This window comes from Aythya ferina, assembly GCF_964211825.1.
Source record: "Aythya ferina genome assembly, chromosome: 3".
Classification (NCBI taxonomy): Eukaryota; Metazoa; Chordata; class Aves; order Anseriformes; family Anatidae; genus Aythya; species Aythya ferina.
The window spans coordinates 61252256-61365035 of NC_140298.1; the positions used below are offsets into that span (position 1 = coordinate 61252256).

Consider the following 112780-nt stretch of genomic DNA (forward strand, 5'->3'; position numbering starts at 1 on the left):
AGCCACTAGTGGTGGAGGTGGCATGAAATCCCTTGCTTTGCTCAAAGTGCCCCTTTTTAGAAATATACAACCAACTACATTGCCAGTTGTAGGTCAGATCCTGAGTTCTGTCTCTGTGAAATCCACTTGTGTCAATGTGTGTTGTCTTCTAAACCTCAGCCTGCAGGCTACTTACATTTTTAATTTCGTCCTATCCCTAATTGAACTTTGAAAAGAAGTTGTGAAACCCTGAGCTTCACAGTTATATTTAAATGCTAAATTGTCTTCAGGCTATGGTTTCCAGTGAGGTGGCAGGTGAAATCTCTGGGTGTTCTCAACCTGCTGTGTGCAAGATTAAAGAAAACTAACGCAGATCAAATCAACACAAATGACTCCGTCGTTCAAATGCTATAAAACAAGGCTCGCACCACCAGACTGAGTTGATAATAGGGAGCCTAAAGGAACTGTACTCACTTAAGAATAGAGAAACTGCTTGCAATTGAGCCAGGAGCAGTATTTCCAGATCACTGCTTAAACTTCAGCTGGATGGTGACACACGAGTAGAGAGTAATAAATTAAATTCAAAAAGATGAACCTGCAGCTGTTAAAAAACAAATAAAAATGAAAGATTATGTACCTCTGCAAAAAAGGGGACATAACTCCCTGATGTTTCTTCCACATCATTGAGACAAACCCTTGCAGCTCTAGCATTACTAATTTTGCCTCAGCATTCACAGTTCTTCTGGATGTGGCTGCTGACAAGTACAACATCAAATCTCATAGTCTCTGTTGGCACTAGTCCTGGATGAGTCTATCTCAGAACCTGTTTCCTTTTGGGGCAAATTATTAGGTCATGCTGTAATGACTCAGCATGGCTTCTAAAGATTTGCTAGCTTTGAAGGAAGAAAAATTATAGGGACTTAATTCATTCAGTCACTCGAAGCATCAATATTATTCCTAAGCATTAGGATATTTCATGAATACCTAACAGGATAGGCCTTGCAGCCTCATTGAATTGCTGGAGAGCACAAGGCTGACGATGCTGAGGTCTGTCACCGCAGGGCTGTAGAGATGCTTTCAAGGTGTCCCTGCTCCTGCTGCTTCATCAAGTCTTCAGCACTGAGACTGATCACCTAAATTTTCCTGGAAACCAAGAGCACCAAATACAGACTGCCCCTCATATACCAACCAGCATAGCTCATCTCTTCTGAACTAATGAATTCTCAGGGAAATGCCAGCCTCATGTTCATTAGTGTTGCAGATTACTTTGAATCAAAACTCCCTACTGTATTTGCTTTGCACAAATGCTATTACTTTGCCTAGACAAGACTGCAAGGACAGCAAATACGTATACGACGTGCCTTTGATTCAAAGCAAAACCAACTGTCCTTAAATATTTGTGCATGCCAGGGAAAATACTCCTTTCTTTGTTTCAGCAAAATGGACTTAATGCCCATCTCTAACTCCTTTTCAATCATATTCTATTTCTACGGCTAAATGACTTTACTAAATTACTTCTACGTCAGGTGTTTTCTGTACTTGTAATTTCACAAATTGGATTCCTATCTCCTCGTGGCATTTTCTATCTAAGTATTTTTTCCATGTCCATTAACAAGATTAGCTGACATGTGAGACTGAAAAAAACAACTGCAGCTGGCCAGTGCTGTGCATCTGCAGGAGAGTCTTAGAACTCACTTTTTAAAGTAAAAGGTAAGAACTGCTAACTCAGCTACTCTTTGCTTCTCTAACAGTTACCAGGCACCCCACGATGTTAAAAAATCACTTTTTTTCCAGTCTATAGCACTCCTTTTGAAGGTTGCTACAGGCACGGCTGTCTAAAGTGTTACTCAAGTATTCATCACAAATCTACAGGATCTTAAGCTTTAATAGCTGCTGCAGGGGAGAGAAGCTGCACTGGGAATAGAATTGCTTTGGGGCAACAAAGGCCAGAATTTTGGAGAAAGGTTTGCAAATTTGTACATAATTTCAAGGGCATCCATCCATTTGGTGGGTTGGTTCCCAGCTAATGTCTTGACATGGGGAAAACACTGCAGGGAAGGTAGTTTCTGGTAGTTTCTGTTTCTGGGGTAGTGTGGATAACAATCCTCTTCCCCTCCCAGTCTGACTCACTGATCACGCTCTTATATTTTGACAGCTGAATAAAGAGCATCCTTGTACAGAAGTGAGCATCCCTTTGCAGAAGTGAGAAATCCATAATTGGAAGAGTGAGCTGAGTGAGAAGTTGATTTACAAACTGCAGCATTTTTACTGTCCCATTATTAGTGCAGTTTTCTTCTCCACTAATGGGGTCAGAGCCATAACTACATATTTCGTAGACAATTCCCTCCTTCGTCGGCATGCTGGAACGTTGTGTTTCTACGACTCTGGAAGAGGTTCCTATAGCCTAAGAAGAAAGTCCCCAGTCCTTGATCTCCTGATATGTCCCATCAGGATGGGATGCTGCCCAGCAGCAGTTTCTTACACCTCTTGGACTTGTAGGGAAATCAGTGTATTGCATTTTTTTCTGCTTTTGCATATTTGTGGGATTTGGGACTGTTACAAGGACTCATTATAGCATTGTGCAAGAAGGTAGTCTCCTGTGAAAAGGATGTTAAAGTTACTGATTTTTTATCAGCTGTATGGACATAAGAACTAGTTAATAGCTAGCTAACCCATGAAATACCAGCGTGGGCTGCTGGCCAAGCTGCACCTGTTTTGAAACATAACTCAAAAGGTATATAAGGGAACTACCTGATCTATAACAAGTAGTGTATGTGTCCCAGGTCTAATTTAAAGCATTTTTAAAGAGGGATGATAAATGGAAAAATTTCTTGATCTGTGTTGTTTTTATTAATGCCTTAACTGAAATGTTAAAGTTGCTGCGGAGCCTTAGGTAGTGATTCATCTGAATGCAGCTGCATAATGCATCTTTTGCAGGAGTTTCCAGTTGAGGCACTTAGTGATGGTATGTCTGGAATCTCTCCGCTCCCTCCTCTCAAAAGGTTTGAAGGACAAATAATTCTGCTCCCCACCCTTTCTGTAACCTAGCAAGTACAGTGCATCCATTGTGCTGGCCAAAGGATCCTGGCTAACAATAATGTATTTGTTAACTGGGTTTATACATCACTGTTTTGTTTTGTTTCCTATAAATGTTTAAATCAAGGGTAAACCTCTTGTGCTGTGCTATCTGTGAATGAAATCTGGGAGGGTTTTTTTTATTTATTATTGTTTTCAAGGTAAAAGCCAAACTGGATTTCTTTGGCCACCAAAATGTTGCTGCCTTGGAGACTCTTTCATCACCTGGACAAGCGTCAGCTTCCCTGACCCGAGTTCTCTGTACACTGAGTAAGGCTGTGCTCCGTGTCAGGTACCCTCATACTTGTGGTGAAAGTCTGATATCAGAGGAACTGGGGGTAGACACGGAGCAGGCATACCCAGCAGCAAAATGATGGAGCTGGGAGAAGAGAGCAGAACAATTTAATATTCCTTTACTGTATTTTAACAGGGAGGCTCAAACCCTTAATGATACCTTAAATAATTGCTATAGATGTCATCTGGGATTCCCTTACATGTGAACAAGCAGTCTGCATCTTGCCCCGAAGAGGCTGAAATGGGTGTATACCTACCACTTGCATAGCTTTCCAGGACTTAAAATAGTCCTGGAAACTTAAAATAGTGCTGCATGCTCTTGTGTGAAGGTGTCCTTAAAGCAGAGCAGGTCAGTGCAGCTTGCGGGCATCCCAGTGTGCTCTGAGCAGGGTACCATGAGGACAGGGCCTCTGGTTGGTGATGTGCAGGCTTGAGAAGGAAGAGAGGATAAAAATCCATGCACCAAAACATTCTCGGCTTCAAAAAGCAGTTTTCCTGTGAACAGACAAATTCAGGAAGGTGGCATCACACTTCTGCCCTCACAGTGTAGATTTCTGACTGTGAGACTTCTGTGTGATTCTATAAAAATATTAAAAGCCAGACATTTCTCTCTTAAAAGAGACAGGCTTTCCATTCTTGTGCTTTCCTTGCACTGCTCCTTTGACAGAAGCAGAGATCACAGAATCTCAGAGTGGCTGAGGTTGGCAGAGCCCTCTGGAGGCCACCTGCTCCAACCCCTGCTCCAGCAGGGCCACCCAGAGCAGGCTGCCCAGGACCACGTCTGGATGGTTTTTGAAGATCTCCAAGGATGGAGACTCCACAGCCCCTCTGGGCAACCTGTGCCAGTGCTCCGACAGCTGCACGGAAAGAAGTGCTTCCTGATGCTCAGATGGAAAGGCAACCAATTGCACATTAGTTTCTCCATCAAGGTAGCTTCAGGACCCTGAAATGTAGCAAACAAAAATCTGCATTGCATAACTCATGTTTTAACTTCAACGATGAAGAAAGAAATGGTAACTCAACTTCTGCTTGCATTCTGGATTGTCTTATAAATTCCTGCACCTGGGTGCATCTTCAGAGAGGCGCAGGTGGTGCCCTGCATTGCTTCTGCAGCCACCCAGCAAAGGAGGCCTGAGCACAAGTAGAAGCTAACTGAGCTGCAAGCAGACTTGTCAAGCAGGTGATAAGCCTTCCCTTGAAGAAAGGACCAGGGTGTCAACCTCTGCAGTAATTTTAAAACTACTGCGTTGTTTCTAATGATTCTGCAAACTAACATTTAAAATCCTTCCACCACAAATCTAAGAATCTCTTTACTGTGCATGTTTTGTTAGAAGTGAATGGCTCAGACACACCACTAGAGGGAATAGTTTATCTGTCTTTCAAGTGAGTATGACACGGGCTCTATGTAGCTGACATAGGGGATTTTTGAGGAGGGAATATGGGTCTTTAATTCTAGCTACAAGAACACTGGATAAACCAGGCCTCCATTTCCAGAAACTCTGTTTAAAACTTAAAGTTAACACAAATTATGGGGGAGCAATCCAAATGTTTTTAATGCGAAATAGTGTTCTGCAACTTCAGTAGCTTAGTGACAAGCTAAATGATTTTTTTGTGGTCTAACAGAGACTGCAAACCTCTCCTGAAACCATGTTTTTCTTTGGCAAATGTATAATTGCCTTGCTTGCTTGTTTGCTTGCCTGCTTGCTTTTCGCTTCTATATACACGGTTTGCCTGTTGATGTTTACATACACAAGCACATCTATACTTATGCCTCTGCATCCATATGCTTTGCATGTATGCAGACATGCACGTGTATATACACAGCGGAGAAGAAACTGGGAGGTTCTGGAGTGTGTGGAAGAGAACTTCCTGACCCAGCTGGTGAGTGAGCCAAGGTCGCTCCTGCTGGACCTTTTGCTTGTGAACAGAGGACTTGTGATGTGGGTTGATGTGGACAGGGGTGATGTGAGGGTTGGCTGCTGTCCTGGACATAGTGATCATGAAATAAAAGCTTTCGATTCTAGAAGAAGTAAGGACAAGGTGTATCAGAACTGCTGTCTGGGACTTCCTGAAGGCAGGCTGTCCTGTTTAGGAGACTTACGAGACAATATCCCTTGGAAAGCATTCCCAGGGGGTAAAGGAGCCCAGGAAGGCAGGACACTTCAAGAAGGAAATCCTAAAGGCACAGGAGCAGGCTGTCCCTGCATGCCGAAAGATGACCTGGTGTGGAAGATTGGCCTGGCTGAACAGAGAGCTGTGGCTAGAGCTCAGGAAGAAAAAAAGGGTTTATGACCTTTGGAGGAAGGGGCAGGCTGCTCAGGAGGACTACAAAGATGTCGTGAGGCTCAATTTCAACACAGCTAAGTGCTGGGCACTGCGCTTGAGGCACAACAGCCCCATGCAGTGCTACAGGCTGGGGGAAGAGTGGCTGGAAAGCTGCCTGATGGAAAGGGACCTGGAGGTATTTATTGATCGATAGCTGGCTGACCGTGAGCCGGCAGTGTGGCCAGGTGGCCAAGAAGGCCAACAGCATCCTGGCTTGTGTCAGGAATGGTGCAGCCAGCAGGAGCAGGGGGGTGATCGTCCCCCTGTACTCTGCTGTGGTGAGGCTGCACCTCGAGAGCTGGGTTCAGCTTTGGGCCCCTCAGTACAAGAAGGACATCGAGGTGCTGGAACATGTCTGGAGAAGGGCTGTGAAGCTGGTGAGGGGTCTGGAGCACCAGTCCTGTGAGGAGCAGCTGAGGGAGCTGGGGGTGTTTGGTCTGGGGAAGAGGAGGCTCAGGGGAGACCTCATGGATCTCTACAGCTGCCTGAAAGGAAGGTGTGGGGAGCTGGGGGTTGGCCTCTGCTCACAGATAACCAGTGATAGGACCAGAGGGAATGGCCGGGGGAGGTTTAGGTTGCCAATGAGGAGAGATTTCTCCTCAGAAAGAGCAGTCAGGCACGGGGACGGGTTGCCCAGGGAGGTGGTGGCGTCACCATCCCCAGAGGTATACAAAAGCCATTCAGATGCGGTGCCTGGGGACACGGTGGACCTGTCAGTGCTAGGTTAGGCTGGACTTGATGCCGTAAGACCCTTCCCACCCAAATGTCTCCATGCCTCCACAGGCACCGCACGCCCCCAGACCCCCCCTTTACACCCCCCGCGGCCCGGGCCCGCCCTGGGGCGGTTCCGTCTCCACGGGAACGGGCAGCGGCTTCGGGTAAATGCCGCTTGGAAATGCCTCAGCGCTTAGCAGCCCGCCGGTGCCCAAAAATAAGAGGCCACAGGAGGCCGTGGTACAAGCGTCCCCGCTGCCCGCTGTGGTGCAGTGGGAGCAGGGCACTGAGAAGCCATATAAGCCCGTCAGGGCGCTGCCTGGCCGCGATGTCTGGCGAGCTGACCGAAGGAGTCATAAAGTTCATCATCCGCGAAGTCGGAGAAGAGTGTGCTGCCAAGGGACAGGCTGTTTCCGAAACCTTGGTAGCTTTCATGGTAAGAGCAAGTGGGTTGTCGTAGGGTTTTCGTGAATCCAGCTGGGCGTTTCGCCAGCCACGTTCAGGTTCTGTTATGGTCAGTAAAATCCCGCTCCCTGTATATGGCTAAAGGAGCATATGGCATTTCCAAACCTGGCTGCTTGTAGCTTGGCAGTTCAAACCTCCTGTCAAGGCTTGCGTGATGCAGGATCTTAAACTTTACATAATGTAAGTAGTTCCCCCAAAGTTGCTGACGCTACCCAGAATGAATGATCAAAGAATCATAAAATGGCTGAAAGCCCACCCAGTCCCACCCCCTGCCATGGGCAGGGACACCTCCCACCAGCCCAGGTTGCCCAAAGCCCCATCCAGCCTGGCCTTGAGCACCTCCAGGGATGGGGCATCCACAGCTCCTCTGGGCAGCCTGTGCCAGGGCCTCACCACCCTCACAGTGAAGCATTTCTTCCTAACCTCTAATCTAAATATCCCCTCTTTTAGTTTAAAACCATTTCTTCTTGTCCTGTCATTATCTGACTGAGCAGAAAGTTGCAAGGGAATAAATCTTTCTATGGTGTTAAAAATCAATAAACGTCAGATACCAACTTCAACTCAGGGTGCCAAAGCTGGAGTGGCTGCAGCTGAGGCTTTCCGGAGTGACTTTAATTTTGAAATGTCTCGGTTTCTGATTGTCCACATTAAGAAGTTTGGTGATCTTCAGCATGGGGTCTTAGCAACCTCGGAAAGTATTTCATTTGTCTGAAATGCCATGACTGTGAACTTAAGGCCCTGAAAAGGCTGTAGGTCCTGAGCCGTGGGACTTCTGTGAACACGGAGCAGTTCTCCCTCATTTTTCTTCAGTAGGCAGATAAACCACTCTTTTTTTTTTTTTTTTTTCTTTCCAAAGTGCAAATGAGGGTTGTTTCTGAGCTTTAATAACATTTCTTCCACCTCTTTCATAAATGAACAGAAAGGTATGATACCATAGGTGGTTCATTGCAACAGATATATTTATTCTTTATGATTTACCTCTTCCATCTATTTTGATGGATTCTTTTATGTGTGTTTTTATTTTTTATTTTTTATTTTCCTGAGCTTAGGCAGGGTTGGGTTTTGTACATGGTCACACTTTTGTACATTGGATCACGCTTAAACTAGAAATGAAATAGAATCAATCTTTGTGTTGTCATTGGTGGACAATTTTTCAACTATTAATATCCTAAAAACCATTATGCACTATGGCATTTCTTCTTGGTTCACAGCAATAAGCTGTTTTGTTTGTTAGCTTGTTTTTAACTAGCCAAAGGTTAACATCATGTCTTTAAAAATAAGTTTGAGTTCAAAAGCAGTGTTAATCAATTACACATGAAAATTTTAATCAGATAAAAACTTATGTGGCTAGCAAGACACTCAGCATAAATACCATTTGCAAGCATGCAAATATTTCCCTGTATGCAGAACATGATTTTTTTATCCAAAGGGCAAGCATTTATACTGATGCATTCAACACCAACATAGAAGTCTGTAAACAAACATAATGAATTGTTATAAATTTTTGCTTAGAAAAATATATTTCCAGGACATTTTTAAAGGAGCTGTAATTTAAAATGTTCTATTCAAAGTATTTCTTTTCAAATAGATTTTTTATTCCATTATGTCTGAGAACTGAAATTGAAACTGGCAACACAAGCGAAATAGACTGACATTGTTTCATTATCAAAGATTGAAATGAAACTAAAGAATAATAAAAAATATGTTTGTTTTTAAAATTGTATCAAGTAATTCTTTGCACAATTGAATAATATGAAGTATCTTAGTGGTCTTACAGATAACAAAATTTTCAGATTCCCACTTTGAATTATAATTGTCATAGTTCCTTCTGTGCAGTAAATGTATAAATGATTTTCTTCTGCCTTGCGTTCCCTAAACGTTGGACCCAGTCACTGTGAACAGTTGCTCCTGCAAAGCTGTTCACTCCATCTGGAAGTCTCACAGGTATGTGGCGTTCTGGTTTGCTGCAAAGAAGGGTGATTACAGGAACACGAGCTGTCGATAAATCACAAGGGGAAGTGAAGTTAATGTTAAAAGACTTAAGCTTTAATTATTTCCTTTTAAAGCTGAGGAAACGCTGTCTACACCAGAGATTTTTCAGAACTTAAAAGGCTAAGTGCAAAGAGTGTATGCTGAGATATAAATTAATAGCTTTCTTTTGACAATTTCTAGGTGAAAGCTGTTGTTCTAGATCCAAGAAATGAATTTAATGTGGACCAAATCCTTACAAAAAGAGATGTGCAACATCTTATCCAGGTAATTTTGACATGAGTGTGAGTGTCAGTACTTAGCTAAGACCATACCGTTATTTGCTACCTGTTCCTGTACCTATATTGCCATTTTATTTTGATACCAACACTTAAAAAACTCTAGCTACAGAGCTGTGAGAATCAAGTATCATTAAAGACTGGACTATGTGTTCCCTCATGTTAATAAATGCCTTATACTTCATAGTATTTATTGCATATCTAGAGAATGAAAGGGAAGGGCTCTGCTGCTGTTAGGAAACCTGTCGTATAGACCTGAACAGTTCAGAAGTTTCTCCAGTAATTAGAAGGAATTCTCTTTTCTGTCTCTCCTCTTAGCTTTGTGTTACCAGACTGCTCGACACAACAAACCCATCCCTGAGCACAATTAAGATGCAAGTTTACTTTGATATGAACTATGCAAACCGAGGTAATTTCAATACAAATAAACGTTTTAGTAGAATAAGTTGATTCTGAGTTTAGATTTTACGGTCTCTGTGTGGGACTAATACTGATTCTTGTTAAATGACTGCTGGCAGCAAAGCAAAATAAAAATCCCTGGAGAGATGTACTGTACAAGAGTACAGTGTTTTGGTGTGGATATTTTAGGGAACAAACATGCACTACATTTGAGAGTACGCTCGCCTCCTCCTGTCTGAGAGACTTACTGAGCTTATTAGATCACTTCAGAACAATTCTGTTCTCAGGCACACTGGCTAGCTTTCTTCAGCAAGAAAAGCTTGGGCTGCACCTGCGTATCTGAAAAAGAAACACTACCCAGAACTTCACTCATGTATCCAGAAGAGAACCTGTTGTTCTATCAATACCGATAATTAAGAGAGATGAATAATTCTGAACAGCCACAGTTTTAACCAAGTCTGTTTTGGTCTCATCAGTGGTGACTTCATATGGTCTCGAAGTGGAAATGTGGAAGCGGAAGCAAAGTGATATGGGGTTACAGTCTCTGCTCTGGCTGTAAATTCAGACCTCAGCGGGACAGTGAGCACTGGCTGGGACACAGAAAACACAGATCAGGCATAGATGGAAAGTAAATGTTTGAGGTGGCAGGGGGCATCATGAAAACATTTTCTTGCTAGCATATACTAAAACCAAAAATTAGTAGAATTAGGCTCCAAAGCCTTCTGGACTCAACAAGCTCAATAACTCCAGTAAGAGGACTACTGAGATCTTGGGTGGTGTTCAGAGTTGGGTGTGTAACTATAGGGTGGGTGTGTGAGAGTTATTCTGTGTCCTATTGCAAGCAGGGGAGCCCAGAAAGCCACAGTTGCTGCTTCAAGTTGGCCTGGATATTTTTCTGGCCTCTACTGACTGATGCTAATCATACTAAAGTTTAACTCCTCTGCTGTTAATTATAAAGGTATGGTGCTCTGAACATCTCTTCCACATAGCTGTGCTTCAGAAACCTTCAAAGTGGCTCTTTGACTGTGGTAATGAATTGCACCCTCTGTACAAGCCAAATTCCAAAGGGTTTAGACTTCTCTTTCTAAGTGCCCTTCTTTCTTAGCTGAATTACTCAGAGAGCAGCATCGTGTTCTGGAGGGAAGGCTGGCTCCTCTGGTCAGAGATATCACAGACAGCCGTCCTCGCGTGCAAGATGAAATGATGAAAGTGTATCAAATGATTGTTAGCTACGTGCTGCTGAGCTCTGGCCTGGGATCCCCGACAGATATTGAGGTTGTCAGGGAGGTAACAGGTCAGTAAACTCCCAGTTGTGAGATGGGACTTTTCTTACTGAAAAATAAAATGTTACCTTCTGTTTGCTGATCTTTAGATATCGATGTGATAAACCCTGATGAATGCTTGCTGTCCGAACTGTCACAGCTCAGCCTTGAAGTCTAAATTTGCCATAATTTTTACTTTCTGCAGTTGTTGTTCAGGAGAGGTTATTTTTGCTTGTTTAATCATTTTATTTTCTGCTTTCTCACCTTTTGCAATGGTTCTAGCTGCCCTGCAGAGTATATTCCCCCAGACAGCGCTGGGTGCCTTCATCTCGCTCAGTAAGAAGGAAAAAGAGCAACAGCTGAAAAATCTTGCCATGCTAGTCACGGGGATTCGATTGTTCAACAGGGAGTGCGGGAAAGGAGGAAAGGGTATTGATGACTGTAAGTATACACCTGCCTTTGGGTTGTGAATTCCCAATTAATTGTTCCTGGCCTTCTGTGCTGGAGTGGCTCCAGTAATGTCCCATCTCTCTAGATAAACAGCTTTGACCCAGGGCCTGTAAACCTGGAGGAAATATACACATTCAGTATTTGGTTATAGGTTTCCATGTAGGCTGCTGCTATTTTGCTAAAAGAGAATCCGGTGTGGTTTATGTAGAAGGATTATATGCATTAACTTGATGCACTAATTTACCTCGTGATAACTTGTTCCCTGATCCTTGGCCATTAAGTGAATTAAATGTGTAACGTTTGCCTTAAAAAGCAGTTAATTAAGATCTTGAAGGAACACTGTCAATCCAATTACAATTTTCTGTTGAGCAAGTGTAATGAGAATTCTTAAAAGTTGCTGGGGTGTTATCTGTGGTCTGATAATTTAGAGTAACCCCTTCAGATTCTTAACATGTTTGCAAAAATCTTCTGGATTTTTAATCCTTCTGCTTGTTTAATGGTAAGAAATGTCAGTTGGTATCCTGGACTTTTTTTCCAAAGCTATATTCAGAGTAGGGCAGGACTTTCCTTTGTTACTTGTATTTTACAGATGGGGAAAGTGAGAACTGAAAATTACACAAATTGCCTACAGCCTCACAGGAAACCCATGTCAGTGTTAGCAGCTGAGCTGCATCTATTATAAAGCAAGTTTTCTCACAATCCTTGACTTGACTGTTATATTTCCACACCTGTAATTCTGACTGTTTGGAACAACTTGACTAGTAAGTCAGGTGGCTGAATCTATACAGAAGCAGTTGGGAGTATAATGATAGAGGTTAGAAATCAAAATTTTATTGGGAAACTGCTTTGCCCTTATACTGTACTGAAACCATTTGCTAACGATTTAAATCACTCTTTTTGTATGTATCTCTCATTCTATATAAACAGTGCCAGCCATTCTGAATGAAGTCCTTCCATCAGCTACACGGACTATTGAAGACAGCCTCAATACTTGCCACAAGCTAGCCCACTGTTACACAGCCCTGTTGGAATCCATGCATGAAGACCAGCACAGACACAGGCAGCTCAGTTCTTTCAAACTAAAAGAAGCACTGTTCAACGTGAGACAATACGAGGCCTTCCTCTGCATCCTTATGGTGAGACAACATCTTGTTGGGTTTAAAAAAAAAAGATTCAGAAATCATTGAAATCAGATTTTTCTCAGAATATGAGAGACTGCATAACCTGATATGCTGAGCTTTGTGCCTAACTTGCTGGGGTTTGCTACTGTCAGGTAGAAGACAAAATTAATTAATTGTTCGCTTCACTGTGACTGTACTTCCATTTCATTTCTGAAGCTTTCCTTTTTGGGGAGCTTTAATTTCATCACCAAAGAATTAAAAAGGTAGGGCTTTACTCGTTTGTATACTGATACTTAGACACTTTGCAGATGATTGGAGAATATAAAATGGGATTCTGCAATAAAATACCAAGTAAGAAAAGCCAGATTACCTGAAATAACAGATCTCTGTATCTGAATAAAATTGAAGTGTAACAGGAAGATTTGTTTCCATTAAAAGCTCTCCCCCAAAAGAAACATGAAAGAAAAATTCTTGTTCAATGCATAAATCATCTCAAATTTAGGCTGTAGACATCCCTAGCACACATGGAGTCATCAGAAGTCGTAAGAACACAACTTAAATTCCTGAAATTTGTTTTGCATATGAAGACCTTTTTATTTGTCTTTATTTGTCTTTTAAGAATTGCTGGGTTTATGTTACAACAATTATGTTACTCTCCTGTACATCATAAAGCTTGAGAAAATGTTTCTCTCTCTCTCTCTTTTTTTTTTTTAATTTCTTTTCATTTCAAAGGAGTTGAGGTTTTACGTAAAAATTCCTAGTATTGGTTTGAGAGAAGTGCCTGGTCTTATACCTAAACACTCCAGAAAAAAAATCATTTTGTTGAAAGTTAGGGTTCATTTTGTTCTTTAAAGTAGTTGAACAAAGAGGTCAACATAAATATTTGTTGCTAAATATTTCATTTTTTGACTCTCATACTTCTTACCTGAAGTACATTCTCTTTCCAGTCTGATGCAATTACGGTAGCTCAAGAAGTTGAAAAGATGAACGTGCAGTTTGCAACAACAATGGAGCAGTTAAAAAACACCGTCCAGAATAAGGTTTCTGTAGATACCAAAGAAGTTTTTGTAAGTATTTTGAATGGAAAACTTAATTGTTTTTAATTATGAAAAGAAAAAAAAAAAAAAGAAAAAGAAGGGAAACGATTACAAAATACTTTACAGGTGTGTTTTTGCATAGTTTGCTTTAAGAAAAAAGCTGCATTATTTTCTCTTTTATAACGGCACTCCTGGTAGTTTTTCAGGGGGTGACTAAGCTATCAGACTTGATCTCAAGGTACAAGGAAAGCAAGGTACAAAACAGAGGGAAGGATTTAAATACTGTTTTTCTGTAAGTGTCTCGAGTGGTTTGTTGGTATTTGTAGAATTACAGTGATACTTTCCTGTTTTGTGTAAATATTCTCTCCTGTTCCTGCAGAAATTGTTAGGACATATTGATAACAGCACATCAGAATGTGATTGCTTTGAAATCCTTTCAGATAGCAATTCTGCAATTACAGTATGGCTCCTTGGTAACATTTTCTAAAGAAATTGGGTTACTGTGATAGGGATTTCAATCTTTTTGCCCTTCCTAATAATTGCTGAATCCGTTGGCCAGTTTCAGTTGAACTTGTCAGAGCCCAAAGCTCTTGGAATATGTCATTTTCTGCAAGTTCTCTGAAAAATAAGTAATTGGACAGACACAATTAGAGCCCTTCTAAGGGCTCTGCAACGGGAATGCCACAGTTATGAGTCCAGCCAGCCATCTGGCCAGTGAGCAGACACGTACCTCTGTGCAATCCATGTTCTGTGCTTGGTTGGTGGTTACAGGACATGGGGGGAAGAGAGAATGAGTGATGTGAACTGTAAATATTTAAAGAAGGTGCCTGCTTACACTATGAAAACCTGGGATTAGTATGGTGGTGTGGTAAAAAGAATATGGGAGAGAAAGACGTCAGAAAGCAGGCTTCCATAAATATACTTTTCTTGGAAGAGCTCATTATTTTGTGTGATGTGCCTACCATTTTAATTCCACATAGGTAGCTGCTGAACTAGCATACCCTTTAGACATATGTTAGGTTTTATTTCATCCTTCAGAACAAATAATTAAAAAGCAAAATAAAGCCTGATGTGGAGGAGGGAGGAAGGCAGATCATTCCCCATCTACTTAGAGTATTTTTGCACTTCCCTTGGGGGTATCTGTGCTGGAAACTCATGGCAATGGCACTTTGAGGTGCAACTCAGGTGTGATCTGACACTTCAGCTTATGTGTGCTGTGATTTTATAAGCCAGATGTTCTCGTTTGGAGGACATTTACCTTGCTCACTGAGCTGCTTAAAGCAGTTTTTCTCTCTTTTTCTGTATCTTCGTGGGGCTTAAGTGCCTGATACACACTTTAGTACAGTGATAAAGACAGAGGGAAGAGATGAGTAGGCTTTTCTGAGAGGCACGTGAGAAAAGAAAGCCCAGTTTAGGTTCTTTGACTTCTCTGGGAAAGTCTGTTTCTTCCCCTGGGTGGTAGAAGGAGCCTAGGAAGATTCAGTTCACTGATCTGAATTTAGCCTTTCTGAATCCACGTTTTTCCTAGAAGCTGTCTGCTCTTGGATGCTTCCTGGACTATATTTGTACCAAGCCTTTGTTTTAATGAACATAGTAGATTTCATTAACACTTTTTTAATCCTTTTTTTTTTTTTTTTTCTAGTAAGAATGGTTTTGGTCTTGCTTCCTTTCCTTTCATTTCTTCCATTTTTATACCCATAACTTATCCACAGCATTAGAGATGCTGATGAATTCCAGAGCCAACTCTTCTGACCGTTCATGTAATAATGTCAGGAACAAGCATAAAACACAGTGCTGTTGGCATGAGTTTCAGATCTCTTGAATCTCTTCCCATAAATGCTACGTACTTAAAGGCAACAGGGCGCATTTAGTATCACTGTAATTAAGCATTTATACTCAAAGCTGAGGGTCTTCTTTGACAGGTGAGTGCACATTTATGTCAGCATTGCTGCTGGGAATTGCAGCTTCCAGTTTTGTCCAAAACCCTGCACTTCTCTGAGGTTGGATATAGGGGCCTGGAGTGATGGGATGTCCACTTTCAAATCCCCACAGCCCCCCGCCCTGGGATCTTGGGGTGCTGGAGGCCTTGTGGGTCAGCTTTGTTCATGTTAGGGATTGTTGTGCACAGCACTGGGGTTATGTTGCAGACATAAAACAACTCAAGACTTCAGATGGTTTTCTTTATTTTACAGCCTCTCTTTGTTGCAGTTTGTAGCGTGTGGACTGGGTTTCAGAATGAGATACTACTCCTGAGCTTTCTTTCCAATATGACTAACAATCTGCAGCAGTTCTTGGAAGCACAGTCGCAGCTTTTTCCTGAGGAAGTGCTAACATCTCTTCTTGAAGGAGTGACTGTGAAAACCGATGAGGAAAGGATAAGAGAAACCATGGGTACTGAAAGTTTTTTTTTTTTTTTTTTCCTTTTCTTTCACATCTCAAGATTTTATAATTTAAATTTTACATACAGAAGGAACTACACATTGATTTTTTAATAATTAAAATGTCCACAGTAAATTAAAACGCAGCCTTTGTAGTGTGTGGATTTATTTTTCATGTACAGTTTGGGCTTTTATATATAAAACTAGAATATTTCTAGTAGCTACAAACTACTTATAAACTAGCTACTTATAAAGTAGCTACAAACTGCCTTATAAAAATTCAGAATTGTCAGAAGAAAGAATACTTCTAAGAGTTTTTTTAAAGTTTTGTAAGTTTATGACTTCTTACACCTTTCAGAACTTCTGAAGTTAATGGAGGAATAAAAAAGCTAAATAATGGGGCTTTATCTTTTTGCTAGAAGTGTGTTTTTGGTCAAGATGCTATCCCTAATGACCACATTATACTGAAGGAGATTTAGAATGTGTGAGTGGGTGAAACCAAAGTGGGACCATATGATATTACCTTCCTTTTTTGTCCTGTTTCCAAAAAAAAATAATGCTTTTAACAAAGGATCCTGCAGAACTGACTTTTCAGTCCTTTAGGACTTGTTCCTTAGGATCTTTTCTAAGGTAGGCCTGAAGTTTGGGAAAATAATAGTAATCAGGTTATCCTGTAACATGATTATATTTTAAACATCAGATGTTTTGTTAATGAAATCCTTCCTTTGTTAAATCGTTTCTTAGGAACAAGAGTAAACATTTCTGATTTCGAGAACCAAGAATGGCTTTTTCCAGAGACTGCTGCTGATTTTGATCAGTTGCTAATCCAGTACCATGGTTTCTGTGCATACGCAATTGGTGTAAAAGGCCTCACCCTTCCAGGTATGCTCTGTAGTTAGGTCTCCTTACTTCACGTGTACGCAAGTACAAGAGAAGATGTGAAGATGTTCTGAATGCGTCCTCTTTTTTTTGTCAAATCTGGAGTACTGTAATTTCACGCATGTAATTTTCACTCCCAGATAACTTATTTCCTCCGTTGAAGTATTTTTCTTTAAAAAAATACCCAGATAAACTGCCCAAAATAGAAGGTAGGGGGGCTTCAAGAGAAAGTAGGCATGAACAAGCAGAGATGAAATGAGATGGGCAAATGTTTCCTCCTGCTATTTGTGCATCTCTATAACCTACATTGCAACTGAATGCAGGTTTGCTTATTGTTAATGTGTTTTCATACAGTCACCTGTAAGTGGTCCTTCCTTCTGTGTTGTGTATCTTGAAACACACCCATACGTGCCTACATCATACATGCCTACATACAGCTTTAAGCAGTGGATATAAAATATCAAAAGTCTTCTCTGAATGGAATAGTGCAAAATTGCACTTTGTGGTCAGCTAATGCTAGGATTTATTTGGTTTGATTCAGGGCCATTTGTCTTGAAAGAAAATCGTATTTCAGCTACCCCAGTTTTTCTGTATCCTGTCCTCCAGTGTTTTATGGAACCTGTCCATGTAGAACTATTTTAAACCTACAGCAGGCTGGGAGGAAAATGTGGCCAGTTCTTGGCATTATTAAAAAAAGTGTATGCCTTAATGGCAGTGTAAATATCTTACATTTACTTAGTATTGTGCGTGAGAACAGCTGTCCTGGGTTAGACTGAAGGTCTCTCTAGCCTTGCATCTGACCATGAGAAGTCAAGTAGGAGTGGTCCTTCCTTCGTTAATATCCTTCCCTGTTCTAGCAGCCAGTGGTTATGGGATTACTTCAGAGAAATGTTGTGTTTTCACCTTTCTGTTAAATAATCATTGTCAGAAGTTTTTCATTTATCTAATTGCTTTTTGAATCCATTCAGAGTTCACCATGGGATATTCTAATTGTCAAAGTCCCACAACTGTAAATATGTATGATATGAAAAAGTACCTCTTTCTGAGCTGGGTTTAAGCTCTGGCTTGGTAATTTCATCACAGCTCATGGTTTTTCTATTAGGAAAATCAGCAAATAGTCATTTTATATCAGAACTTCTGCATGCAATTCATGGTTTTCTAATCCTGAATCATATTATTTCTCTTTGGTTGCTTCTTTTTAATACTGAAGACGACTGTTTCTTTAACCCTTCCTTCTGTGAAGAGTAACTCAAGCCTCTGATAACTCCCAGCTCACTTAATTTTATTTTTCTTATTTTAAGGGGTTGGAACAAAATGTAGCATAGCAAACATAGCACATAGGTTTTTATAATTTTATATATTTTTTTTCTCCTTCTCTGTTTATGTGCTACTAATTCCTGACATTCTTTGAGCTTTTTTTGATTGCCACTGAATAGTGCCATTCAGTATCTTCAAGACACTGTCTGTGATAATTCTGAGTCTTTCCTAGACAATGACAGCTGAAAGAGGGTCATTCGTTGTAGCTCAGTTTATGTTTTCCTCGATTAGTTATTTGGCCATTATTGACATTTAATTTTCTCTGTTAACTTATTGTCCAGCTTCTCATCTGCTTCATCCCCTTTGCATAATTTCAGTGTAATGCCCCTTGGTATAAATTGATTGCTGATCTACAATCCGATATTTGCTGGAGATTATAAGGGGAACATTTCTGAGGATGGACATTTGTTTTTATTCTTTTGCTGTGGGTGTTTTATCCATAGTTTTTCTCACGAACATGGAATCGGATCTTGATTAAAGCATGCTGGATGTAAACTGATCAAAAGCAGTTGTATTGGCCTAAAGGAATATACTTTTCTGTATTTAAAAGTATTTCAGGGATTTATGCTGATTTCAGGAAGAAAAAAAAAAGGAAATGAAGCTGACTTGAAAGAAACATTTTTAATCAAGATCACATGTCTTTTGTATTGGATATCATACTGTTTACTATTTTGTTTTGTTTCTGTTTTGTTTTGTTGTTGTTTTGTTTTTTTTCCCTAGGAAATCCTGCTATTGGGATTTTGAAGCATAGGGACAGATGCTACGTTTTCAGTTCCAAAGAATCTGCTTACATTTTTGCTCAAGACCCAGATAAGTTCATTCAGCTGAACGTAGAAAAAGCAAAAGAACACGCAGAGCTAATTCATCTGCTCGAGCTTCACCATCACTTTGAATACCTTGCTCCATACACACAGGTACACAATGCCCCTGCCTCCTGTGTAAGAGCTGTCGGATCACTGGTTGATCTGTCCTTTCCAGAACATAAAGGGAACAGATGATGCCCAGAAGTATAACAATCTGCCTATCGTACAGAACGTCTGATGGTCCCTCTCTTCCAGACCATCGTGGTGTAGCTAACAGCAGAAGGGGAAAATGTTTCTTCTCACCTGGTCTCTTCCTAGGAGAGTATGTAGTGCCAAAGGATTATGGCAGTGATGAAAACTGCTCATCCTTATCCTAGGCAGATCCCGTGTCTGATGTTTCTTTTCCCCATTATTGCAAAACTAGCTTAAAGGGACAGGAAGTAAATGCAGCAGAAGATGAGCCAGATACCACATTAACTAGAGCTTTAGCTCAGGAGTTCATCAGCGTGTGCTGGATGAGCATGTAGTGATATCTGGGGACAGGATTTATGGAACGTATTGCAGAACAAAAGGGGATTCATTAATAATGAACGTCACGCTGCTACAATGTGAAATCCAAAGGCTTGATTTTGATGTATAGATTTTCTCTGTGACACATTGTGAATTCTAAATCCCTAGCTATACAGAGTATGTAGTCTTGAATTGACCCTTGGTGAGAAAGATATGGTTTATATCCTACTTCTGGCAGAGATGTAGGCATTTCTCCTGATTATTATTTATGATTTTTAGTCTGTTCCTGAAGGTAACTGAGATGCCTGCCTCATAAAATACTGCCCATGGACTTTTATCAAAGTCCAATGATTAAGCACTTATGCAGGATGTGAGAGTCTGAAATTCAGCTGTGGTGTCTACCTAAAGGGTTTTCTGTCAGAAATTAAACCCAGCAAATTCTGATTGGTTTCTTTTCTTTTCAGCAGGCTTGGGGGAACAAAAATATTGTTGAATGTAAAAATCATTACCTGCTTGCAATTTACAGGTTTCCAGATTTCTATTGCTTTTAAGAACATGCATATCTGTATTCTGTCTTAGATGCCTGTATTCTCCTCATTAATGCCTTGCTCATTGGCTTTTTTTCCTCTATCCAGGCAAGAAGTGCAGACAAAAGTTTGATGAAACCAACCACAAAACGTGACAGCAGCACTCAAACTGACACTCACATCTTGCCTCCGTCTATTGTGAAGTCCTATGAATGGAATGAGTGGGAACTGAGAAGAAAAGCTATAAAACTGGTTCGTATTGTTACTAACAGATTTTCATGTGTTGGATAACAAAGTTCAGACTAAATTATTACAAAGTATTGTACTTTGCAGGATGAGTCTAAACTTACCCAAAGATGCATGCCTTTATTAGAACTGGTTCAATCATTTTTTCACCATTTTTTAAGCAGTGCTTCCATTGCTAAGTCGATTCATTCTTAATTTTTCATCTGCCTTCTTTAAGTGGTAAGTTTATTGATTAGCACTGAATTTTAAAGTTGTTTCCCTACACTCAAATAAATTTAACAGTTTTAAGAGATTGCTATATACATTGGTTTTTGTATTTTTTATTATTATTGTTTGGTTTTAAACGGGGTTGCAGAAAGGTTTGTGTCAAGCAAAACTTTATTTCAAGTTGAACAATTTATATTAGTATCACCGTCAAGTAAGAGGAGAAAAAATGTAACAGCTGGCAGACAGAGCAGTCAGGAATACCTTTGGATGTGGTTCACCCTGCAGAAGCTTTCTTTGAACTGACTTATCCACCCTTGAAAGAAATCAAAGCATGAGGCTTTTCTCTTTTTTTTTGGCATAGTGAGGTATTTTTCATTTTATCTTGAATCCTCATGTTTGCTAAAACCAACTCATTGGGTTTTTATTTGAAAGTGAAATTCCCCTCTTTCATGTACGACCAATCCAGATATGTAAGAAACAGAGCAAATAGCTTTTCTGTTGTGTATGTAACCCAGAGGAGATGGTTGTTATATATAAATCATGATGATTTGCTGTTGGATTGGAAATCACAGCCCCACAGAGGGTTGGCGACATACATAAAAGCTTCTAAAGTAACAGCATATATTTAAAAAGCTGCTTACTAGGAGCTTTTCTTTTCCCAGCCCATGCAGTTGTTAAGGTGTAGCACCTGATTTTCACAATTCAGTCAAAAGGAACTCGTTTGTGTAGGTCACACTGCAGTTACCAACAATAACTGGACACAGAATGCTGCAGGGAGGTGGGTTTGGGGTTTTGTTTCTGTGAACAAATGCATTGTGAAGGCCTGTGGTCTGCTGTCAGGCTTGTTTCTTTTCTGTCATCCTTCTTGCCATCAACTTTCTAACATTATAAAAGGGAAACAAAAATTTTAGAGTGGGATTTTTTTGACAATATGAGCTGGTTTACAAAGGCTTCTAAGCAATAGGTGTTAATGAAGTATATAAAAATAAGCCAGTTAGGTTTACAAGTGGCCTAGCTTGAAGCCTCATTTTGCTTCTCTAGTGGACAGAAGGACGTAAGTAAGTGCTAAGACATGTTCAGTGGCTATGCTTGCTTATCTTTAGCATAAGCGAAGGTGTATGTTTTCTAAGAGCTGAGCTTGGAGAGCTTATAAGCTCGTTCGTTTGAAATGTTTAGTGGCAAAGTACTCGGGGTGTCTCAGCATCAGCTGTCAGTATGGGAGATTGGCGGTGTGGGGTTGGAACAAAAAATACGAGGCACCTGCAAAAGCTTTTGCACTGCCTATGCTGAATTTGTAATGTGGAGCTGATAAAACATTTACAGCCAAAGTGCTGAAATAACAGATGCAGCTTACCAATGCTTCTGTAAATTTGACACTATTAGAGGAGCAATGGATATATCTGCAGGTTCTGATACAGGATAAGCTCAGAGGCCTTGGGTTTCTTTTCTGTTGTTTGTGCTTAGACAGAAAACTTGAGGTATTAAAATAGGACTTTTTAAGAAGCCTTATTTGATGTTAGCAGTAAAATTTTCAGCTCACGTTTGTTTCTCTGTACAAGCATGCAATATTCCTTGCAATAGCACTCACTCAGCATTCACTCGTTTCAATTGTCAGCAGAACCCTCTATTGGGAAAAAGAAAAAAAAGAAAAAGAAAAACTAATAATAAAATATTCTTTCTTTCCATCACATTTTTTCTGTAAATTCATTATTAAACAGGGCTTCATTATTACCATCATAAATCTTGTGCTATCTTGTGCTGTTTGCCAAGGGACTAACAAGTAATGCCTCGAAAGAAGGCATTTTTGCCCTTTTATTTGATACTCTGTGACACCAATGACCAAATCTCATCACGTTTGGTAGAAACCAAAGGCTAGATCCTGTAGCTTAATTGTCCACAAGGTTTGGGATCCTCAGATTTGTTTTAGCTTGTAGATACCAGGAGGTTAATCTGCCTTCCACTGCATTCAGTGTACTTTCCAACTGATTGAAATAAACTTGAAGCCCTGGCAGAGCTTAACATGAAAATGACATTTCATTCTAACAAAACAAAATCTTCAGCATTTAACAAAAACTTAAAATTTTAAAATTGTGGGGCTGCATACGATTTTGTTCACACATTCTGTTAGCTTCAGGGGTTAGTTTCAATGAATTTAAGGTAGGAAGAAGCGTGCAACATTACAGGTTTGTGAAGCCCATAGAGGTACAATATGCAAATGCAGAATGTGTAACATCTAAGCAAATCCCACTGCTAAAATGTTCAAACAAAATTTTGCTTAAAGTGATTCTTTTTGTGTCCTTAGGCCAATTTGCGTCGCAAGTTAACTCATGCCATGCAGACTGATCTCAGCCATCTGAGAAGGGAGAACTCCACCCAGGTGTACTTGCCAAAAGACGTCAGCACCCAGACTAAGCGCGAGAACTCCAGCAATGTACCCAGACCACAGATTTTCTTGGCAGGTCTCCGAGGAGGATCATCTGCTGCTACTCGTATGGTCAAAGTGGACTTAACAAGACCAATAGATGAAACCTAAGTGAAAATGAGAAACCTACAGAAATATACTAAATACATATAAAGGTCCCAATATAGATCTGAATGAAGTTACCAAATAATTTTCTGTGTCTGTTGATTCCAGGAGCAGTTGACTTACTTTATTTGTCTTACCTGCTAGGGCTGCTGAATGGCATTAAGAGATAGAAATGAAGAGCCTGAAACACACAGAGTTTAAAAAGCAATTTAGAGTGGACATGTGCCTGAAAACTTTAACTTAAACTAACATTTAAATGTGTAGAGTGGGTCTGAGATTTTCTTGGTGTTCTAATACGACTGCTTGTTGAAACACTACAATTAAGAGACGTGGCTTTGGTACATGAAAACCAAAACGTTAGACTCACTGCTTTTATGAGATGCAGGGCCAATCCCGCAGCTCCTAGAGGCATAATGCTCAGTGGTGTGAAGTAAAACTGATCCCGAGAGAGTCACCCAGATGTCACAGCTCTACCCGCAGAGCGTAATTGCCCAGAAGGTAAAAGCAGTGAGATGAAATCGGGTTGGGTTCTTGGGCCTGGCCGTTCGTGCTGCTGTTAAGGGCTTTGCAAGTAATGGGCCTGATGAGCAGAGGCTGGGGCAGGGGGCTGAATCTGTCTGGGATGGCTCTGGCAGCCATGTGAGGTGTCCAATAATTTCTGTGTTTGTTGGCTAAAATGTGTGCTTCCCAGCACACAGCAAACAATAGGAACTCGAGGCATCGTTTCACTTATGTTTAGAAAAACTAAAGCACAACAGGAAAAGGTTTTTATCTCTGTTTCACTGTGGTGCTGAAATATGTGCCAGGTCTGTTAAGCTCAACAGCAGCTATTATTTCTCTTTGTGAAAAGCTGAATCAGTTGAGCTTTAAAATCTTCTCAGACGAAGCAGGGAATACATTAAAGCAGAAATGCTTTTCACAACAACAAAAAGCTCCACCAGTTATTTTCTGCAAATTATCCTGATGCACCTGTGGGACCGTGTGGGATTGGCTCAGGTTTGTAACTCTCCTTTTGGTCAGGTGCGCCATGGTGCATCGTATTTTCCTGGGCCACTGGCACACCAGCTTGTGATAATGAAGTGTGGAGATATGAGCTGCTATGTGGCTTTCCTGTGGTACGGTGCAGGGTAACTTTCTCTTTTTGTGTAACTGTCCAAGGTGTATTTGGCTTCACTTTTAAAAAGTTAAACATCTGGGGAAGGGAAGGGAAGGAAAGGAAAGGAAAGGAAAGGAAAGGAAAGGAAAGGAAAGGAAAGGATCAGTAGCAGCCAGATATGCTGCTTCTCCAGGTTTTTCAATGATGAGCTGGCACTGATTTTCAGATTTATTAATAAATACATGAGTGCTATTACTTGCAGCTTTTTTAATTCAGAGAAGATAGCCCATTGATGCTTAATGCAGTACTTTTTGTTCTGTACATTTTTATCATCATTTGCTTTGAACCTTTTATGTTGAAGTTCTTACCTCGGACCAATAAGCTGGTATTTTAAGAATATATAAATACACTTATATAAAAGAAAATTGATGAGTGAAAATCCTTTTTATTCTTTTACATCTGTGGAAGCTATGGCAGTGTTGTGAAATAGTGGGGAATATGTGCAATTTCAGATTTGACAAAGCAGAAACATGTCAGCATGGAAAAGTTTACTACTGGCAGCGACAGAGGTGTGTGAGATTGTTGCTTCCTGGGTGTTACTGCCATTAAAATAGTACAGGGACAAAAAAAGGAGAGATTATTTTTCAGAATGTCTTTATTAATGTGGAAGGGGAGACAATTTTCAGTCCATGCCCATTTGAACGTGAGCTTGTCTTTATTTCAATCTCCACTTCTTTTCAGCAGCTCTTCCTGGTGCAGTGGTGAGTGTGCTTGTGATGGAAAGATGAGGCAAGACCTAGCCTTGTAGGAAGAGACTGTGCAAGTAACAGTGTATACGTGCAGTAAATACAAAGTAGAAAACAACATTCACGTTGTAATAGCACCGTTAGTAAAACCACTGTTTTGTGCTGCTGTGGGCTTCCCTCTTGCCATAACCTTTGTGGAGAGGGCCCTGCCACACACCTTGCAGCATCCAGCTCTCCTTTTGGTGCTTTCATTTTGTATCGGGACGAAGGGGTGTGCTGGTGTGAGGGGATGGAGTCCAGTGGGCATGGGTGCTCCATTTTGTGCCAGGGGAGTTTTAGGTTAGATGTTAGGAAGAACTTCTTCACTGAAAGGGTTGTGAGGCATTGGAACAGGCTGCCCAGGGAAGTGGTGGAGTCACCATCCCTGGAAGTCTTCAAAAGACGTTTAGATGTAGAGCTTAGGGAAATGGTTTAGTGGGGACCGTTAGCGTTAGGTCAGAGGTTGGACTCGATGATCTTGAGGTCTCTTCCAACCTAGAAATTCTGTGATTTGCCTGTCCGCACTTGGCACCAGTGGGACCGCAGCTCACCGCAAGGAGCACAGCGAGTTGCTTGAACACCACTTTTGACAAAGAGCCGAGAAAACGAGAGTTTTGAGGAAGGAACCGGGGCTGAGGGGAGCTGAGGGGGGCGCTGAGGGGAGCCCCGCGGGGCAGCCCCGCGCCGTGAGGCGATTCTCCTGCCTCCCACCCCTCCACCCGGGGCTTCCCTCAGCCTAGCACCACCTCCCCGACACACTTCGCACTCCGTTGCTCTTTCCGTGTATTTATTCCATGATTTAAGGCACCAGGGCGGCCACAGAGCCGGCAACACCCCCCCCACAACCCCCCCCCCCCCCCCCCGCTCCTCCCGCCCTCTGCGGGAGGACGCTGTGGGCGCGGCGCTCCTCCGCCTCCACGGTGCAACGCGGAAGCGGGGCGCTCTAGGCCGGCTCCGCGCTCTCTATGGTGCGATGGGCCCGGCACCATGTCGGCTGCGAGGGGTGAGCGCGCCTCGGGGGGGACGGGACGGGACGGCACCGGGGGTGTGTGTGTGTGTGGGGGGGGGGGGCAGCCCCAGCTCGCCCCCCCCGCGCGGCTGCGGTGGGCGCGCCCGGCTGGTGGGGGGGGAGCGGCGGCGGGCGCGACCACCGCGGGCGCGGGGGGGGGGTGAGGTCTGTGGGGAGGGGGAGCTGCGAGGGCGCCCGCGGCGGGAGGAGGCGGCCGCCATCTTGGGGACCCCCGGGGGCCATTTTGGGGCGGGGGCTGCCCCTTGGGGGACCTTTTGCTGAGTGGGGGCACGCAGCTCGTCCCCCTTTTTATGAGTAGTTATCGTAGGCAAATGCTAAATTTGATTTTGCGTGCCCCTGCTTTGGCGTAATATCTTACAGATTTAAAAAAATGAAATCCCCGCAGTTGCGCTGGTGCCACCGCGGTGCTCACACCCTCCGTCAGGGAGCACACCCGCTATTTACCTGTGTCTGTGCCCTTGGTTCACCTGAGCTAAATACAGCTGGGCTGGGCTCACCTCACCTCCCAGCGGTGCCCTCAAATTCCCCCTTCCCCAACACAAGTCTAAATTTCAAACCATCTGATAGCTGTAAGTCACTTCTGAGCGTCATTACTCCAAAAACTAATTGGCTCTACCTCTGAAAAGTGGCTGCTGAGGCGGGGAGATGTTACCTGTAAGGGAGCGCTAATTTCGGTGGTGAGAGGAGGAGCAGGAGGTTATGCAAGGGAAGGCAGCGCTGGCTGCGAAGAAAAACGAACCAAAGCCTCGCTTGCGCTGGATTCGGCAATTAATTCCCATATTAAGCGAACAAAGTTACTACAAAACTGCCTGGAGCTTATCTGTTAGCTCATCTCCTTATCAGCAAAGGAACATAAACTTCTCCTAACGACACACAGCTTAATTGACACACTCGGAAGACGGCAGACGATGCTTCAAAAGATGCTGCAGAAGCACCAGCGGGCGCCCATGGGGTGCCACAGGGAACGAGGATATTTTACTGCCACCAGGCCTGGGACAGGCCAGCTCCCAAACTGCAAAATAGCATCGGTCTGGGCCACAGCTGTTCCCAGAATTGCAGCAGTGGTCGGGGTAGGGAAGATGCAGGGGCTACACCGATGATAGGCAGTCCTTGTGTGGTTCAGGTTACTCAAATAGACGTAACTTTAGTGTTTTCTCCAATGAACGAGGCGAGGACAGGCTGCCGCTCCAGAGCAAGCACGTACTGTCACCTTAAGGGTAGGGAGGCACAGAAAGACAAATATTAGTCCATGGTTAGTTTTTCTACAACAAAGGATCGCTGTTAGGGCAAGAGGATGGCTTTTTGTCAAACACCTGGAGCTTCTGTACTGTCTTTGTTGAGAAGAGACTTTAAGGTTTATCTTAGACTTTTTGTACAAAACATTTCACAACGCTGTATAGTCTTCGGCACAGTTCTGGGGCTGTAGGACACCCTGCTTCAGTTCTTAAATAAAAGTGAAGGGCGTGCTAAGTTGGTATCTTTGTTTTCTTTCAGAAAATGTCAGCTTACCCTTCAAGTTGTACTGCCTCACTGTGATGACCCTGGTTGTGGCAACGTACACGGTAGCGCTGCGGTACACGAGGACAGTGCAGACAGAGCTCTACTTTTCTACCACAGCCGTGTGCATCACCGAAGTTATCAAGTTGTTCTTGAGCGTGGGCATCTTGGCTCAGTAAGTATGGGGATGCTAATTGGCGTTTTGGGAACGCATCGCCACTTCTAACCCCATGCTCTCAGTTACTGAAGCGCAGATCTGTGTGAATGTGTGGCTGGGTAGCTCAGCTGAAACTGCTTTGTAAACAGCTCAATATTCAGGTGTGTCCTTTCTGCATATTTTCTGTATTCATGTGCTGTCTTACCTTGGTTTCCCCGTGCTGCATCTGTCTTTGGAAGGGCCTGTATTCTCCGGGTTCTTCCAAAGCCCAGCTCTTGCTGTTTTGGCAAAATTTGTTCTTTCAGGGTCTCTGTGTGTCTTTGTGGCTTTTCATACATCAGAGGGCCGTCTGTTTTGTGCTAGAGGATTGCGAAGTCACATGGGGTGCCTCTTTTTCTTCTTTATCAGATCTTTTCTTCTTAACATCAAAAAGGTGGTTTTAGTTGCTTTAGAAATGAGCCAGCATTCGGATTTGTAGGCCTTCTGTTTAACTTTTCATTAAAAACGGCACTGTGGTTCTCACCGGGTTGTGGCCAGAGCACACCTTGACCCAGGCTGCTTTCTGGCGATGTCAGCAGCCCATGTTTGTGAGCAGTGAAGGGGCTGTGGGTTGGTAACTTCTCAGATCTGTGGGACCCAGACCCCTCGCAGCCTTCCAGCAGGGTAAGCGGTGCGAATGGTCGTTTCTGACTGAAATAATTAAAAAGTCAGTTACTTTTGTCTCAGGAGTTTTTTAGGACAGCCCTGCAGGGCCAAAAATCCGTGTAGCCTGCCACCTGGCCCTTGCCAGTAGCCAGCAGTGGACACTTAGGAGCAAGAGGGCAAGCACAGGCTGCGCTTCCCCTGCTTGCTGGCAGATGCTCGTGGATTCCCAGCCTGGAGGCTGCGGGTGTGCTGTGGCTGCAGCCTGTGATGATCCTGCCCTCCGCATGACTGTCTGGGTTCCTTCTGAACTGCCAGTCCCTGTTGTGCCTGTGAAATGGGTTCTGCAATATAATTACACAGTATATATGGAAAAAGTGCTTCTTTTATGAACACTTTCACTGTATTCTGTCATCATGTATTGAAAAACATCATGAATAACCTTTCCTTCCTTATATTTACCACCCTTGTTTTCACATCTCTGCAGATCCTTTTTTTCTTTTCACTGCTCATTTCTTTCCTAAGCCAGGTGTTTTATCTAATTTCTTTCTGTGATCGTCCTGGTGCCCTTCTTGACAGCATCCCGTGTGAATCAGGATCCCGAGCTGCATGCAGCACTCAAGGTGTGAACGTGCTGTGGCATTACGCAGAGAGGGAACGGTGCAGAAAGCGCCCGGCTGGGTGTCAGATCCTCTCCTAAGGATCCCTGACAGCTCCTTTCTCTGAGCACAGCTGAGCCTTTGCTGCCCTGATAACTGAGCTGTTCCTCGGGTGGCAGAAGACCTGATGAGTTCTGTTGGGTGTAGTGCGGGGCCCTTTCAGCAATGGCTGAAAGTTTTCTCTTGGACACCACATACAGTTTAGTATAATCAGCAAGTTTTGCCGATATCCCAGTAACCTTCCATTTTAGATCACCTACAAACACGGCAAACAGCGCGAGTTCCACCATGGCTTTCCTGCAGCGTCTGCCTGACGGCTTCCTCCAGTTTTAGACTTCCATCCTGCCAAGGCAAGGTGCCTTTGTAGCTTAATTGCCAGTTAAAAGATAAAATACAATTATTTGCTCGGTACGGTTGGATACGTTTCACTACCTTGTCCTTCTGAAGCAGCCAGTACTGCGTGCTACAACATACAGGATCCTGAAGTATGACACCCGGGCTGTTCCGGCTGCTGAATTTGTTTTCTTGCACATTTCTTCTGTTATGCCTTCCTTGTGTTTACCTTTTGGGTTTCTCCTGCAAAGCATATTGAAGGAGTGAATGAACGCCAACAGATTTCCTTTCCAAAAGGAAGCTTACAATGGTTGAGGCTGTGTAATTATTTATTCAGCCGTACTGTTACAGGAAAGGACTCAACTTCTCACATTTATTTGAAGTCCAGCTCACCCTTTGGCAATTACAACATCCAGATTCTTAGATGGTACTTAGTTTCTTAGCAGTGGATAAAGAAAAGTTCATTTGCAAACCCTAGTTTTAGCTTTGGCTTTTTTAACAGCTGAGTATTTCCGTTGCAGAACTGATTCTTACGGGTATCCATCAACTGTTCAGACCAATGTAGAAACAGAATACATGTTTAAGTCAAATGTAGATAAACATCAGGAATGCTGAATTCAAGCTAAATGATTTTTATTTATTTTCTTATTTATTTTGCTGTGTACATCTTTGGGCAGCTTATTTTGCAGTACAAGCTATACACAGAGGCTTTTTCTGAAATTCTTTTCTGCATAGATGTGCCCTTTGTACTGACCTCAGCTTTCGGTTCGAGATTCTTGGTAGCACGTGCTTCAGAAAGAGAACCCACCCAGAGATGAGCTACCACGCAGTACATCTCCTTCTCAACAGCTGAAGTGGAAGAGCTGCCTGCTGGGCAGCTGTTACTCTTCACTGCAGGACGCCATGCCTGAATCCGTGGGCACCAGCCCACTGAGAGTTGCTGCTCTCATCTCACTTCGGGCATGCGATCAGCTAAGTCACCGAGCATGTTTTGGGACAGAATAAGGTACAGGCTAAGTATTAATTTCGTGTTCATCAGCCTACCTTAGTATTGACAGATAGAAGCCATGACCATGTGATATCTTCTGACTTCTTACTATCACCGAGCAGAGCTCTCTCAATGTGCTAATTACACTTTATTTACAACTGGACATCTGGAAGAGCAGCACTTCAGCCCAGCTGTACCTGGGTGATTACCTGGTGCTCAGTGTTTTCTTCTGCATCTTATCTCCCAATGCCAGGCAATAAAAGTTCTTTGGGAAATAAGTTCTCTGGAGAATAAATAAACCGACAACTCTGCCTATAATGTCAGTGACTCATAGTGCTTTGTGCAATTAGCCGTAGTGCACTGGCATGAACTCTTCCTCCTCCTTGTTCTACAAACGTTGTTGTATCAGTGCTTGGCCCGTGGCCAGACGTGTCTTGCAGAAGACAGCTCTGTGACGTGCTCAGTGTCAGCAAGTCTGTCCCACGCAAAGTTTCCCCGAAAGTTTGGAAAGAGGGGGGCATCAAGAATTGGGGAATATGCAGGAGTGAGGTGGTTGATGAAGGAGCCTGGGACAGAGGGTGCTGATTTTGCACAGGAGGAGTTTGGGGTAGGTAGCTGGTGTACGTTTGTAGGAAGAAAGAATTTGGGATGTGGGTGGAAATGTGGGAAGTTGATTTTCTGGGGCGCTGAAGAGGATGTGAGCCGTTTGTATGGGTGTGCAAGGGAAGCAAAAAGGAGTGTTAAATTTAAGAGCAGTGACACATTTCCATCGCTGGCTCTCGTGCACGCGGTAACTGATAACATCACTGATTTTTCCCACTAATTCTCTCCTTTGATGAGCAGAAGGTAAGATGATTACTAAGAACACATTTTCAGCCATCCCAACAGATTTGTTGATTTGTTTTCCGTTTTCAAATATCAGCTCAGGATGGCTCCCAGCTACATTATTGCTTTATTTTGCAGAGAATCTGGAAGCCTGTCAAGGCTAATAGCATCTCTGAAAGAAAATGTATTTGGAAGTCCCAAGGAATTGCTCAAATTAAGTGTTCCATCTTTGGTGTACGCTCTCCAAAACAACATGGCTTTCGTGGCTCTTAGCAACTTGGATGCGGCAGTCTACCAGGTAAGGCACATTTTTGTGAGCAACTGATCCATAAATATATTTCTCTTCATAGTTTTGTGAGGCGTGCATGTTAGCTACCTGTTCGCCCAGGCACTGGAAATGGTACACCACCGCCAAGTTCTGTAGGGAATCGACAAATATAAGATGTTACTCGTCGTTCTGTCGTTGAATTTCCTGTGTGCTTGTTTGGGAGGAATTTGTACAGCCACGTGTTCGTGCCTCTAGGTGACGTACCAGCTGAAGATCCCCTGCACAGCTCTGTGCACAGTCCTCATGCTGAAGCGTTCCCTCAGCAAACTGCAGTGGTTCTCGGTCTTCATGCTGTGTGGCGGTGTTACCCTCGTGCAGTGGGAGCCTGCTCAGGCTACCAAAGTACAGGTGAGAGTCTCCATTTTGCCATTTCTCGAAGAATAAACCGCCTTGCACTGTGCATTTCACTTCACAGCACCTTGGACTTCAGGTAATGTCTCGTAGCTTCCACCCAGCAGTACCCATTTCCTCTCTCCAACCACCTCACCTGCACCGCAAACACTGGCTCCATCGTTTGTGTTCGGATTTGTTGTATACCCGTGCAGACAGGCTTGCAGCATTGCTCCGCGCCACGGTCAGCTTGTCATGACTACGCCGAGCTAATCTGCGGGGCAGCTCTAGCAAATCAAATCTGTACCGTAATGAAATGCTACCGAATGTGATGCGCTTAATGAAATAGCCCTGGCGTGGGGGCTTTGTAAACGGCTGCGGTGTTGTATCCGTTTAACACAACGCTCCATGTTGCAGGTGGAGCAGAATCCGTGGCTGGGGTTTGGAGCGATTGCTGTCGCTGTGCTGTGTTCAGGATTTGCAGGTACGGTATTGCTTCCACATGCAGTTCATGCCAAAATGACTGATATTTCGTGACATTTCAAACAGAAAGTTCTCCGTTTTGTACCTTCTGTGCTGATAGGGTCTGGGCATGGCATCATCTGCATGACCTGCACTTCACATTGATGGGCAGCACAAAGCTGCACCAGGGGAGGTTTGGACCAGACATCAGGAAACATTTTGTTAGCACCAGGGTGGTCAGGCACAGGAACAGGCTTCCCAGCGAGGTGGCTGATGCCCCAGGCCTGTCAGTGCTCAAGAGGCACTTGGACAACGCCCTCGTTAACGTGCTGTAACTCCTGGTTAGCCTGGAGTGGTCAGGCAGCTGGATTTAATAGTCTGTGTAGGTCCCCGCCAACAGAACTGTTCAATTCTGTGCTACTCGTTAGCTATCTTTGTTGATTAGAAGATAAATGAGGACTTTATCCCCTCTGCCTGTAATTACCTTATGCTCGCAGTAATTACAAACCAGATTCGCGACGTGATTGCTCCAGTTGTAAAAACAAATGGCTGGGAGCACGTACTGTTGGTTTGACGTGATGCAACGTGGAAGGCTGTTTTGCAAGTGGAAGGAAGCGCCCTTTGAATGCCTAGAATAGTGTGAAGGGAACCTCCAGAATGACCCAGTCAGCACAGCTCATTTATGTCCCTCAATTTTATAAGTTAATTTTACAGTGAATGGCTCTGTTTTGGTGATCCAATGAAAAATTCGCCTTTTTTTTTTTTTAAAGGGGAACTGAGCCACTTTATTCTTGTGGCAGCTCAGCCCCAAAATCCACATTGCCATGGTCATAGGTGGTAAATCTCCCCCTGCATCTCAATGTGGGAGAGAGGAAGCTGGGTAGCAGGAAGCCTGGATAAGCTATGTGATGCTTTTGTTATGTTACTTTCAAGCAGCTTTTCCTCGCAACAGTCATTTTTCTCTGGCTCCTGTAGGAGGAGATCAGAATTGGAGGACAAATGAGCTGGTGCTAAGAAATAAGGAAATGCAATTACTACTTTATTTGAAATTTGGCTCACAGGGGCATGTTTTCCTGGCTGCAGATTGGATTCTCCCCTCTCCCTCTGTAAGGAAAGGAGTAATCACTGACCTCTGGTGCCGTACAATCATGCAGGAATCATCTTGTGCTGTGCATACCTGCTTGGTACTTGTGGAAATCCTTCTAGCTAGCAGGTGGGAAAAGGAGAAGGGTGAGGTTTTTGTTTGGTGTCTTTTCACTGAAACGGGCATTTTGAATTAGAAACAGGAAATAAGGCTTTGTAGATCTCAAGCAGCTTTTCCTGGAAGGTTCAAAACTTACTCATTTCCACAGACGCTCCCAAGCCATGAGACAATGTACAGCATTCACAGCGAAGCCTTCAGAGCCTTGTAACGCCCTCACGATGTGGGTGGATAGCTCTGCCCCTGCAAATCCTGACCTTTTGAAGGGCTGGAGAGGGCTGCTCTAGAGGATTAGAGACCCATGCGGCTTTCTTCTCCAGCCGAAGGGTTGCAGCTGGGGTGTTTCCTCCCAGTGATTCCTCGCTGACAGCCGTAGCTTTGAGGCAGCTGGGAAGACAGGAGATTTCATCCACGCAGCCTCTTGTGCCCTTGAGGCTTTACATGTTGAAAACATAAGTCCTATCCAGACTCCTTTCCTCTTTCTACTTCCTTCCCCCGCCCACAAAATGAATTAGTTATTCTTGGCATTGAACCTTCAATTTCTGGACTGACCATATTAACTGTTTTATGTTATTCAGCAAAGTCCAAAAAGTTAGGTGGTTTTGTCCCTCGGAGATGGAAAAAAGCTTTCTTCAAACCCCTTTTCCTGTGATAATTTGCAAAGGTTTGGGGGCACAACAATGCTTATAAAAGCGTTTTAAACAAATACCTAATGGCAGAGCCCTTGTGACTTGAAACATTACTAAAGAATTTCTCCTAAACAGTACATTTTCTTTCCTAGCACAGTGATTTTTATGCATTTTCAGAACTGACAGCATCATGTCATTGCCCTACTTACTGTTTTCTTAGCTTATTAATAGTTTATAAACATGGGTCATGCTCAGCCAAGTTTCTGGTAAATTGATTCTATCTGCTTGTGCTCCCTGGGTCTTCTCAGCGGGCACAGAACTCGAGATAGACTGCTGTGGGTTCTTCGAAGCACTACAGTCATTAACAAGACTAGTTTTTTGTTTATATTGTTGATTAGACTTTTAAAATAGTTTTCATGTAAAACAGTATTCCCTTGTTTGCTTTTATAATTTAAACACCTGAAATATACATGTGTTCTCTAGGTAATTGATTCACCGTATGTCCTCACTGTACTGTATTATAAATTATAAATTGCATTTTTCATGAGCAAAAGAGCGAACTCAGTCATTTCAGGAGGAAGAACGGATGTCTAGGGTGTCTGACCCATAGGTCTTTTCGCTGTGCTTTGTCACTTGGTGTACTTCTCCCTTATCTTTTCAAGGATCTTGGGCGATGTTAATGAGCAATAAACACTTAATCAGTAGGACTCATGCCAGGAAGTGTGGTCACACAACTCTTCTCACACAAATGGCTGAGAAGATGTCTGAATGCTGTGAAACGTCTCTGTTTTGGACTGCAGAGGAAATTCCAGATACGAGCAGAGCCCTGGGAGCAGTAGTTAGAGGCAGCTAACGATGGCCTTGTCAAATGGAGGCTGTTGAGTCTGACACACACCTCCTGAGTCACGGAAAAGTAGATGTGGAATTTCAGTAATGCAGGATAAAAAGTCAAACATGCTGGTCAGCGTGGCACCGTGAAACAGAGCTTTAGATTAGCATGAATTCCTTTTTCCTCAAAAACAGCCTGTAGTTTCAATTAGCGGAAAGCAGAGGTTTTGGTTCGCTCTTACAATCTTTGAAGCTGTGATTTCAGAACATGTCTGCGCTCTGAACTCAAGGTTTCCAAAGGAATTCTCAGTCTCCGTACTGAGGTAACAAAGTTCCCCTTTTGTAGGAGGCTGGATATTGTGTTGCTGTTATTTGATTTCGTTTTATTTTCTTCATTTTTATTTTTTTTCACTTCTAAATATCCTGATGGAGGAACAAATTGGTCGACACTGTACTGAAATGCATAAATAGTGTCCTGGGGATAAAATACCAGGTGCCAAGGTGAAATGCTTTTTCTTCTGGTGTAAATTGCAGAGGAGAAACTGTGTTGGTATCAGAAGTCTGGGAAAACTAAACATAAACGAGGAATAGTTTAACAATGAAGCTCATCAACAATCACAATGACTGTAAAGAGAAACAGAATCTATTTTTGATGTTATGTACACCTGCTCCAGAAGACGTACATTAGCAGGACGTGTTGATGGGACTTCTGCTTTGGGAATTTCTGTGAAATGTACAATTCTGGAAGACAAGAGGATTCCAGTAGTCGTGTCTAGCTTTAAAGCACCATGAGCTGGGAATCACCAAGGTTGATGCTTTGTTCATCTTATAAAAAACTTTTTTTTTTTTCTTTTTTTAGGAGTTTATTTTGAGAAGGTATTAAAGAGTTCAGATACATCCCTGTGGGTGAGGAACATCCAGATGTACTTATCAGGGATTGCAGTGACTTTATTTGGTGTGTACGTGTCAGATGGAGCCCAGGTTCTCGAGAAGGGGTTTTTCTACGGCTATACACACTACGTCTGGTTTGTCATCCGTAAGTATCTCATGGTTTTATGGTCAGGTTATGTTGTTTTGCTTTTTTTAACTTTTGGTGTAACTGGTTGTGTGAACCTACAAATACAGTTTGACCCACTGTTTCTTACTGTGTTTTTTCTAATACTGTTGTCTTGAAAATTATTAGTTTATTCAACTTAAAATCGTGCTTAAAGAATATTCCAAATAACTGAGCAGCAGGTAGAGCATCTTCAAATGAGTCACATCTGATCTAGTAGATGCCATTGTAGATGTGCCACTTTGATACACGTTGTGTTAGATCACCAAGTAGGATGATGTCGCCCAAACAAGGAGTGGGGTAAAATGCATGGCTCTAAAGAGGAACCTGCTGCACCTTTGCTAACAGACAGGTGCTGTCTGCTTTCCAGTTCTCGCCAGCGTAGGCGGCCTCTACACATCTGTAGTCGTGAAGTACACGGACAACATCATGAAAGGATTTTCTGCAGCAGCAGCCATCGTTCTTTCTACCGTGGCATCGGTCATCCTCTTTGGCCTCCAGTTAAGTAAGTGCCTTTTTGCCACCTGATCTGACTGTAGGACAGGTTTCCATCCTTGGTAGCAGACTGTACACCAAGGCAATCACTTGTGCCTCCTTTGAATGTTTCTGTTTTTAACTTAGCCTTCTCCAGGAGTGCTGTGCATCAGTGTATAATCTGTGTTGTGTTCCGTAAGGTACCCGACCATCCTCTGCTTTCACAGGCATTCATGATTTGGTCTTGTAGAGGCATCCTATAACTTCACAGGGAAAGGGTCTTTCCAGTTGAAACAGCTTACTGATTTATACAGCTCTGCTCATGAATTGCTTCCTAATGCAGTTCAGTATGCAAATTGTTGGAGCTGTTTTCCTGAGAGAGCTGTCGGTAAGGTACCCTTTCGTGCTGGTTTTAATAGAGCCAGTGCCAAATTAATTCCTCATCTAATTCTGGGAGGGCTTCACCACATCCTGTTAGGTTATACCTGCTGCTGCCTTCCTGCTTGCTGTGCCCAGCCATGCACCAGAGCGCATCCCGCAGCCACCAGGGTGAATGCTTCTGAGGGGAAATAGCAAAGTGCTGGGGGCTGCCTGCAGCCACAAAGGATTCTCTCCCTGATAAAGTATCTGATAAAGTATCAAGTAACTCCTGCTCAGTACTTTGGTATGGTTTTTGACTTTCCCACCGTAACCAGAATTTAGAGTTGGGATGGTGTAATGGTTCTGATTTGGTGTAGTGAGGCGAAACTTAACAAAGGTTTGTCTAAGAAAACCATCACAAGCTGAAAAAGAGGGCCTTAAACCAAGTGATGAAAAACAACTGCTTTTAAAAACTCACCTGGGCTGAATGCTTTCCTGCTGTTTGACACAAATCAAACCTGGACTGCTGAGCTTTCTGTGAAAGCCTCACTAACAGTATTTCTCAGGTGTGTCTAAATTTGAAAAGGCAAACGAAATGTGTCATCACAGGCTATGCTATCACATCCACTGTGTCTTTACCTTAGTGCTATTGTAACAAAAGGCTGTCAGAGCACTTCTGGAACTGTAGAGGGTGTTTCACACTTGATTTTCTGACCATCACCACGTTTTTGTGACAGGAAACTAACTGAAATGCTTTTCGGATTGTAAATGCTCAGGAGTTTTCAGTGACAGGGTATGATTTTAGGTTCTGTGAATTAACAGCTTGTTGTCCTGTTTACTTTTGAGTAACGTTAAGACTGTCTGTCAGACATCATCATAATTTATGTAGCTCAGTCTTCTGAAGGTGGTTTCTTCTTTTACAAAGGTGTTCATTTTGAACTCTTTGTTCCCTTGCAGCTACTACCTTTCTGGTGGGTGCTACCCTGGTGTGTATTTCTATTTACTTCTATGGATTCCCTCGGCAAGACACCACAAGAATCCAGCCAGCGGAGACGAAGAGCCCAAAAGAGAGACTTGACAGTGTGTGACATTGTCTTTAAAAATGGACAGACAGGAGGAAAAAATGGACTTTCAAAACTTAAACTACATTTTTTAAAAACCTAGCCTTAGCTAGTTGTGAAATGGTTTAAGTGGGATAGGCTGAAACCAGAAGTTCTTTCTTTTTTACACGAGAAGTTACCCGAGGTTGCGGCTGAGGCTCCGTTACGGCCAGGAGCCGGATGGGTATTTCATGGAAGGCATTACTCAGTCGTGATGGAAAATGAAGAGTCCCAGTTACAAGGAAAAGAGAATGAAGGAACTGAACACTCACCTGTATATAATGTACATAACGGAGGGAAAGTGGGAAATGGGAAATATTGTGTATTTGATAAACTGTTGTGCCCTTTGAGGGCAAAAATGCCCCAAAGCTTCAAACAAATCTATTAAAAAGGGCAACTACTGCCAGCATTTTCTCTTAAACCACTTGGCAATTGCAGTTTGAGTCTCCACAGGGAGTTTCTCTTTTAAATAATACATATCAGATAAACAGAGAACTTTGCTAGAGTTTTTGTGATGGTGTAGCAGTATTTTTTCCTCTATGCACTTGTCTCACTTGTCAGCCACATCTCCCCCAGTAATAAGCACACTTCAAACATCGTTTACCCAGAAGAGATTAGAAGTAACGCTTGCTGTTGGGTTAAAAGTTCATGATGAAAATCTAGTGTTTCTGTTAAGTTGTAGATTCTTTTGCTTTTCAGTTTTATTTTCCACTTGCTGTAGCTGGTGGAGAGCTGGCCTATTCTTTTACAGATTTTCTTAAAACTTGTGCAGGGAGAGACAGGCACGTTGTATCTCCAGCTTGGTATGAACAAGCGTTGGACCAGAGGAATTTCATCTTTACACTTTTTCCCTAAACCTTTTTATGCACAGCAAAGTGATGCTGGAGAACAGTTCCTGTGATGCATGTTAGGCTTCGATTTAATTAGAGTGCCAACTAAAATTCTCTCCCTGCCTCCGGGCATTGCTCAGTTCAACCCTTCAAGGAAAATGCAACTGCATTTAGGGAAAACTGCCTTTGGGGCATTTGTTTAAATCCACAGTGGAGTCAAAAATCAGACTTCGATTTATATCTCGTTTAAATTCCTTCAGACCTGAGCTACCCAGCTGGATTTTACTTCAGCTTGGGGCATGTTAAGCACAGCAATAACAAAATGCTTAAATTTGGTTCCAGTGGGAGAAGGTGCTCCTATCTGCCTTTTGCCAAGCGTTCTGTGCACATAGGATGGAGCACGTCACCGAAGTGCCAAGGCTTTAGGGTCAGGGGGCCCTGTCAGCTATTTCAGAGGCTGGCACTGCCACCGGCGCTGCCTCCTGGTGCTCCACCTCTCTTCAGCAGCGTTGTGGCTGTGAAATTGCCCGGCAGCACCTGCCACGCGGGGCTGCTGAGGGAGTGCCGTGGTTCCTGCTGCACCAGCTGGGCAGCACACCTCCCTTCTCCTTCCTCAGCGGGTCAGAGGAGCAGGACGGGACAGGTTTGGCAGTGGGGCTCGGTGCGTGAAGGTGGGAACGCGATAGGACACACGCAAGAGAAGGGCAGGGTCTGACTGAGTGTGTCCCCACACGGCGCACCTGTCCTGCCACCAGGCATGAGGGCGACGCAGGAAGGGATTTTCATTGCTTAGGGCAGGGCGCTGTAATTCCCCTCCCTCTTCAAAAGGAAGCGTGATGTTTACAAAAGGTAAATCCATAAAATTGCCTTTTATGGGGCCTACCAAGGACACTGCTACTGTCTGGGAGAAAGTGATTACGGCAGCAGTGGCACCCCCAAATGGCGGTGCCATCATGCTCTTCTGCAACAAAACCTTCGAGAGCCAAGTTTGCAGCCTGCATGCACAATGACTGGCAGGAGAGCGTTTATGTTCTCTTGAAAAATACCTTTTTACTAGGAGCTGACATCGCACAGCTGTTACATCCGCGTGACGGGGGTGATGCCGAGGAGTTGCATCCCGCCGCCTAGAACGGAGCGCGCCGCTCGGAAGAGACACAGCCTGGCCTGGAAAACAAGAGCAGGGCTCAGCAAAACCAGAGCAGGTGCTGCTGCAGAGCAGCGAGGAGCTGCCTGGGAGAGGGGAGGACAAATCCACAACCTCATGGCAGCGACCAGAGGGGATGCTCACAGAAGAGCCAGCAACTACGGAAAAGTAAAAACCATTTGTGCACCACAGCGGCAGCACAGGCTGTTAGAGGCCAAGAACGCTGCTGAAATCCTTCCTCTCGCCGGGCACGGACTGGAGGCTGTCAGGGAACTTAACTCGAGGCTGCTCTGAAAATTTCACTTGTCAGTTCCATGACTGGCTGGCTGGGAAGGGCTTACTCCAAAAAAAGTAGCTTTTGAAAGCCATTACTCTAAGATAGGCAGTTCTGTTTTGTTTTGTTTTTACAGGATAAGGAACTGCAATGCTCCTTGTAGCTCGAATTGTCTTAGTTCTCTAGAAGAATGCGTGGAACCATCTTCAAAGGCAGAAAACCTACAGCAACTAAGCTACAGCATGGAGCTTTATCAAGTCCACAGCGCTGTCTCCCCCCACAGCACAGCTCCATGTTTAAATAGGACTTCTTGCCCAAACCAGACAGGGAACTGCTTTTGAAATAGCTTGAAGAACATGAAGGCAGTGCAATTCTTATAGCATTCATAGAGCAGTTACAGGGTCAAACATTGCCTGGGAGATTAGTAGAAAATAGTTTGCGTCGATTTGGAACTGCACATCAACAGCTGTCAGCCTCGCTGCTTTAGCCAGAACGGCAATTTAGACAACTTGGGATGTGTAGGTGGCGAGAGGGAGGAGAGAAATTCACTTCTCTCCTAATCCTCTGCCTTCCCACATAACCACTGAAGGAAAACTGTCAGGAATTAACCAGCGAGTTACAGACTTCAGTATTTCCTTTAAAAGTTCAGAAGGAAAGGTGATGAGAGGAAAAGTAGGGGGGAGTTGTTTTGGTCAGGAGCAGTTTTCCTTATGGTGTTGTGTTCCAGGAAGATGAGGCAGAGCCACGAGCAGCAGCTCCTGGCGTGGTGTCACCCTGTGGGACCGCCTGCCTGCTGGCTCCTTAGCCTGCGGGGGCACATTCTGCTAATTTTGGCAAAGCCCCAAGAGATCGCCCCTCCACTGTGCCATACCTGGGCGAGTTCAGGTGCGCTGCCTTTCACAGGAAGGGTTTTATGCGCCACGGCTGCAAGATGGCTGAAACAGAAAAGGTGGTGAGAAGGAGCAAATCGAGCAAATCGCTCCGCAAGAGCAATCTGCAGGCTACAGAAAGCGGCAGAACTGGAAGAGCCACCACTGCAGCGTGCCACAGTTTTATTTTCTACAGCCTGTCTCACCTGGCTGAGGGTGGTCATGGCTTTCTGGAGCCTGCGTGTTGTCTGGGCATGCCACCAACAGCTTGGTGCTTGTACAAATTGCAGCCTCTCCCCCAGTCCCCAACCAAGCAGATCTGGAAAGATCCCCGAGAGCCACGCAGCCTATCATTGCCAAGGTGCATAAAGTCTTACGCAGTTTTTTCTGACTTGTTAAAGCCTTCCCCGTACACAGACTGTACAGCTTCCTCCAGCAAGCCTACCCGAGAGCTTCACTGTCCTGACACAGGTCCCTGGGGGGACCCTCCCTACGGCGGCTGCGTGCCCAGTTTGACTTTGAGCCATAACATGCTTTTTCCATCTCAACACATAGGCTGAGATCAGTGGCTACAAGGTTTTTGGACAACCTAGCTAAAATTTTGAGATTTGAGAGCATGTTATCAGCTCAAATCTCCTCTTAGAGACGTGGTTAGTCTGTTATGATTTTGGTTTCAGGCACCAGGTTACAGTCAAAGGATTCTTCTTGAAAGCAGCCAGCTTCTTGGGAGGCTCCTGACTCCTTTTTTCCTGGTTCCAACCTTCATCTCAACTACTTATGCTATCATTTGCTACCCTACTTGATATCTTTTCTGCTCCAGAGAGGTCCCACAAATTTACATCTTCCCACTATTTTTCTCTTCAAAGCAGTGCAGATTTAGGGCTGCAAAGCCAGCTTGGGAAGACAGGCACTGCCTGTCCTCCCCGGAGGAGGATGCCGGTATCAGCGATCGCCTTACCAAAGTGTGAGGAGGTAGCTGACTATGTGCTTGGGTTGCAGATCCTGAGAAGATCTATACAGGACCTCATCGTACCTGTGAAGACAGAAAACAACAGCTTGGTGTAAAAATGGTAAGGTGTCCTCAGACAAAAGGCTCACACTTGCTGAAAGCAGAACAAACACAACTGCAGAATTAACCAAAATAGCCGTCTGAGCCGGACCTAAGCCATGTAATTAGCACACAATTGCTTATTTCTTCCTCATTCACGTCTTGTTGGAAAGAGATTGCTTCTGCTCCTCGTCATGCAAACACTGTAGGCTGCAGAGCTTGGAGGGGCACACGATAGCGAAGAGAACACAAAAGCTATATTTGCTCCTGGAACATTATGTCTGGTTTTACATTTCAACACTAATTGTAAGTTCCTAGGAGCAAAAAAACATGTATTAAATAACCAAGGCAGACAAAATAGTCCCTTAGATGCTGCCTTTAATAAATGCAGCTTAGAATTTTAAGTTGCTAAAGGGAATTTTGTAACATTAGAAAAGACAAAAACAAAGTGGGTTTACATAACCCTGGAATAAAACACACTTATGTAAGACAGTATTCAACTGGAAAATGCAAGCAGATTCATGGAAATCCATAGTTTTACTTCATGGGTTCTGCTGTCTGTTCGTGCCTCTTTTTTTCACAGCCCCTAGCAAGTTACCCAGACCTCTCAGGCTGAGCAGATTTCCAAGTGGGGAGTGGGCCTCCTGATCTCCGCTTAGCTTCCAAGCTCATCCCCACCATCACGGCCACGCTGAACTTCCTGGGATCTTCTTCCTTTAACAGCTGGCTGTAGGGGAACTGTGGAGTGAGCTCTGGTAACGAAGTTACCAGAAAGGAAGTTAGACAAACATCTCTTACTGATACTCAGAACTGGCCAGCTAATTTTGAGGGCCAATGTTTCAAGCAGCAGAACCAGAGCCATGGGAAGCAGGCTTCTGACAGCTCAGAAGTGTTTATTATGGAAACTTCTCCAGAAGAATCTATTCTTGGCAACTCACAGGGAGGACAATCATAATTGTTATTCCTGAAATCATGACATGTTCAACTATGAGTTTGTTAGCCACCGACTGCCTGGCCTCACGGATAGCCTAAATACAGCTTCCTGCTGGAAGTAAAGGCCCCAGATGTTTCACCCAGGTTCCATATGCTATTTGGATGGACTCAAAGGCATTTACAACAAGCAGACCTGAAGCTCTCTAAAAATAAGAGCCCCGCAGTGGAGCGACAACCTCTATTTGAAAACGGATGCACACCTGGGATGCAGCAGTCCCTGCAAAGTACCCTGAAATACACTCACCCTGTCAGTTTTCACACACAAGATGGGCAGCTATGCACAAATCTGATAAAGCCCAAGAAAAAAAACACATCTTTTCTGTGAAATAGTTTCACTGGGGAAGTAATATACCATTGGCCTTACCTAGAAGGCTACTGTTGCAGTCATTATGATCCAACAGACAAGCTGCTGCCCAGAATAGCCACTTTTCTCTTATGACTGTGCAATCTGTGTGTCCTCAACAGGCTGGCAGCAAATCAAAACGTTTATTTTAAGGGAACTGGTATTTGCCAAGAAAACCGGACAAACCTGAGAAGATGCTGAAGAACAGAGATGGCATCTGGCTCTTGCAAGCACGATGCATTAACATCAGTTAGCTGCTCATTCCCATGCATCTGTTCTAAACTAAAATGCAAGAATCAAAAACAGGTGCTGAATGAAAACACTTGTTAGCAAAGATGAACAAGAAAAACAGTAATTTGTATTTTGAGAAGAAAGGACAGGGATTTTTTATTTGAGCTGAATGAAATTAATCCATGATTTGCTAGACATTTGGTACCAACAAGCTTAAAAAGGGACTGGCCAAAAAAAAAAAAAAAAAGTTTAAGTTCTGTAACTTGGTGTATTTTATAAGTACTGGCAATTCAGTTTGCACATGAGTTTCCTTAATCCTCATGCCATCATTCCTCATCACTGACACCAACCACACACAAAGGCTGTAGCTAGAACTGTGAAAGTACAGGGACTGTTTAGCTCAGCCCTATAGAAATGAGATGGAAATTTCATTTTAATTGTCTTGCTCTTCTGGGAAGTCCTGGCAATTCCTATTGTAAACTCACACCCCTGCTGAAAGAGTGAACATGTGCCTTATTTAGGGAAGGAGTTAACACTACTATTTAACGCTACTATTGACAAAGCGGTAAGTTAATAAAATTAAAGTAAGTGTCAAAGTGTATTTCTGCATACCAATGTTCCTCTTACCTGTGGAGTCTGGCATGGGTGTACTGCAAGAATACGCCTGTATCTCCACGACTTTGAAGAGCTCGATCCCAGCTGAACTGATAATCAGATGACAGAAGGCCTCGGAAGTCCTGCAACAGGAACTTGATGTTACCTAGGTATGGATCTCCATCTCCATTTATAGCTTTGCACATTCAGGCTCACCTGAATTATTAGTGCCGCAAGACCAACTTTCTCTGCTGTCTCCATAGGGTCTTCTACCTCTTTGGTTGCTGAAAAGGAACAGAGAAAAAGAAATTTCAAGTCCGTAACAGTATAAAGACTTGCTCAGACTTCGAGATGTCAGTAAAACATGAGATCTTTCAGAACTGTGAGCTAGCGAAACAGAAACTGTCAGGATGCATACAGCAAGTCCAAGACAGAAATCTTTCTTCAAATGGGAGATACAGCTGTTTCAGACAGGCTTTTTCCCACTTCCTCTGTTTAATACAGATTTTAAGGCTGGCTCATTACACCAATCTAGACTACTCTGCGTTCCTCTTTGTAATGCAAACAGCCAATCTGTAAAACTAGGGAGAGAATGACAGAGGCGTTTGGGTTTTGTTTAAAAACTCGAAGTGATAGGAAGGCTTAAACAGTCAAAGACAAATTGTTCCAGTGACTAATAGAGCACTCGGCTGCACATTTACAGAGTATTCATGCCTTCCACTGCAGACACCTAAACTGGCTGTACTCAGACAACCTGAGCTGGGTGCTCCAATTTCACTTTTAAGCCACAGGAGGAAACCAGTGCTGTCTGCACACGCAGTCACAGAATCACTTAGATTAAGAGGCACCTCCAGAAGCTGTCTATAAACTCTCCTGCTCAGGCAGGGGCAGCTACAGCGGCCTGCCAGGGCTGTGCCCAGACAGATTTGAAGCATCTTCCCAGATGCAGACTGCACAACCTCTCGACAACCTGCTCCGGCACCCAGTCCCCCTCACAGCAGGGAGGTGTTTCCCGATGTTCAGACGGAGCCTCCCGTGTTTCAGTTTGTGCCCACTGGCTCTTTCTCTGTCACTGGGCTGCCACTTTACTTCTGAAAATGGACTCCAGGATTCGTTGTCCTCAGGGACTGACATAAAGCTGACCAGCCTGTAGCTAACTGGATCCTCCTTCTTGAAGACAGGATGGACACTTGCTTTCTTCTAGTCCTCAGAAACCTCTTCTGATCACAAAGACCTTTCAGAGATGACCAAGAGTGGCCTCAGGCAGCATCAGCCGGCTCCCTCAGCGCTCATAGGTGCAGCCCTGTGCACTTATGGTGCACAGTTCAGTCTGTTCAAATGCTCCTTAACCCGATCCTCCTCCTCCAAGGGCAAGTATTTCTTCTTTCAGACTTTGCTTCTGGCCTCAGGACCTGGGTTTCCTGAGAGCACATCTCACCAGAAAAAAGCAAGGTGAAGAAGATACCGAGTGCCTCAGATGGGTGAAGGCAATGTGGAACATCCAAGTTACAAGCCTAAAATTGGTGTGTGAATAATACTTCCGTTGCAGTTCATCTAAATTCATGTTCTTTCACTGGACATTATTAGTTCTTTGATTAAAACCACTTTCCTACAAGGAATCTTCTTCCTGAGCAGACATGACAAGAACCTCTCTAAAGCTCTTCTGATTAAATACTCTGACCTTATGTCTATCACTGCAAAACCTAATTCATCTGGAAGAGTCTAAGAGCTGTGCCCAGCTTTTTTGCAGCTCCTTAATATACTTCAGCAGTATGCTGCTGCGTACAGAAATTCACCGAAGGGGCAGTTTCATTTCCCTTCACACAGGGAAGGTCACAGGGCCAAGCTGGTGCTCCGGTTCATCAGAAGCACAGTGCCCTTGCCTGCATTAACAGCACTTTAAATGCTGGATCTTCAGGGAAATCAGACTTGTGCTTGGACTCACAACCTCGCCTAGGGAAAAAGCTATCCTTCTGATACACATCACCCTTCTAAAACTAATTTTAAACTCAGAGCACAGTGCTCTCTGTCAGGGTCTCCTCCTCCCCTCTTCCAGTTTGTCTCTGCTGAACTGAAAGGAGGATTTTTATGTCTTTGCAATCCAAATTTGCTCCCCTTTAGCAAGGAGCAAGTACATTTTTTGATAGTGGTATATGTGGTCTATTAAATTTGCCAAGTTCAGCTTATGATTTGCTGTCCCAGATGATCTCCCACCAACAGCTGAAGATGCAGAACTGATCTGTTACCTTAAAGCACCACTTAAGTGGAATCAGTTTTGCAGTACAGTTTTAGTACACTTAGATTTCTGTCTTTTACTTTGTTATTTCTTCATGCCAGGTCAGCAAAGCCAACAGAGAGAACTTTAGCAAGGTCATACTACTCATTGTTATTTGCAAAATTTAGAAAGTACTGAATTTTAAAAGTGTGGGGGCAAAGAAATGTCAGACAAATCCATCTAAGACAAAAGTTATGCAGCAAAGGAAGTAGGCATTAGAGAGGATTTTTGTGGACAGCAGGGTTACTGAGATGAGTAGAAAGAAAAAGGATGCCAAAAATGGAAACTTCAGTAGCAGAAGACCTGTGTGAAGCTAACAGCAAAGACAGTTTATACAAGGGTATTTAGCTAACCAGCTTCAATCCCGTATAGGCATGATTTTTAAAGCCAGCACTGGCTGTTAGATGCCCAGCTCCAGCAATCTTTCAGTGACAGCCTGGCATCTCGGTACCACAAGCAAATGTGTAGTATCTTCCACTGTGCATCCAGACACTCTTCAAACACCGAAGGTATCGCTATGAGCAAGGGATTTATGATTTCTAATTTAGGGAAGGGAAGCAAGGCAGGAATTCAAACACAAGGGGAAAAAGTTTTAGAAGCACTGGTAGGATTTAGGATCTAACTGATCTAATGGATAAACTCTGGGGAATGCTGCGGTGCCATCTGAACACATCACTTCCTTTGGCTGTTCTGCTCACTGCTTGTACCCCTGCCATGTCAGTTCAGTCCAGCACAAAAACAAACTGGCTTTGCACTCAGCTGTAATACTGACCTTTAAACTGGAGCTCTGAGATCCGTTCCTCTCTGCAGTAAAACTGACTGCAATAGATGGTCACCCTTCTGTCATTCTGCCCGCCTCCCTCCTCTCTGTCTGCTCTTCAAGCAAAATTGGATGCACACCAAGTTGATCACTGACTCAATTTAGCATGCAACTCTAGAAAGCACAGGAGGGGGCAGCATTTCCCTGGGAACTGCTTGCATCATTATTTGCTTCCAGAGAAAACAACTCCGCAGCCTCAGGTATAGGCAAACGTGCCCTTCAGCAGGCTGCTGCAGACCTGTGACCTCCTGGGGACTCTGGAAACAGTCCTGAGGCTGGGAGGATGGCGAGGCAGTAGCTGCAGACAAGGTACGGTCAATCGTGCCAGAGAAAACTGTCAGAGCTACAAATCCTTTGGATGAAATCTATTGTTCCCTGAACTCCAGCCCCAGCTCTACTATTGACTGGTCTGCCCCTCCAGAAAAAGCAATCAATGGCTGTCCCCCAAGGGCAAGTACATCCTTTCCAGTGCAAGAGCATGATGAAATAATTCCTCTGAATGCTAAGATTTGCAAGTCTGTAATTTAGGGAGGTTCACAGAGTTGCAAAGGATTATTATCGTGTTGTTTGAGTTATGGTAGATAGGAAAAGCACACAGGTCAGAGCACATTGCTATGATTAGTCTGATTCAGGGGAATGTAAAAGGCAGAAAAGACAACAGGTTTCTGATCACACAGAACATCAGAAGAAATGAATAAGACCTGAAATAGCTAACTTTTTGCAGAAGCCATGTTTTGTAACATCCTCGAACGAACTTCATCTAAAACATCTTCCAGGAAAACAACTTCTCCTCTCCGCGTCTTCATCCCTTGAACTAGCCCAAAGGACACATGCTGGCACCTGTGTGAACAAGCAGCAGGACCTAAAATTACATTTTAATCAGCAGAAATGTTTGCAGTGTTTGTTTAGAGCTGGGTTCTGACCAGGAAACAGCAGTAACAGCTGAATAAATAGTGCTCCAATGTGGGAAGCTGGGTGATATTATCAGTAACTCTCATTTTGGCAACCAAAACTCCATACATATTATATAATGAGAAAATTATGAGCAGAACTATGATAACCTGCTCATTTGTGCGCTCCTGGGAACCTCTCCTGCTACTAGCTTTAGTACAGAGGGCTCAACGCAATAAATTGATGAGAGGCAGGATGTCGACAGATCAAATTACTGTGGCAACACAAACCTGTTAATAAGATTAGAGAGGGAGTCATAATAACTCTATTGTGGCCACATTAAACTAAAAGTGTAATTAATCATCACTAATAATAAAACATTCTCTGCTTCTGCTCACACTAATCCCAAGCATTATCCTGGATCCATAACCTAAGGTAATTTTAGTGCAACTGTAAGGAGTGTGGAAGGAGGCAGGCTAATATTCCTGAAGGCTAAAATCCTATATTTAACTACAAAAGGCATGCAGTCTGTCAGAGAGGAATATGATTTAGTCTGCAGATCCGTTATTGACCTTTGCTCAGCTTGCTAACAAGGTCGCTAATCAAAATGAGTAACAGTGGGGATACATTTCCCTGCAATAGATATTTCAGGCCTGGAGCATGATTCAAACTCAGATTCGGATCAGTCCTAAAATATCATACTTCACGAAGCAATAATTTAACAAGGGATCATACAATATCCCAGAAGCTATGCCGTAAAGTCTCTGAAAGACTATTTTCCTTTCTCTCATTTTTATATCAAGCAGTTACGGAAGACCCCAAAAAGTGGTGGACAAGGCTACTGGGTTTTGCGTCCTGAACACGTGGTGGTATCTCCGCTTGCAAGGAAAGCAAGAGCAGTTAGAGAATGAAACGGTTGGTGCTGAGGATCTGAGCCTGCACTGCACACAACTCTGGGGGTCTTGTTTTCTTATTTTTCCTCCTTGTTGAACTAGTATTAGTTGGGTCTTACAGGCCAAATGTTTGCTTGCACTCTGCAGTTCAATAGTTGCTCACCTGTCACAGATCTTATAGCTTAAGTTTCATCCAGAATGTATACATGAGGTGCTACAGCATGATGGTAGGTGAGCACAATCAGGAGATACTCTTCAGAAGTGCCCCCCACTGAAATTCCACTGTACATATACTAATTCTTCCACTCTCCCCCCTCTCCACCACCCAAAAAAGTACATAACCAAAACTCGTAAATACGTACCTTTCAGCCCAGTCGTAGCCCATGAGCTTCAGTATTTGGAACAAATGTTGGAAGTGACTACTTTGACTTTTATCTGTCTAAAAAATAGAATTGGTGCATAATAGAAAACACTTCAGGTTAGGTGAGAATTAGCCGTTAACGCACACAGCGCCACTGATGCTGTGCCAATAAATCACTACAAACAGAATTAAGGCCTGCAAAGAGAGACAGGACTTGAAAACTCTAACAGCTGAAACACGTGGCAACAAGATTTTGCATTGTTACAAAAGAAATAACCTCTTTAAAAAATGATTATTCCTAGGTCTTGGATGCAAAGCCATGAATTGGAATGAAACCTTGTTCTCTAGTTTCATGTTATGTTAGCTGCCCATCAGATTAAATGCCTCTATTCTCAATTCAGAGCCTTGCTGCTCTTGATGTGTTCCCATGTTTTACATCACCAGACCTCAAGGATCCTTTAACATGGGAAGAGAAGCCTTCCTGAAGCCTGTCAGTGATACAACTACATAATGATACAATATCAGTGATGTACCTGCACAGGCTAACACGGCTCCTAGTGAAAGCCAAAAGGCAGCTTGCTTTCCACAGACAAAACTGTCTCCAGAATCCACTAGTTTCTATTGTCTGCAGTGTGGCTTCTGGAGCTTTCAAAAAAAATAAAGCATAAACAATAACATTTTTATATTAATGATGCATCTGTGCTCTCTTCTATTTCCAGTTCTTCTCTCCTGGGACTTAAGGCAGTTTATGATGAAGTTTCTTTATGTCTAGCAAGGATCTTCACAAGTATTCTAGCCACAACTGTTGCTACAAAGTTCATTGTTCTACCTAGTTGCTTTGTCTACACCATTAAGAGTCTTTATCCCTCCCTAAAACACAAGGCTGACAAGACTGCTGAGATAATTCAATAACCAGTATTTCCTTATTTGTTTGGCATTCCAAGACAGGGAGTGAGCAGTGGGTGAGGTGCTTATCTATGTTTTTTTCTCAGCTCTACCACTGCATTGAGCCTAAAGCACCTGCTTCCTCTTTCACAGTTCCTCATAACTTGTTCAGCTCCTCATCACCTCTCTCCTGCAGAGGAGCAAAGCTAATAAATAAATGGACAGTGGTGGTTCGCATTTCAAACAAGGCCTTTCAAGCTCTTTTCCACGCACCTCACATACAGGAAAAGCTCTCAGTACATGAAATAAAGCAAGATCTCTCTTGCTAAAAGGTCTTTCAATAAACTTTATGAAGCTTAGATTAAGGGCTGCTCACTGTACTGGCCAACACTGCCTTGCTGTTTCCTCTGCTCCACATTAGGTCTGAATTCAATTCTACTCCTGTTTTATGAGACATTATACATTCTGTGACAGCAACTAGCTTTGTTTTCTGTGTACAAGAGCATGTCCCTTACCACTTGGGCCAGCATTTAAAAGCCTCTTTGAAGGGCTGCAGTCTTCTGTAAGCAATCAAAAGATGCCAGTCCTTCTAACACTTACTTCCTTCATGACTGTTCACAGTGCAGAACTTAAGTTTGTAATTACCTGTAGGACCTACGTATGTAAAAACAATGTACAGAGCAATGTTTAAAATCATTAAAAGTAAATAATCTAAAAGATTATTTCTGTAGTCCTGTAAGCTACCAAGGAAATAAGAAGATGAAAAGAGAGGCCAAGCTAAGACTACTTATTAGGCAGTAGAAGCTAAGTGCCAGGTTTCAGCTGGTCACCTGAAAATGAAGCATCGACTCCTGTGGTTTGGAAGCTGTGTGATACTGCAAGAAGCATAACAGTGACTGTTATGCTTAAACAAATCACCTAATTAAAATTTCACGAAAACCAAATTTGTTGAGAAAGATGGAAATAAGTACTAGGAGTACCACACAGCTTTATCTCTGCCTAACACTAATAATCAAAACATGGATGTGTAAGTAGGAAAAAAGACGAACCCACAGACACTACCACTTCATAAACACCACATTTTTTGCACAGCTCCACAGCATGGCAAAAGTAACACAAATGCTTAAGAAGATTTGTATTATGAAGAATTTTTTTTTTTTTTTTAACCTGTACAAGCCCCTAACTATACACGTCCAAATGTAATCCAAGTGGTTAGCTTTATGGGAGAAGTTTGCTGTCTGACAGTAGGGATTATGATTTATTTTTCATACATAAGAGTTTTCATCTCCTGTTTTGCGTGCAACATTCAGCTGAAATTTCCTCACATTTTTAATAAGTGTCATGCATTTTATAACGTTTTGGCTATTTTGCTCAAATCACTGCATTTCTATGAAATAAGTAGGATTATTTTACTACAAACCACTGATTTACAGCTTTACAGCTACTAAACCAATTTAATGTTCTTTTAAGCAAGTTGACCTAATGAAAACAAAAATTCAGTTATTCCAATTCAGCTGTGAGCAACCTGTTAATATGAGACTATTGTTTCCACACACGTTAAGCTAATGGAGTGAGCTAATGTGCTCACTCCATTAGCTTAACATTCAGCGCACATCCTGATTTGTGCAGAATACCCAGTAATTTTCTTTCTAATTGTTCTTTCTCCCTTGGTCCCCACTAGCTCATGGTATAACAAGTACAAATAGAGATAATTACCTAGCTACATGAACTAGCAGGAAGCTTCCTTAACTCCTAATGAATTGCACTTTCACAGCCACACTGCTCTTTGATGCCAGTGACTCTAGCGTGTCGCAGCCAGCAGAGGCAAAAAAAAAAAAAACAAAACACAGCACCACTAAACAAACCAAGAAAAATAAAACAACAACAAAAACCTGTTCTGTGATCACATGTTGGAATGACAAGCTAGCAGAAATTTCCTGAAGACTGAAAATAAAAGGAGGAATGTGACTTAATGAAAAGTTCCACTTAAACTACGTTGGTATTTACTTTTATGTTTATTGATTTCTCCCTCAAATCGTGGTATTTGTAACATTATATTGGCTTTTGAAAAAACTGTACCAGAGAAAATACACAGGCATTATCACATCACAAAGAACATGCCAGAATGTGTACGTTTTTTTCCACAGGTCATTAATTGACTGTTCATTGGTCATAATAGAACATGATTTTCAAAACATTTTTTTCTAAATCTGGGAAAAAAAGAACATTTAAAAGCATCATGTGATCCATCCTTGGTGGTTATGAAGCTAAAAAAAAAAAAAAAAAAAAAGTTCCACATAATTGAGAAGATAACCCTACAGCTTATTACTGACACTGCTGGAATTGTTAAAAAGCAAAACAATCAAGCACAGAAATATAAAAAGGCTCCCTGCCTACAACTGCTTTGTTCAGATTGATTAAACAGTATTTCATGTATAAATTCTAACATAATGAAATAGAGGCACTGTTCAACACTAGAAGAATTTACATCACAGATAACATATCAGGACTTTAGAATAAATCTAGATTCATTTTAGAACATTAATTTATAATATTACAACCCCTTATAACACTAAAAGCTTTTTCTGACTCGTTTAAATATTAATTACTACATTAATATAGAAAATATAATGCCAATGGAATAAAGGTTTCTTTAAAACAAATTAAAATGAAATTTTAAAACAGAGAATTGCTGTTCTAAAACAGAGAATAATTTTTCAACCATTCTGTGGGTCATGAACTGAAACAGAACCAAGAAATACTGCCAGACTGAGGCATAGCTTCTGGGAAACGAAGACAATCTGTGTTACTGCCAAAACCACCACGTGCCTAAGTTGTATTTGGGAGCAAGAGATCCCCCCAGATTATTGGAGAGAGGCTCAAAGTGTTCACGTATCTAGAATTACTTACCACGTAAATCATAGTATCGCAGCTATGCTTGTTCATTCGGTCTATAGCAGCAGCAAGATCTCTGAAAGAGATAGTAAGAAACTATTTGGACTTTTACTCAAACTAAACAAGCCTCATTATTTGCCACTTCAGAAAATTACCTACTCTTATGAAGGAGAGAGGAGTGCCATATTGGAGCGAAAAAGAGGACATCTGTGCTTTGTTCACAACATGCACTTTGAATTGTTTTTTTAAACCACTGCCTATGAAAATTACCGAGGAACCAGTTTTTACGGACAGAAGAAGTCTGTCTGGGCTTGGCCGTGCTTTGCACCTGGTCAGTCCAATCTGTCCTGCCTTCTCCTTAAACTCCATTACTAACTTTTCTGGGTGAGGGACTCTCTTTTGTGCATATGCAAGCGTTTGCAGGTCTACGTGTCAGTCACTGGAACTAAGGGCTACAGGTCATACAGCAGGTAGTTGAAGCACCCTCAGAGCCAGGTAGGTGTGTGTCTTCAAGGTTGGGGTACCAAAGGAGATGGCTACTGGAGATAACAGGAGGTCCACGCCAGCTACCAGACTGTGGGGCCGGCAGGGTTGACTGAGAGACCCGTCTGTATATGTGTGGGCCTCTGTGTAGGAGGCAACAGGACAAAGTGAGGATCCAAGGCCAGCTGATGGATGGACCCCGTATCTAAGCCCAGTTACTGGAGGAATCCAACGTGGCTGTGTCTGTACAAGCAACTGGAGCTGCCCTATGGCCTTGGAGGCTCACGTACCCAGGTATTGGTTGGTTGGTTGGGCCTATGGGCATGGAACTGTGGCAGCCTCGTCTCTGTCAGGCTCTGAGATTCAGCAGCTACCTGATGTGCAGGATTGATTGCAGCCCCTAATACTCTTCTCCTGAAAAAATGTATGGTTTATCCCGAGGGCTAGACATCTGATGATCTGATTTACATTACTGGCCCAAATAAGCTTTTAAGACTTCCCTATCAAAATATCCAAGAGGAATTTTACTGATGAGAAGGGAGAAAAACAGTGATAAAATTGATGGTGCAGTGCTGGTGGTCCACTGAGTCAATGAGGACATGGTTGAACAAGCCATTTTCTTCAGCAGCACACTGTAAATAAACGTTTTAAGCAATGGTTTTTCTAAAACCTTCATTTGTCAAGTGTTTATGAGATGAAGAGATCTTGGCTTTGTTTTCAAAGCTAGTAGCTGGAGAAAGTATTATGACTTATGGAAAGGGGAGATTTACTAACAGACTGGCTAAGGGAATTAAAAGTATTTAAAAACAGTTGTTTTTCCCCAGTCATTTTCATCCCATCATAGTTACATTGCTAGTTCCAGTTACAATTACTCATTAGCCAATATGTTCCATCACAAAAATAAAAAGCTTCAAAGTCTGTACTGTTACAAATGTGCTCATGCACAAAAGTTTACTGGCCAAATAAAACCTAATAAACACAGATGAACTTACTTGCCTTGTTATATAAAGAGATGTCCCATCACTACGCATGACTGTGGAATACAACGAGAGGTCTTTCTTTTCTGAAAGATCCACAACTCCTGTCCCTTTTCTGTAAGATGAGAGAAAAGGCTGAAGTAAATGCAGTCCAGATTCAAAATACAGGTAAACTTCAGGTAAGACAGAAACAAACCAGAAGGCCTCTTGCCATATGACCCCATCCACTCTGAACAATCTTGATCTTTCCTTGAATGACTGCCTCCCAGAAGCCTTGTCAAAGACCATTCCTCCAAGCCTGTTGTCACCACTGGTGATGTCAGAGAACCACCTCCTCATATTCTGGTACATTCTGTGAATATAGTTTTCTTCCCCATTCAGGCAGGAAGCACGCGGAAGCAAAGATCTCCTCTGACTCTCCTTGTTAATTGACACACGCAGCTACCAAACTAATCAACAGCTGAAAAGGCCATTAGGAGCTGACTGCTGTCATTGCACCTAATTTGTCATGGCCAGGCTTCAGGGTTAGTGACAAAAAAGGCAAACATTTTTTCTCTATGATTGCACAAGCCCTGTTGGTTTTCTATTAGAACAGCTATTGAAACCATATAAAGAAAACACTTTCCTGTAGGTTACATACACACTGCAGTCATCTTATCTTTTAACTGAAATGTTAAATAAACCACACCAGTAGACTGAAAACCAGGTCATACATTGTTTTCTGAAGGAGTCCTTTATCCTCCAACATCCTCAGAACTTCCTGGGATTTCTCTTGATAAAATGATTCGCCAGAATACTCATCAAAGTGGACTCCTAGGCGCTGAAAGGTTCCAAGAATATGAAAGAAAAGAAACATCGTTAGATTAAGGCAAATCATTTCTTCCAATTAAGTCAGATCACAGATCTGTGCCATGGGTCAGAGAGCAAAAATGGATTTTATTCCAAGAAATGTCACTTCATTGTTAAAAGGAAAATACATTTGGATTTTGATATAATCGATTTCTGCATGAGAATTAATCTCCCTGAGCTGAATACAATGTTGGATATAACGTTACAGAAATTAAGAATAAACTGGAGAGAGTGATTACTATGGAAGTTCTGGGGTATGTAATTAACTCGCTGTGCTAAAGGCAAAACCAGTGGACTACAGTTACCTGGCCTTGAAGCCAATCCTATTTTAAAGGATTTAAAGGAGGAAAAAAAAAAAAAAAAAAGCAGGAGCTGCTCACAAACTTTGCTGAGCACACAGAAATCACCATTGCTAGGAAGGCTGAAAGTACACCTAGGAGAACCTGAATGACTAACTGCCAAAACAGGGTGAAATATAATATAATAGTACAAGGGATGAGGTTTTTAACTGAGGATAAGAAAAGCTGATATTTATTGGTTTGAAAAGGAATTGGGAGAGCGAGATCTAGCTGTATCCACCATCATGTGATGGATGATGAGTAACCATCACGATGCAGTTGCAGACACAGCCCAACACTCCATTCACCCTAACAGGTCAGGTTCCCACTAGAATTATCAAAGCTGTGCCTCACGTAGGAGACTTAACTTAGGGTGCTAGGCATGAATCCAGTGATACCTTCCAGGGAAGAAATTAAAGAAACAGCGAGGTTATCTGGATTATTGAGGGTAGGGCAGGCCACTTCTCTTTTAACTTCGCAAAACAAAGATGAAAGAAGACACATCTATAAATACGTCATGAGGAGGGGGATGAAAAGTGCTATTTGAAGTGAAGAATCATGCTAGCAGAGGGCAGTTGCATAACTAATTACAAACTCCTCAGAACTGGAAGTTAGAAAAAAAAATAAACAACCAAACAGTTCAAAATCAGGCACCCACTCCAGAATCTTATTGCAAGAATGTAGGAAAGAAAAACACTAGCTTGTTTTCAGATGGCTTCAGGTGGTTCTGGAGCAAGACTATGTCCTATTAATACCAAGAGACTGGGTTCAGTGACAGGAGGTTTATTTCCACTCCCGTTTCACAATTTCATAGCACCGATTTTGTGGTCAATAGTGCAAACTTCTCCCACAAAATGGTGGACACCAGCTCCACTCTTGAGGTTACAGTATACAACAGATGGCTGTATGTTAGTTCAACTCGACCTACAGAGTACTTATGCACTGATTACTATTGTAATCTCCTGCTGCTATGATTTCTTTCACTCAATTTAATGTGTGACATACACAACTCCACATTATCACATCAGAAATGTGAAAACAGAGTTATCTCCCAATAAAATTTATAACGTGGAAACTTAAATTTAGTGGGTTGTTGCTGACTTCAAACGTGAAGCAGAACTGAACGATATTTAGCTAACGCTGGTTTGCACTGTTGCTGAGTGCCATACTCCTGGCTTCAGGGCTCCTGAGAATGGAGGATTAGTCAACAGTCCAATCAGACGGACCCCATTAAACAAAACCTGTCTAGGTTGCCGGAAACTAAATGACTCTCCACTTTGATGTTTAATCAACTACTGTGCTTTTTCCAAACAGAACAGAGCATAACCTGGCATATTTAGAAACATCTTCCCCTCGACAGTGTGAAGTTTACCAGAAAGGCAATGAATTCACAACATTACATCAGCCTCTAGTCTTAAGTCGAAGTCTCTTGGATGAGAAGGTGCTGTCAATTATATTGATGGACCAACAGATAAAAGGAGACCATTTTACCAGCAACACATAAAAAGCAGTGGATTATTTGTACCTTATAAATTCGGATGTATTCTTCAATGCTGAAGCCTCTAAATTGTTTCCAAAGCGACAACGTCTGCTCATCATGTTCCTCCAGTTTTCTAAAGAAATCTGCAGCCAGCTTTTTAATGTTTTCATCTTCTGCTGCTTTGTTAATCTGCACATACACCTAAAATATAACGGCACTGAAATTGTTGAAGAAATATAATGCTCTCCTCAAACAAAAATAAAGTTCTACAAGAATAAGACAAACAAACAGACTAAAGGTGACGTTTTTAATGTCAAAAATGTTAAAGCTGTGTTAAAGGAACACATTTCCTATTTAAAGGATGAACGACTAGCCTAAACTCCAACAGGAAAATGTGCAGCTAGCTTATCTTGAAACAAGACTAATGTCATAATTTTTTACTGCTGTTCCTACCAGTGTCTTCATAACCTTGAAACAACCACAGCAACAGAATATGGAAGAAATAATTTGCATGAAGGGGAAATCATCACACACTTTTAAACCAGAGACCTTTCTTCAGAGGACCACAAAGTTGATACTTTGCACTGCCTAGAAATTAGCTGGCAGTTGAAGCAGCACCCTAGGTGGTGCCATTGTTGTATCAAAAATAAATGACAAAAAAACAAATTGAAACCAAACCACCACCACCACCAAGAGTTCTGAGTCAAAAGCCACATACTTATAGTACTACATATCTACACTAACACTTGCTGCCTCTCTGTGGCTGGAGTTAAGTATACGAATGTCAACACCTGACTAGAAAGGCACATGCACTAATAGTTAGCTAGAAGTGTTACTAACTCGTTAGCTGATCTTACCAAGGTACACCAAAATTGGCTCTCCTGTTCATAAACAAATTCCTTTCTATACAGAGGCCAAATATTTCACCAGACAGTGATTCTCGTCTCCATGTGTAAGAATTTGAAAGCCGATTGAAAAGTTTTTAAAAAGATATAGTATTACGTAAAAATAATAACATTGACCAGTGGTTACACTGTGTATTTAGACCCAAAGAGTTCAAAGTGGATTAACTTTCAAGTCTTTGTAAGAGAGTTTTGATCCCCGAATCACTGCAATCTTAATAATATAAACTCCACTCTTGCAATGTTCAGATGAGTTTGCCAAGAATACCTTGCTTGAATGGGTCTGCCTATAAAAAAAAGCTTTCACAGCAAAACTCTTGAACTTTTCCCCTTCCTTTCATGCCCCAAGATTTTTAGAGTATTGCTGACAAGCCTCAAAGATTAATGTTTGCTTAGTTCTGCCACAAAAAAGGAACTTAAAGTAGAGGAAAAATTCTACCGTGTCCAAGAACAATGCTCCCCCTCCCACGAACAATGGCTTCACACACTCTACCCCTTCCCCATCTCTGATGCTGTAGTGCAAATATAATGCAAAAGACATATTTGAATCTGACGCTTGGCCAAAATATAAGGTGCAAAGCTATTTGGAAAGATACGTTCATCCACATATTTATTTATACAGAGACGGTGCCACGGAAATTTTTAAAGTTCATGTAGCTATAGGAAAGATTGGTTTCATACAACAGCAGAAAAACACCCCTTTAAAACGTGCTTCTGTATTTGATACAGTCCAGGAACACAGCTGAACAAACAGTTAAAAATAGGGGATATTTGAGAACTGTAATTTGGTTTCAAACAATTACTGCTTTAGAATCTTACAGCTCAACTGAACACTATTCACTAAATCTAAAGATAATTTTTAAGGTCCTAAGGCCTACGTGCTGCTGCAATCTATTGCAGCAGCATGTAAAGCTGCATTAAGCTAAAGCTTTAATGTAAAATTCAAGTAGGCAAATTTTAAATCCTAAGAATGGAATGAAATTATAAATAAGAATTATATAACATACATCAATGCATAACCACAAGAATGCGACTACTACTTTCTCCCTCTGGAAATCAGTCCTAAGGCTCTAAAACACATCCACGCTAATAATCTATCAATTTTCTTGAGCAGGCTTCATGGGGGAGGGAACGAGAAAACAAAACACTCCTATGTCAGAGAGGCTGGCAAACTCAGAAGAAGCTATTCTGCCACATAAACAACCTGCCTAATATGTATTCAGTTGTACAGTGCCCAAGCTTTCAACCACACTTTGTTCCTTTGCCAGTAAGCAGGTTTATGTGAAAGGGTTAGCCCGACGTACTGCCTGAACACCTGCATTAGCAATAGTTCCCACATCCAGCTTGGAAAGTAAAGCTTAACTCAGCATCCTTGTGGCTGTTGGATGGGTACAACACACACTGTCAACCAAAGATAACTTAAAAGTATCAAAAGATTCACAAAAGCCTTTTTTTTTTTTTTTGCCTATTGCACTGTTTGAAACAAGAAGTAATGTAGGAACTGGTAAAAAGGAAGAAATAAATACCGACTTGCATGATATTACACATATTTGGATGGAGCAAAAGAACATTCAAAATCCTATCAGTTCTGTAAAAAGAAGACTTGTTAAACTATGACAGTCTGTGTGGAGACTCCAGGGAATTCGTTTGTCCCTGATGCATAGAAATGCAAACTGTGACACCTGCACTGTGCCGAGGCAGGCATGGTGGGCAACCAAGAGAGCACCCTCCTGCAATTAAACAGCTTTCTCTGCTGTTGGAAGGCTTTTCATTAACGCCTGCCAACAGAAATTGCACCTTCTAATGGTCCTGGCTCTTACACACAGCTGAAAGAAAGAACAATCTGCAGGGCTGGAACAGCAGTCTGAAAAGTGACAGTCTCTTCTCGCTACCTGTATGTATGTTAAGGCTCCACAGTAGCTCCAAAACACCTCAAATATAACCTGCCCCCAACCATAGTGAATTGTGTACTGAGCAATGCAAATGAAACATTACTTGTTCTAAAATACTGGCAACAAGAACATTTTTATACCACTAATGCCACATCTTTCAGTGTAACTGAACACAGCTTTGGTAACCAGCACACAACAGTCACCAAAGCTGAGCTCAGAGGTCACTGCTGTCGAGTTAGGACAGCTGATACTGGTCGAGCTGTGGCAGTAGCAGCACCCCATGCAACCCGAGGACCCATTCAATTCCCTCCCTTAGGAGGTGTATTTTTCAGTCTAATGAAACCTGTCCCTGTTGTCACGGGCAGCTGTCTTTCAATGAAGTTGTTTAAATACAACATGATTGCAGAAGTCCCTCGTGACCCTGCAGAGGCACCATCCTGTACAAAACTGACAGTGACATTAAATGGATTATCCTCTGAAGTACCCAAATGGTCTTCTCTGAACTTACCTCGAAAAGGTGCTGTAAAGGACTGGATTTTAGCTTCTCTTTATCACCAAATTGTTGGAAACCAACACCCAGTAAACCTTGAAAAACAATTAAATACAGAGTTAGACAACAGCCCAGCCCAGAGTGTATTGTTTTGCTGATTAAGTTGTTTTAATAAGCAAGCCCTGTCTTAGCACTCTATGTAACAAGACAAATTGCCTACATATCTAAACAATGTAATAAGTGCAGGCTATAAAGAGATCAAAAGCATAGCCTTTTATTCTGCTGTATGAAAAAAGCTTTAACAGCTAGAAATTAGTATAAAATATAATGTCAATTTTACAGTTCCTCATAAATGGAATTTCTTTCTAGACTTGCAGATAAAGTTGTATTTTACACAGTGACCAGCTGAAAACACGAAGCCATACGGGGGAAACTGTCCAGCAAACAGAATAATCAACCCCCTTGTTTGGCTTCCTCCCTTAGCAGCATTATCACTTCAAGGACAGTAGAAACTGGGACACAATGCAGTTATTTCACATACCACTCATGCAGTACTTTGAAGGGAGCTTTTTGCTAAATGCTGAGAATGTGCAGCTTTTCTTCACATTATCTGATCTGGCTTCAGCAGTTTCTGAAAGCCATCTGAAAGGGCAAGAAATTCAACTCCCCAACTGATTGTCTAAGTCAAAAGAGCCCATTAATTCATTCCGTAATCTAGCGATATTAACCCCATAGCCTCTTGGATTATCTGAGGCTGCTTTTAAGGTCATCTCTTCATTCTGAGCCAACAAGGACCTGGACTGATATAAAGACAGCATCTGAGGAATGCAGGCACCCCTTTGAAAAGCCCTCAGCAGCTAAGCAAACAGCGCTATCTCCAGAACTTCCCTCCTGAAAACAACGACTGCGATAGAAGCTGTAGCAGATTTAGATAGGAAAAACAAGTTAGAGTTTAAGAAACAAAATGCGTCTGATCCTACTGAGAGGGTGTTTCTTTAATGATAGCCGGTTCTGTGGGCTTGGCTTCTTAATGATCTCTCTTAGTGTACCTACACACCCCACTTTTCCATGCTGGTTTCACAGTCCAACCCCCAGCAAGGCTTCCACCTTTCATTCACCCCAAACGCTTCCTTCAACGTGTCTCTGTCTTCTCCTAAATATTTGTTACACTCCCCAATTACTGGCAAGATGTAGCACGAACTGGGACTCAATTTGACTGAGATGTGCTGACTGGTGAGCTGACAGGCTGAGCTCAGAAGTTAACTTTCTCTCCCCGAAGGCACTACATTGTATTCCTACCCCTACACGTCCGCCAGCTGTCACAAAACTAGGAGAACTTTGTTCTCCGGGATATTTTTTGTCAGATCTGGCTGAGGTTGCCCAATGCATTCAGAATTTATTAAGAGCAGAGCGTCAGGAAGATGGATGGACTGACAGACAGAACAACTGCCTGAGATTTGTTACCTGAAGAAACCTGCCCCAAAACTGCTTCAAGCTTGAGGACTGCTCCGCCATTTTTCAGCAAAACACATTTTCAATTATTATTTTTTAGAGCCTTCAACGATGGGAGTTGTAATGGAAATGCTGACAGATTGTTAATTATAGCACTGCTTCTGGGAAAGGACTAATATACTAATATTCCTATGCTATAATTCTGTGAAGCACGACTGTGTTATTTGTTATAAAGCCTGTCACATATTTGAGCTGAGCCAGCCCAAATAGAGAAGGGAGCACCCATCTGGAAAGCTACAGTTGGGACTGCTCTGTCAGTGGTACCATTTTTAACAGCTGTGCTCTGGACAACAGGAATATAGGTAAATAACACACAGTCATCTTTATTCTTTCTAGAAACTTTGTGTTAAATTTCCTGATATTCAGACTTACGAGTACCATTTATCTCCAAAGAGTGAATGAGGTCAGCTGAGAAGCCCTTTGCCTTTTGCATTTTATTGCTTAATAGCCATTGCCACATTCATTATGCAAGCGCTGGTGATAAAAAATAATGTCTATGGGGTAAAAATGAATGAAATACGTAATGATGAAATTTATTTAATTTTATGTAAACTCATTTTGTATTCAATTCTTACAAGAAATCCTAAGTAAAGTGAAACTGCTATAAACTATGGTTTGACTAGAAACACGATCAGAACAGACAAGCTGTGGAGGAAATAATTTGACAAAGGAAAGAAAAAAAATAATAAAATAAATTATATTACTGCTCTCACAGTCATAAGAATATTTTACCCAACTGTCTACAACCCAGGAATTTACTCTAGAAGGAGAGCTGATAGAACTAAATACCTTTTAGGCGTATCATCATTACTGATGAACATGAATACATAAACAGAGTAGGATATTTCTGCTAAATTTTTAACCCAGTTTTACTCACAAAGTTGATTAATTAAAATCCCTCGAAGCATTGAACCAGCTCAACTGAAGGGGGCAGTATACGGGCTGGAAAGAGCTAAAATGACTGCTTGATAGACATTTCACTTGGTGTTTGGCAATTAAAAATAAATATAAATGCTGTTTCCAGACCCCACTGCAAAAACTGTGTGGCAGTTCTATAGTTTCCATGAACGTATCAGTTTTCAAGAATGAGAAAATGGGCATGGCTGTGTTTCTTTTTTCTTCCTAAAAATAGGTCAAAATCAGCTTTCAGGTGGGGGATTAGAAAAGAAGGGGAGAATTTAGATAAATTTAAAATGCAAGATTAACATAAAAAAATAACAAAATTGGGAATCCTATGGATGGGTCAACTGCCATATGTGAACAGTATTTACAGACCTAGCAAGCAGACACAAATGAATTCTAGTCAGGGAATAAATACCAGCCAGGCAGGACTGCATGAGAGGATTTCTCAGTTCTCGCTTACCTGATGGACATTTTGGTGGAGGTAGCAGTGTGCAAGCAAATGCACATGCAGGCAAGATTGACGGTCTTCTAAGAACTCACTTGCACATTCTCTACCTACACACCTCTACTTTTGCTACATTTTAATGGCAAACTGAATATTTTGGGGGAAGTATTGGGATACCTTTAATAATACAAACACTCAAACACATTGACCTACCAAAATGCTGTTGCTAAACAAGTTAGTTATACTCTGTGAATAACAAACTTGTTTCCACAGGGACAAAAAAAAAAAAAACAATAAAAAAATATAAAGACACACACAAAGACAACTAAATACAAGTATATAACTTCCTTTTTTTTTTTTTTTTTTTTTTCCCCAAACAATCATTCTATTCTTATGCATACAGGTGTGGCATAGCTAAGTTAACAAACTTACTCTCCCACTATTCCTATTACCCATGCAAAATCTGAATAAGGAGGACAGTAGTATCACCACTGACATGCAACAGATACGGTATCATGTATTTGTGATGTATGGAGGCAGCAACAGTAGCCTGTTCAGCTACTAGAGCACCACAAGTACAACCACCACACTCAAAATATTTCTCCTGTGCTTTAAAAATAAACCTCAAGCAACACACAGGTAATCTGAGAGCTACTGAGGAACCATTGGGCAAATTTCCTCTTGTATTTCTTGCATGGCAGTGTACGTCATACCACTGATGAATCACTCTGGATTGCTTTGTTTTTGTCTTAAGGAGACTAACAACACAATACTGTTCTTTATGAGCTCAGGGTGAATCCAATGTGCCTGCAAAAACTGAAGTTGGAAACCCAGACCACATTATACAGTTGAAAAGTGAACAGGAGAAACAAATATCAAAACATACCAAACTGCATGCCCCAGTCACCAAGGTAATTTATTCTTATTACTTCATGTCCCAGTGCAGCTTTGAGATTTGCTATAAAATTCCCTGGTAAGGAATCAAAATTGGTGTTATTATGCAAAGTTGTAGGTCAACCTCAACCGATCAATTTTATGGTTTTGTCATATTCAAAAGGAAAAGGAAAAGCAAATCAGTCAGGTGAACTACTCTACACAATGTGCTAAAATACTTCCAAACTTAAAGCAATAATATTTTGAGCAGGAAAAAAAAGCAGCTTTGCATTTGAGAGGTGCCATAAAGCGTCTCACGCAGATCCATATGTTTATGTCTCTGTTGTCTGTGCATGCACATTCTGGAAAGTACATGACTATAAAAAACCCTTATGTTCATAAGGAGCCATGTACGACTTCTCGTATATTCACAAATACGTGGTAGTATCCATAATTCCCTTCTCAAAGCCAGGAAACCTCATACCAGGAGGTTAAGCAAGGACTGAAATTCACAAACTGCTCTTAACTGTGCAGTTAAACAGAGAACAACTCCACGTACTTGAACAGTACCGAACTCTTCACACACTGTGTGTCTGATATGGTCCAAACTTACCACATCACATAGGAACATCTTGTTTCTAATTGTTATTACAACAAAAACCCTTCATCTTTCTCCTGAGTTTGGCTGTATCATAGAATTACAAAGAAGTAACACATGCAACCAAGAAATAAGTGCAGCCCTTCCCCTATTCTTCTGTGCTTCAAGGGTACCTTTTAATTACAATACTGATATAAAAGGTTGCAAAAAGCTTTATCTTTTCCTTTATTGTAACGCCATACTATAGTCTGCAATCATTTTCCATTCCTATTCCCTGACATCAATTCATTCTGTTTCTATTGGATGAACATCCACCTACAGAACTATTTTCCTTTTTTTTTTTTTTTTTTTTTTTTTTGGTAACAAAGGACCTGGAAATGCAAGCCAAAAATACGTAATGCCATTCAACCTTCAGTCCACGAAGAGGCAGATTTATTAATTTTATGTAACTGATAATTACATATGATACATTAGTATAATTAAAAATAATGCATTATTAGCTCAACAGATGCTGTAGGGTCTTCAGCTAATAACCTACAAATTTTAATGAGACAGGGCAAAGGCAGGGAGAAGTGATGTTTTCCATATGCTATTAGAATACTGCACAATAAACTACTTAATTATTCCATGACAAATGACAGCAACTGTGTCAGTAATAGTAGCATAGAGGAATTAACACATAAAAGCAAATGTCTTGCAAGACAGCCACCAAGACATAACTATCTGCTCTGCAGTCCAGCACAAATCAGAAATTTAAAATTCAAAGGACTTTCATAACACCTCAATGAAAACTGCCATGGGTGTCTTCGTGGAACAATTTTAAAGTACTTCATTTAATGTTCACAGTCATAAAACTATATTACGTGTGACTTAATAAATCTGCCAGCAACACACCATGCTCTTTTCTTCACTGTATAATGAGGAAAAGGCTTTTAATTAGCAAGTCAAGCCTGACACAGCCACTCCACCAGGAGTGAAAGGTTAGCTGAATTCCCCTGTCAAGTGAATCATGGAGACAAAGAAGTCCTTTTAGGACACACACTGAAATGCATACTCACCTATTATTGTGGAACGCAAGTGTCCTATGTGAAACTTTTTGGCAATATTAGGGGAGCTGCAACAAATTTCCACAAATAGCATTTGTTCAATGTACAAGGCTACCACATCTCCAGCTCAGAAGTATTCAACTCATTAGTAACAGCAGAAGAACTGTAATTAAACCACAACTTTCACCTTGCCCTTGTAATTCTCTGATTAGTTTCTGTTCCAAGTAGATCTCGATATCAAACCAACTTTTCCTCTCGTATCAGCAAGCAGCCAGTGTTAAAGAAAAAAAGAAAAAAAAAAACACACCAAAGAACCTCCCAATATCCAAATATACAAGTGACAAAGGACTTACACTAATGTCCCACTTTCACATTTATTGGACTTAAGAATCATGTTCTTCAGACTTTTATTAGACATAAATCTGGTACCAGATCAGGTGACTTGGTGTACAAGAATCAGTAACTAAAATCACATTTTCTTTCAACAATGTCCTTTTCAAAACTTGTAAATGGCATATCGTTATGCAAAACAAACAAACAAACAAACAAAAACCACACCTCCAACGCTGTTTTATAATATGAACAGATGTTTTGTTTAGTTTGTTGTTTGTATTTTAGTTCACTTCAAGCTTACAATAGTGGCATATTATTAATCCCCACAACTGTTTGCCCTCAAAAACAAAATTAAATTTCAGCTATGAACATCCACCCTCCAAATTAAAGGCATGTGCTGACTTTCTGACTAAGGAAGCCTACACAAGGAGAATAGGTGAACAATTTTATTACTTTTTTTTCAATACAAAAAGTGATCCAAGTCAACCACTTTTCTTTCCCTGCACAGGTGACCACAAATAAAATAGATACTGGCCAGAAGTTCTGGGGCCAGCAACTGAGAAGATTTAGCAAGATAAATGCTTGGCTGCTCTAGCAAGTCAAGGATGAAGGTAGTGAGGACAGCTAAGTAACAGCTTTGGAAACTGAAGCCCAGGTGGAAGAAGAAGTGCATTACCGGCTGAAAATTCAGATGATGCCTCTTGATAACAAGATAAAAGAGGCCTACATAGAAACTGAATGCTATTATGCACTAAAGGAGAACGAGGCATGAACTCTTCAAACACCAAAAATACATTCTGGGAAAAGCCTCAATGCCCTAAATAAAACTTATATTCTACTTGGCAAATCTATCAGAGTATTAAATACAGATGAATGTAATCCCATAAATGTGGTTTAACTTCACAGGCACCGCGCATTACAGCAATGAATATCAATCAGCAGACAAGGCTGTATTCTCAAAGAACTCATCGCGAGTGCTTACCTGAACTCAATCACTGCCTTTTGTCTAGGCACCATCGAAAAAAGTTCACTTTTAATTCCATATTCTGAGCCATCTTTCAACACCTGCTGCAGCACAGTCTGAAGCACAGGGAAGATAAAATGAAGGAAAATAAGTATCAACAACAGAAAATGTGATCAGGAAAACCATCCACCAACCACACAGGAGTCTGATCCCACAGCTGGTTTTCACATTACCAGTTCGATGGCTGGTCTGCCAAGAAAACAAGGTATCACATGCAGATGGAAATGCCATTAACTTTTGAAAGCTGCACCGGATCAATTAAATAAGTTAGACAAATTGTAAGCAGAGATTTTGGTGAAAATCTAAGCTGATTTTGGTAAAAACTTAAAAGGAGAAAGCATAGATCTCATTAAAACTGTTTAGTTACACAACATCAAAGTGCTGGAGGGTCACCCAGAGGTAATCAGTAAGCAGGAAAGGAAAGTCAGCCCAAGAATGTGGGTAAAATAGTAACCTCCTGTAAAATAAAGGCATTCTCATGTAAATACGACTCTTACCTTACTCTGTCTGACCAGGACCCTTGCCATGCCTAATTCAGGTAACACATTTTAAAATAAAAGCTACCTTGTAGAACTAGACCATAGATTTTGATCAAAGACTGGGAGAGCTTATAAGCAGTAGACTTGATGAGAGAATTTATTTCATTGTGCAGCCAGATGTTCTCAGCAGGCTTTTTTTTCTCCTTGATTTAAAAAGAAAAGCTACATAGCATACCTCTGAGCTTCTTCAAAAGTGCATTCTTCCCATGAATAAATCTTATCAAGGCACACTTTGAGGACTTTGGAATGAAATTCCTATGAGTCCTGTCCTAGATCCAAAGTTTTTGTCAACGTGTGCATATAAAGGACATCCACTGCACACAGCACAACCCAGTCACAGAGGTCCAGCCCTTAGGGACACATCAGATCTCCCACACACTCCTTGTCACTGAGGGCCTGCAAGAAATCCAACATGCTATAATTGCACGAGCATTACTGTGCTTATCCAGGTCACCTCAACAGCACATGGACGTGTTTTTATTTTCAGGAAATCCAACACAAAAGTTCAGGATTTCTAGCCTTTGTGACTACCACTAAAGCCAGCCTAAGGCACGAAACTGCAGAATGCTCTCCATCAGTTCACTGCAGGTAGACTGAAACAACAGCTTATGGGAGATACCTCATGGTCTGATCATTCTTAATAATAACAGGATACATACACGTCAACCAGTGGTTCAAGTGAAGAAAAAACAGACAAAAGAGGCTTAGCTTTTTCTGATTTCAGTAATACAAATGCTTTCGTTGTTCTTTCTACAACATGAGGCAGACTAACATCTCTAGCTTTTTCCAGTTGCTTAACATCACTGCCCACTGTATGTCTTCATTAATCTTTTTTTAGGAATAGAATCTGCCTAATGTTCTTTTCCTTTCCTGTTGGATGAGAGTATGCACATACAATGTGGAAACAGAAAAACAGGAGACTTTTGCAAGAATTTAAGCCTCCTCAGAATCACCAAGTCACTTAACTCCGAAACAGGAAGAAAAACAACAACCCCCAACACTCACATTCTACTAAGACTGCTAGATTTTCCTAGGCATCAAAAGCCAGCCTGCTTTCTACACCTCTAGCACCAAAGAAAGCCAACTATTCAGTCTTCACGTGTCTAAACACCCCTTCTGCCACCTGCGAGTCTGTGAGAATGGCTTGTACAAAAGCACGTCTACTTTGAAAGCACGGAGATGGTCTAAAATTCAAACATTTCCTCAACAACATGAATGTAGTTTGTGGAAAGAGGAATCCTATGCTTCATCAGTACTGCAATCATACAGCAAGATAATTCCCTGTATACACCCTGCATTCTTCAGTTTGTCACAGTGATGCCAATACACTACAAAACCTAATACATGAAGCTGTAAGTATCAGACAAACTCCCTGAAGATAGTACAGGCCTCTAGCAATGTGAGCTGAAGTGGAAATCTCATTCCATTCAGTGGAAAGTTGTTTGTTTGATTTTATTTTTCCTAAAGTCACCTTAAAACACTTCTGCAGCAGAAATAACAGATGTAGAAAAAAGGAACTATACCTGTAGAGAAACCTTTAATGCTGTTTTCATTATGGCACCTTAGAAGGTAAGCCAGACCCACAAACAAATCCTCAAATTTATCACAGCCTTATTCTCCTTATTAGTGAAAGTCACAGCTAGGTCTTATCTCCTCCTCTCTCCTCAGTGATATAATGCAAAATTCTGTGTTCTAATCCCACATTTCTTCCAGCAAAATTCTACTAGGCCAGACACATGGTTTTGCTTGACTCATACTGAGTAAAATCCCTACAGACAAAGCACCTTGTCAAATCCTGCCCGTGAATACAATTTAACACCAACACTGTTCTTTCAGTGAATAGTCAGGTGTTATGTTCCTATCATGATGGATTACAGCTAGTTAATGAGAATTTAAGGAGATGTTTCCAGGCAATACATAAAGCAGATAGGAATGCCTAGGCATTAGCAACTCACAAGGCGACCTATCATTCAAGAGAAGATGATAACAAGCCTAAGTGACTCGCTCACTGGAAGCCCTGATAGGAAGAGAGCTTCACCAGCATGAGGTAAGATCTGATTTCCTGCCCAAATCACACGTGGCTCATTTTCTAAGACCACAATGTTATTTCCACAAAAGCTGCTTAGATTAATGCCTTGAACACCACCACAACGTAGCTTGCAACCCAGGTTAGTTCAGCTGGCTTAGCAGGGCTTTCATTCACTCCCCAGTCGAACAGCACCAGCCAGCCACCCATCCTAATGCAAGTTCTTGAAAATAATCCAGACCGAGTGCAACCAAAACACTACTTCTACGGACCGAGTGGTATCTTCCTTTCACTAAGATACTGGTTTAACAAAATTAGGATCTTCCATTCCAGTCAGATTGGACATTGCAGAATTTTTGGCAACAAAGTACATAACGGTAGATTTGAAGTCAGGTACTTTTATTTCAGGTATCTTTCTACCATTCTTCTTTATTTTACACAAGAGTTTATATGCAAGACCAAAATTTTGAGTTGTGTACTTCAGAAACACAAAGAACACGTGAAGTCTGCCTTTCAGAGCAGAAACATGAAAGAAAAAGAGAGGGATTGTAACTGAAGGATAGATGCATTGTTTCCTCAAGAGGATAAACTTCTGTGAGCCTCATTCCCAATTCTAGACCTACCTAACAAAGCAGCATCAGGAATCCTTGAGTAGAATTGATGAAAAACAAGCAGATATGTATAGAAAGTATCAAAGACTATGGTTAAGTATTTTAGAGTTTTACATTGCGGAATTTATCGAGGAACTTTAACACATCTGAAATATTGTACTCACCTTTGCCAGTAATTCCCTGTTTATCGTAAAGTTCACTGTTCCTGGACCAGTGCTGATTTCACTCACCACAGCATCACATTTTAGCTATAAGAACAAAACAGAACAGCAACTCTCCATGAAAACAGGTAAATTAGAAAATTTTAATTCAATCCACTCAAAATATTAATTTAATCCACTATAAATATTAAATGATTTTTATCTGATTGGAAGCAATCACAGATCATTTAATCTATCCATTTGAAAAAAGGATGATTTTATTATTTCTAATCCACGCTTACTAGCTCTGAACAGAACTCACTGAAATGTCACACACTTGTTTTGCTTCAGTCCTTGCTTGTGTCCAGGCTGTGTTAATTTATTTTGGCTACGAGCAGCAGATGATCTCTTTGTACACACAAAGGCTGAGATGCATTTGACGGCTTCACACAGTGTGTGTGACAACAACAACAACAAACAAAAGATCCATGTCTTAAAGAAAATCTGAGACAAGCTTTGGACTGCTGTTTCTCAAAGTTCCTGACTTGAACTACAATGCCTTGCAGCAGCCAGTGATATAAACTAAAGATGTTAAAGGTTTATATATTAAACATTCCATTTACAATTTTCAGAAGGCTCGTGTTTTGAAAATTCTGAAGCTGTAAGGAATGTATAAGCTCCTCTAATGTCAACCTCCTCTTTACACAGATTTTAGTCTCTTTACAGGTTGAGAGTTTTGGCTTCGTTTTCACTAAAGTAGCTTCCTTTCATAGGCAGGACATTTTCTCAAACAACAAAAACAAACAAGTTATCTTCTGTTGCTTTTTGTTTGTCTTATAACTTGGTCTTTGAAAGAGGCAAGCTACACATTCCTACTGAAGCACATCAGCACGAAGAAGAAATTCTATCCCCATTCTAGGTCTTGTAGTTAGACCCTACCTCAAACAGGAGTAATTACTGTTAGCCTGTAAGTTCTTTAACCTTAACAATCTCCAGTAACAACAAATTCCATTGTTTATTCATAAGCTACATGAAAGAAATATCTCTTTTATTGACTCTGAATTTCCTTCCTCTTTGTTTTACTGAAGGCCCATTTCACCCATGTTATGGGGCAGATATAAAACAGAAATTCCCACTGCACTTTCTCCATACTGTTTGTTCTGCTAAGTGTTTTCTACATCATCTGTCACTACCATCTCAGTGTTTTTTTCAACTTTTTAATATGAGAGCTTATTTGTCCTCTCCATAGCTGTATCAATTCTTCCAAGTACTTAACCATTCTTTAGTAACCAGATCTCCCCATGCCTACGGCTTGGATCAGAATGCTGTATCAGAATATCCTATAAAGGCATAAAAAGAAAAAAAGTTCCCTCTCAGCCAAGAACTAACAGTTGAAAGATGAAGCAAGAAGCAGCCACCCAAATAAAATCAAAAGCCAACAGAAACAAGACAATTAGAACCTTAATGACAGACAAATCTCAGCGTATCTTAGCATATTATGTTCCATTTGGCATCATGTTGCCTGATTATTTTGGCTACTTTAGTCAGTGGGAACTATTTCAGTCTCTTCTGCCTAACCTAAATATCTGTATTTCAAACATTGTGACCCATTTCCTCTTCAGTGACTAAGAGCATGCTATTGAAACTCGAGGTACTCTATCAACTTTTTTTTTTTTTTTTTTTATCATGACAAACACTGATCACTGCCTACATTTCTGTCTCACTGCTAATTTTTGATATTATGGTTATATTCTGCATATTTGTATTTCTATACTGCTTACCTTTGTGGATGACATGATCAGTCTAAACAAATCATAATAAATGCATTGCCTTTATCCAATATCCAACAAAAATGATTCTAAGAGATTAGAAGTTTTTTTTTTTCTTTTTTTTTTTTTTTCCCCTCCTTTGGTTAACCAGCGTGGTGTATTCAATTTCTGAGCTTATATTGATGGTTTGCTCTTTTCTACTGTTACATCCGCTTTGCCGTGTAAAGATGTGAGGCTCGGTGGCCAAGATTTATTTAATGAGCCAGAACCAATAAAAGAGAAAGACACATTTGTAGCTTTCACATCACTGGTAACAGCAGTTGTTTTTAAAGTGACAGACCAGACACCAGGAAAAGAATCGCTACCATGATGTTACAGTCATGGGAACAGAATGCCCACAGAGGCTGTTAAATCCTTGGAGGCCTATAAAACCACAGTGGATTTCAAAAGTCTTGAGCAAACTCATCCAAAACCCCTCAATAACCCGCTTTGAGAAGGAGACTGGAACAAATCACTTCCTGAGGCCCTTTCCAACTTACATTATTCTATGATGCTAGATCAACTTAAAGTAGTTTCAGAACTTTTGGTTGTACATCTGTGCACCATCAGCTCTTCCTTTGCCTGAGACAGAATACATGTATTCATGTGTTACAAAAATGGGTCCAAAGTATGGTTCTCTTCAACATCTCAGCAGTGAAGTATGAAATGAGGAAATAGCTTAGCTTCTCAGTAACAAATTCTTTTATTTGTCCTTTTAAACTCCTGATCATATAGCAACCCTACTGATTCCCTCTCAAACTTATTATTTCTGAGGCAGATGAAGCATCTTTTTTACACTTTTATTATTTGATCTACTGCCTCTTTGCAGCTAACATTATCACTACTTCTTAGTTTATACTCCTCTTCATCAGCACCAGTAGCAACTTCTTAGATTTTGAAGGATTTTTTTCATCTCTAATGATCCCTCAAAACCTAGCATCACCTTTCTGGTCCCTCTTTCAACTTTATACATACCAACTTCTCTGAAGTTTTCTTCTCTTCCGTGTACCTTTATTTCTTCAAGATTCATGTCACTTATGTATATCTTGTTTTGCCTGTTGCTTCTTTTTTATTACAGTAGTTAGCCTTAATGACTCAGCCACTGCAATTTCCCATGGCCTGAAATGGCCATGAAAACATTGCTGTTCTAAGAAACCTCAATTTCAAACAGTTAGTGAGAAGACTGGCCTGTTTGACCCACAGGTTAAGTTTCTTCATTGTGATTCTAGTGTTGGAGTTTGCCATCTTTGATTTCTCAGGCCACTACGTACTCAATTTTTTCCTCTAGTTTTGGTCAACAGTACGGACCAAAGCAGAGCTTTTAGGCAGTGCTTCCTAACTCACAAACATGACTTACTCTCAAACTATTTTAAAACCACAATTTCACAAGAAACTTAACTAAAACTGCTCCTCTGATTACCTGTGAAGACTGTGTACAATGACAATGGGTGCAGTCATTACACTCCTCTGATCCAAAGAGATATATGAAGAAAGAATACCATTTACTTTACGATGCCTGTTACATCCCTAGTCTGTAAGTTCATTACTGTGTCAAATACATGAAATTAACATGTTAGCATACCTTCTCAGCTAGCTTCTGAGCTTGAAGCTGAAGATCTTGTGCTAAGCAATCACCAGAATGGTTTTCTAGAACAGAAGCAACAGAAAGCTGGAAATCAGCAACATGCCTGGAAAAAAAAAAAAAAAAGGAACAGATGAAAATCAGGGAAAAAAGTGTTGAAATGATGTGGAGATTTGACAAATCCAAGCTGACTCTGCACTCTGCATATGGCAAGTCTAATTGGCAAGCATAACCCAGTCACTGGTACCCAAAAGTAAGCTACATTTAGAAAGCCGCAGTAGAAAGCTAAATATTACCTTTGCTCTAATACAACTGTAAAATACATATGGTAAAATAACCATTTCACAGTAAAAAAAATGTTATACTTATGAATAAAAGTAGTTTATCTGCCAAAAATACTACACCTCTTAAGCATGACAGGGAAAAAATCTGTAACTTCACATTAGTTCTAAGCAGTTTCATATTTAGTTAATTTATTAATACTGAAACATTTACCATTCAAGTGGTGCATATTATTTATATGTTTGAAGCAATTATATTTGTATTGAGCTTGCTTCAAAAAACAGAGTGGTTTAATTAGATTTAGGTATCTTCTTATAATTGGACTGGTATATTAGCTTCGGTTTGCTTTTCTGTATTTCTATTTCCCTGAAGCCCTGTTAAGCCATTGCACTAACAAACACAACCAAAAATAATATAACATGACAAGATATTGTAAGATAAAGTGCAAACTCTACCGTTTTTTGGAGACAGGAACTGCAGATATGGACTTTATTAGTTTTTCTGGCGGCAGATCCAAAACTTTGGAAAGCTAAATTCGAAATAAAGAACAAAGTGGCTTAAGTGAAAAAGACCCAGGAGAAGTACTGCTCCCTGCTTATATACTTGTGAGGGATTTGAGGGATTTTCAAGTAAATTTCCTCTCAGGGGAAGGAAATAAATAATTATTTAGTACTTTAAGCTTGCTTTTTTCCAATTTGCAACGCAAACGCAGGGAATAGTAAAGAAACCTTATAAAAGGAAGAGGAAAAAAAATAAAAGACAAGACAAAACATCGCGTACAGGTCCTTTATTTCACAGGATAACATTTATTTTATTTATTTAGTTATTTATTTTTATCCTCGAGCCCCTGCACGCCATGACCGGACTCCCTCCCACGCCCCCCCCCCGGCCGTTAGGGGTGGGCGGGCCAACGAAGCCCGCGCCGGTCCCCTTGGCAACCGGCCCTACCAACTGCCGGAGGGGGGGGGGGTCCGGCTAGAGGGCTCAAACCGGGCGGCTCCGTTTTCGGGGCAGCCCCGCTCCCGGTGACCGGAGGGCGGGTTGTGGAGGGTTACCTGGCTGGCGATGCTCCTCCGGAAGGCGCAAGCTGCCATGACCGGGCGGCGGGGCGGGAGGTCAGCGCCGCCCCTTGCCCCCGCCCGCCGTCTTTCGGCCCGCCCTGTCAGCGCCGCGCGGCCCCGCACTGCGCATGCGCCGTGGCCCCGTCCCCTCAGGGCCGCGCGGCCGTTACCTCACGGAGCCGTTAGCGGGGGGGGAGGGGGCGACATGAGCGCGGGCTCCGTCTCCAAGGTGAGGCGGCGGGGGGGGGGGTGGCGTTTGCCGTCGTTTAAGCGTTAAATTTATGTGATTTGTATTATTATTTTTTTATTATTTTTTGAAAGCTTAACGTTTGGTTCACGGCCAGGGGCGATAGCGAGGAGGCAGGGCGCCTCGGTTGAAATGTGTGAGGGCACCGCGCTGTGTGGTGTGGCGCTCGGCTGTGTCGCGGGCTGCAGCGCGCAGGGAAGTTTTTTTTTTTTACCTCAGGAAAAATCCTTCCCCTCGTGTTGTTTTCCACGGGACCCAGGCGTGTGTCTGCGTCCTTCGGTGTGGAAGTGGCCGTGCTTCCAGGGGGGCAGGGAGCTGCTTCCAAACAAAGTTAAAATTGAATTCAGATCGGGTGGGTTTCCCTTTTAAAAATGTTGCTTTTAAGGATTTGGGCAGTGAAGGGTACTTCTGTTGTGTCCTGTGTCTTAAATGTAATACTTGGTCATTTTACATGCTCATCTCAGCTACATTGAATGTAAACCATTAAATAATATTTATATTTCATTAGACTTAAACATCATTTCTTCTTATATCTATGCGCTTTATACAATTCTTTTCATAGAATCACAGAATGGTTTGGGTTGGAAGGGACCCTAAAGCCCACCCAGTCCCACCCCCTGCCATGGGCAGGGACACCTCCCACCAGCCCAGGTTGCCCAAAGCCCCATCCAGCCTGGCCTTGAGCACCTCCAGGGATGGGGCATCCACAGCTCCTCTGGGCAGCCTGTGCCAGGGCCTCATCATCCCCTGAGTAATTTGGGCCAATTCCAGCTGTCCTCTCAGGAATTACTGTGCTGACTTACTGTGTGTAATGCAGCGTAAATAAGCCTGTATCAAATATTTTTGTAGTGGAATTGTTCCACAGCATTTAGGGTATGGACGACACAGCTGGATAACTTTTGTCCATCTATTTTTAAACAGTTTTTAATATATTTATTAAAACGAAAAGTGTCCGAGAACTTCTCCAATTCTTAAGGCAGTTTTTCAGAAGGGGACAATATAAGTATCAGTGTTTGACTTCAGATCCTTTTTTGAATCAGAAGGGAAGTAATGTGTCCGAAGATACCCAAAAAACTAGTGTCTGTAATCAAAATTGAACATCTTTCTAGAGTTTTACTTTTATTAGATCGTTCTTACGCTGGTGGCTGAACTGTCTCAGTTTAAGTTCAATAATCTTTGTTTATGCAAGCATCTCTGTGGGAAATACTGGATGGAATCAGTCTGTTTAAATACCTTGAACATTTGTGTTTTTGCTTCACTCTTGCTGTGGCATGAGAACCTTACAGCGAGAGCTGGGGACAGTGTACGATTGCTGGTATAAAGGAAATCACAAAAAGAAGATGAGTATTGATTTGGGAAGATGATGGGAGAAATTTCAGGTTTTCTACAGGAAAATGAAAAAAACTCTCAGAACTCAAAGCTTAATACTTGCAGTTGATTTCATCCTTCTTGGTGACGGATCAGATCTAATTGTGAGATGACTTCTATTTGGAGGACTTCTGTAGGCAGGGTTTTTATTTATCTGAACCTTTCCCAAGTATTTGTCATTCTGCTTTTATCCATCTTTACTTTTCTGAGTTGGGGTGGACTTCTTGTCCTCTGCAGTTGCAGGGTGTCACTGGCTTTTGGATCACCTCTTCTGTGCATCCCAGTCTCTCGCTTTGTTTTGCTTTTAACTAAATCTGTATTGAGGAAACTATTGATGTGTCCCCAGGGAATCATTTCCTCTTAATTTTAAATCTATTGAATGAAGGTACATGAGGAGTTCAACGATTCCTCTCTCGCTGCTGTTCTTGCTGATAGATGAATTGAAGAACATAATGGAAGGGTAATAGAAGTTGTGCTGGAATACTGGTTCCGTTGCTTTTCTAGAATGAAACAGGACACTAAAAGCACAACTAATGGTATCCGTAAGACGCTGGCAATTTGGTTAAATTGGTGATGGAACACTGCGATTAAAGAGAATAAAATGGCCTTAGGAGTCACAGTCAGATAGATGCTCATTTTGAAGTTTATATTTTTCTTGTTATTCTCCAGGGCTGCTTTGTTTTTAAACCAAGTCCCAAGAAGAGAAAGGTGTCTCAAAAAACAGGTTAGTGCATTTTGATGTATGTTGCTGTGCTTTGGGAGGGTTAATCCTGGAAGCTTTGGTTCTGATTGAATTCTGTCATAGCTGTGTGAGGATTTCAGTTGCTCCTTGATGTCAATATTTCCGAAAACTCATTTCTTCAGAAGTAGTAGGTTAGCGTAAATGTTTTTTCATCTCCAACGATCAAGAATGTATAGCTGGCATTTGTCTTTGCTTTTTTTTTTTTTTTTTTTTTTTTTTTCCCCATACTACCATAAATTGTTAACTGACAAACCATCTATCTGAAGAGTCCGAATGAGCCACTTCTAAGCTATGGGAGTCAGAAATGATATCCCATTCATAATTCTTACCCTGTGTGGGTAGTTTTTCTTCTTTTCCTCAAACAACTTTGGCAGAAGCCATTTGTGAACACCTCTTGGCTTGTGTTCACTAACTTTTGTTGTTATATTTACGTTCTTTTCTCCAATCCAAAAGGCATGTATACAAGTCTCGGGGCGTTTGAGGAAGACCAAATGGGACAGGCTCTTATTGGAGCCATAAATAAGGCCGCTCAAATAGTTGCTGTTTGAGAGTTGGTCAGGGAACTAACTGTTCTTATTCCCAGGTTAAACTTTTTCGGCGTGGACAGAGCTGTCAAGAAGTGTGACAGTTTGAAAATATATATTATAAAAAAAGTGGAGGGGAAAGTAATAAAGCTTTGGAAATCATCACAGGCTCCCTCATTACCAGAGGGACTTAAAACAGCACCTGCTTTAAAATTAATCTCAAATTATTTTTTTTTCTGTGAGAGTTGGCACATCTGTGGCTCAGGGAACGAGAGGTAGGCAGATATAATCCAGTCTGTCATTTCAAGTCATTGCAAGATAAATAAACTAACAACCAAGACCTGTGCACTTAAACCACACTGGAATTTTACCCTGTACTGAACAGTATGTTTTTGCAGGATTTATAAATCATGGTTGGAAAAATGTGTTGCTCCACTTAGCACATACTTTGTCACAGAAAAATGAATTTGACTGGGCTGTTCTGAAAAGAGAAGCAGAAGGGAGCTAGTCTGACTGCTAACAGCAGTTGATTCAAATGGCGTTCTAAATAAACATGACTTTGATGTGCATATGTTGAGTTTGGAAGGCCAAACCTGACAAATGTGAAGTTTCAGGTGTGGTTGATATACTCTTGCACCTCACAAAGGCCTTCTGTGCACATTTGCACATGCAGTTTGAGGTTTGGTAGTATAGAAAGAATTTTATTCTTTGATTATAAAAACAGTGTGGTGGCTGGATGGTCTTTAACTCAAAGCCTGTGTCATCAAAGTGTGTTATGTCTTTAAGTGATTTTTCTTAGGGATACAAATGAGGTGTCTTTAGAAAAATTTAGATGTAATATTTAATGTTGCCTTGTAGCAAGCAACAGGTAACAATAGGCTGTTTGCTTCACCTTCAGCCTTTGTGTTCTTCCAGATAGCTTTTAAGGCTTCTCTAACACTACACCAGCTGGGAGTTAGGTGTGGGTATGCTGGGAGCAGGACAGTTCCAAAGCTGTGCCATTTTATTTTATGAAATGTAGACTGTGTGAAGGTGGGAGGGAAAACAAGAAAAAAGTAACTCAGAGGTTCTGTTCAGGCTGCTATTTTACTTTCATCGCTGTCCTTGTTGGGAAGCTGGTAGAGAGTTTCTGTACTCGTATCTGTCAGCTAGAGGAGCACCTGCGAAGCCAGATGCATTCAAAAATGTGCCAAGACATTGTGGTACTGAAAAGGTGCTGATTTTTGAAGGATTTGTGGCTTTTATGGCTCAGATTTTTTTTTTTTCATTTTCTTCTTTGTAAACAGCTCACGTAGAAGTGAGAGGCAGCTTAGAGAGAATTCAGAAATACAGGTTTGGTTTGTGCATAAAAGTTCTGCTGTGATAGTTATGGTAGTTAAGATTATGTATTTTTTTTTTTAAAAAAAATCTGTGTTTCAAGTAACCTAACAGTCCTTTCCCAGAATACCTTTTTGTTTGTTTGGGAAGCTGGTATTGCTGCATCTTTCCAGGAAGACAGAAAGGATTTCTTATGCGTGTGTTCTTGCAAGCCTTTGTGATTTGTATCAGACCGTAATAGTGAAGGACCCACAAAACTTTCTGAAGCAAGAAAAATATATATTATATTATATATATGTATATACCTAATGTTTGTTTTGTTTTGTTTTGTTTTGTTTTTCCCCTGATTTCGCCTTTAGCTCATCTGGGACTTGAGGTAGAAGCCAGCTCTTTGACTGAAGCCTGTATAGTTGGGCAGTAGATTCTGCTTATTCTGTCACTTACTCTACCAGATACCAGCAGTTAATTAACTGGCTAAGAGAAAAGTCATCGCCCTTATACCTGTATAGATAGATATAACAGATATATCTATCTAGATATCTTTATCTATAGATCTTCTTGATTCAGTTGGGTACTTTGCTTTCTTCTCAAGAAAAAATGATTTGTTCTAATAATATTTGTGTTTCCCTTTGCTTTCTAGCTGACTACTTCAGGGAAGGAAACAGTGATGCAGAGGATAGCGAGTTACGGTTTGCTACTTGTCAGTCATTATGGAAACACGTGAAATTGGAAGCAGAGGTGAGTCTTGCACCTTATACTAAAGCATTTACAACACCGCTGCTTGCTTCTTTGTTTTTGGAGGTCTCTTTTTACACACTTAAAGAACAATTTGTTAAAGCAATAAAAGGGCCAGAAATACTGACCAAGACTGAAATCCTTTTCTAGTGTACAAAAGTAAAAAAGTAAAAATAAAAAAATCCATCAGTTACACATTACTTCTTACCACAGAACTACATGCTTTTGATGCATCAAGCTGCTTCTTCTAAGCTGTTTTAACTAATTGACCTTCTTATTAATTCCTGGCATACTTTTTATTTTCTCTATTTCCAATTCTATTCTGTGTGTGCCAGCCCTCTGAGGACTTCAGGCTGCTTTTGACCTCAGTGTTACGGAACTCACAGCAGCCCAAGATTCACTGGATTTATGTGAATGCAAGTGCATGGATGTCAAATAGTGAAACATAAGGCTGCAAGCTCAGTCTGTTGAGTTAGTACCCACAGTGTCAGTGGGTTTGTCTGGTGGGGATAGGAGTTAATTTCGTACTGAACTGTGGCCTCCTAATTGTTGTGTGGTGGATGGCATGCTGTTGTTGTGTCTGAGTAGCCAGCTGGCTTGTATTATAGCATGAATAATTGCTTCCGTACAGCAGGGATTTCCTCCTCTATTTGGTGTCAAGGATTCTGGGCAAGTATTCCGTATTCCTCTGCCTGCTATTGGGCATTAAACATTATGAGATTTTTTTTTCCCCGAGTTTGTTTTGGGATATACAGTAGGAGCCAGCTGGATGGAGCTTACGATCTGGACCCTTGGGCTGAACTCGTAAATTCCTCTAATTCTGTTTCTACTGTTCCATGATCCAGCTCTCTTGGACTTGTCAGCACACTTCTCAAACCGCAACAACCAGGGTGCGCAAAGCAGCGTGCAACACCGCAGTGCTGATCCCAGAGAACAGAAGCTTTGGGAGGTGTAGTTGGTATCATCCTGCTAGCTGCTTCAGCCTGACAGGTTAGCCACCAGCACTGGCAGAAACTGCCTTGTCAGTTACACAGTGAGGCTAGAGGGGCAATGACATCTGTAGCCACTTCTGGAAAACCTTTTCTTGTCTTCTTAATTTGGCACAGTGTTGTCAAGGCTTTTGAAATTATGCTTCTAGATAGCCAACAGTGGCTGCAGGATTTTCAACTTGATGAAGTGTTTTTTTTCCTAGTGCTCTGCAAATATTTGTCCAAGAGCAGCCAGCACAACCCATCATGGTAAAAGCCTCCCTTAACTACTTAGAAGCACAGAATCATTGCCATCTGGAAAATCATCATTCTTTCCTGTCCTAAATATTTCGCTGTTGGTGGCTTTTTTTTTTTTTTTTTCTTTTTTTGAATGCTGCTAGGAGTTCACCAAATACTTTTGTCTCTTTTTTTCTCCTCTGGGTGGAAGACAGTTCATCTTTACATTGACAAATTGGCATCGGCCTTGCCTTAGTTTGCTTTACCCAACAACAGATTATCTGTAGTTATTTTTGATGCCATACATCAAATTTTCTTCACTAAGCTTCTGGGGTATCTGTTATGTTTTCTTACAGAATTTTGAATTTCTGTCCTTTTGTCCTGCTGTTGGAAAACTTGGAGGTGATAATTGTTTTTACTTAGATGTGACAATTCAGCTTAGAAGGGATCTTAGAAAGTTTCTAGTCCTTCAAAGTCTCTGAAGTGCTTCTCAAAGCAGCATCACTTTGTGAGGTCAGGCCAGGTAGGTGAGAGCTTTATCCAGTCAGGATTTTATTTTGCACTTGGAAGCCCTGGTGTAGCAAACCCAATCCGTGGTAGAATACCTGAGAAGTGTATGGCTTGCTGATTTGGACTTTTATTCTAGGGCACTAAGTAGTACTGCACTAAGGGTAGGATGTTCACTGAAGTGTTTGCCAGGATACCTGACATTTTTGTGTCATGCTATGTGCTTGTGTTGGTCTTTTTTCAGTTCTCTGAAACCTGTCTGAGGTGTTGAATGCTGACGTGGATTTGACCTCTAAGTACTTTGTTGTGGAACACTCTCGGCCTTTGTATGTCTATCACAAACTGTGCTGCAGTGGTGGCATTTGGTGATGACATCCTCTCAGGCTTCTCACAACATGAAAAGCTAGCAAAAATACGACAGGAATTATGCTCTTGTCCTTGTTTTTTTGTTGTTTTTTTTTGAATGTGAATTTTTGACCTCCTTTGTTCCGCTGTTGCAGGATATCCCGGGCTTGACCCCTGCTTTCAGCAGTGGTCATGCAAATATTCTTGTTATGATATATCTCATTGAGGGCTTTCAGAAACATTCTCTTCTTGTAAGGTCACAAATTTTAGGTGTTACACCAGAATCCAGGTTAGAAACACAAATCCCAAGTGCAGGGCTGTAACATGGTAATTTTAGCTCTAAGGTGCAAATAATAGTTTTCAGAGCACACGTGGCAAAACCTCGCTGGGTGTTAGTGTTGTAACAGGGATTGAATTGCCAGATCAATTTTTCAACTTTTTTTTCAATGTTTCCAGAGTAGTGTCATGCAAGTAAATGAGTTGGTCACTTGAGATGCAGAGCAGCCTAAAATACTTGGTGGAAAACTACCAGAATAGTGCAAATAATGAAGTTATTTTCACAAAAGACTGATGGATTTAAGAAAGCTAAGCAAGTGTGTAGTGGTACGGCAAACTGAATTCGATCTTCACGAACGCACAGTGAAAAAAATAGTAGAAAGTGGAACTATGCAATGTGAGGACTCAGAATCTTATTAGATGGGCTTAGTGAAAACTTGTATGGTAATAATCAGAAGCTCAAGGCCTGATGGATTTTGAAGCAGAAGCTCTGATGATTGTTATGGGATGAATGGTAATGGAGAAGCTCTTATGATACTGTTATAAACTGATGGCATAAACTGTACTTTTTGAAATGTTACAGTTTTTTCTCAGTTGCCATAGAATTTACCTGGTGTGAGCTCAGAGACAGACAATCAACGTCAAAAAGACAGAAGAATAGTTTTGAATAAGTAGAGGGTGAGAAGATGAAGACTATTTTGCATGTGTTTTGTCAGTTTATCAGTCCTTTATGAAGTGTGCAGTAGGAACTCTTCTCTGTCATAGAAACGGAGCTCAGGTTTTTGAGGAGGCATCATATTCCACATCCTGGAGATGTGTTCGTAACTCTTTTGGTAGCTGCCTCAGCAATACTGCCAGAGACAACCTTTGTGGCTCCTTTTAAAATCAAGTTCACAGCGGGGTGTGTCACTTCTTGTTCCTAAGAAATCTCAATCATGATTTTATTGGGAATAGGGGCTTAATTTTCATCAGCCTTCTAGAGTATGTCCTGATAATTCTAAACTTCAGAGCATGTTTTTGGCTCTTCTAGCAGAAGGGATATTGTGGATTAGAGACAGATTTTCAAAGGCACATACATAATAAAAGAAACACAAAATGTTTCTAGTATATATCTGCATTTAAAAGTTGTTTTTTTTTTTTTTCCCACTGCCCATCTCTCACCTTGCAGTATATTCTGGTATGAAGATCATCCTGAAGGGCAAAAGACAGTGAAGCAAATGAGGCAGTTGCATGGTTTAGTATTTATTTATTTTTTTATGTAATGCTTTGTTTCATCATTTCTTTTTTTTCCCTTCAATTTGAATTAAATTTGAAGGACCTGATTGTTAGTTCTCATACGGATCTCTCAGAAGAGAACTTATGGGAGTTTTTTTAACCTAGGAGGGAATAATAGAAGTTTTTATAAACATTCGTTATATTCATTATATTTATTCCTTCTGTGTCACTTCTGCTTTGCCTGTGTATTTTTGTCTCCTTTAAAGCCTGTGGTGTCGTAACAGTTAAGCTCATTTGCTGTACAGGTTATTGTTGAGACATTAGACCAGAAGTTCCAAGATGGGAAATGTCTGTGTTTTTCACATAGTGAATACACTGGCATGTTTTTAATTAAAAACAAACAAACAAAAAACCCACTAGTGTTACATCAGATTTTGCACTGGAGTTTTGAGGATTCAATCCAATGCAGGGAAAGGGTAGGAAAATTAAGATATACTGGTGTTTCCACATTTCTATAAATAAAAACTCTCTGCTTCTTTACAGCAAATAGAGGAAGATTTGAATAAGCAGTTATTTGATAACCTCGTGAGTTTTTTGAGGCGGTCTCATTCCGAGTTCCAGGAGAAGACAACAGAATGGAATTGTCGGATGAAGTCCAGAGAAATCCCTACTGCGGCTCTTGTCTTAGGTAACTTTTTAAAGATGCATTCTGTTATATCCATTTGTTCTCATACAGAGGCTTAAAATTGATACAGAGATCAAAGAAATTGTATTGCTGATTTCCAGCAATTAGTGTGAGCAACATCAGCTTTCAGAAATGTTAACAGAAGAGATTGGGCTGGGAGAAGGAAGCAAGATTTGACCTGCTTGCCTTTTGTCTGTGTACACAGTCACGCAGTAAGGAACACCTTCCTTTAAGGTGTGTCTTAGACAACTGGCCATTCATGATCCCTCCCTCCCTCCTCCCCCGCCGATACCACAGAGATGCTTTGATTCTATCCTCTTTTTTGGCACTAATTTCTTTGGTGGTTTCTGTGACTAACCATGGGATTATACAGCCTGTTTTTCTGATAACTGTTAAAGAGTTGATTCTTGCAGTGCATCTTTTCATGTAGTCTTCTACATGAAAAGCATTATCTTGGAAAAGGAGCAGAAGGTGAGAAAAATAGCTGAAGGTTTTAGTACTGAAGGTAGCAGAGGTCAGAAGTCTTTTTTTTTTTTTTTTCTTCAAATGTTTATAACTAAACCCGAACCGGGTGCAGGACAACCTGATTATATTTTTACTGGATCATGTTAGGTAACCTAAAATTAGGCCTGCGCTGCAGAATTACCATGTGAACACTAACAGAGCCTGGAAGGTTAGTCTGCTTTTGTAGGTAGCAGAAAGTTCCTACTTTGAATATTTCTGTGGAAGAAGCTGTGAATTGCCCTCTGGAGAGACTTTTTCTTTCTTTGTTTGACTAAGAATGTTCACAAAGGCAGTAAAAGTTGAGTAGTTCATAATAAATTCAGAATGTGTTTCATTGAAACTCAGTAATTCCTCCCCTTACATAAGCCTCATGAGGATCCAGGTCTCAGGTGTCTGCACTGCTGCTTTTCTAGAGAAAGCAAATTTCATCTTTTTGTCTGCGGTGCTTAGATGACTGTGGATGTCTTCGGCAGTTATGAGAGGCAGGGAAGCTAGAAAACCAATCCCAGTCTCTGCAGGTTTTCACCCTTGAGAAATCTTTCATAAAAAAAAATAAGGCAAAGTACTACATGAGCCATCCTTAAAGTGATTCCCGGTTCCTTTCAGTTGGCCAGTATGAATATGCATGTTTAATCTTATGCTAGTTTTTCATCTTACCTCATAGATGATATGATGCTTTTCATTCCTTCCCTGAATATTTGTGGTATCTTCTGTTTTTTTGTCTTCTGTCCATTTTATTGTTCCGTCACTGTGGTCACAAGTCACAGCAAAATGCACTTAGTTTGTCTTTCTTCTAGGTGTAAATGTTACAGATCATGACTTGACTTTCAGAAGTCTCTCGGAAGTCCTTCAGAATAGAGTTACTCCTTATGTAGCCTTGCTGCAAGCCAAAGATTGCCCAGGTAAATACTGCAGTATCTTTGCTTCTTCGTCTGAATAAGTTGTCAGTTAACTAGTTTTTGCCCCAAAGGTAAGAATAATAGGATGGAGGGATATTGAACGCCTCCTAAAGATTTGTTCAATCCTACATTAACATCACAGTAATGCTTACTATGTTTTAAGAGGTGTCCAGTTCTGTTGTCTGGTTCTGTTTAAGACAGCGAAGATTGAAATAATTTGTACTATGAATATCAAGAGCGTGCTGTTTTGTGTACTGCATGTTGATATTGAAGGTTGGCTTTCCCCTTTTTTGATCAGATCATGTATGTATGCATTTCATTTTTATCTGCTTAATTACACCGAAGAAATGGGTAAAAAATTATTTCTCCCCTGCTCTTTATTTAAATATAGAAGGTTGTTTAAATAAAAAGGTTTGAATCACTCAGCAGCATTCCCCAAGCTATTGATCGGCCTTTTCATTTATTTTTAGGCCACTCTGATAGCATTTCTGGAGTTCAGGAAAGGTGCAGGGCCACCATCTTAACTTGAGTTGTTGCTATCTCAGCAACTTAATAGGATACATTTTACTGCATTAACAACATTCATGCCATGAATACTTTGAAGCATTATGTAGCGTGAGATGTGCGTCCTGGAGAGAGGAGGAGAATAATAAGAAAAGTGAAAAATAATAACTTGGGGAAATTTCTTAGAGCATGAGTTGGGGAAGTGCTAAGATTCTAGGCAACTAACTGAACATCTTTATTGTCTGTCTAAAAACGTGTTGTGAAGGTATAAAAAATCTGATGCAGAAGCTCTTGGGGCAGCTGATGAACTGCTATGTAGATGTGGACTCAGAGGAAGACGACTACGTGCAGACTTCCCAGAATAGAATACGTTGTTCAATGACTTCTCTAATCACCTGGTATGAAAGTGTAACAAAGGTATGATTTTGGTTTTTGTATCACCAGTTTACAAAAATGTCTGATCTTTAGATTCTTTTAAAAGGGAAATTGAATACCTCAGATTTATATGCAGTAGTGAAGGAACGCCAAAGGTTAGCTTTTCATTTAATAATAAGAAACGACCGAGACTGAGGTGATTTGAAAGTAAATCTGTAACAGATGTGGAGTTAGTTTCTGATGAGGTATGAATGTCAGCATTCTGGAAATTGGGTAAAGCACTGTTTTATGATATGTTTACATGGGAACCAGAAGCTTAAAATGCAGTATCAACTTCATGCCAGATGCTGTTCTCCCTGGAGCGCTGAGATGTTTTGCTTGTTAAAACAAAACTTCAAGAAAGAACAGCCATCTGGGGAGGGGGCACCATTTTAGTGCTGTATGTCATCATGTTTGTTATCGTGTTATCATCATGTTATTAGTGGCAGTGTGTCATCTGCAACCCTTACTACGTTGAAAAGCTGTGACAAAATAACTGTAAATGGTTTTTATCCTTTTATTTAATAAAGCTAATGATGTTTTATTCGAGTATTTTCTTCTGTCATGAATAAAAGCTAGAACTGATTTTGCGAGCAGTGTGTTAAATAAAAGTTTAATGAGTACCTGCAGTTTTTATTACAGTGTAAATGTATAGAAAATGGGCAACTTCCAGGTACCCAACTAAAATCTTTATCCTCGATCGCAACACACTTTTACTTATTCTGTCCCACAGAGCTATCCTTGTCTTTGTTGAATGTGGTGTTGTTTGTTTAGCTTTTAAAAATGTATTTATTCTTTGCACTTCCTGCTATGCAATATAGAAAGAAGAACATTTGCGTTCTAGATGCTTGTAATACATACAGTTGTAGCAAAATACGTACAAAATATGAAGAAAAAAAGTCAGCCACATCACTTTGGAGCATTATAACATTGTACGCGTGATTCAATCTTTTTATTTTACTGTCTTCTGTTTATTAATGTGTAACCATTGGCTTTAAAGAAAACGGATTTTGAGACTCCAAGCAAAAAAAGAACTTCCTCCAGACACTGGCAGTCTCCTCCAGTTGTGGTTATCTTCAAAGATATGGAAAGTTTCACCACAAAAGTACTTCAAGATTTCATAGTTATCAGCAGGTAATGTGACTTTAAGTTTTGTTCTTCCACTCTGTTACCCATTTTCTATTTGCAACTGTTTAGAACTGCAGGAGGGTTGGACTAGATGATCTTTAGAGGTCCCTTCCAACCTCAGCCATTCTGTGATCTGTGATAACTGATGTAAACTGTTTAAAGGTTTCTAGCTTACTAATGGAAGTGCTAGAAATTCTCTGATTTTTATATAGTTTGTGTTGACCAGGATGTGGAATGAGTAGCTGACTACCTCTGGTGCTTCTGTCCTTCCTTAATACTGTTCTCCTTAATATCATCTCCAGCATTTCAGTCAATAACCCCTGCTACTCTCCAAAAAGAGCATCTTCTGTTCAGTTACAGTAGGATCAGAGCTGCAGCTGTAGAGTTAATTCAGTTGCAGCATGCACATCTGACATCACCTCTAAAAATGGCTGAGCAGTTTCACTTGCTGTGAGGCCTGCAATAAAATTTTTTGCTACTTTAAATCTGGCAGATGGGTTCTCTGGGGAACATTTCAAGATGTAAAAACAGAAATCATAATCATCTCAAAATAATTATGCTGTAGGGCAGGGGAAGATGAGGTTTTAATTGTTTTTTAAGCATTGTGCTTTATTTTTTATTTTTTTTTGTAGCAAGGATAGATACCTCATTGTGAGCATGTGGAATGCAGTATAGTCTAGTTCAGGTCTGTCAGTCTGTTATTTGCAAATACATTTTTAAAGTAGACTGTATTTTGCTAAAGCCTCCCCCCCATATTTAACTCCATAGAAATGACTTTTTAGGAGTTAGAGAAATGAAATAATTGTAGAATGACAACTGAAAGGTCAAAAAGTGTGGCTGTCATAAAAACAAAGAGAACATGAATAAATCAACATTCAGTCCTGGCCATCAGTTCTCAAAGCATATACTAAAATTATCTGTAGAAGATGGAATCTGGAGAAGCTGATTTTTTTTTTTTTTAAAGTACAACGGGAAGATAGAACTTCAGAGAGGTTTCATATTTATTTTGCTGCTACTAAGTTGTGTAAAATTTGTAAATGTTCTTGTGACTGTTAGCTGTCAAAGTCTCCTTTCGTTTTTCTTTATTTCTTTGGAAAAAAAAGTCATATGCTAAGATTCAGTGCTTTGAATATAACTTTTTTGGAAGATAGGGTCAGTGCAATACTATAACTGAAAATGCTTTTTCTGCTGCTTCCTGAAATTTGAATCCTAAAATATAATTTAATTTGGTTTTCTGCTTTAGGGCTTTAAGGGTTTAAGTAGCTTCCTTTTTTTTTTTTTTTTTCTTTTTCTTTTTTTTTTTTCCCTTTACTCCTCGTCAAAACTCCTGGCAACAAATCTTTTAATTGGTCCATTTCTTGCATGTAAATCATTTGAGCTCAGTGCTGTAGTATTAATAAAATGTGTTTTATTTATGATTTTCTATAATGTAACTATTAACGTTTTTTCTCCCCTCCTCACCCCATGATCTAGTCAGCATATCCATGAATTACCTCTAGTACTGGTTTTTGGAATCGCTACATCTCCAATGATTATCCATGGCTTACTTCCTCACTCTGTTTCCTCTCTGCTGTGCATAGAGCTTTTCCAGTCCCTTTCCTGTAAGGAGCACCTGTCTACTATAATTGACAAGGTAATTCCCTTTCTAAATAGGAGTGTGTGTATTCAAGGACAGTGTACATGTGTGGCCTCTACAAACAAGTTTTTTCTGAAGCTTTTGGAATGGAATCTGTTCCTGAGAGCTGTGAATTTGGGAAATTTTACTCATAACTGCAGAGCAGCTTATTAATGCCAAGAGCTTCCTCTCTACGTTAATAGACACCTGCTTTCATCTTTGATTTGCATTCACATCTGTACGTACATACTGGGACAATTACATTTCGACATTCCCACATCTTCATTAGAGGAGTGCTTTGATCCAAGTTTGGCTTTGTTCAGAAAAGGATAGTCTTTAAAATAAATGAGCTCAGCTTTAATTCTGCTGCTTGTCAAAAATTAGCAGAGTTATCCAAATGGTTAATTCATACGGACACTTTGCCGTTGTGATTTTTGGTATACCACTTTGTGCAGGATTTATGAACATGCTGAAAGCGGTGACATCCTTGGTTGTTACAGACATCTATTTTCTATTATTTGTAACTTAAAAAATAATACGAAAACAACGTTAAGCTAAAACTAACTTCAAACATTGCTTATTAGTAAAAGGAACTTAGAAAAATGTATTGAAATAAACTGAAAGTCTTTGCACAGGTATTTGTTCTAGTAGAAATACAGTTTTTACAAGTTGGCAGTGTATTTAGTGAAATTTATGCTGAGAGTTGTATTAAATTGTACTTAGAAATTTTACTAAATTGAATTAAGGAAAGAATTTCTCCTATGGCTATGTTTTCCTTTTTGTCTCCCTTAGGTACTTCTAACAACCCAGTTTCCACTTAAACTGAGTGAGAAAGTTCTTCAGGTTCTCATCAACATATTCTTGTACCATGATTTTTCTGTCCAGAATTTTATCAAAGGCTTTCAGGTAGGTGATGGTAACAAAATCTCAAATAATGGGTGCTGAAAATGAAGCGTTATTACTAGACATTGAAAGATATTTTTTTTGGATCCCATTCTTGCTGTCATTGACGTAGATGAAAAAAATGCCCTTTGAAAACATCTTGGTTCTGTGAGCAGGTGGGTGTTTCTCTGCTAAAGTTTTAAAGAAAAACTTACAGGGCCAGGTATAAGGAGGCATTTAAAAATCAGTTTATTAGCTTATTTTGCCACAAAAGAAAGGTGTTCTTAAAAGTTGAACTTAAAAAGGTGACCTGCCTTAATGGGTAGGAAAGGCCTCTTTATTGCTATGGATTAAATTGTGGCTTCCAACACCCCTGGCAGAACTCTCCAGTTGGTTGTGTAGCAAGTTCCTGTATTTGTTCCTCTGTACCAGGTTCTTGGGCTGTGAACAGAATTTGTCCTGATGTGAGTAGGCTACACCAGTATCTCTTCCTCGCTTCCTGCTGGAACTCTTCTGAGATAATTTCTGGATGCACATTGCTTACCTTTTCAGAGAAATAGGAGCTCTAGGGCCTCTTGCTTTGTGCCTCAGAGTAGATGGTTCTTATGCTCCAAGCAGCTGTGCAGCAATTGAAGGGTTACATTTACCCTCTTGGAAGACAAAGTGGAAGACTTTATTAATTTTTAATAAACTTTATAATAAAAAGTCCATGCAGAGTATATTTTTATTGGCTTATGTTTGTATCTAGATGTATTTCCATGTCTGAGTCTCTATGTAGCTTTTCTGGGTTGCGGACAAGAGTTTTGTGAGGAATCTTTTAATGCAGGATGGTGAAATTGTGGTTTTGTTTTTTTTTTTTTTTTGATTGGTGCCACAAAGGAACCTGTTAGTAAAACTTGCCATTTTACAGCCCTACTCATTCAGAGTGTCTCGGGTTTCTTCATTTTTAAGATTCAGTGATTGCACGTGGCTTGGAGAAATATCCTTGCAGTAGTACCCATTCTTTCAGACAGACCTGTGCGGGTTTCTGTGTATTTCAATTTCTCTTATTTGAAAGAGTTGCCATAATTTAATGATTCCCCGCTGGCCTGATGCGGAAGTACAAGTCCTAGCCCTCACAGGGTGTGGCTGTGTCTTTGTGCTTTAAAATACTCAAGTAAAGTGCAAAAAAGCAATTTCAGGTCAGATTTCCTAAGTGATTTTTACAAGGGATGACCACCTCAGTTATGTCTAGGAGTGACGTTAACATTTCTGACAGGAAATGTCTTTCCCCTTTGGTTTTAATTTTAAATGGTTTTGGTGTGGTGGTTCGTTTGTCTGTTTTGCTGGATTTTTAAGACTGGATGTGATTGAGATATGCTGCTGTTTTGCAAGGCCCTGGTACTAGGAATATTCAGCACAGATGAAATCAATGATAGAGCATATTTGTATTTGTGCATAGGAGGAATTTAGCAGTGTCTTTTTGTCTACATGAAACAGAAGATGAAGTGAGAACAAGCGATAAGTTTGCTTATATATTGCAGTTGCTTTTCATATCTTGAAATGTACTCTGTTATTTGTGAACATTAGAGCTGAATATGTAACCTAAAGAATGCAGCAATTTCCATAAATGAATAGGAAATATTTGACAAGCTGTAGTTATGGTTTTGCAGGAGGGGAAACAATGAGGTACTGCACATGAATAGCACACAGAGCAAAAAGGTGGTTACATGACTGTATTTAAAACTGAATAATCAGTGTGGTGTAGTGACGTGAGTTGCGGAATATATATGAACTGTAATGAATTTTTTTAAAGGAATGGCATTACTACCATTATAGAACATGCACTGTAGGGATTAAGAAAGCCTTAAAAGGTAGACATAGCAGGGAGGATGAATTTTATTAATGTCACTGGTTCTTGCTTTTTTCAGCTCTGCATTGTGGAGCATTTCTATACCCAGCCTCTTAGTGTACTGTGTTGCCATCAAGAAGAAGTAAAGAAGAGAATAAATTCTTTATCACATAATCAGTGTGAAAACATTCGAAGGCTGCCCTCTTTTAGAAGGTAAGAGGGGGAAATAAATTTTGGCACACTCACATATTTAGTCAGCATTGGAAAAGGTAAAGGGAACCTATAAACTTAACTGATAACTGTAGGCTACTTGAGCATATGTTTGTATAACAAGGGTAAATTCATCAAAAGGAGGGCAGTTCCAAATATTTTCGGGCACCCTTTGTCATCTGGTATAGAGAGTACAGCTTATGTGGTTTGCAATCTGTTGCATCATTTGGACTTTTTTTTTTTCCTCTTGTACTTAATACAGAAACAGGCTATTATGACAAATAACCATAAATCACTTCTCAACTTGTTAAGCTGATACGGAGCATAATCTCTTGGGTTTAGTTGTGGCTTTTCAACTTGCTGGGATCTGGCTGTCCCTTTTTGAATCTTTTCAAGTAAATCCTTATATTAGCAGAAACGTTTTGAAATTTTTAACCTTATGACCTTTTAAGCACAGTTTACATCATAATTTTTATGCTCCTGTTTTTCCTTGCCATCCAGGTACGTAGAAAATCAAACATCAGAGAAGCAGATTGCACTGCTGACAACAGACGGTTTCTTAAAGGTAAAATGTTAAGAATGCCTTTGGAGAGCAAAAGTAACTTTCCAAATGTATTGGCTTATGTGAAAGATAACAAATTATATGATTAAGATGTACAGATCTGTAAAACATTTTTTGTACAGTGCATACTGTGCTTCATATCCAGTAATGGAGAATGAGAATCCACAAGTCAGAATTTGAAATCTCTAGGCTTGCTGGGTATACCTTTATATCAAGCTGCACAGCTTTTCTTACGTCAGCTTTTAGCTATGTGTAGAAATAAAAGTGCTTAAAAAGAAGGTTACAAGGTTTATTTATGGCCTGGTCTTTTAATGCTTACTCAGATTGAGAGTGCAGTGGTCGAAGAATGAGTAAGTAATCTTCGAAGTTACTTCATGAGCTCTTACCCTTCCGTAGTCTCTGATTGAATTCAGTAGAGCAGACTGGGTCCCAAGGTGCACATTCACACTAGATGTTGTACAGGATTAAAACTTTGTTGCATGTTTATCTGGAGGTTTGTCAGGTGATTAAAGTCAGGCTACTGCTATTGTTGCGAGCACTTCAGGAATTCATCATACAGTAAAAGCGTTTGTAATTATCATTAGCTGAACCACTCCCTGTAGATGCATTTCTCTTAACTTCACCTCAAGTACAGCTAACCTGTCAGGCAAATGGTACAACCAGAGATAAGGCTATTATTATTAGAGCAACCTGGTCTAGTGGGAGGTGTCCCTGCCCATGGCAGGGGGGTTGGAACTGGATGATCTCTAAGGTTCCTTCCAACCCAAACTGTTCTGTGATTGTGTTAATGTATCCTAGCAGGTCTTCCTGGTCTGTAAGAACTTTTTCAGATGTGAAGAACGTTGTTAATGGTTGGAAGAGAGCAGACAAATTTGTGAGTGCAATGCGATTCTAGTAGTCAAGGCTAAAGATGATTTATATGGGATTTTATGATCTGCAGTCTTCAGTGTCAAAAATAGCTTAAGCTATTGCTGTTTCCATGCTGTTTATTCACACCTCAGCAGATGTGCCAGGACAACAGCTTGCATGGCTGCACCATGAATATAATCAGAGAAATAATCCAACTTAAAGTAACCTGACCAAAAAAAAAAAAAAAAAACCAACCCCAAAATGTGGATTTTTTCTGCTGTTTTGTTTCTGCAGAATAATTTCCCCAGCCTGTTCCCTCTGCAGGTGCATAAATGCTTCTGCTGAAATAACAGGAACGGAAGAAGGAAGGAGTGGGAATGAGCAGCAATGGCTGTTTCTTTAAACAAACACCATTTAATGGGCTGCTACTTTAAATTTTAATACCCATCAGTATGTTCAAAAAGTATAATATATCCCTTATTTTGTAAGTCCATTCCCACCATGGAAGTTTGGGAAAAAAACAGTTGGAATTCTTTTGTTTATGTGCACATGATGCTCCCAACCAATTGTACCTTAAGGCACTAGTTCTAGTCTCTGCTATAGCAATAGAACTGTTACTGCATTGCCAAGCTGATAGTGTTACCTGCTTATAAATTTAATTGTACTTCTTATAAATTTACCGTTCACGTTCAGGACTAGGTAAACTTGCTGTTCAGGCTTAGCAACCCAACAGCTGCATTTCCTTTCCATGTCGTTACCACATTTTTTTTTTTTTAGTAATTTAGGGAGGAGTTCAACATACTTAAAACAATCTGGGTTTAAATGAATTTTCTCTCGGCAGTTTTACATCCTAATTAATTATAACGTTGTCTGAAAGTTTTCATGGCAAATTTCATTTAAAATTATGTAAATATGTCGATCTATATGGAAAGTATGTTGTGTGGCCTTCTGATAATGTTTTCAACCTCTTCTAGAACAGAAATAAGGAGGGAAACAGACTATGTCTTTCCACTCTGTTATTTGGCAAAATATGTAGTCTTACTGTGTTTTAATTTATGTAACCTCATCAGTTTTGATCTGAGAAACCAGATGAGGGAAGTATAGATGCTATAATGCTCGCAGTTTGAGGGAATAAGATTGATTTAGCAGCATAAAACAGAACTTGTTACCTTCTCTCGGCTTTCTTATGGTGAAGATTTTTTTTTCTTTTAATGATCCTACTTAGAATCTAACTATAAACTTACAAATGTCTGTCTTAGGGACTTGGAAGGCGTTTAAATTGTTAAACCAATGACCCTTACTTTTTAATAGATAAAAAGTCTACAGAGAGCAACATTTTCACGCTTTTTATTATCTCAAACCTTTGTTAACATTGGAAAGCTCTCTGCAGCACCAAGTATCTGTGTTACTTTCAGCCTGCAGGATGATACTTACGTATTTCCACTTCATTCTGCCTTGTATTGCCAGCAGCACGTAACTTTGTTTGTTTGTTTGTTTTTTGGTTGGTTTGTTGTTATTGTTGTGTTTTTTTATATGTTTTATGTTTGGTATCGGTATTTTCAGCTTAATTTTAGTGGATTTCAGTGGCTTGGGTGTGTTTTTTTTCTTTGTTTTGTTGTTCCGTGTTTTTTTTTTTCTCTCAATTTGGAATAACGTTCTGAGTTGATGGAAATGGTACTAAAAATGTAGACAGCCCTGTTTTTCTCTTTTGATCTTTGAAATCAGATGGGAGAAGATTTTTTGATTCATGAACTTAAATGTAATAAGCCTAAAATACTTAAATGCAGCTACCAGAAATTGCTAGTAGGATTTTCCAGAAGTCTTGCATATCCTTCCAAGGGAAGTCAGTGATAATGAGGTGCGATCTGGTAAATTCAATAGCAGCAGTTCATAATTTCTTTTTCCTAATACATGATTTATTTATTTTTTTCTGAAGATCTCAATCTATGAATAAGCAAGCCAACTGAACAGCACATAGAAGCAGCAACTCTAGAATGTTTTCCTATGAAATTTTCTTTTTATGTATACCTCCTAGTAAAAGCAGGAAGCACCCATAATGTAACAAATATATTTTAAAATGTATTTGTAATATAAAAATGCAAATAGCAAGGATTTGAATAAATTTAGCTATATAATTTCTCAGTGCATATTAAAAGTGTAGTCCTGTTTGTTGTGAGATGACACGCCAAACAACAGCTAAATATAGTTGCAAATGATAAGATAATAATGCTAATCAATAACTCTTCAGTGAGATGGAAGAGGAAAGTAAAGTTTAAAATATGCAGCGTGATTGCAGCGAACTGTTGAAATAGAACTTTTCTACATGGTGGTCGTAATTTCACACTGGGGATTTAAGTCACAGCACATCAGAATGTCAAAACCCCAGAGTCATTTTAAGTACTTCGTGAGAGTTTTAAACAAATGATTGTCAGAATGACTTACAAAGCAATTATTCTGTCACTGTAGGAAACAGTACAGCAGTTGCTGGAGGACCTGAATGTTTACCATGAAAATTATTTTCCAGTTCTGAGATGTCTTCATGTTTTCACATCTTCGCTTCCAAAGTATCCTTTAGGCAAGCAGGTGAGGTACTGTTACTCCATTTTAGTGAAGCATGTTTTGTTGTTTCATGGTATGGCATCTGAACAAGTATTTACTCTTTTCTCTATATGTTCTCTTCTGCTGGTTTGCCCTCTGCTTCCCAAACGGAGACAGATTCTTTCTTGCTATGGGCAGAGAGAAACAGCACGTCTTATCTTTAGTGGTGGGGATGGTACTTCATCAGTCAGCAGGAAGGAGTTTGTAGGAGGAGGCAGATGGACAGATCAGCAAGAGAATTGGCAGGTTGACTTTCCCGCATCTGGAACACTCTGTATGTATTGCAGACGATGTGTACTCTTCTACCACCTAAAAGAGTCAAATTCAGAGGATGAGACTGAGTTTTAACAACCTGTACAAAAAATGATAGCAAGGGAACAGTGATAACGGTTCTTAATAGCCATATTGCTCTAATGTCATTAAATCTACCTTCTCATGCAAAGCAATTTCTTCCACTAAAAAAAAATAATTTATTCTGTGCACGTGTATCTGTCTGTTAGTTCTCAATCTATTGCACACTGTTATTAGAGTCTGGCCCTAATTACAACATTGGATTGAACTGTCCCTGTATTTGAGATTTGCGAGATGTTTTAGCCAGGGCATTTGATTCAAGTTCCTCTCTGGTCTCTGCAGTTACCTGGTGCGGAGTGATCTATATATATAGACTCCATCAAGTTAGTTGTGTAAGGTACTAAATAATTTCAATTTCTGCTGTGGTCATTTTGCATCTCTGGGAAACAAACTCCAAAGGATTTACATGTTACTTTGAAAAGATTGTTGTAGGAGTTCCCCATTGCTTTGCTTGTTTAAAAAAAAAACAAAAAACAAAACAAAACAAAAAAAAAAAAACATGTTATTCTTTCTTTACCTTCCACATAACAGATCAGGGAGCTGCACTGTGCATGTTTGGAAAACCGTGTGTGGGAGACAGAGGAGTATGAGTCATTTCTTCAGCTAGCAAGGTGATTTTTTCCTTTCCATTTTGTTTTAATACCACTGTACATGTATAGAATATCAGTCATCTGTTATCCTAGAACTTGAAGCTGAGGATGCTACCTGTTTGGAAGCTTTGCAGCTAGTTGTCGGGTTGTTTGCAAGTATAATGGCTTTTTTCATTTTCTGTTCCTACTGTTTTCTGTGAAACTCAGCCAGATTCTAAAATCTCTTATGCCCTGTGTAATTGTGCCAAAGGCATCAAGGTGCCTTTGTGTGAATGAGAACATCGGTTGGACTTTGTCTTTTAAAGTATGATTGTGTTAGAAATTCTTTCAGTACATTATTGTGCTGTGTTTTTGAAGGCCTTCTTATTAACAGTTGACCAACAAAGTTGTTTTAGCTTGCCTAAATTTTGACCCATTCTTAAAAATGAGAATCTGTTCCAAATGAGTAGTTGAGGCCTTTCTTATTTACTGCTTTTTTCCTTTTCATAAGCATGTCTACCAGTTTGTACAGGGGTTGGGCTAATTTTTTGTGCTGTTGTGAGCTTAGGATTTTAGGAGAGCTTACGTTTGCATTGTCCATCTGTGTTTACAATAGAAAAGTCACCTAAGGCAATTTTCGTAATAGAAAACCTTTCAGTTGCAGTGTTGCAGCTTCCGACTTCTGAACATGCTTTCTCATGGCAAATGACTGTTTCCTGATGGCTGCATTCATTCAAATAATGCATTGTTTCTGTCACACAAGGAGCTGATACAACAGTTGTTACCATAACTGCCTCCGCAAGAGCCTCTGGCCTTGTGAGGTTTGATGTCTGACAGGAAAACTGCTTAGAAAAACCGTGTCAGTGTTGGGTGGAGGATCGCTCTCTGGGCTCATACTCATAAGAAGCATTCTCTCCATCCTGTACCTTCGCCGTACTGAGTTTCTCTCCCACACCATCACTTTGCTCTATTTTTACCCTCATTGCTTTGAAAGGATTATTTGCTTGAGTTGCCATCTCTGCAGTCATTCCTTCTTAATTTTTTTGTGACTCTCTTGAATCTTGACAGGGCTCAATCACTTATCAGCCCATGTCTACAAATGTGTCATTGTGCTTTCCTGTACTGTCTGTTCTGTAATCTCTAGTAACTCGTGGTCATTTTTGCCTCTCCCTTTTCTCCTCCTATGTTTCATTTGTTTTCCTCCACTCTGAATTCACCTGCCTCCTAGTTGATACTATCATCAGATTCTGGCTTGCTCCCTCTTTGTTCTTACCAGTATATCTTTCTCCTGCTTTTTCTCTCATCCTGGTACCCACTTTATGGAGGTTCTGATAGAAATAGCACTGCTCAGGGTAGAATAGATAATACCAGGTAGAAAATAAAAGGTAGAAAAGAAATAGCAGTGATCAGGGTTATTGCTTTCATAAATTCATTTTGTTTTTTCTAATTCAGGTATTCTGTCATTTTCTTAACTCCTTCAACAAAATTCCTTAAAATACTTAGAATTCTAGCTGTGACTGTATTTTTTCAGCTTTTTCTTTAACTCCTTTCTCTGTTTTACACTCATTTTCTCATCTCTGATCTTTTTTTTTTTGCGTAGTATCATGCTGCTGTCTCTTAGAAGAAAATGATAAAATGTGATCTTTGTACTTCTACTCACAGTCTCCCCCTCACCTTCCTATGCTCGCCTATGGAAATTATTGACTGTTCCTTAATATCTCTGCTTTCCCGGGGGCCCTGCCACCTATTGGTATTCCATATGTTCACCCTTCCATTATTCTTTTTGATTTTTTCCGGAGCACATCTCTTTTCATTTAGGAAGTAAAAATTGAGAACATTTTGATCAGCTTATTTCTCAATTTGCAACGTGATCTCACTTTTGCTCTTCAAAAAGGAACCCTGAGTTCCTTTTTCTTGCTTTTGGTTAGTTAGTTTTCTCTACTTCAGCCTTTTCTTAGACTGCTTTTATCCCTTCAATTCATCCAGAAGTGCTGTCCTCAAAACTAATTTTTCAGGTGATCTATCTTCAGCAATCTGGAAAGTAGTTACGCTACGTTAAGCCAGTTTTCTAGAGCCCTGAAAATATCACAGGGAGAGGGAGAGTGCGTGAGGTATAGCAGGTAATCAGTCCAATCAGAAGAAAGATAATTGAGAAATGTTGGTGTGTCTCACTTAGCTATATAATTTCTCAGTGCATATTAAAAGTGTAGTCCTGTTTGTTGTGAGATGACACGCCAAACAATTAATTTCTAGGGGTCTAACTGGTTTGGACATCTGGCCAAGATTTTAAGTGATAAAACTTTTGAGGATGATCTGACCTATCTTCTGTCTTGATACTCTGCTCCTGCCTTCGAATCGTTGATGTCATTGGGCACGTACTGCTGCTTGTCACGGTCCTGCCCTTCCATGTCCTTTTGCTGTTCACTTGTTATCCCTTCTTCAGATGATCTTTGCTTCAGCATTCTGAGGGAGTTTCTATGGACTTTGTCCTGGCTTCCTTTCTTCTCTTTCATAACTCATCGCTGAGTAATAAGAGACATTTGTTGGATGTCTCTGGATGATCTTCCTTGCTTAATAGCTTTCTCTGATACCTGGAATACCTTGCAGTAATCTCAGGCACAAAAAAAAGCTGAAAGGGAGCCTTTTCTGTTTCTCAATATATAACATCCTTTTGCCAGTTGTTTGGGCCTCATAGCCCAGGTAAGTTCTTCTCTAGGCTCTTGTATCCAAGACAAGACTCTTCTAGAATTTGCAGGTTCTTTCTGAATAATACTACTAAGATAAATAATGGAAAATGTTACTAAAATAAACAACCACTCTTCTGTGTTCAAGGTCACCTTTTCATTTTGTTAGCTCTTGCTCCTTTTCTGTACAAAATTAATGTATCTGAAAGCAACTGTTGACTTGCGAAAATCCATAACCATAAATCAGATAAAAATCAACTGCCAATCAGACGCTACAGCCTGAATTGCAGTTGTCCTTCCAGACATCGACAAAGCCACCTTAGACTCTTACTGATGCATCCTTGAAACTCTGAGACAATGTTTAGGTAGCTGACATGAGACCTACTCCCATCGTTTCATTGCTGTGTTACAGTCCCTTCTTTGTGTATCCATGTTTTTGCAGTCTTCTGCAATCCTTAAACTGTTAGCATCTTTGTTTTGTGCTTCTTAAAGACAAAGCAAAAGCACAAGAATAAGCTGAGTAGGGCTGTGAGTAACTGCAGCTGTTAGGAATGTGAGATAGTTCAGAACCACTGGGTGTGTTGATTGGAATCTCTTGCACTGCATGAAAAAGTGATGGGAGTGCATGTGGAAAGATACTGGCTTGGGGCAGTGACTGATTCTGTAGTACACTTAAGAACTTGCTTTGATAACTTGTGAATGAAACTGAGCATTGAAATGGTGACATTTATAAAATGCCCTTAGAACTAAGTAAAGGCTAGGCTGGACTAGATGATCTCAAGAGGTCCCTTCCAACCTAAGTGAATCTGTGATTTTAAGAGTGGCTAAATTCATACCAATTAAATGCAGAAGGCAGTAATTTAAATTTAGTTTGAGAACTCATTCTGACATCTACCAAGTTGAATTGTTGTGGATTTATTTGTTTGTTAATCATAATGACATCAAGAAAAATTACAGCAAGACTGAATGCTTGAAATTTTGGAGGCTTTCTCTTTTTTAAAGGATTTTTTTTTCAAATTATCATTTTTTTTCCAGCTGAGGACATTGAAAGACACTTCATCGTTCTGTGTCAACAATTGTGTCTTTTAGGATGTTGAATAAGTGTGATTTGGTAACCATGCTTCAAAAATGTGTGGAAATTCTTGTGTCATCTCCTGGAAAGGAGTTTGATAAGACAGTAGGGAAGTTGAAGGAGTTCTTGACCCAGTTTCAGAAACTAGAAGGTGGGTGTGCATTATCATACGTTCCTTTGCAGATTAAATTGAAGCTGTTCTATAATGGGACAAATGGGTATCATTTTCTGTGGTATATCCTTGTACTGTACCAAGTTGTCAAACATTTCAGGATTGTTTTTAAATACACAGGCACAAATATGCCACTTCTGTTTTATTGGTTTGTGGTTCCTGCTCTTCTAATACAGAAGAGTGATGTAAGATAAGAAATTGGACAGATCAGCAAACATTACTCACTAAATCTGTCATATGTGTATTCTGAGCATTTTACCAGATGTTGCAATCATTAAAAACATTTAACAAGTAAAAACAGATTTTGAAAGATAAGTAGAAGCAGGCTTGCTTATGGAAAGTATTTAATCCAGATTTAGCTATTTCTATATTTTGTATAGATGTTATTTTACCCGCGCCCTCAGTTAGATTCATATGAAAGCAAGGACACCCACTGTCAGTTGTCCTGGCTCTGCTGCCGTGCTGTAACCTGTCGAGCCCCTGTATGTGGTTATCCACGGTACGAGGACATATCGGGGCTGTGGTATGGCAATGTGGTGATCCTTTCGAAGAGGCTGTATTTGTCACTGAAGGTGCTGGCACTGAAGAATCTGAACTGCATTGGAAAACAGGAAGGTTCATCTAATTTAGAAAAGAAACACTTTAAAATGCAGAAGTATTGGATAAAAGAAGTATTGGATAAAATATTAGGACTCCTACCTTGAAGGAATAAATCAAATCAAATCAAAATGGAAAAAAAATAATCAAGGAATTCAGAGATGTGCAGAACTTTAAAACAAAAAGAAGGGCAGTATTGATTTCAAATATTGATTTGAAGAAGTTTTTAAAACAGAATGATCTTCGTTTTCAAAAAGGATTTAAAGTACTATCAAAAAGCAAGAGTGGGGCAATTAAAATAAGCCTGAAATGAATAGATTGCCGAGTTAGGTGACTTCTTCCTGTATGTTTCTGGTTGTGTTGATCTTTAGCAGAAGTTTTCAGAAGTCTGCCAACAATACTAGGTACCCAAAGCTCCCTTCTGGTGAATGGATAGTCTAAAATATTGTGTTAGTGGTGGTGTGTTTTCTAAAAACAGTCCATCTTCTCAAGACTTTTTGATGAATTGGAAAATAGCAAAACATGAGGCTTGAGGAAAGAAAATATGTTCAATCTATTTTGAGCAGAAGGATTTGATTTTTAAAATACCTCAAGTTATAGCAGTGAAGAGAGGAAGTTCTCTGTTTTGAAATCTTTAACTAAATGCAAACAGTAGATAAAATTCCAGTGAGCTAGATAGTAAGTCTCTGCTGCTCATTCACCTGGAGGTCTTTTAAAAGCCTTTCTGTTTTGACGTTACTCTGATAGCATCATTTTATTTTTATTTTTATTTTATTTTTCAGAAGAAGAAAGAATGAATTGGCAAATGTATTAGTGAATGTGTTAGGAAAAGGTCTTCCAGGACTTGTGCAGTGTGTGCTTGTATATGGGTGCTGTTGACGTTGAGTGTTTGAGAAAAAGATGAGGTTGTTTTTAAACGTACATTTTAATGATCTCTTCAGTTCTTAGTACTGTTTCTGAGCTTTTAGGGGAGAGTTACTTGATACCATGGGCCTGAGCATTTTCATAACTTTCAATAAAAATTGAAGTTACTAGTTCTAGCTAGTCAGCTTTCTTTCTCCAGAACTGGAGAAATGGATCAGCCCTGCAAGATACTGATCAAATCAAGATTCTGTAACGCTGAAACTTGGCATCAGTCTGCAGTCCTGCCCTATTCACTGATGTGTTTTGAAACACCAACTACAAAAGATAATTTTGTTGCCGTTTTCTGTTAGATCTTTTCGGTTCCTACTAAGGGAGTTACGGTGATGATTTTTAATGATGTTGACACCTCTTCAGAGAGCAGTAAAATATCAGCTCATTCTATGTAGGTCACCAGAAAGCTTTTATGGATCATGATTGTTACTGCTGGTTGGAGCTTTACCTGTGATCTGTAGGTGAAATCTCCCTTTTGTTCTAGTAGCAGAAGCTTGCCAAGAACGAGATGAGTCCGTATCGTCACAAAAGGAGCTCCAGAAGAAGACAGACCTTTATCATCTTCAGAAGGTCAGGCCTACATAGGCTTTACTGACTAGTTCCTTCACTGAATCTTTAAGGTGTATTTGTCCATGGTTAGCTCTTCCCTGCTAGCTGGAGCTCTGCCTAACAGTTACGGATATTAACTTTGCTTAAAAATGAACGAATAGTAACAATCATGTATGTCAGACCTACCTGATGAATAGAAAATAATAGCAAATATCTGTCATAAAATAGGATTTTAAAGTGCAAATTAGTTTGTATTTTTGGGTTGAACTTGTAAATTCCACTCTGCCTAACCCACATTTCTTCAAGCTTGAGGCTTGAAGATTTAACCTAACTCCTACAAGTATGAGAACTGAATACACTGGCTTCAGTAAAAATAGCTGCACGATCACAGTTGGGATCATCATTAGTGAAGACATGCCAGCAAAAAATAATTCTACATGTTCAACATACACATTGTGTTCTCTAGAGAATAATTACTTCCCAGGTAGTTTCATGCACCACTTTTTTTTTTTTTTTTTTTTTTTTTTTAAAGACTCTGTTGGAGTTGAAGGAATCAAGGCGGTCTAAGAAACTGACAAAGTTTGAAATGCTTCGTTTTGAAGTTGTTGACTATATAGACAGCGTTGTAAGGTGAGCTTCTCTATTTTATATTCCTGCGTTAATTTGCATCGTAAGTTAAAACAGAAAGTTTGCTAACAAGTTAACATGGGAATAATCTTGTCAAAATTATGTCTTAGTCCTTGTGGTATGAAGTACGCTATTTTCTTTCCCCTTTCTTATTCTTCCTTTGGTTGAGCACTCTGAAAAAAAAAATACAACCTGTTTTCCATAGGTTAGAAGTAATTGGCACATAAACTGACAAACTTACTTCGTCTGCAGAGTGAAGTTGAGGGGAGGGCTGGGTGTACGTTATGAAATAAAGTCAAGAGTTTTTACTCTAATCTTTGCTGGTCTGTTCTATTTATGAAACTCTAGATGCCAAGTGTGATATCCTAGCCATTTTTGGCAAGTAAGGCATAGCGAATAAGGTATTGGAGGCAGCTTTGTGGATGAAAATTTGCAAGGCTTGGGGTGTGTGGGGTAAGAGATGAAGGCACTTGTTAACTGTGCAGCCTTAGTGAAGGGAGGTGGCAGGTTGAAAGCCTGTGTTGGCATGGGTGGGGGAAGAGAAGCTAACAGAAGTGCCCAAAAAAAGCTTCAAATATGAAGATAGAGATGGCCTCAAGATGGATCAGTAGGACTTGTGGAGTAGAGTACCTAGCTGGTGTTAGCATTTATGCCCTTATTTTTTAGTTTGTCTGGCCCAGCTAAAATTCCAAGTTAAATCCCTCAGATGCAGAGTTGCTAACTGTTGACTTCCCTGCTTAAAAATTGATTCTGGTCCTGTTCATCTTTTTTGGGGGGGGAGATTTGTCAGTACTGGTTGAAATACATTATCGCAGTCTCTGACTGCAGTGAAGTTCTGTTGTTTTCCCTTAAGGTAAAGCTTGTATCTCCCTTCCTCGCCCTGTACCTCATGTTGCTTTTTCAGAAATTACCTTGTTCCTGCAGACCACAAGACGCTGCATGAGATAGTGTACTTCAACATAGCCAGTGTTCTTCGCGAGCACTTGAACGCTGCCCCCAGGGTTGCACTTCACACGGCTCTGAATAACCCATACTCCTACCTGAAGGTAAGAAGCCAGTGAGCTGTTTGCAGAGCTGGAGTAGTTTCGGAAGGCTGTACACGAGGATGATGTTCAAGTCTTAGTTTTGCTGTTTCATGAAGCTTGGCATGTGCTCAGATGTTTTGCAGAGAACCAGCACGGCAGTGTTGATAAGCAACTGGGGACTTTGCTAAGAGCTAGGGAATCTGGCTGGCTGAAATAAAGAGGCTGATTATGGAAAGAGTTTTATATGGGAAAGCTGTTTTCCAGAGCCTGTTCTAGTTGTGATCTTCTATAGATGTAGCAGAAAAGTCATTTTGTCCTCCATTATGAATGGGAGGACTGTGTCCAGGGGAAAAAAATAGTGTCCAGGGCTTTTTGCAGTGCTGGTGCTGAGGCCTCAATGTGTAGGCTTGCTGTGAGGTGAAGGGATAGCGAGGAAACTTACAATAACTTAAATACAAGCATATTTAAAGGAGTCCTTTTCTTTTTACATTAATTTCAGTATCCATTGTGTATTGACATCCTGTCTTTCCTGAGCCCAAGAAAAGGATTGTCATTGATTCTGTTAGCGAGCCTGACCTTTTTCTAAAGAAAAACAGCCCCTTCCCTGGTTCGTTCATGTATCAAATTCCTGGGATGACCCGTGAAAGGGAAGAAAGGAGAAGCACACGATTTGGAGCAGGAGTGAACGTACATTTCTCTGGTTTATCCTTGATTGTAGCATATAGAATATAGCTTGTAGCATATGGAATATGTATGCTACTTGGAGTTATCCTTGTGCCTTGACATTTCTCTTAAAAAGTATGATTGCAGTTTTGAAGAAGGCATTGGTTATAGCTGTATCTGTGTGTTTCTGTGGTACTTGAATCAAAGCCAACACTTTATTAAGCTTGGTTTCTGGTAATTAAGATCGGTCTTTGAAATCCACAGCCCAGTTTGTGTTGGGTTTGTTGGCACCGTGCCTCTGTTTGAATGAGGGTTTTGCTGTGTGCGGGACTTTGTCTAAAATTGCTTGGTCTGATTTGTGAAAACGGCAGTTAGCAAGTGGGCTACCACTGAGGAAACCTAACAGGAACATCACTAACTTACGCTGTAGAAAAAAATGTAAAGATCAGGAAAGTTAGCAAAATCCAGCTGCTAACGTGTTGAATGAGTATTCTCTTTGATGAGCTGACAGGACTTAAAGTCCTCTGCCATCCTGCACTTTGTTCTGTGACGTACTTCAACATGTTTTTGATGTTTGAGTAAATTGTGAAGGTTTTGACATAGTTTCTAGTAGCAGCAGTATTGGCTGAGTACCTTGCTTAGCATTTTAACCTGTGTGAGTCAAATCTTTTTCTTGCTTGTACCTGTGACTTCTGTATGGCTTGTATTTTCCTGGGATGTGACCAGAGCAAGGTTTTTTAGAGCTGTTCCTACCACAAGAATAGGACCGAAGAGGATCTGCTTCGGTGGAGTACTAGCAAATGATTAATAATGTGATGCATTTCTTACAAGAGTCTAGTCTGGTTATTTATTTAGCTAAATCCAAACCGAAGAGCATACTTATCCTGAAAAAACAATGCACACAAAAAGAAGGACAATTCTGTTTTCGCTGATCTCATGAAAACACAACAAGTTATAACCTGGAATATCAGCAAGTCACTGCTTAGGGTTGTATCAGCTCAAGGAAATGTCATTTTTGGGTCTTCCCAGGGTTTAGGTGGTCATGCAAATTTTGTTCTTGACCGTGGGGTAACATTGATCTCAAGGAGTGAGCCCTGCTGCATCCTGCCTCTTGGTCTAGTTTCCTTCCAGGGACAACTGAGGTTGCTCTGGTGCTTGCTGGATGCTCTCCTAAACCAATTCAGGTTGTGAACGGACAAGCTTTAGGCTGGCATTAAAAACAAAATCTGAAAGATTAGGATTCAATGCCAAGTGTCCAGCAGCACCAGAGTTAGCACCAAGGTGAGTGGTTGGAAGCCGTGGGGTTAGGAGCGGTAGCAGAGAGGACAGAAGTGTAGGGCAACCCCCGTGGGTAGTGGTGAGCCACTAGATCCCCCAGAAGGTGTAACTTCGCCTCTGCTAGTTGGTAGCATAGTAATGAGGTTGGACTTGATCATCTGAGAGGTCTTTTTTTATTGAACATGAGCCTCACAAATTGCAGGAACTGAGATAGATAAAACATAAGCTAAAGATTCCTGATCAAAGTTGTGGGTTTTGCCCAACCTTCTTTCCTATCTTGAAAAGCTTTTATTTATGAAGGTAGGACTAGGCGCTAGGGCTTTATAGACTTCCCAAGTCTGGCATGTTTGCTGGTGTATTTTTACTGCCATATAAGAGCATTTTAGCAAAAATTTCTAGGAACTGAAAGGAATGATCCAAAGTTGTTTTATTAGAGGAGCTGGCTTCTTAAGAGTATGTGAGACTGAAAACTGAATAAAATTATGAACTGAGGTGAAATGTCATAACTTTCTGCAGCCCTGCGGAGACTTTCTTCTAGCTCCAGTGGTTTTTGGTTTTTGGTTTACTTACACAGTAAATGGTTTGGTGCTGATGACCTGGATTTCCTGACACAGTATGGTTTATGAGAAATCAGACTTCTGCCTTTGTAGGTGTTGAGTTTCAAGCCAGAGAAATGATTGTTGCATTTCAAAGATAAAACTCAGAGATGAAAGAAACAATTCTGGTTTTTAGCCCATGTGACAGATTTTTCCTAAGACTTTCCTTTCTGAGGGGGGATGAGGGCCTTACTATGTAAGGCCTGAGATTAATCATGAGAGGTTTCTTTTCCTGAATCCACAGAACAGAATATTTCTCTCTAGAGAAACAGGAAAAAGCCCAAGCAGAGAATCATTTGAATAAGTAGAAAAGATGGTAGAAGGACCACAAGGAGCGAAGTACCTAGGAGAGCTGTGGTGTTTATTTTTTAATAGTGTGTTTTTTTGTTTGTTTGTTTGTTTGTTCTGTTTATTTCTTTGCACCACCAACTTAGCACTAAACACACAAGCAGTAAATATTTGGTTAAAATACTTACTGTGTGAATTTCCTGGTGCAGTGTTTAATCTAGCCTTATAGATTGTTGAGGATTAAGAACTGATTGGGGTTACTGCCTTTGTCTTTCATCAGAGTCAAGCTTTGAGAAGCGATGGAGGAAGCATTTCTAATAAAGCCCCTGACATATGCATAGTCTACAAGCTCCATTTGGAGTGCGGCAGATTAATCAATCTCGTTGATTGGTTGGAGGTACGTAAGGATGCAAGCAGTGCCTCCAGCTGCTCCCAGTATTTTCCTGATTTACCTCTTTGCTGTGTGCCTGCTTTTCTGGTGTGCCCCTCAACAACCAGCTCGTTGCCGGCCCCAGTCCCTCCTGCACAAGAACACGGTGTCTCCAGAGCCCCAGCCCACAGAGTCCTCCCTCCCGCCTGCTGTGAATCATTTATTTCCAGCATTGTTACTCCGTGATGAAATTCTTCTGTTTCACGTTTGCAGATCAGACGTTACGCTTTGCAAAGCTACCTTGTTCCCCCTTTCAATATTTTATGACGCTTTCAGGGAGACAGGGAAGCCTGAACAGACCACTGAAGCATGGGCATTGGGGCAGAATGCTTACGCTAGGGAAGAGCAAAGCGTCAAGCCCGATACCCTGTCTCATACCATGGCCAAAGGGCAGTATAAGAAGAGAATGTGCATCAAGATGATACATTTCTCTGAGTACTTCCCAACAGCCATGTTTTAGTTCCACTATTTCCTAATCTGGAATGTTTTCTCTGTATTTTATGAAGTCTAACTGGATTACTTGAGCAGTGCAAGTTTTCAGGAACCACAGCAGCTTGTGGGAAAGAACTGTTCAGCTTCACTACATGCCGTGCGCAGAACACCCCTCTTCTCTGAATGTGCTTCATTTGCTGCTGCCTTGCTTGTGTATTGGAAGAGAGAGTGCACCTCAGATCCCTATCCAGCCTCCTGATGTCACTCAGTTTTATAGATCTCTCTGCAGCCAGCTTAATTTTTCCAGATGGTTTACAGAGTCTCGCTTTCTGAATTTTTTTTTCTGAGAACGGGTCAGGAACCAGAAGTGTATTTGTATGTAGTCGTGAGTTCAGGGAGTCACCTTCTTTCATTCTGTGCCTTCCCTGGTAATGTGTGACCTTGCTTGCTCTCTGGATTGCTGTGAAACTGACATTGTCAGAGTTACCGTTCTGAGATCTCATTCCCCCTGAGTGACAGTGATTAGCTCAGAGCTCGTTATTTTACACGCAGCTCTGCCTGTTCATGAAACGTGTTAAATCTGTGCTGCTTCTCCCTTTCTAGGCTTTCTCAACTGTGGTGACGGCAGTCGAGGGACCAAATGCAGATGCACCTTCCTCAGACCAGGTGGATGATGTTATCCAGTATCCTTTCTCACTTCGGTCTTAAATTTATTTGACGTTCAAATGCTTATGGGATTAGTGAACCAGAATTCTTAAAATGCAGCTTTTTGTGCGCTGATGTCTTATTTTTCCTGGATTAGTTAAGTGACTCAAGCAGTCTTTATGTGCAGAGTCACAGAAACGGATCATGTGAAATAGTTGGGCTGGGAGTGGTGAGGTAAGGGAGCAGCTTTTGTCCAGAGGAGCGTTTTGGATCTGAAATAGAAGCAACGGAGCTTGAAACAAGATGAAGCAGCTGTTCTGAGTTAAATCATCTGAGAGTTGGTACATCTGCTTATGCAGGGGGAGAGCGTTACTGAGGAAGAGGCAGGACAGTTGTGACCTAGAGAGGAGATGGAAAGAGTTGGTAGTTTACTCTTATGGGGACAATTAAAGCATTAGCAGAGGAAATGCTTATGAAGCAGTCTCTGCAGAAACCATGAGCTCTGCTGCCTCAGAGCTGAGGCTCCTGGCTTGCACTAAACATCCATGCTGCTTCTCACTTGGTCCTGATTCTCGCTTCAGAGGATCTGAAGGACGGGCACTGGAACCACAACTCATGGCTACAGCAGTAGTGCTGCCGCAGGGGTGAACAGCGGTATGAGCATGAGTTTGTCTATGTGGTGATGCCGTGCCACTGCACCTCTGCTGTTCTATGAACCCCCCCAAAAATCTCTCTGCAAGTATCTTGCTCCCCATTTTCTTTTAATGGGCATAAGTGGAAATTCTTCAGAGAGACATAAAATTAGTATTTTCATAGGTTTAAAGCTTCTTTTCAAGTGAAAAGGAATGTTCCTTTGTTGCCACGTTGTTCTCAGGTAGCAAAAAGAAACACTGATTATTTGTGCTTCCGGAGGCCAGGCATGCTCTTTCCAACAATTTTAGTGTGCAACACATTTTGTGTAATCAATGCTTACCATAACTTAACAATCTTCCCCTCTGGGAGATGATGGTGTCCCTGTTGGTTATCGTCGTTTAAAAGTGTCTTCAGTTTCCTTGACTGACACATCCAGCGCTCGTTTTATTCGAGCAGTTTCGGAACTGGAACTCCTGGGTTTCATCAAGCCCAGCAAGCAGAAAACCGATCACGTGGCGAGGTTGACATGGGGAGGCTGTTAATGTGCCACCAGAACCTTAATAAAGCTGTTCTTTGTAACGCTGGGCGATGGCTGTGTTCCCACTAAACTAGTCTTAACTGACTTAGCAAGCTGAGTCCGAGTCAAGGCTGACTGAACGCTGAGCTACATTCCCAGTGCCTGGAGGAACCGCAGTCACAATGTTGTTTTTTAACACCCTGCCTCCATATCGTAATGCGCTGCTCTATTGCTGCTCGTGTTCCAGATACTGTAGTGGTGTGCCAGTGTTCATCAGCTTTGATGTGCAATACTTAACGCTGTGCTGATATAATTCAGGATGCCAAGCCAAAATGAGAACAGGGGATGTGTCAGCTGCAGAAGTGATGAAGCAGCATTATTAACTTGCTCACGATCTGATAGCATTTGAATCATCAGTATAAAATGCCTTCCCCCTCCCTGAAGTACAGATTTCAGTATGCTAAGGAAGACAATAAGCTCCTGTGCTTGGCATCTGCTGCGTGTCCTTCAAAGCAGAACCAGTCCTAGCACCCTGAAAAACTTGATCTTGAAGCAGAGAAAGTGACAATACGTCTGACGATACAGCGTTATGTTCTCTGAGAAGAGCAAATGCAAACTTTGACTCATTCCCTTGTTGTACTGAGGGTAAGTAAGAGCTTAGCTGTGGGGAATTTGTGTCAACAAAGGCCAAATAAGAATATGGCGCTCACACACCTTACAGGAAGGCAGTAAAATCCACACACCATCTCTGTTCTCTTTGCTGATGATTTGTATTCTACACAAGCAAAAGAAAGAGCTGAGAGCATGGAAGCACTGCTTGTGTGACAGCTCTCCAGTCCATGACACCGCATCAACGAGCACAGCAGTAGAGGCAGCACTGCCAGTAAGAAAGGAGACTTTTCTTTGCCCTTCAAGAGCTGCCCTGCCCATCTTATGCATTAGGCTTTGCCTTCACCCTGTTTGGGCAGCAAATGTGTTTTCCAACCATGGAAGAAGCCTTCCCCTGCAGCACAGTGCCTCTGCTCCACGCTGATAATCTGCCCGCCCCCCGCCCCGGGCTGTGGCTTGTGCTCTGCAGCCACGGGGTGGAGGCCTCAGGTCGGCCTTATCACCTCACGACCGGCTGCACTGCTCCAGAAGTGTTTAGACTTTGCGCTGGGTGGGAATGACTGGGTTTATTGTGAAAGACTGTGTTTACCACCAAAGAAAACCTCCCAGCCGTCCTCAGCTGAGTGCCGTCACTCTCCTTTGGTTGGAGGCAGCTGAGCGCAAACAGAAGCCAGATGCTCCCACTTAGCTGCAGTGGCACTTCAGCCTTCCTACCCAAAGCAGCTGATAACGATAGCCCGGAGCTCTGAAGTTTGTACCACGTAAGTAAAACAGAGCCCTACAAGGGCAGGATAAGTCCTCTTACAAAAAGCTGGAACTTCACGAGCTATTTACCCAGGAGTTTGTGTTAAATACCCTTGGAGAGTAGGAGTGTATTTTCCAGTCATTCTGACTGCGGAGACAAAAGAAATGCTTCCTGCTGTGTGTATGCTCTAAAGGGTGTCAAGCAAATTAAAGGTTGAGGAAGATGAGCTTATCAGCCTTTACTGCTTAAACACACAACTTGGGAAAGGCAAGGACAGGAACTCTGAACAGTAAGTTTTAAGATCTCACGGGAGCAGTGCTGACATTCCTCCCTTCTGCCAGGACATGGGGGTAAACTAACTCAACTGTGCGTCATTCCAGAGACAAGCCAGGGGCACCTACGTGTGCTCCACAGTCTTTTCATTTCCAAGAAGCAGAGAGGAAAGACTAATTTCAGGAGGAGAATGCGGCGTAGGCTTCCTCTGCTCTGAACCTGACCTATTTATTTTGCAAATAGGCTTGAAATACCAACATGAGCAGCAAAACAGCCAAATGTGTCACTGGTCAGCAGGATGAGCAGCCAAACACCCCCCACACCTGTCCTCAGCCGCCTCCTGCAGCCTCCCATCCCCTAACGTGACCTGATCCTTCAAAATCCAACCACACAATCTCTCAGAGCTTTTAGGGATTGGGATATTTGGAAACAAAGCGAAGCAAGCTTTCACAGTATGTGATGTTTAACCACTAAATGAGCTGGCAACATGACATCAAAAATAAATAGCAAAATTAATAGTTCATGGCCATTTCTTCCCTGTAATGACAAGAGGAATTCAGAACCTTGAAGTCACCCATGCTATTTATGGTTGCTTGGGATCAGATCCTTCAGTACGTGGCACTTCATACACTGAAAGATGCATAAAAGGGAAAAAGATGACTAAAATTATGTAAGGAGTAATATTTCATTTCCTTCCGCAAGGAGGGTTGGACATTTAAAAAAATAGACCAAATTTGTGAGCCTTATCCAGTTTATCTCTGTTCAGAGGCTGGTTTCAGAGTCAGGATCCCAGCTGCCTACACAGAAATTAACATTGCTGAATCTTGCACCAACATCAGGAAGAGAGG

General features: G+C 41.0%; 5 protein-coding genes and 2 long non-coding RNA genes across 23 annotated transcripts; 3 read left to right on the plus strand and 4 right to left on the minus strand.

The window, feature by feature from the left end:
• Positions 1 to 6094: 6094 nt before the first annotated feature.
• CFAP206 (cilia and flagella associated protein 206) lies at positions 6095 to 22867 on the plus strand. Its single transcript, XM_084512566.1, has 12 exons — positions 6095 to 6823; positions 9025 to 9108; positions 9438 to 9528; positions 10624 to 10812; positions 11063 to 11221; positions 12158 to 12366; positions 13299 to 13418; positions 15581 to 15779; positions 16511 to 16648; positions 18683 to 18876; positions 19911 to 20054; positions 22558 to 22867. The coding sequence occupies exons 1-12, from the start codon at positions 6437 to 6439 to the stop codon at positions 22786 to 22788; spliced, it is 2145 nt and encodes a 714-aa protein (XP_084368692.1). The 5' UTR covers positions 6095 to 6436; the 3' UTR covers positions 22789 to 22867.
• On the minus strand, positions 8283 to 9816 carry LOC311433442. The gene is made up of 2 exons (XR_014690747.1): positions 9767 to 9816; positions 8283 to 8847 (listed from the first exon to the last, which is right to left on the minus strand). It is a non-coding gene; the product is annotated as an uncharacterized lncRNA (long non-coding RNA).
• A 2635-nt stretch (positions 22868 to 25502) lies between the features above and the next one.
• SLC35A1 (solute carrier family 35 member A1) lies at positions 25503 to 37981 on the plus strand. The gene is made up of 8 exons (XM_084514335.1): positions 25503 to 25666; positions 27188 to 27365; positions 30933 to 31092; positions 31318 to 31470; positions 31870 to 31936; positions 35432 to 35608; positions 35997 to 36131; positions 37418 to 37981. The coding sequence occupies exons 1-8, from the start codon at positions 25651 to 25653 to the stop codon at positions 37546 to 37548; spliced, it is 1017 nt and encodes a 338-aa protein (XP_084370461.1). The 5' UTR covers positions 25503 to 25650; the 3' UTR covers positions 37549 to 37981.
• Positions 26444 to 75185, minus strand: RARS2 (arginyl-tRNA synthetase 2, mitochondrial). 11 transcript variants are annotated; one of them, XM_084514327.1, is made up of 21 exons: positions 75095 to 75185; positions 74495 to 74568; positions 73758 to 73863; positions 70392 to 70475; positions 67010 to 67107; positions 65707 to 65762; positions 64064 to 64147; positions 60336 to 60412; positions 57079 to 57234; positions 55080 to 55186; positions 54386 to 54481; positions 52922 to 52982; positions 49128 to 49204; positions 47697 to 47821; positions 44103 to 44170; positions 43920 to 44029; positions 43248 to 43343; positions 41636 to 41710; positions 40680 to 40743; positions 39437 to 39554; positions 26444 to 26903 (listed from the first exon to the last, which is right to left on the minus strand). In XM_084514327.1, exons 1-20 carry the CDS (start codon positions 75131 to 75133, stop codon positions 39468 to 39470), a joined length of 1740 nt encoding a protein of 579 aa, XP_084370453.1. In that variant the 5' UTR covers positions 75134 to 75185; the 3' UTR covers positions 26444 to 26903; positions 39437 to 39467. The 11 variants fall into 11 exon arrangements, with proteins under 11 accessions (XP_084370453.1, XP_084370454.1, XP_084370456.1 ...); XM_084514328.1 differs by lacking the exon at positions 26444 to 26903 and adding an exon at positions 31943 to 32883; XM_084514330.1 differs by lacking the exon at positions 26444 to 26903 and adding an exon at positions 31943 to 33502.
• Positions 75186 to 75189: 4 nt separating this feature from the next.
• On the plus strand, positions 75190 to 110367 carry ORC3 (origin recognition complex subunit 3). Of its 4 annotated transcripts, none has more exons than XM_084514318.1 (20): positions 75190 to 75329; positions 77385 to 77439; positions 79939 to 80036; positions 84125 to 84269; positions 85568 to 85672; positions 86439 to 86590; positions 87588 to 87721; positions 89189 to 89348; positions 90123 to 90236; positions 92123 to 92256; positions 92755 to 92818; positions 96131 to 96247; positions 97145 to 97224; positions 100956 to 101089; positions 103107 to 103192; positions 103704 to 103801; positions 104703 to 104844; positions 107929 to 108045; positions 109114 to 109193; positions 110225 to 110367. In XM_084514318.1, exons 1-20 carry the CDS (start codon positions 75306 to 75308, stop codon positions 110328 to 110330), a joined length of 2145 nt encoding a protein of 714 aa, XP_084370444.1. In that variant the 5' UTR covers positions 75190 to 75305; the 3' UTR covers positions 110331 to 110367. The 4 variants fall into 4 exon arrangements, with proteins under 4 accessions (XP_084370444.1, XP_084370445.1, XP_084370446.1 ...); XM_084514319.1 differs by having other exon boundaries at positions 103110 to 103192; XM_084514320.1 differs by lacking the exon at positions 107929 to 108045.
• Positions 90439 to 92109, minus strand: LOC311434265. Its single transcript, XR_014691348.1, has 2 exons — positions 90757 to 92109; positions 90439 to 90653 (listed from the first exon to the last, which is right to left on the minus strand). It is a non-coding gene; the product is annotated as an uncharacterized lncRNA (long non-coding RNA).
• Positions 95559 to 104961, minus strand: LOC311434263 (uncharacterized protein). Of its 4 annotated transcripts, none has more exons than XR_014691345.1 (4): positions 104710 to 104935; positions 103071 to 103971; positions 101545 to 101705; positions 95559 to 96571 (listed from the first exon to the last, which is right to left on the minus strand). XR_014691345.1 is itself a non-coding variant. In XM_084514338.1 (3 exons), exons 1-3 carry the CDS (start codon positions 104757 to 104759, stop codon positions 96450 to 96452), a joined length of 333 nt encoding a protein of 110 aa, XP_084370464.1. In that variant the 5' UTR covers positions 104760 to 104961; the 3' UTR covers positions 95559 to 96449. The 4 variants fall into 4 exon arrangements, 2 of the variants coding, with proteins under 2 accessions (XP_084370464.1, XP_084370463.1); XR_014691346.1 differs by having other exon boundaries at positions 101545 to 101731; positions 104710 to 104925; XM_084514338.1 differs by lacking the exon at positions 103071 to 103971 and having other exon boundaries at positions 104710 to 104961.
• Positions 110368 to 112780: the final 2413 nt, after the last annotated feature.

Coding starts and splice junctions, on each gene's coding strand:
- SLC35A1 (XM_084514335.1), top strand. Junction 31,471..31,869: donor CTCAGGCTACCAAAGTACAG/GTGAGAGTCTCC, acceptor TCCATGTTGCAG/GTGGAGCAGAATCCGTGGCT. Junction 31,937..35,431: donor GCTGTGTTCAGGATTTGCAG/GTACGGTATTGC, acceptor TTCTTTTTTTAG/GAGTTTATTTTGAGAAGGTA.
- CFAP206 (XM_084512566.1), top strand. CDS start 6,437: ATGTCTCCATGCCTCCACAGGCACCGCACGCCCCCAGACCCCCCCTTT. Junction 11,222..12,157: donor AGGAAAGGGTATTGATGACT/GTAAGTATACAC, acceptor CTATATAAACAG/TGCCAGCCATTCTGAATGAA. Junction 12,367..13,298: donor CCTTCCTCTGCATCCTTATG/GTGAGACAACAT, acceptor TTCTCTTTCCAG/TCTGATGCAATTACGGTAGC.
- ORC3 (XM_084514318.1), top strand. CDS start 75,306: ATGAGCGCGGGCTCCGTCTCCAAG. Junction 85,673..86,438: donor GCAAGCCAAAGATTGCCCAG/GTAAATACTGCA, acceptor CGTGTTGTGAAG/GTATAAAAAATCTGATGCAG. Junction 89,349..90,122: donor TGTCTACTATAATTGACAAG/GTAATTCCCTTT, acceptor TGTCTCCCTTAG/GTACTTCTAACAACCCAGTT.
- RARS2 (XM_084514327.1), bottom strand. CDS start 75,133: ATGGCAGCTTGCGCCTTCCGGAGGAGCATCGCCAGCCAG. Junction 73,864..74,494: donor GTTCCTGTCTCCAAAAAACG/GTAGAGTTTGCA, acceptor TTTTTTTTCCAG/GCATGTTGCTGATTTCCAGC. Junction 65,763..67,009: donor AAGGCAGTGATTGAGTTCAG/GTAAGCACTCGC, acceptor AATTTGTTGCAG/CTCCCCTAATATTGCCAAAA.
- LOC311434263 (XM_084514337.1), bottom strand. CDS start 104,739: ATGCAGCGTCTTGTGGTCTGCAGGAACAAG. Junction 101,732..104,709: donor TTGTGGTCTGCAGGAACAAG/GTAATTTCTGAA, acceptor TTTCTAAATTAG/ATGAACCTTCCTGTTTTCCA. Junction 96,572..101,544: donor CAGAGCCAGGACAACTGACA/GTGGGTGTCCTT, acceptor TGACTCTTTTAG/GTGGTAGAAGAGTACACATC.